The 131,039-nt window shown below is 48.5% G+C and overlaps 2 protein-coding genes across 3 annotated transcripts; both read left to right on the forward strand.

Annotated features, from left to right (window-relative positions):
• On the forward strand, positions 6,534 to 82,860 carry LRRC20 (leucine rich repeat containing 20). 2 transcript variants are annotated; one of them, XM_018042587.1, is made up of 6 exons: positions 6,534 to 6,662; positions 12,578 to 12,722; positions 44,150 to 44,299; positions 45,338 to 45,352; positions 58,202 to 58,354; positions 80,352 to 82,860. In XM_018042587.1, exons 2-6 carry the CDS (start codon positions 12,641 to 12,643, stop codon positions 80,504 to 80,506), a joined length of 555 nt encoding a protein of 184 aa, XP_017898076.1. In that variant the 5' UTR covers positions 6,534 to 6,662; positions 12,578 to 12,640; the 3' UTR covers positions 80,507 to 82,860. The 2 variants fall into 2 exon arrangements, with proteins under 2 accessions (XP_017898076.1, XP_005699201.2); XM_005699144.3 differs by lacking the exon at positions 45,338 to 45,352 and having other exon boundaries at positions 6,544 to 6,662; positions 58,188 to 58,354.
• On the forward strand, positions 101,345 to 122,943 carry NPFFR1 (neuropeptide FF receptor 1). The gene is made up of 5 exons (XM_018042160.1): positions 101,345 to 101,501; positions 101,588 to 101,650; positions 116,793 to 117,107; positions 119,858 to 119,957; positions 122,064 to 122,943. Exons 1-5 carry the CDS (start codon positions 101,345 to 101,347, stop codon positions 122,941 to 122,943), a joined length of 1,515 nt encoding a protein of 504 aa, XP_017897649.1.

The following is a 131,039-nucleotide window of genomic DNA, read 5'->3' on the forward strand; positions in this document are numbered from 1 at the left end:
TTTTAAAATTTGAAGTATAGTTGACTTATTACTGCAATGTTGTGTTAGTCACAAGTGTATAGCAAAGTGATTCTCATATATACGTACATACATATATATGTATTTTTCAGATTCTTTTCCATTGTAGGTTATTATTGGACATTGAATATGGTTCTCTGTGGTATACAGTAGGTTCTTATTAGTTATCTATTTTATATATACTAGTGTATATATGTCAATCTCATCTCCTAATTCATCCCACTCCCTCTTTACCCGCTTGGTAACCGTAAGTTTGTTTTCTAATCTGACTCTGTTTCTGCTCTGCAAATAAGTTCATTTTTCTAGATTCTACATGTAAGTGATATTACATATTTGTTGTTCTCTTTCTGATTTATTTCACTCTGTGTGACAGTCTCTGGGTCCATCCATGTCGCTGCAGATGGCCTTATTTTGTTTCTTTTATAGCTGAGTAACATTCTGTTGCATATATGCACCACATCTTCTTTATCCATGCCTCTGGTGATGGATATTTAGGTTGCTTCCATGTCCTGGCTATTGTGGATAGTGCTGCAGTGAACATCGGGGTGCATGCGTCCTTTCAAATTACCATTTTCTCCAGATAAATGCCCAGGAGTGGGATTGTTGGGTAACTCTACCTATTCTGTATATAATAGGGTGTATCTGTTAACCCCAAACTCCTAATTTATCCCCCCCTTCCCTTTTGGTAATCATAATTTGTTTTCTAAGTCTGTAAGTCTATTTCTGTTTTGTACATAAGTTAATTTGTATCCTTTTTTAAAGATTCCACATATAAATGATATCATATGAAATTTGTCTTTGTCTGACTTCACTTAGTGTGGTAATCTCTAGGTCCATCCATGTTGCTGCAACTGGAATGATTTCATTCTTTTTATGTCTGAGTAGTATTCCATATATATATATATATATATCACATCTTCTTTATCCGTCTGTCTGTAAACGGATATTTAGGTTGCTTCCATGTCTTGGCTATAAGATAAACATTTTTTTTTAGTTAAAGGAAAAATGAATTTAAAGGAGTACTCTTGCCTGGAAAATCCCATGGACAGAGGAGCCTGGTAGGCTACAGTCCATGGGATCAAGAAGAGTTGGACACGAGTGAGTGACTTCACTTTCACTTTCCTGCGTTGGAGAAGGAAATGGCAACCCACTCCAGTGTTCTTGCCTGGAGAATCCCAGGGACGGGGGAGCCTGGTGGGCTGCTGTCTATGGGGTGGCACAGAGTCGGACACGACTAAAGCGACTTAGCAGCAGCAGCAGAAGCAGCAAGTAAACTGTATTACCGCCTCCCTCCAAAAAGTCCTGATTTGTAGTGTGTGCTGGTTTCCACACTGTAAGTTTTGTCACCATGCTTATTTCCAATAACCTACATGATGCCACTAAATGCAGGGTTGGAAAAAGAAGTGTAGGATGCACCCTCTGGGTCCATACAAGTGACTCAAGCTCATTGTTGAGTGGCTCAGATATTGCAAATATCCAGAAAGTGCTATGGCAATGTCTGAAGCTTGAGAAACACTTTGTTATAGTCACTTTTTGTATTAATCTTATTCTCCATAGCAAACAGCAAGCATCTTTGCAAAGCCTGCACTATCAACGGGGGGCTCATGGTGGGTACCTTTCACTAGGCTAAGCTTTCTGGAAGAGGGACTGGGGTGAACCACTCTTCTGTTTAGGATGGCAGTGACTTGGGGTGACCTTGAGCTTCTGGCTATGGTAACTTGGCTCTAGGCAGAGGTATAGCCCCAGATGGAAGACTTAGGGAGGCAAAGGATGATGCATGGGTCTGCCTCATCCATGTCACTGAGACTTCATGTTTTGTTTCTACCCAAATGTACTTTTCCCTCAAGGGGTGTATGATAAGAACAAATATGAGGAGAACAGAATGGAAAAGGAGAGATTGAAGGCCTTGTATCACTTTTATAAGAGACGACCACAAACTGGATGGCTTAGCAACAGTAGTTTATTATCTCACAGTTCTGGAGACTACAAGTCTGAAACCAGATGTTAGCTGGGTTGACTAATCAAGACGAGAGTCATAAGGAAAGGATCCGTCCCAGGTCTCAACCCTTGGCTTGATTTGTAGAGGGCCCTCTTCTCCCTGTGCCCCTTCACACTGTCTTTCCTTTATGCTTGTCTGTCTGTGACCAAATTTCTCCCTTTTACAAGGATATCAGTCTTACCAGATCAGGGTCTACACTGCTCACCTCATTTTAATTTATTACTATAAAGACTCTATCTTGAAACAATGTCATCTGAGGCATTGGGGGTTAAGATTCCAATGTATCTTTTGGGGAGGATGCAGTTCAAACTGCAGGAGGCCTGGAGATTGATTCTAGTGATTCTCTGATGGGAAGTGTTCCCCATCAGGGCTCTCAGTCATAGGAGTTGAGCTGTTGGCTCTGTTCACAGGTTATGTCCCTTCCACAAGTGCCCTGAGAATTTATCCTGCTCAGTGGAGGGGTAGACCCTCCAGGAAACAGTCAGATAACAATTTTGTCATCACACAAAATTGTTTCCTATCTGGCAGGCAGCTTGCTAAGCTATCAGGCTTAACAGGGACTGTGTTTGCACCCTGGCTAACATCTAAATGTCTCTCTATTCACAGGTAAAGATGGATGGCTTTCAATCAGGTGACCAGGCTTGGACCACGTCCCTTGGGGACCCAGTTCTCTAAAGATGCTCTGGATCTCTTCAGAGGAGGCTGTTTGGGGCCAACCGAACTTCTTCCCTGAGACTTCCGTGGGACTTCCCCTCACACAGGCTTGTCTTCCTGATGCCCTCTTCTGCTATTCTGAAAGCAAAGGTGGTAATGGATAGCTTATGAGTGAGGACTAAAATTCTGCCAATTAATTGCATTGAATGAAGTTTGTAAACATTGTGATTGGAAATTTTAGCACTGTCAATAAGTATTGACTGACTACCCACTACGTGGTAGATATCATGGGAATATTTTTGAGCACAGCAGTAGGCTGCAAAACTAGCCCCAGCTCTCTATCTATCCCTGTATCTGTGTTCCTTGCAATGTGACTTTGCTGCTCCTCCCATCAGGAGATTGAATCAGGGTGTTGCTGTGATTTGGTTTAGTCAATACATCTATGGAAGTGACACAGTCCAGATTCTGACTTTGGCCTTGAGAGACCTGCATGATTCCAGTCTTGCTCATGGAACCCTGCAGCTCCGTGTGAACCAGCCTGGAACTAGCCTGCTGATGTATGAGGAACATGTGGCCTCATGTTACCTCAGCTGACAGCCACCTGCAAGAAGCAGAGCCTCTGGCTGCCTAGCAACTACCTCAGAAGCATGAGCAGGTCGAGCTGAGACCAGAAGAACTACCCAGATGAGCCCAACCTAAAATCCTGACCCACAAAAATCATGAAATAAACTAATATGTTTTAAAGCCACCTCTAAGTTCTGGGGTATTCCATCATGCAGGAAAAAAAAAACAAAACTAAAAATGTACTGACTGATATAAGCACTTACCACACACCAAGCTCTGGCTCTGGTCTGTTTGAAAGCAGGCAGAGTCTTGGGAGCAAAGGCCTGTGCAAATGTGCCATATTGGGTGTGAAGCAGAAAGTGCTGTGGAGAGCAAACTCACCGGAATAGAAGAGATGGCATGTGAGATGGGGAGGAATCATGTCCCTGTGGAGTAGGCTGGTCCAGGATGAAATTCCTGAGAGAGGAGGATGAGTGAACATGGGAAGAATGTGGAAAATTCCAGGCTGGGGCTGTCGGTGGTATCTACTGAGCACTTACCTTGTGCATGGAAGCATTACACAGGCCATCCCTGGTCTGTATGTGGCCTAGCAGGAGAGAGAAGACAGCCATATTGCTGCAGCAGAAATTAGTTGAGGCACCCCCATTACGTTAGCCCGTTTTCAGCTCTTACTCTTTCTGCCCATACAATTAGTCCCCTACAGATGTTTTGTTTCCCCCTCTCTTGCTTAATTGTACTCTGAAAATGATTGCTTTCTAGCCAAAGTTGTCCTATGTACCTGATGTTTACTTCTTAAAGACAACACTCCCTAACACGCCTTTTCTTTGTGAGTATTCTTCATGCCAGAAGGAAGGTCACAGAATGATGACCTCAAGGACCACCAGAACCTGTTCTGGAACCACCTGCTGCCAGCCCTAATGATCTCAGTGTCTCTAGGAGGAAAGAAGAATGCAAGACTGCATCGGTCCTGATCCTTATTGACAGCCTATTTTTCGCTCTGAAGCTACAAGACCATTTCCTGTTTCCCAGGAAGTGAGGCACAATCTTGAGGGCCTTAGCCTGCCGTGGCCTCCTCTGCCTGACAAAATAATAAAGCTACTCTTTGCTGCTCCTCCAAAGTTCAGTCTCCATGTTTCTATTCGGCACCAGTGAACAGAGGCCAAGTTTTTGGCAACTGTATGTAGAAGTTGGCCGGAAATGTCAGGCTGGTTTTAACCGAAACAGGAGCAGCAGAGTCTGCTTTGTCCAGGGTTGTGAGAATCTTGGCTTGGGCAGATAGGACTTGATCTGTTTGTTATTTATATCTGGTTCCTGGCATGTGTGTGGCAGGGATGGGGTGATGATGAGGGTGGGGAGAGGCCTTTGTAATCTTCCCAGGAAGGCACAAGGAGTCAGAAAACCTGGCTGCTGCCCACCCTCCCTCCAACCCCACCCCATGAGTGGCAATCTCTTGAGGGCAGAGTCTGTATTTGATTCACATTGGTCCACCCTATGACACAGGGCCTTGCAAACACTAGGCACTCAGTTTTGTAAGACTTTTTCACAGGTGTTTCTCATTCCCTTCACTTTATTCCTACTTACCCACTGAATTAGTTTCCCATGGCTGTTATAAGAAATTGACACAAGGTAGGTCGTTTAATAATGGAGAAGGCAATGGCACCCCACTCCAGTACTCTTGCCTGGAAAATCCCATGGACGGAGGAGCCTGGTAGGCTGCAGTCCATGGGGTTGCTAAAAGTTGGACACAACTGAGCGACTTCACTTTCACTTTTCTCTTTCATGCATTGGAGAAGGAAATGGCAACCCACTCCAGTGTTCTTGCCTGGAGAATCCCAGGGACAGGGGAGCCTGGTGGGCTGCTGTCTGTGGGGTCACACAGAGTTGGACACGACTGAAGCAACTTAGCAGCAGCAGCAGCAGCAGCAGGTAGTTTAATACGAGAGAAACTTATTCTCACAGTTCTGGAAGCTAGAAGTCTGAAATCAAGGTGTCAGCAGAGTTGGTTCCCTTATGGAGGCACTGAGGGAACACCCGTTCCTTGCTTCTTCTTAGTTTCCGATCCTTGTCCACAATCCTTGGAATTTCTTGGCTTGTAGACACATCACTCTACCCTGCCTCCATCTTCACAAGGCCTTATGTGTCTATGTGTCTTTGTGTTTCTTCTCTTCTTATAAGGACATCAGTCACGCCCTATGCCAGTATGATCTCATCTTAACCTGTTATACCTGCAATGACCTTATTTCCAAATCATGCCACATTCTCAGGTACTGGGGGGAGATGCAATTTAACTGATAACACCCACCAAGACCCAGGTGAATGTGTATTCCTTGTCTAACTGCCCCAATCCCCAGGGGGCAGAATTAAACATTATGTCTTCAGGGCTCCCACATATTTACACACACGCTTCTGTTTATTGGAACGTTTGACTCATTGACCACCATTGCTGGTTGAGTTCAGGCCCTCATCTCTTTGGTCCTCCCCACAGTGCCTAGAAAAAAATATATGAAAGGGACTTCCCTGGTGGGCCAGTGGTTAAGAATCTGTTTTGCAATGCAGGGGAGGTGGGTTTGATGCCTGGTCTGGTAACTAAGATCCCATGTGTGGTGGGGCAACTACTGAGTCTGTGCCCCACGATGAAAGATCCTGCATGAGGCAAGGAAGATCCCTCCAGCCCCAATAAGACCTGATGCAGCCAGGTCTTGGTTTGCCTTAAAAAAAAAAAAAAAAAAAAAAAGAATCTATGGGAAATCCTCTGTAAACTTAGGTCTATGAAGCAGCCACCCTTCCCTGAGCCATCATGCCTGGCACCCCACTAAACTTTTCATGTGTTAATCCTCACAATGACCTGTGAAGTAGGTATTTATACATTTTAATTTCTATTTTATAGATATGAACATTGGGATCTAGAGGGGAGAAGTAACTTAGCAGTAGCCAGAATTAATTGCCTCTAAAAACCTGAATGGGCGCCTTAAGGCATTATGAGAAAAGCTTCCTCGTCCCCATCTCCCTGATCTGGCTAGTTCAACTCTGCTCCCTTGAGAAAAACAAATCCGGACACTCAGTCATATTGGTCCTGGAAACTGCTGCGCATTCGGTTCTACACTCCGGCCATCCAGAGCGTTTTTGCTCCAGAAGTCGAACACAAAGCGGATCCACCCTGAGGACGCGAGCGCGCGGGCCGCCTTTCCCGGCGCACCGCTGCCGGGCGCGGCGTGGGGAACGGCACACTGATTGGTTGCACAAGGCAGCCTACTCCCGCCTCGCGGCCCCTCCTGCCACAGCTATTGGCCAAGCGGCCGCGCGCTCAGAGCCCGCAGCCCCTCGAGCCCCTCCCGGAGGGCTTCAGCTAGCCGCTGTTGCATGGGGCGCCGCCGGCGGCTGAGGGAGCGTGACTGCGCTGCGCAGGGCGCTAGGAGGCATTGTCGCCGTAAGTGGAGCAGAGATCGGCCCGGAATCGGGCACCACTTTCGTGCCCCGTAAAGTAAACGTAGTCTGAGGCTAAGCGCTGGAGGGGCTGGGGGAGAGAGGGAGAGAAATGTCCCTGTTTCTGGAGAGTACCCTCCCCTCCCCCGAGTCACCCGGTGGAAGGAGCATTGGTGCACCAGTTGCGACTTCTGCAGTGCCAAGGGGCCCGGCGCCAGGCCGGTTCTGGCTTGCAGACTGCGGCTAGACCGCAGCTGGCTCGGGGGAGCGGGCGCCGCGGTACCAGGAAATAGGGAGCCTGGGGAAGCAGTTCCAAGAGGGCCTCCGTTCTCCGTGGGAGGCGCCCCTGTTCGAAGAGGCTATTGTAAATTTCGTCCCTGAAGCCACACTTTCAGGATTTGCTTCCGCTCTGGGGAACTGCCTGTCCCAGAGCTGGCTTCTCGGCCTCGGGGTACCGCGGGAGTCCCCGGCCCTCGGCGATCACCAGCGTTCTACCCCTCTGCTGGCTTTATTCCTCCCAGTCCCCGCCTGCCGAGTGAGCGGAGGGCCGGCGACGAGGAGCCATTGGCTGCGGGCGCCGGGGGGTGGGGAAGACGGTGAGGCGGGCCCCTAGAGCGAGGCTTGGGGACCCTGCCCTGGCCACCGCCCTCAGTCCTGGGAGGTGGCAGCCCGAGGATGCTTAGATTCCCATACAGAAGCGTGCACCGGGCTCTGCGAACCCCGTGGCTCAAAACCAGGGCGGGCAGCCCGTCGCGTTCTCGCCCCTGCGGCCTTCTTCCCTTGGGTGGAGAAGTGGGTCAACTCCGGCCTCGAGTGGGCCTTCGGGGCTCCTTGGGTCCGATCCAGCCGAGTGCTTCTCACTTCTCCAGTGGCTTCTTAACTTGGCGAGGTCCAGAGGACCCGCTGCAGCCAGCGGTGGGGGGAGCTTCCACACATGGCGCAAGAGGCTCCAGTTGCCCTTCGGGGCGGCTGCCAGGCTCTAAAGTTCCCAAGTGACCACACCAGTAACTAAATATAGGAGCAGCTGGTGCGCACGGGGGTGTTGCAGCAGCTCCTTTGCACAGATCTTGGGGCTTCAGATAAGGTAGAATTCTCATTGATGAGGGCGGGAGCCCTGTCGGAGGGCTGTAGTCAGTGTTTAAGCAAAAATCATCTCTCCCCAAACCTGTATCCAGGTGAAACCAAGTTATAGATACAAGAGGGCTCTATTGCCAGCACTCTCAAAGCAGGACAACTTCCTTTCTGGCATTACATTTATTATATCCTAACTTACCATCTGAAGTGGTTTTAAACACGTATTAGTAATGTCTTAGTGAAGCACTTGGATGGGAAGTGCTTAACATTTTGCAGAGATTTCTCAAAAATTATGTATCATTTACTTCTCAAAACAACCCAGTGAGGAGGGTGATATTTCCAGCTGACAACTGGGACTGCTCACAACAGTGATAATTTTCCAAAACTCTGGTTGGATTAGTTGCCTCTCCTCAAAAGACTCCTGTGGTTGCCTGCAGACTTGTAGAATGGACTCCAGCCCCCTTCCCCAGGAATTGAGGGACAGACTGGCTGCCTCTCTTCCTCTTTCTCTTGTCATTTTGGGTCCCTCTGCTCACCCCCTGCCTCTGTTCCTTCTTCCCAACCATGCCCTGTGCCCTCATGGCAGAGGGCACACGTGCTCTTCAGGCTGGCGCCGTGACCTCCAGCATGTGGCTCATTCCGCCCTTTGTCGCTGAGTCTCTCTTATCTGATGGGTAGCTCATCCTGGCCCATGTTCTGTCTCTGCACCTCTACTCTTCCAGTGTGGGCCTTATAGAAGGGCCCAGGACACGTTTGTTGGATTAAACATTTCCTAGGAATAGTGCACACTCTGAGGAAAGAGGAGTTGGAGAGGGATGTTTTGCTGGGTCAGCAATAGTGTGAGTATGAGTTTGGACCTTGTGCTGAAGGGTCTCCAGGCTTTAGAGCACTTTCCTTGAAATTTTCTAAGGCTGCCCTCTGGTGCTTGGGACCCCAAGCCCAGAATAGACCTATGTGGGCTGATGGGTCCTATTTATCTCCTTTGGGACACTTTGATTTTCAGCTACCCCTTTCCCTGCCTGTGGGGTTGACCAGATGTCTTAAGGAGCCCAGAACTTGGGCCTGTGGGATTGACTTGTCTTGGGACACTGTGGTTGGGGTCTGGTTCCAGGAGTGCTGCCTTGCACACTGATTGCTCCCACTGGCTAGCATGATCTTCCTTTCATGGAACTGAATGAGAACGGGCAGCCAGAGTGGTGGTGCTGATACAGATTTTGGTTGACTCAAATTGCTTGTTTAGTCAGGGGCCCCTCACATCCTAGGGTGGCTCTGCCTAGGGGGCTTCACACTTGGTGAAGAGTGGGCCCATACCTCTCTCCATCACTCATGTGTGACTCAGACAATTCTCTATTTTTCTTTAAAACAATTTAAAGCCAAAAAGAAAAGAAGTGCAGTTTGCTTTATTCCACCCACAGCCCCTCAACCCCCGGCCCAACCCCTTTTTCTGTCGGCTCCTGTTACATGCTCAATAAATTCTTGCTACTTTTTGGTCAAAGAGGTCCAGTGTTGGGTTGGTGCTGAAAGGAGCAGGAGCTCTCAGCGAAGTTGGGCAGCCTTGTAGGATCGCTTTTGGGGACACACTCTAGACTCTCATCATCTCAAGTTTGTTCTTCCTTCAATTCTGCGGCCCTCTTACCCCATCTTGGGCCTTATATGCATGTGGTCTTGTCACCCTCCCATCTCAGCCCTGCCTATGCCAAAGAGTAATAGGCCTTGGTCACCTGACCTGCAAGAGGGACTGTCAGCTGGACTTTATAAGGAATTCTCCCTTGGTAGAGGGGTGGTTTTAGGTGAAGGAAGCATGGTTTCCTACTCAGAGTGGAGTAGTGATTTTAGGCAGTTGGAACCTCTTGGGAGTCTAGGGCGTATCTGTGCTGTATGCAAAGCATCCTCTGGAATATAAGGGGCCTCTTCTAGTAATTTGCTTTGATAGCCAGATTTTACAGGCTATTCCGGTTCCTGCTTTGAGGTCCAATCTCTGACCCACATTATAGGATGTCTGAGCTTGCCACCACCTGGTGAGGTTTTTAATTTAACTAGTTTTTATCAATGGGTTCTGACCTAAGGCACTACTGCTCCCACCTGGTGGCAGCTGGTAGAAATTGCAGGTATAGTGCCTGATTGAAAGTAGTCAGCCTAGCCAGTCCCACCAGGATTAGCACAGACCCTGGGTAAGCTTGGAGATTTACCTTCCCTTTACTTTCTTTTGTGAGGCCAGGATTGCCTTGGTGATGTTCCTTAGAAAAGCCTTCCTCATCAGAATCAGAAGTCAGAGCTATTTCTTATATTTCCTTCCTTGACATGCTTTTGCCCTGTACCTTGTGTATGTTAGTCGCTCAGTGGTGGAGTTGTTTGTTGTGACCCCATAGACTGTAGCTGGCCAGGCTACTCCGTCCATGGGATTTTCCAGGCAAGAATACTGGAGTGAGTTGCCATTTCTTTCTCCAGGAGACCTTCCTGACCCAGGGATCGAACCCAGGTCTCCCGCATTGCAGGCAGACTGTTAACCATCTGAGCTACCAGGGAAGCCCTAACCTTTGCTCAATACATGTTTGTGATTATTGATGATGAATACTAGAGATGAGTAAAGAAGGGAGGATGGTATGTAGGAAGAAACCTAGTCTTGGGAGTTAGGAGGTTTCTTTGTTTCTGTCGAGCTGATTTACCTCTCTTCTTGGGTCCTCAGGATTCTCATTCATAAAGGCATTCAACTGAGTCTGCAAGTTTCCAGCAGCATTGCTGTGACTCAGGCTTAAGAGGATGGTCTTAAAGGTAGCAGGGGGAAGGTGTTGAGTCCAGTTTGCCCTAGTCTGAACTATTCCCTACTGACCTACCCTGGCACATCTTATGCAAATTGCCTACCTGGCCTTGTTATGACTCATGACCCTTCTATTTGGACAGTTTCTTTGTTGTAAGAGTTGTTTGACTTGTATTTAGATTTGAAACCCAAATGATGGCTGTTGATTGATGTCACCATTGGGGGATACCAACTGAGCATTTCTTCAGTATGTGGTATAAAGTGCAGGGGGAAAGCACAGTATATATCTGCTCCCTGTCTTAAGTCGCCTGCAGGCCAATTGGGGGGACAAGTATGTATATTTTTAAAAGCTCATAAATAACCCAGGTTTGTGCTAAGTCTTTAAGTGCTCCTGAAACTCAGGGAGGAGAGAGTGCTGAGGGTGGGGGCAATCTGGGAAGATTTCCTAGAGGTGAAGTGATGAGAAGTTCTACTCATTCCTTAAGGATGAGTTCCACTGACTTGTTTGTTCAGAGTCATCTGGATATTTAACTGGGATTAGGTGCTGGTGTCATGTCTGCACATGTCCTGCTTCATCCTTTCAGCTAGCGTTTAGGAAGTAACTCACGTGTCCTGAGCCCTGATCTAGAAAGGTACGTATTTTTTGTTCAATCCTCATTTGAACCCAGGGTGGAAGGTATTACTAGAGCTCTTACTCAGATGAAGAAACTGGGGCTTGGAGTAGTTAGAATCTTTCCCAAGGCTTCTCTACTAAGAAATGCCGGAGCTGGGCATTAGGCCTGTGTATATCCTTGGCGAGATGCGAGCACACACTGAACTCATCACTGACTCCCTGAGCAGCTGAGTGGGCTTGACTGGGCCTCCCTGTCCAGGAAGCTCATGTGGACTTTTCCTTGGTATCTGTTGGCAGCTCTGAGCAGTACCCTCACCCCCTTCTCTCTGCCCTTCACGTTGTCCTGTCTTTGACTCTCAGAGCTCCTTGAGCTGTCTGTGGATCTGGGATTGGGAGCCAGGAGCAAAAAAGGGCAATGACCTTGGCCTCAAATTCATTTTCTCCATGAGGTGCTGCCTCTGGCAGTGTAGGTGACTTTTGTAAAGAAGAGAGCACTGGAGATGGAGTTCAGTTAGATTATTGCCATTTACTTACTTTGTTTGACTTTGGCCAGGTTTCTTGAGTCCCTCTCTCTGCCTCAGTTTTCTTCTCTGTGATAAAAAGGAGTTGGAGGCATTTCCTGAGTCCCTTATGTCTTCAACACTTGATCATTTTGATTATGTCCTCATTCTTGTTTGCTTTGTCACACAGCATGTGGGATCTTAATTCCCAGACCAGGGATCAAACCCACACGCACCGCAGTGGAAGCACGGTGTATTAACTAGCGGATCACCAGGGAAATCCCATCCTCACCCTTCTTTAAGCCTCTTCTCTCCAGTGATCCCGTCTCCCTTCTCTCATTTTCCTGCCCCTACTTTCTTTTCCCCTGGGGTCTTGCCAATAAACTCAGCATCAGGGTGACAATTAGGTCTGCGACTAAAACTGTAACCTTCCCTCCTTACTGCCTCATGGGGAGGGAATTCTTAGAGACCACCCACTCTCCAAATGGTGAGGTCTGACCCAGCAGAGATTTTGTGTCCCCGTTTCCCGCTCATGGAAGGAGCCTGGCGAAGGTGGGTGAGGAGAACTAGGAGCTGGAGCAGTGGGCAGGGCTTTGAGGCTGTGGGATGGAGGGACAGGTGTCTCTCCTTGCACCTGGCTGCACCCTGCCTCCTCTCCGCTGCCCTGCCAGTTCAGTGAGTCACAGGCCAGCACACACCAGAGTCCTCACACCTGCCTGTACACGGGTTGAGGTCTTGGCGAGGTCACACATGTTAACCCTCCCAGGAAGCTGGTAGGGCCGGGCTGATGGGTGGATCAGCCGCTCTGAAGGCTGAGCTAGATGTCACCTGGGCTCTGGGCCCCTCAGGAGGAGGTGAGTGGCCTGGGGCCCTCCCTGCAGACTTCCTGCAGCCTGGGTCCCCAGGAAAGGCAGGTCAGGGGTGGGTCCTTGGCTGATTGTGGGTGGGCACTTCATGGCCCTGTGTCTTCCCAGGTGCAGGTTCCTTCGTGAGCAGCAGACCAGCCTGGTGGCTGGCGATAGGATACCCACGTCTGCATGCTGAGGAAGATGGGTGAGGCCGTGGCCAGAGTTGCGAGGAAGGTCAACGAGACCGTGGAGAGCGGCTCCGACACCCTGGGTGAGTGAGGGCATGGCTTTTCCAGCTGCAGGGCCCCCTCTCCGTGGTTTATTGAATCAGGCTGGAAATGAGATAGAAGGGGAAGGTGAAAGACACAGTATCAGTATGCACCCTTCGCCATAAAGGGCAGTGTTCCATGGATTTTACTGTAGTTGTGCTCAGTTGTATATATGGGGTCCCAGATAAGACATGTTTCTTGCTATGGGTCATAATCAAAGAGGTTTGGAACGCCCTGAGTAGGGGTGTCATCTGCTGGGAGCCCGTCTGCTTGCCCTCGGACTGTTGACAGCTGCAAATATGTATGTGCCCTTGTACCAGGTGATGGTAGATGACACTCCAGGTAGCCCCAGGACATGCACAGGTGCCTCATGAGTGTGACCTTGCTGAATCTTCACAGCCTCCCCGTGATGGATGTTACCCACCAGGCATGACTAACCACAGATTTCGGATGAGGAGATGGAGGGGGGAAGGCCAAGTGGGCTTTTTCCAGGTCACCTAGCCAAGAGGCACCTTTTCACTCCACTGTTTTAATTGAATCATGTCATATATTGTTGAACTGGTCATAGCATTTTAGCCCATGTAGCTACCCTGAGGCTGTAAGCACATAGGCAAACCATCCCATTTAGTTGGATTCAGTAGACATTTATTGGGGATTCTCTGGTGGCCCAGATGGTAAAGAATCTGCCTGTAATGCAGGAGACTTAGGTTTGATCCCTGGGTCAGGAAGACCCCCCCTGGAGAAGGGAATGGCAATCTACTCCAGTACTCTTGGCTGGAGAATCCCATGGACAGAGGAGCCTAGCGGGCTACCGTCCATGGTGTTGCAAAGAGTCGGACACGACTGAGTGACTAACACATTCACTTTCAGATATTTATTTACTTTCCACCATATATAAGCGTGCGTGTGTGTGATCTGTGTGTGTGACCCGCTGGGATGTAAGTGCCCCCTTAGAGTCACAGGTGTGTGGCAGGAACACAGAGGAGGTGAGTGCAGACCTGCCCAGGGGATGATTGTACAAGTAGCTGGATTGGGATTTGAGTTGGGCCTTTGGCACACAGAGAGGAATTTCACCAGCAGGTAGGCATGTGTGTACTTGTGTCTGTCTGTCTCTCCGTCTCATGGAGGAGCATTTCCAAGAGAGTTACTGTCTGAGAGATTGGGAAGGTGGAGTGTTTCTGCTAGCAGCCTTTGTTCAGGTGTCTCTGAGGGTCTTAGGGCAGGGGGTGGTGGCCCAGAAAGTAGAGGGATACTCAGCTTCAAGATGTGCTTGGTCACCACCTCTTCCAGGAAGCCCTCAGCCCTACCTGATCCACCCCTTGCTCCCTTCCTCCTCTGGAGCACTCATTCAGTGTCCCTGGAGGGCAGAGATCCTGTGTCTTTTGTCCCCCACCTGCCAAGAGCCAGAGTGGTATCCGGCACTTTGTAAGTACATAGTGGTGTTGGCTGAACCGAACAATAGTGAGCGAAACATCTCTGCCAGCAAACAGACTTGAAGATAGCCACTGGCTTTTTAAAAAAATATATTCATTTATTATTAAAGTTTATTTATTTATTCGTTTATTTGGCTGTGTCAGCTTTTAGTTGGGATCTTCGGTCTTCATGTGGCATATAGTTCCCTGACCAGGGATCAAACCCAGGCCCCCTGCATAGGGAGCATGGAGTCTTAGCCCCTGGACCGCATTTGGTTTGGGAGGGAGGCCTGGCAGAGGGCCGCGTAGGGTGGGGAAGGGGAGAGCTTTTGCATGGGGAGCTGAGGGCTGTGGGCCCTCAGGAGAGGAACTCTGGAATCCTGTGCTTGTCACTCATCTGGTTGCACTTACCTGAGTACTCAAGGCTCTCCTCCACTGATATGGCCTGGGTTTGAACCCCCACTCTGCCACCCACTAGCTTGCTCCCTTAGCAGATTGCTTTACCTCTTGGAGCCTTGGTTTCCTCGTCTATGAAATGGGGGTGGTAATTGTGCCTCCCTCATCAAAGTGGTAGGAGCAGTTATTGAATGCCAGGCATCGCTGTCAGCACTTTACTGGTTTTGACTCATTTAATTCTCACAACTGTAAGCCAGAGGTGATATTAATATCCCCATTTTACAGGTGAAGAAACTGGAGCGTGGAACTTTTTTATGCAGTGTTTCTAAATGTCCCCTAGCATTAGGGTATTTCCCTTGTCTCCTCTGCTGTCTTTCTTTCGAAGTAGGAGCTTTGGGACTTCCCTGGTGGTCCAGCGTTTAAGACTCTGCCTTCCAATAAAGGGGGTGTGGGTTCAATTCCTTGTTGGGGAACTAAGATCCCACATGCCAAAAAGGTGGAAAAAAGAAATGAAGTAGGAGCTTCCTCTGTCTAACAGATGCTGGAGCTGAGGCTGAGGGTGTGAGTGGCCTACTAGTGACACAGCTGTTTAGAGCTGGAGCCAGGTTCAGCCACAGTTCTGAGTAGCTTAGCCCTGCCTTTCCCGTGGCCCCTGCTGCCCCCATTGTGGGGAGGAGGTGGCTAGGAAGAGGAGAGCTTGAAGACACAAGTAACCCTCCTCCCTCCTTAGGCTGCCTCTCCTCTCACACTGTTTTGGAACCACAGTCAGCCGACCTTGTCCTTTGAAAGGAGGAAAATAATGAGAGTCTAATATCTGCGTGGCTGTTTAAGATGTCTTAGGTGGTAAGCAGAAAGGGGCTGCCCCCAAGGGCTATGTCTGCTTACGTGCAAACCGTGGACCCCACTCTGGAGCTTTCACAGTGGAATCTCAGAAGGTGGGCGTGGTGACCTACATGTTAACATGAACTCTGTATGATTCTTCCCTGCCTTGAATTTTGGGAACCACTGGCTTACTATTTACCATCTGGAACTTTCTTTTCCTGGCGTGTTATAGAGGACTGGCTGGGGGTTGGAGGTATTATCTGGGGAGGTCTCTAGATATCTGTGTGTGTGTGGGTGTGTGTGTGTGTGTGAGACAGAATGAATATGAAATGGACTTGATCCATCCCCAGGGAACTGAGGGGCTAGGCTGGGTGCTGTGGGATAACCAAGTGAGGAGACCAAGACTTTCTCCCCCTCCCCTCCAGCCTTCCCTCTCTCCTCCCAGGCTCACTCACACTTGGGCCACTTTTCTGCTGTCTCACCAGCAGATGGCACCCTGTTACCAGCCGATCTGGGGACAGGCAGCTGAGCCGGGGACTTGGCCAGGCTGTCGCTGGGTGTGAGCACCTGGTCCCAACAAGGGCTTCCGCCCCCGGCCAGCTCACACTCTGTGTCTCCAGTCCTAGCTGACTCCGCAGCCAGCTGATTTGGCAGCTCCTTTCTTGAGCAAGGGTGCTGGGGAAGTGTCAGGAAGCACCGCGTACACACTCACTGGATCGGAATAACATCTTACCTTGGGCCAGACACTGCCACCGGCTCCTTTGTCAACACACAATGAGCGCGTAGTATATGTGCCTTCCCCGGAGGACTCAAGTGCCCCAGAAGTGCCCAGTCAAGAGGATGAGGCAGACACACACACACACGCACACACACAGCCACACACACACACACATACAGCCACACACACACACACACACACACACACACACACACACAGCCCCCCCGAGGGAGGGGGCAGCCAGGGTTTGTGGTGGGAGCAGTCTTTCTTGCCCCAGGAGGGCTTCTGGGTCTCTGGCTCCCAGCCTAGAGCCCAGGCGGCTGGTGCTGTTCGTGGGGGAGGGGGGTGTGTCTTGTGTTTTGGGGCCGTGTCATCTGGCCTGGAGAGTCCTGAGGGTCAGCTGGGTGCAGGTCAGCTCTGAAGACATGGAGTGGGGAGCCGGCTTTCATAGGGCAGCCCCCAGCCTGGCCGGGACTGCCTGTCTATTTATCATGAAGGCTGGAAGCTTCAAACCTGCCATCCTCTACTTCTTGCCTCTCAGCTGGGGAAGCAGGTTGGGGTGGGGGGGTGTTTGCCAGGGGAGGAGGGGGTAGCCCCTGCTACCCTCTCTGTTTCCTAGACTGTGATGTGAGGGGGTGACCCGAAGCCTTCTGCCTAAAACTCCACCTCTAGACTTGATCTCTCTGGATAGGGGGTCCTGGGAGGCTGAGAACTGGCCCTGATCCTCCCCTCCCCTTTACACCCCTGAGCAGAGGGCTTTTCTCCCTTCAGGGCGCAGCACTTATTTGAAATGAAGGCTTTATATCCCTCGGTGAGTGTTTCTCAGTCTTGGCCCTGTAGACTCTGGGGGCTGGTGATTCTTGGTGGGGGGCTGATCCATGCATTGCAGGGTGTTTGCAGCTTTCCTGGTCTCTACCCGCTGTATGCTAGTAGTCTCCTCTGCTGCTACCCCCCCAAGTTGTGACAACCGTGTCCCCAGGCCCTACCAAGTGTCCCCAGGCAGCAGAACTCTACTCCACTGAGAACCACTGCTCTAGGAGCTCATGCCTGTAAGTTGTTGAGCCTGATGGCCCGTACAGTCAGCTCTGCTGTGGCAGGATTGGCGCCAAGTGGAGTGTGGTTGGTGAGCTGAGAAGAAGATGGGAGCTCTGTTTTGTGGGAAGGGCTCTGAATCAGAAATCAGGAAGCTGGGGTTCTGGATCTCACCCTAACCCCAACTATGGGCCAGTCTCCCATAGTTGTAAAGGTGAGGCTCCCTGTAAAGGTGAGGCTCCAGCCCTGAGCTTTTGTAATTCTCTCTCTTTTAAACCCTCATTGGCTTCCACCTGCACAGAGAGTAAAACCCAGGCTGGTACTACAAACCTGGGGGTGACTGACACATGCCAGTTTCTCCCACTGCACTTTGGGCCCCTCAGGACTCCTCTCATTATATCCAGCCAGATTGGCCACCCTTTAGTTCCTTGAACTGCTGAACTCCTTCCAGCCTTAGGGTCTTTGCACATGCTGCTTTCTTTGTTGGGATGCTGTTCCTTGTTCTTCATGGCTGGGCCCTTCTCATACCTTAAGGTTCAAACTAAATGTTTCTTGTTTAGAGAGGTCACCCTGGCTTTCTTTTCTAAGTGGCCTTCACCCAATCATTTTTTCTTAAAAAAAAAAAAAAAAAAGCTATGAAAAGGTATACACAAGTAGCAAAGTTCATAAGATCATATATGCTTAGTTTAGCAGACATTTATAAATGAAGACTCATGTAACTACCACCCAAGTCTAGACATGGAATATTGCCAGAATCGCCAGAAGGCCCTCCCACCTGAGAGGTAACCACTCTCCCAACTGTTGTGATAAGCTTTTCCTTCCTTTCTTTAGTTTGATCTTTCTCTTCTTCAGTTTTTGGCCCTTGGGTTCTGGAGAGAGCAGGATGTGGGTGCTGGTGGTGGGGGATCAGGAGGTCTGGTGTCAACAGGATGTGCTAGTGTGGAGAAAGGGGTGGAGGTGAGACCCTGCTGGGGGGTTGTTGTGTGAGGGTATCATTCAGGGGTAAATAATCAGTATGGAAAGGAAAGCCAATAGAGCTTTCAGAGCGCTTATGGATTTCATTGGCACTGAGTTGGCACAAGGCAGTAGCCTGTGGTGCAGAAATGCAGGGCCTGGGCCTGGGCTGCCCTTCTCATTTCAGAGATGATTGAGTGATGTCAGCCCAGCCCAGCATGCCTGTGGCATTTTGGCTGCTTCTGAACTGACCCAGAGAGATGGACACTGAGGGCCATGTCCAGGTGGGTGGGACTTAGCCCACTGTTCAAGCAGGCGAGGAGGGGCTCGGGTAGGGGTTTCTGGCTATCCTTTTGCACCAAGCCACAGTCTGACATTGCCTCTGTGCTCAAATTGGCATGCACTCATTGGGGGCCTTTCTGCAGCTCCAGCCTTGCATATAAAAGGAGCTGTGGAGGGAAAGGGAACAGCTTAGTCTTGGAAGGCAGCTCTTAAGATGGAGAGAGAAATGTATTCTGTGGCTCCCTGGGTGTTTGCACTCTGAGAAATACTTAAAAAAACTGTATATGTTTAACTTGGGGAAGGGGTGGGCTTCCCTGGTGGCTCAGACGGTAAAGAATCTGCCTGCAATTCAGGAGACATGAGTTCAATCCCTGGGTCAGGAAAATCCCCTGGAGGAGGGCTTGGCAGCCCACACCAGTATTCTTGCCTGGAGAATCCCATGGACAGAGGAGCCCGACAGGCGATAGTTCATGGGGTTGCAAAAGAGTTGGACACAGAGTGACTAACACTTTCACTTCACTTAAGAGGGGTGGGAGGAAGGCTCAAGAAGGAGGGATATATATTTATACATATAGCTGATTCACACTGTACAGCAGAAACTAACGCAACATTGTAAAGCAATTATACTCCAATTTTAAAAATCTATATATGTTTAACCTAAAACAACAATATGACATGTATCTAGTTCGCAAAGCACAGGCCCAGAGAGTAAACAGAGAGGCTAGGCTTCTTCCCATCCTGTGCTCTGGTCTTCTGGGCCCCCAGCACAGCGTCTTGTGGAACTAGAGGGACAATTATGATGTTACCCTGGCTGGCTCTAGAGTGCGAGAGATGAGGCTGGGTCCTGAGGTTGTTTCAGTGTATAGCAGTGGTGGGACAGGATCCCAAAGCCCTTTAGTTGTGGCTCAAGGCTCTCTATTGGGGGGGGGTGTCCTGGAGTCCCCTCTCAGGGGAAGCAGCTCTTATGGCCAGAGCCCCACCCCTTCCCTCCCAGCCGTGCTGCAGACGTCAGACTTCTAGAAGGAGGGAGAATAAGGATTGCGGGGGGTGGGGGTCTGTAGTGGACATTCTCGAGCACAGCCCACCTGTTCCTTGAGTCCTGTTTGCTGTGATGCTGCCCTGATGCAGTGTTGTTGCGCAAAAGACATGCGCTGAATGGATGGAGGAATTCCTTCATCCCGAGGGTGCAAATCGCTCAGTCTTCTCCCCTCAGTTTTCCATTCATTGCTCAGTCTACAGAAACCACCCCAGCTATGAGAGCCAGTCCAGCCATGAGGGGCCTCCAGGGAAGCCTGGTGGGAGGTGGAGGTCTCATCGCAGTGGGGACACTGGGACCTAGGTGGTGTGGAGATGCCGCAAGTCCCGGAGACGGGACTTGAGACGTGTACACACGGGGCGATGGTTTAGCATGCGTGCTGAGGGGGTTGCACAGAAAAGGCAGCATTTCAGCTGCACCTAACGGATGGAGCAGGTTTAGGGCTGTAGGTGCGGGACGGGAGTGAGGAGAGGGGCGGTCTCAGTGAGTGTGTCTGAGCACAGGTGGGGCGGCATGCAGGTGGGTGCTGGCGATGAGAATAGCAAGACTGAGACACGGGAAAGCCGAGGGAGCTGAGCGGGGAGGGAGGAAGAGGGCGCCTCCGATCTCAGAAGGCCTCGAATGCCACCTTGACTATTCCTCTAGTGACGTTTCTATCTTACCCAGGGGTTAAGTTCTAAAGAGAGCCTGAAAAGTGATCTTCAGAGTCATAATGACTCATGACAAATTAACAGCAAGCTTCTGTCTATTTTGGGGTTTTTTTCTGGTTGCGTGGTGGTGCATGCCAGATTTTAGTTCTCTAACCAGGGATTGAACCCATGCTCCCTGCAGCGGAAAGGTGGAGTCTTAACGGACCACCAGGAGAACCCCTGAGCTTACAAGAATTTAATACCCACGGCTCTTTCAGTCCTCACAGCCGCCCTGTGATTTAATTGTCACTCAGCCTTAGGAGGTAACTGCTGTTATTGTCCCCATTTTCCACAGGAGGAAACTGAGGCACAGAAAAGCTAAGCAACTTCTGCAAGTCTGGGGACTTGCGCCAGGTGCTGAGACTGCAGAGCCCACGTTCTTACCCTTGTGTTCACTTGCAGCCGGGGGCGGACTATTTTGATGGTTGGGGACCAGGTAATGTTGCTGGCTTGTGGAGAACACACCCTGATTGTAGGAAACATGTCCCTTCAAAAACACTAGTGTTACACTCGGCATCTGAGCTCAGTAAGTTAGATGGGGGCTCCATCTGCTGGTCTGAGCAGCAGTAGGGAGCCCCTGGCAGGTTCTGAGCAGGGAGTGGCATGAGGTGATCCGGGCTGGGTTCCAGTGGAGCACTGCAGGGCATAGGATGGATGTGAGATTGCAGAAGGGATAGCAAGGAAGAGGCATTTACCACGGCTGGGCCTGTCCTGGTGTGGTCTTGACCTGAGAGCGGGAACTGGCAGGAGGGTGTAAGGAAGGAGAGGCTGTGAATGCGGCTGGTAGCCGACTGGTTGTGGAGGGCATAGATGGTCATGATGTAATTGAAACAGGGACACTCGGGCCATTTGGGTGGATAAGGGGACTCTGATGAGTCGAGGTCCCCAAGAGACACTGCTGGAGAAGCATATAGCAGGGAAGTAAGGGCAGAAATGCTGCTGTCCCGGAGAGGCCCTACTTCCGGTGTCCCTGACAGCCCCAGTGTATCTGCCATCCCTCCTACCAGGACAGACCAGCAGGCGTCCTAAGAAGCAGGTGGTTAAACAGGCTGCCTAGCTGCCCTGTGTCCTTGGCACTGGGAAATGCATTTTTTTGAAGACAAAGAGGAATATCCTTTGAAACCACATGGATAATTATGCAGCTTTAAAAAAATGTATGTTGGTAAAAAAACGAAAATGTTCTGCTTGGAAGGATAATCAAATAGATAATTTTGTGGCATCAAAAGCTTGAGTTACTCAATTTTTAGACTTGGGGAGGTGATTTAGCAAGGTTGAGGACGTTATTAAAATGAAATGCTTTCAGAAATGCAAGCATGGCTCTGGCTGACAAGACAGCTGGGAATCGGGGGAGGTGAGGCAGGGGCCTGGCCAAGCCAGTCCTGTTGGAAAGGAGCCCTGACACATCCCGAGCTGTAAGTGTGGTGACCCAGGCTGAAATGAGTGGTCCGTGTTTGCCTTTAGATGTTAGGAAATTGTAGTTTATTCAGAGATGTTCAATTATGAGCTGCCTAATTGGCGTTTGCCTCATCATGGTTGACTGTGTTTTCTTAGGATGCATATTTTTGTCATGCTCCAGTTTGTCCCCAGAATTTTATAATTCTGTCAAGTTCATTTTGGCCACATGTATTCACTGTGTATCTGTCTGTGTAACGCTCTGCAGAGGATGGAAAGGTGAGAGGAGGAGGAGGGGGCTGATTACTGAGCTATAGCAGATGTAGCATTAGTCTATGCACTTGCTGGTCTTGCTACTTGGATCATCCTTTGCCCAGATCTTTGCATGCCCTGCTCCTTCTTTTTAATTCTTATCTCAGCTAAATGCCGCTTCCTCCAAGAAGCCCTCCTTGACCACCCCAATGAGGTTGCTTCTCAGTTACCTGCTCTCCCACTACACCAGTTTATTTTTTTTTTGAGAGCAGTGTCACTGCCTGACATTCTTTCAGTATTTGCCACTGTATTTACCCCTCTTCTCCCCAGACTGGTGTGTAAGCTCCTTGAGGCCAGGGACTCTGTCTTGCTCACCGCTGTATTTCCCCTAGCATGTACTAGATAACGCAGGAGATCTTTGTCACATAAATGATTGCATCTGATATTCTCAACAACTCTGGACGGGTGGTGTTTTCACATCACTCATAGAAAGGGGAAACTGAGGCTCTGAGAGCTGCAGTGGTTTTACCTGGATTCTCACAGCCAGCAAATCTTATGCTGGAGTTTGAACTTGGGTCTGTTGGCCTCACCTGCCTCAGTGGGATCTGATTAATCCTTGCTCTCAAGGAGCCCTCCACCCAGCCAGGAAGAGTGAGACGTGCATGTTAGTCATTCCCACAAAAGATAGACGAGGTGCCCTGAGAGAGGCGCAGACGCACAACGGGAACTTACGGGCAGGAGCGGTTCCATCATGTAAGGACGTGGGCAGAGGCTTCTTGGAGAGGTGACATTTAGACAAGACCTTGTAACATGGTGTTGATGGGAAAGAAGGAATTTGAGGGTAGGGGAGCACATTCTATTTAATGGGAACAAAAGCAGCGGAAATGCCGAGGTGGGAAAATAAAGGGAGTTTGCCAAAAACAGTCTGGGTCAGGTGGAGGGTGGCAGTAGAGTCCCAAGCAGAGTACCTGAGAGGGGAGGTTGGACCTGGATCCCTTGGTGGGAATGCCAGGCTGCAGAGATTGGGTTCATCCTGTGTGGCTGGGGAGGCCTGCAGGTTCTTGAATGGAGAGAGGTATTCAGGTGATAGGGCTGGAGGGCCAGGGGCAGGGTGTGGAGGGCAGGGAGATAGATTCCTCCGTGAGAAAACAGCCATGGTCATGGTCAAGATGGATTTCAGGGTTAAATGAGCTGGTTTCTTTCAGCTAACTGTAAAACCATAATAGAATAATCACATCTTTGCCTCTGACAGGATGGTTCTTACCATGAGTTCAAAGCCTCAACAGATATTAGCTCATTCTTTTCTTCATTCCCTGAAAGGGTATTTGAACCCCCATTTTATAAAGGGGGGATCCCACGACAAAGCTTCCTGGTGGTGAGGGGTATGCTTAGGTCCAGAAGTGTTTGCCCAGCTCTGTGCTGGGCCCGAGGGGTCGTCAGCAGGCGGACACATGCTCCTCCAGTCAAGTTCACTGCTCACGGATCCTGAAGGCAAGTCTGCTGATGTTTACCAGTTGGGAGAAGATGGTCTGGCTTAAGCACTCAGGCAGTGTCCTGAGGCTGGAGGTGAGGAGGCTGGGGTACCCTTCCTGGAGGAGGTGGGGCTGGGTTGGGAGGAGAATCTTGGAGGCAGAGAGGAGAGGGAAGGGCATTCTAGACTGTGGAATGGCATGAGCCGTGTCTGGGCGATGAGTGAAGTCAAGGACTGGCAGGTGGGTGGTCATGGCGGGGTTGGAACTGGCAGCCGGCACTGGTGTTTGGCAGAGTCAGATGCCATGCACATGGAGACAATTGCTGCCACTTCCTGGGTCTATTCATTGTCTAGCTGTGACCTCAGGAAGCCTACTTACTGCTCCGAGAAAGCATTCCTTCCAGGGTAGGATTCCTTATTATTTCAAGCCTGAGAGATTGTTTGAGGAGGAGAAAAGGCATTATTAAAGGCTAGTCAGTCAATAACTGCTGCTGTGCCGTGCCCAGGGCACTGCTTTTGTTGGGTAAGTGCAGTCTCCCTCGCTGTCAGCTGCGGCCCTCTTGTCCTCTGCTCTGCTCAGAAGCCAGCTCCAAGCTGAGTCGTCTGGCATCTCATCACCCGTGGAGAGGCCCAAACGCACACGTGAGCTCTTGCCCTGTAGCCAGCAGCTTCAGCTATAGTAAGAGTACTGTCAGATCTCTTCTGCCAGTAATGCAGATCAGGGGAGTATCTTCTGGAACATGCACTGACTCTTCCTGTGGGCTAGGCAATGTGCTGGACACTGGGGGTGTTGAGGAGGCTAGGAGAGCAAAGGACACTGCCCCTGCCTGCAAGGAACAAGTGTCCACGTCCCTTTAAACATGTACATGTCACGGTCATGGTTTCAACCGTGTCAGAGGGCCAGCTGTACTCTTAGTCATAGGTGGAGCAACGCGATTGACTTTCAAGTCAGGCTGCCTTGGTTTGAAGACTGGCTCAGCCCACTCATTAGCTGTGTGACCTCGGACAAGTTACGTGATCTCTCTGATCAAGTTAAGTCTGATCTAAGTCTCAGTTTTCTTATCTCTGAAAGGTCCTTGCTTTCTAGAGTTGTGAAGATGAAAATTGTGTAATGCCCATGAATGTTTAGAATGGTGGTTGGCGTATGCTCAGTGCTGTAAGAGTATAAACTATGATTATTATTACTTAACATCTTTCTTTTGGGGGGAGGGCGAAGTAGAAAAGGATATAGCTTTATTGTTTGCCAGGATTAACAGTTTTCTTTAAATAAATTTAGCTTATATATTAATTTAAAAAGAACTTGAGTCATTAGTATAAATGAAAAGTCAACATAATTTTTCATTAATGTTGATAACCATAAAAACAAATATTAAAATGCAGCTCTGTTGTGAAATCTTAGGTTAGGCTTGAATCTGCCCCCTCACTAAACAGGAGGTAAAGCAGGGACTTCCAGTAATCATGTATGGATGTGAGAGCTGGACCATTAAGAAGGCTGAATGCCAAGAATTAATGCTTTCAAATTGTGGTGCTGGAGAAGACTCTTGAGAGTCCCTTGAACTGCAAGGAGATCAAACCAGTCAATCCTAAAGGAAATCAACCCTGAATATTCATTGGAAGGACTGATGCTGAAGCTGAAGCTCCAATACTTTGGCCACCTGATGTGAAGAGCTGACTCATTTGAAAAGACCCTGATGCTAGAAAAGATTGAGGGCAGGAGGAGAAGGGGACGACAGAGGATGAGATGGTTGGATGGCATCACTGACTCAGTGGACATGAGTTTGAGCAAACTCTGGGAGATGGTGAAGGACAGAGAGCCCTGGTGTGCTGCAGTCCATGGGGTTGCAAAGAGTCAGACACAGTTTAGCGACTGAACAACAAAAGCAAGGCCTGGAGGACTGAGAAATTGAAATCGGACTTTCTCGCTATGTGTCTGATTGTTATTTGCACAGTGATCACCATCCACATCCTTCTCAAAGTGTGGTCTGAGGACCAGCAGCATCAGCATCCCTGGGGGGGTGCTTGTTAGAGATGAATATCCTTAGGCCTCATCCCAGACCTCCTGACTCAGAACCAGCATCCTGGCAAGATCTCCAGGTGACCCATGGGCACATTACAACTTGAGAAGTCTGTTCTTTTGTTGCCAGATTTGAACATTCCCACCCTTGGAGAGAGATGGGCTGAGTTCATTCTCTGTATTTTACACAAAAGGAGATTAAACTCCAAGAGTGGCCTGCCCAAGGTCATTTGATGAGTTAAGAGCAACAGCAGATCAGAATCCAGTTCTCCAGACTCACTCTGCGGGCGATGTCCTTGAGAGGAAGCCAAGCTCCACCCCATCATTACTTACTTACTGTGTGACCTTGAGTGCATTCTTAACCTCTCTGGGCCTTAGTTTCCTTACCTGCAAAAGGGGACTGACAGTACTGCCCTTCCTCAGAGGTTGTTGTCAGGATCAAATGAGGTGATGCTTAGTCAGTGTTGCCTGCTGTTGTTTTTGTAGAAGACCTCAGGGCCTGCCTCTCCAAAGTCGGACTCAGCACCTGACCTCCGCTCAGCCTGGCTGTGATCGCCTCAGGGCTGTTGGTGGCCACGCTGTTGGCATCAGTGTGGCTCCTGTTTCTCTCCCCTTTTGTTCTGCGTGTTAGTGATGAGTCATTGATTGAACAAAGTAATTTAATATCTCGAGTCAGTGACTGTGCATCACTTGGTTGTATTCTGTGTGGTATTAACTTTTGGGTTTAATTAAATACAGGATTTTTTTTTTTTTAAGCGATTAGCTGGTTTGCCAGGAAGAAACAGGAATTGTTTTGGCAAGTCCCAGATTCCACAATAACACACACAGTTGTCTCTTTGCTGTGAGGTTTTTGGAATAAGGGACTGCCAGGGGCCATCTTCCTACTTCAAGGAGCAACAGAGCTGAAGCATTTCCTGGTAATGAATTCTCACATCAAAACAATGTCTTTGCAGCCTTGTAACAGCATCTCTTGTTTACTGAGTACACACTGCCTGCCATGCTGTGCGTGGCCCCTTGTGGACATTTTCTTTCATGCTCAGAACAACCCTGTTGGTTAGATAGATCATCTTGTCCTCACTTTTTTTTTAAATTGAAGGATAATTCACATATCACAAAATTCACCATTTTAAAGTGTAACATTCTGTGGCTTTTAATATATTCACAGGTTGTATAACCATCGCCTCGATCAATTTTGGAATATATTCATCACCCAGAAAGGAACCCTGTATCACTAAGCAATTACTCCAGATTTCTCAAATCTCCCTCAGCCCCTGGCAACCCCCAGCCTCCTTTTGTCTCTGTCGATTTGCTTATCCTAGACGTTTTATGTAAAGAGAGTCATCCAGTGTGTGGCCTCTTTTGATTGGTTTCCTTCATTAACATAATTTTTTTGAGGTTCATCCTTCTTTTTTTCTGGCCGTGCTGGGTGTTCGTTGCCGTGGGCAGGCTTTCTCTAGTTGGGACAAGCGGGGACTGCTCTTGGTTGCGGTGTTGGGCTTCTCACTGAAGTGGCTTCTCCGGTTGCGGAGCACAGGCCCTAGGTTCCAGGCTTCAGTAGTTGCAGCATGTGGGCTTAGTAGCTGTGGCTTGCAGCCTCTAGAGCACCATCTCAGGAGTGGTGGCACACAGGCCTAGTTGCTCCGCGGCACGTGGAATCTTCCCGGACCAGGGATTGAACCCTGTTCCCTGCATTGGCAGGCAGATTCTTACCCACTGAGCCTCCAGGGAAGTCCCGGGATTCATCCTGTTGTATTGGTACTTCATTCCTTTTTAAGGCCAAGTGATATTCCAGTGTGTGGACCTACCACCTTTTGCTTATCCATTCCTCAGGTGATATACATTTGAGCTACTTCTTCTTTTTTGAGCTCCTTCTACTATTGCCAGTGATGCTGCTGTGAACATGCATGTAGAGGATTTTGTGTGAATTTTTGTTCTCACTTTATGGAAGGGGAAACTGAAGCTGGGGCTAAGTAACTTCCCTGAGACCCCATAGCACGGAAGCCTCAGCCCCCCAGAAAAGCCTCAGTTTGGATGTGGAGGAAGAGGGAGCGCTCAGGCACCTCTTCCTTCTTTACCTCTCTAGCTGTTCTTGTGTGGTTGGAGCCTCTCTTGACTGTTGGCTATGATGCCTCTGGCTGGGGGCCCAAAGCTCAGCTTTGTTTTGGGAGGCAGACACTCTGCAGTCCCATCATGTCGCAGAGAGGCTGGGACTCCTGCAGGAGGTCAAGGAGAAAGTACCTCTGAGCTCCAGAATCTCACGTGCGCCGTGTTTGTGGTTGGGCTGTCGACTAGCTCTGCGGTAGCCCTTCTGGGCTTGGCCCTTCAGGATTTTCCCCCATTCCCCCATTCCCATCAAGAGAGATCTCCACCAACCCAGCCTCCTTAGCCTGTTCCCCATGGGTAGCTGGATGTTAGGGATGTTGCTTTCTTTAAACTGAGGATAGTTGTAAGAAGTAATGTAAAAATGTCACCTAATACAGAGATCTGTAAAGTACATAGAAGAAACAGCAAGCCCATGGTCATGTTCAGGTACAGTGGTCTCCCCCTGTGCCCAGAAGATGCTTTGCACCTTACCCCTTTCCTAAGTACCTTTCTGCCCTTCTCTGTCTAACTCCCTGCCAGGGCCCATTATAACCGCTATTGAAGTGGAATTTTCTGGACTTCTGCAATTACTGTGAGCTCTCCTGTGACCTTTCCTTTCCAGGTGGCATGAGACAGATGGGGAAAGGCCAGGAAAAGGCTGCTCTGGGGACTGGCAATTAAACACCAGCAAAATCCCCGAAAATGCCTGAAGTGGTTGTCTCTGGAGAAGGTGCTTTGCCAGGAGGCAGTTGTCCAGGGCTCCTTTTTGTCTTAAACCTTCTACAGCTAGTTAGCTGTCAATGCTGTGTGCAGATAACAGGATGCAGCCTAATTGTGTGCAGTGGTGCATTGATGCCAGTCCTTGATGGCTTGTTTTGCCTGCTCTCTGCATCCCGCACCTCCCAGCTTTAGAGACCAAACAGTGTTTCAGAGGCTGGCAGCCCTTTGCTTCTTACACCAGGATGCCATGTTCTAGCCCCAGCCCCTGAATACATGCAGAGGTGCTGGAGTTTGATCTTCTGGAAGGAGTGCTGACTCTTCCCAGTAGGCCCATGTCTAAGTTTTCATTTTCATGTTTCAGAAAAATCTGTTTTCTTTATCACTTCAGTTCAGTCTCTCAGTCATGTCTGACTCTGCAACTCCTTGGACTGCAGCATGCCGGGCCTGCCTGTCCATCACCAACTCCTGGAGCCTACTCAAACTCATATCCATTGAGTCAGTGATGCCATTCAACCATCTCATCCTCTGTCATCCCCTTCTCCTCCTGCCTTCAATCTTTTCCAGAATCAGGGTCTTTTCCAGTGAGTCAGTTCTTTGCATCAGGTGGCCATTGGAGTACTGGAGTTTCATCAGTCCTTCCAATGAACACCCAGGACTGATCTCCTTTAGGATGGACTGGTTGGATCTCCTTGCAGTCCAAGGGACTCTCAAGAGTATTCTCCAACACCTCAGTTCAAAAGCATCAATTCTTTGGCACTCAGCTGTCTTTATAGTCCAACTCTCACATCCATACATGACTACTGGAAAAGCCATAACTTTGACTAGACAGACCTTTGTCTGCAAAGTAACGTCTCTACTTTTTAATATGGGTTTCTCTATACCAGCCTCCTGAATGAGAGTCTCCTGCCACCGAGGGCCTCTGGTTTGAGTTCTTCACATCATCCCATGTGTTGTTCTGCTAAACTGAGCTCTCTCAGGGTAGACTGCCTGGGGCCACATTGCAGCTCTTCTGTTTCGCCCCTGTTTCTACAATGATGCCTGGAGGAGGAAATGACAACCCACTCCAGTATTCTTGCCTGGAGAATCCCATGGGCAGAGCATCCTGGCAGGTTACAGTCCATCGGGTTACAGAGAGTCGGACACGACTGGGCAACCAACACAAGCTACAGTGATGAAATGAGAATGAACTTAATACTACCTTCTTCATGGGGTTGCTGTGAAGATTAAAGTGGACAAATTGTGTCAACTATTTAAAGTCTCAAGCATATAGGTGTGCCGCATAAGGGTAAACTATTATTACATTACCTTTGGGTTGGTTTTGGCCATACCATGAGGCATGTGGAATCTTAGTTCCCGGACCAGGGTTTGTACCCATGCCTCCTGCAATGAAGTGCGGAGTCTTAACCACTGGATCACCAGGGAAATCCCTATGTTACCTTTTTTTAGGACTATCTTCTGACCGTGGTAGGAGAGAGGGTGGTGTGGTGTACTCTGATGTGACGTAGTATTGTGGAAAGACCATGGGCTTTTGGAGTTGGGTTTCTTGGTTCAAATCCCAGCTCTCTACTCATGGGCCTGGGTGACTTGAACCTCAGATACCCCTGTTATAGTATATGTTCCAGCATGTTCTAAGGCACGGACAATTCTGGAACACTTAGCTGCAGCTTGCAGCCTCTCCTCTTTGACAGGAGCACTGGCCAAAGGTCTTTGTTCAGTAGACTTAAAGAGTCACAGAATGTCCAGCCTGGTTGAGACTCCCCAGATCCCATGGTCTAAACTCTCATTTACAGAAGATAAAACAAGGCCCCCGGAGAAGTCTTTCCCTGAGACCCCACGGCTAATAGCAGGGGGCCTGGGATGAGAATGTGGGCCTCCTGAGCCCAGCCCAGCTGCTTTTACACCAGAGGTCACCTGTGCCTCTGTCAGAGTCAGAAATATGAACGGGCAAGAGAGAAGGATGAAGAGACAGTGGCTCTGTCTTGAAATCCCCCAATCTGATGAGAAGCGGGAGGCACCCCTGTGAGCAACTTAAAGCCCCTGCATGGGCACAGACCAGGCAGCACTTAGTGAATGTGACTTGCTTTCATTGTCACCTCCATCGCCATCCATCAGGGCCAGGAAACAACAGCTGGGGGCAGCCTGGTCTCTCTAAGCCAGGGTGATTCTCAAACTCAAGTTGGAGAGCTGGTTAAAACACAGATGGGGCTTCCCTGTGTGGCTCAGTGGTAAAGAATCCGCCTAGCAATGCAGGAGACATAGGTTTGATCCCATATCTGGGACGATCCTACATGCCGCTGAGCAGCTAAGCTCGTGCCCTGTACCTGTTGAGCCCATGCTCTAGAGCCTGGGAACCATAGCTACTGAGCCTGTGCACTGCAGCTACTGAAGGCTGTGCTCTGCCACAAGAGAAGCCGCCTCCATGAGAAGCTGGCGCACTGCAAGGGGAGAGTAGCCCCCGCTTGCCGCAACTATAGCAAAGACCCAGCACAACCAAAAATAAATAAAATTTAAAAACAGCCAGTAGGTGATCAGTGATAACAATAATAATAGTAAATAAACATCTTACAACACACACACACAGATGGCTGGGCCCTGCCCCGAGAGCTTCTGATTCTGTAGGTCTGGAATGGGGACTGAGAATGAATGGATTCTGGGGAGATGCTATGGTCTAGGGGCCCCACTTTGAGAACCACTGCATTAGACTAGTCCTTGCTACTGAGAGTGGTCCTTGGACCTGCCTGGTAGAAATACAGGATCTCAGGTCCCGACACAGACCTCACCATCAGAAGCCTTATCCTAATAGAAACCCTGCGTAATCTGTCAGCACAGTAAAGTTTGAGAGGTAATGGTGTAGTGCAGAGTTCTCTACCCTGGCTGTGTGTTAGGATCACCAGGGGAGCTTGAGAACCCCTGATCCCCAAGCCCCAGCTCACACTTTTTAAGTTAAACTCTCTGCGAATGAGACTAAGATATCAAGAGTCTGTAAAGCTCCCCAGGTGACTGGCTCAGTATGTCACCAAGTCTGACAACCACCAGCTAGATTTCACAATGGCAGCCATGAGGGGTCTCAGAGTGCATCAGCTCCAACCTCGGCATTTACCTGAGATGCACACCAAGGGCATAAGAACCAAAGGGTCTTGGCTGAGGTCCCAGAGCCAATTTAGTGACACATCCAGGCACTGGATAATTCTTTCACCAGCTCTTTCAACTCTAAGCCTCCTTAATATAGCTCCATGGTAACTGTAATATGCCAATGTCCATAGCAATCCATTGTAAATCTTGTAAGATCTGTCTGCTCATTGGAGCTCAAAATCTCTTGTTTCAGAGCAGCTGACCATCCTAAGTGACAGTTACATATCCTAGGGAGGCTGTGTACATAGCAGCGCACTAGCTCAGGGCCGGCTATGCTGCTTACTAACCAAGGCTGCAGGCGCGTGTCTCAGATTCTTCTTCTGAAAACAGAGATGGTGATAATAGTTCCCATCTCATGGAGCTGTTGTGAGGACTGAGTTAATATGGGCCATGGGGCAGGGGAAGGGGAGAGTGGGACAAACTGGGAGATTGGGACTGCCATGTATCCCCTACCATGTGTAAAATAGCTAGTGGGAAGCTGCTGTGTAGCACAGGGGCTCATCATTAGTGCTCTGTGATGACCTAGACGGGTAGGATGGGGCTGGGGAGGGAGGTGCAAGAGGCAGGGGGTACATGTAGACATACAGCTGATTCAAATCATTGTACAGCAGAGACTAACAACTTTATAAAGCAATTATACTCCAAAAAAAAATAATAAAAAGTAAAATGAGATGAAATACTGAAAAAAAAGGAGTAGCTAGAAACAACAACCCCCTCCCCCAAATGGTTAATATAATACCACTTAACCATAAAAGAGGATGAAATTTTGCCATTTGCAACATGGATGGTCTTAGAGAGTATTATGCTTTGTGAAATTAAGTCAGAGAAAGACATGCTTTAAAATGATACTGCTTATATGTGGAATCCGAAAAAAATCAATAACATAAACTAATGAATATATGGACTTCCCTGATAGCTCAGTTGGTAGAGAATCCTCCTGCAGTGCAGGAGACCCCAGTTCAACTCCTGGATGGGGAAGATCCGCTGGAGAAGGGATAGGCTACCCACTCCAGTATTCTTGGGCTTCCCTTGTGGCTCAGAGGGTAAAGAATCCACCTGCAATGCGCAAGACCTGGGTTTGATTACTGGGTTGGGAAGATCCCCTGGAGAAGGGAAAGGCTACCCACTCCAGTATTCTGGTGTGGAAAATTCCATGGACTGTATAGTCTGGGGTCGCAGAGTCAGACACGACTGAGTGACTTTCACTTTCTTTTTTTCAATGAATATAACACCACCAAATAAACCAGACTGACAGATACAGAGAACAAACTAATGGTTACCAGTAGAGAATGGGACGCTGGGAAGGAAAAGATAGGGGTAGTGAGTTAAGAGGTACAAACTACTATGGATGAAATAAGTAAGCTACAAGGATATATTGTATAGCACAGGAAATATAGCCAATACTTTGTAAATGCAGAATATAACCTTTTAAAATTGTGAATCACTATGTTGTACACTTGAAACATAAAATATTGTACATCAACTAAAACAATAAAAAATAAAAAAATTTAAAGGTAGTATGACAATGCATAGTGGCTTGCATGTAGGAAGCCCTTTATGAATGTTAATTATTGTTTAATTAACTGGGTGACCTTGGATAAATCATGCAGCTTTGAGCAATCCAGTCTTTAACTTCTCCGTGACTCAGTTTTTTCCTCTGTTAAATGGGGGTAAGTATAGAACTGACCTTACAGAGTACGTGTGAGGAGTAGATGAGATTGTAGGTCTGAGGCCCTGAGAAGTTTTGGACATACAGCTGGTGCCAGTGAGTGGTGGCTGTGGTCACGTGTTACGGACTGATAGCCTGCACAGGAGTCAGTTCTGGCTTTGGCAGGGTCTGAGCTGGGCCAGTCCTGACTCTGAAGGCAGCATTGAAAACCATGGGGTTGAGGTTTCTGGCTGTTTTGCCTGGAGAAAAGCTTATCATGTCCTTCATCCTCATGTATATAAAGCATTGTCACTTGGGGGCAGATAGCTATATGTAATCCAAGAAGGCAGAAGGACCGCTAGGTAGTGGCAGGGTAACAGTTACCATACGGTTCATGAAAGAAGTCTCTAACAGTTAAAACCATTCTGTGAAAGGGAGGTGAGTGCCCCATCATCAGAGGCATTCAAGAAGAACTCTGAGGAGACGTAAGAGAATTTCAGTTCCGAGTTGGAAGGCTGCGTTACTCAGTATTTCCCAAGTTTGCTTATTGGTAACAGTCACCTAGGAATACTTGTTAAAAAACAAATTCCTTGTTGCCATTCTGGACCCCTGAGACAGAATCTCAAGGGTAGGTTTCTAGGACTCACCTCTCCAATTGGGAAGTTTGGAAAACATGGGTTAAAATGACCTTCAACCTTCTAATCCTGAAAAAAGGATTCTATGAAAAAAGACTTTGTGAAAAGAGGTATTTTGTGAAAAAAGATATCCTGGGTGGGACTGGTCACACTGGTGGCAGTTTTCCTTCTACAGCCTGGGAGGTCTTGTTTCTTGATCGGGCTGAGGAGCCCATGAACCTGCCGGCCTGAGTCCCTGACACTTCCTCCTCAGGCCCTGTGACTTGGTTACTCTCTCTGCTCCCACCACGGGGTCCTGTCACCAGGCCCACCTCTCAGCAAGGACTGAGCTGGGTCAGTTCTGAGTTTCTAAGGAACAATACCAGCTTGACTCAGCCCTCCTGATTTCCCACACAATGTTCTGTGTACTGCTAGGATTTTGCTTGTTTTGCCCACCAGTAGTTACTTTTCACCAGACATTCATTAGAATTTACAGGATAACCTTTAATGAAGGACCCACGCATTTTGAATTTAAAAAGGTTCTTTATTAACACAAAACGCTATCCTAATTAGAGATTTGGAGACATGCAGTTTGACTTTCTCGCAACGATAGTTATAATTATGAGGATAATTATGCCTTGTGTTTATTACAGTGCCTCCTGCCTAAAGGTCTCTGTTCTCTACTATAGTTCACATGTCAGTGACAAGGGTACCGAGAAAAGGCCCTCTTGAATCCAGCTGCCATTCAGATGTTGATGGAGGACCCCATTGTTAGTATTCCCAAGCCCCTGATGGTGTCTGTGGGATGGTATACACCACCAAGGAGCCTGAAATGTTTTTGAGACTGGAACCTTCCTATCTCATGAGCTCTAGGAAGTTACTGGAGGAGGCTGGGTCAAAGGTCGAGCTCCAGAGGAATGACGGTCTTTGCTCATGCCATGGCTCACGCTGGGTTGCCTTCCCCGCTCCTCTCTAATTCTGTTAATCTCTCATCCGTCAGCATGCAGCTGAATTTAGGGTGACCAGTTGTCATCTGGGATTAAGGAGGGGTCCACCAGGCTATCAGGCTCTCGGTACTAAAATTGGCAACATCCTGGGCAAACTAAGACAAGTTGATCACCTTACAGGAATCTTTGCATTCCAGTTCTTTGTACTCCACATCATCTCCCTGAAATGACCTTGGACGATTCACCTATCATCACAGACCTCATTTTCCACCTGTGAGGGTAACTTAGGGTTGTTATGGGAATGTAAGGCATTAGTACGTAAAAAGGGCCTACTACTGTGCCTGGCATATAGTTAGTATGAGTAGCTCCACTCGTTTTCTTTTGGTTGAATGAGACCTTGGAGATCACCTGGCCTCCATCTGGTTCAGGAGTCCTCTCGGTGGCAACCCTGACTGATCTCCCCATGATGTTCCACTCACTTCCTCACCTGGAGCCTTTTCCTTATGGCTGCTGAGCTAGCCCCCATCCTGCCAGCTCTGAGCACTCATAGAGAATGGGACTCTTGGCGACCTCCTGTGCCTCCTGGAGGACAACTCGCCTGTCTCCAGCCTGGGACTTCTTTTCCCTGGTCCTCCTCCCTTAGTGGGACTTGGCCCCCAGCTATATCCTGGCTGTGTTTTCTGGAAGTCATGCTGTGTGCCCCTGTGAGTATTGAACTTGACTCAACTCAGGGGCTTGTCTCTACCTCACACAGGCATAGTAGGTATAAAGGGTGCCCATCCTCTGAATTAGACCTGGAGAAGAAGTTCTTGAGGACAGAAGGCTCATGAAGAAGGCTGCAAGGCCCCTATCCCTGGATTGTGGGTGCTAAACTGGAAAGGCCTACAGGAGTTTGCAGCCAAGGCCCTGGTTTCTCACTGAGCTGCTCAGCAGGGACTCTCCTTTCTCTGGCCTAGAAGCAGACACCTGGGCACACTCTTGACTCAGCAGGGCAGGATAGCAAAAATGGTTAGGACCTCTGGCTGCCTGATCAAGCTGCATCCAAATCTTACACTAATTTTAGCTGAATGACCTTGAGCAAGTAACTTGTAGTTTCCTCATGTGCACAGAGAGGATAGGTCTGCCAGCCTAGCTTATATGAAATAGTGAGTGCTACTATTTGTGGTTAATATCCCCACCCCCAGGGAACGGACATGAGGCATTTTGCACCTTCTGTACAGATGGCAAGGTGACTGGGCAAGGCTGCGACTTGCTCCCACATGGCTGGGTACCTGGATCTCCATACTCTGGTCCCAGTGACCATGGAGAGCTGTGCCCCAGATCACAGGCCTCTCCTCCCCACAAGGGAGGGGACTTTGTGGGCCGTGTTAGTGGCTGGTAACGTGGCCTGGAGAGGGTGTTTGCATCATATCCCAGCAGAGCTCTTTGCAGGTATCCTTGGGGGCCTTTACCATCAAAGGCAACTAGACTGTTCTGAGCAGGAGCATGGTGGTGCACCCTCCTACCTGTGCACCAAAGGATGGAGGGAAGCAGACAGAGTCCCCAAGAACAAAATGATTAGGGAAGCCACAGGGCACACTGCGGAATGGCGCCTGGCACACAGTAGGGCCTGGGTAGCTATTTGCAGAGGATAAATGAAAGCAGCCGGGGTGAATGCATCCGGCCCTCAGCACCCCTCAGGTGCCAGGCCATATGCTTCTGTGACTATTTGTGGACAAGTGAAGCTGCGGAGGCCAACTGCTGCTTGCGCTGGCGAGTGGGAGAGTAGGGTGGTGTGCGGTGGGACGTCGTGTGGACAGCCCAGGTGGGAGGAACAAGGCTATGGGTTGGGCGTTTCATCTTCTTGGGAAGACAGCTGCTTTGAGCATTCTTGGGAATAAGTTGAGTGGCTTTGTGGCTTTTCTGCCTTCATTGAGAACACTCTGTCCCCACTTAGAGCAGGGTGCTGTGTATGTTTCTTTGAGTAGTACTCAGGTCCTGAAAGCTCCGTCTCATAACTTCTACTTCAGTCCAGGACAGAAAGCTGCTGTCTTTTGTTCATGGGTCTGCCTTCTCTGTTTCTCGGATTGTTAAAGAGCTGGCTGGCTTCAGTTTATCCTTGAATATGCCAGATTATTTTTTCCAAAAAAAGTTATTTTTATGATGCATTTATTTCTCAATTTTAAAGGTAGAGTATCTCTGTATATACTGAAAATATTTTTATGCAAATAATTAGTGGTACTTATTTTATACAAAATAGACAGCAGGACTATAAATAGTAATACATTGCTCTAATCCTTTATAATAACTATTTAACATTCTGCTTATTTTTTCTTTCAGTCTTCTTTCCCAGGCATGTATATTTTTGTACATAATTGAAATTACTGTGTGCATATAATTTTTATATTCTGTTTTTAAAAAAACACCTAAATGCTGTAACTTGAACTATTAAACAAGAAAAACAATGCACAGATGTAGATTGATAATATTATTTAGGGAGCTCTCCTCACAGGGTGTGAGGCATGTGGAATGCCAGAACTCCAAGTAGAAAAACAGCCAGAGATGCAAGCAAGATATTCCATCAAGGGAATAAAAATGGCTAATTAATCATAAAAGGTAACCAGTCTCGTTATGACAGCAAAGGCTATAATTTCCACTGATCATATTAGCAAAGATGTTTTGATGGTCCTCTTATTTGTTGGCCAGGATATATGTAAATTGATGTAAATATTCTGCAAAGAAGTTTGACAGCACATATCAGGGGCTATATATTTGTTTACTAATTACATTTTCTCGCTGGTGAATGTCTATCATCTGGTGGATTAATTTTTAAAATTGAGTTATATTGAGTATTTAAAATAATCAAGATAACAACTTATTCTATTTACAGATCCTTTTTCACAGTCTGTTGCTTGCCTTATCTTCCTTTAAGCATCCAGGTGTGTTATATTTTTTTATAGTTAGATTTGTTGATCTGTTTCTTTGTAGTTCTTTATTGCTCCTACCGGAGAAGGCAATGGCACTCCATTCCAGTACTCTTGCCTGGAAAATCCCATGGACGGAGGAGCCTGGTAGGCTACAGCCCATGGGGTTGCGAAGAGTCGGACACGACTGAGCGACTTCAGTTTCACTTTTCATTTTCATGCGTTGGGGAAGTAAATGGCAACCCACTCCAGTGTTCTTGCCTGGAGAATCCCAGGGACGGGGGAGCCTGGCGGGCTGCCGTCTATGGGGTCGCACAGAGTCGGACACGACTGAAGCGACTTAGCAACAGCAGCAGCATTGCTCCTACATTGAAAAAGTCATCCTCAATTAAGGGGCTGTATAAATGTCAAAGTCTGTTTACTTCTGATTATCAAGAAGGCTGAATGCCGAAGAATTGATGCTTTTGAACTGTGGTGTTGGAGAAGACTCTTGAGAGTCCCTTGGACTGCAAGGAGATCCAACCAGTCCATCCTAAAGGAGATCAGTCCTGGGTGTTCATTGCAGAGACTGATGTTGAAGCTGAAACTCCAGTACTTTGGCCACCTGATGCAAAGAGCTGACTCATTGGAAAAGACCCTGATGCTGGGAAAGACTGAGAGCAGGAGGAGAAGGGGACAACAGAGGATGAGATTGTTGGATGGCATCACCAACTCAATGGACATGGGTTTGGGTGGACTCTGGAAGTTGGTGATGGACAGGGAGGCCTGGCATGCTGCGGTCCATGGGGTCACAAAGAGTCAGACACGACTGAGCGACTGAACTGAACTTCTGATATTTTGGGTTGATTTCAAAAAATATTAAAAATATAATTCTATCTAGAATTTTATTTTCTTAGGTTAAGAGTCTTTTTCTCTCTTATTTTCCCAGAATTGTTCATTGGCTATGCTGACATCGGCTATTAACCCTTTTCTTCCCTAATTTATTTGTGATGCCTCATTTAGCACTTATTAAATTATGACAGAGATCAAATTGCCAACATCCACTGAATCATTGGAAAAGCAAGAGAGTTCCAGAAAAACATCTATTTCTGCTTTATTGATTATGCCAAAGCCTTTGTGTAGATCACAATAAACTGGAAAATTCTGAAAGAGATGGGAATACCAGGCCACCTGACCTGCCTCTTGAGAAACCTATATGCAGGTCAGGAAGCAACAGTTAGAACTGGACATGGAACAACAGACTGATTCCAAATCGGGAAAGGAGTACATCAAGGCTGTATATTGTCACCCTGCTTATTTAACTTATATGCAGAGTACATCATGAGAAACACTGGGCTGAATGAAGCACAAGCTGGAATCAAGATTGCCAGGAGAAATATCAATAACCTCAGATATGCAGATGACACCACCCTTATGGCAGAAAGCAAAGAACTGAAGAGCCTCTTGATGAAAGTGAAAGAGGAGAGTGAAAAAGTTGGCTTAAAGCTCAACATTCAGAAAAATAAGGTCATGGCATCTGGTCCCATCACTTCATGGCAAATAGATGGGGAAACAGTGGCAGACTTTATTTTGGGGGGCTCCAAAGTCATTGCAGATGGTGACTGCAGCCATGAAATTAAAAGACGCTTACTCCTTGGAAGGAAAGTTATGACCAACCTAGACAGTATATTCAAAAGCAGAGACATTACTTTGTCAACAGAGGTCTGTCTAGTCAAGGCTATGGTTTTTCCAGTGTTCATGTATGGATGTGAGAGTTGGACTGTGAAGAAAGCTGAGCACCGAAGAATTAATGCTTTTGATCTGTGGTGTTGGAGAAGACTCTTTGAGAGTCCCTTGGACTGCAAGGAGGTCCAACCAGTCTATCCTCAAGGAGATCAGTCCTGAGTGTTCATTGTAAGGACTGATGTTGAAGCTGAAACTCCAATACTTTGGCCACCTGATGCAAAGAGCTGACTCATTGGAAAAGACCCTGATGCTGGGAAAGATTGAGGACAGGAGGAGAAGGGGACAACAGAGGATGAGATTGTTGGATGGCATCACCAACTCGATGGACATGAGATTGGGTAAAGTCTGGGAGTTGGTGATGGACAAGGAGGCCTGGTGTGCTGCAGTCCATGGGGTCGCAAGAGTCGGACATAACTGAGCGACTGAACTAAACTGAATTGAAATTAGGGGCTGTATTTTCTGGACTGTAGATTTTCTTTATATGATCTCTTTTCCTATTACCCTCTGTTTTAATCCTTGCAGCCTCATGAAATTGGTTATCTCCCTACTTTCTTCTTTTTTAGAGAGTCTTGCTTGCTTATTCCCTGGTTGAGATTTAAAACCATTTTATCAAGTTAAAAAAAAAAAAACTTTTTGGGATTTGAGTCAGAATTGCATTAAACAATCTATAATTTAACTTCTTAAAAAAATCACCAGTTACAGTATTTAGACTTGTTGTCAATGAATGTTATATATCTTCAAAGTACAAATCTATTTTTTAAAATATATTTGTGAGCTTTCCTACTTTTCTTAATATTGGTCAAATGCATTTTCCATTATGATTAGCTCTATATTTTGTTTTATTATTTAAAATTTTTTATTTTTCTGTATTTTTGAGCTCTATATTTTATATTATATTGCTTTTTGGAATAGGATCCTTAAAACTATATTTATTGTAGGCATATAGCGATATTATTGAACTTCGCATGTTTAGTTTGATTAGCACTTTGCTGAGATCCTTTTAATTTGTGTACCTTGTCAGATGACTGCTTTGTTGAGGTTAGGCAGTCATTTCATATATACATAATCATCATTTTATCTGTTTCTCTTGTTTATGCTTTCTGTTTCTTTGGCTAGAATGTCTATGACCATATTTAAGGATACTGATGATGGAAGGCATCTTTATTTTGCTCTTTGTTTTAAAGGGAAAGCTTCTGACACTTTCCTTGTTGTTCCCAGCAGGTCTGAGATCCATTGCTTTTATCCACAGGGGCTGTTATGATTGATAACCACAACAAGAAACCTTTCTAGACCTTTGAGCGTCTGGCACAAAGCACTAGGGGGCTCATTGTTTGGAAAGGTTTGCTTTTTCTAGAATCCTCAACTTGCCCCAAATTTTGAGCCTGCAGGGCTGATCCAGTCCTCAATCTCTTTTTACTCAAAGTCTGACCTCCGGGCATTCATTCCTCCCCGTAAGACTTTGTACTCTCTTCTGCAAACCCCATCTTGCTGATCTAAGAGCAAGTTCCTGACATTGGACAGCAGCCGGGCTGGGGTCACCTAGCATAGCCCTGGACCGGAGGAAACAGTAAAGACACTTTTTTTTTTTGATTGAGCCTCGGGGCTTGTGGGATCTTAGTTCCTTGACCAGAAATCAAACCTGGGCCCCCTGCAGTGGAAGTTCAGAGTCCGAACCACAGGACCACCAGGGGTGTCCCTAAAGACAGTGGGATGTTCTACCTCTCTGGTTCCTCAGTCTTTTGGATTTTTGCCCTTACCCCTATTTGTCCCCTTTCTTTCCTCAGACCAGCTCAGTGAGGTCACCAGTAACTCTGTCCTGCCCGCTGAGCCTGGTCCACTGCTGCTGGTAATGTTCTCTGGGGGTCTTCCTACTCTACTGGGAAAGTAGATGCAAAAGGAGGTTAATACAGTACCAAGTGAAGAGGTCTCTTTCACACTATATATAAGACTCAGGGACTGGAGCTTAGGGTGGTCAAGGAAGGCTTCGTGGAGGTGACATTTGAGCTGCTATTAGAGTCAGAGTAGACATTCTGTGAAGCAGATAAGGGTAAAGGGCTTCAGTTTTGATTATTTCCATAAACTTTGCATTATTGCTGCTGTTCAGAATAGGATCTTTTTCTTTCTTCTTTCCTCCTTCCCTCCCTCCCTCCCTTCCTTTCTTCCTGTCTTCTCCTCTTTAGAATACTTTAAAATATTTAAGATACGAATTAAAAAAATTTTTTTATTGGAGTATATGCTAATATGCTAAGTCACTTCAGTCGTGTCCAACTCTGTGCGACCCCATAGACGGCAGCCCACCAGGCTCCCCAGTCCCTGGGACTCTCCAGGGAAGAATACCGGAGTGGGTTGCCATTTCCTTCTCCAATGAATGAAAGTGAAAAGTGAAAGTATAGTTGATTTATAATGTTGTGTTAGTTTCTGCTGTACTGCAAAGAGAGTCAGTTATGCATGAACATATATCCACTCTTTTTTAGGTTCTTTCCCCACATAAGCCCTTAGAGTACTGAGTAGAATTCCCTATGCTATTCAGTAGGTCCTTATTAATTATCTGTTTTACATATAGTAGTGTGTATATGTCAATCCCAATCTCAATTTATCCCTCTTCTCCACGCCCCTCACCCCATAACCATAAGATTGTTTTCTACATCTGTGACTCTATTTCTGTTTTGTAAATACGATTATTTGTACCATTTTTTAAAATTCCACATATAAGTGATATCATACTCTTATATAACTGAGAAAGGTTTGTTCTCTGTCTGACTTTCTTCACAGAATAAGATCTTTAAAAGCTGTATTTTATTGTTGGCATATAGGAATGTTATAGGAATTTTGTGTATTAATTTTGCAATACACTTCAAAGGTTTAGAGTCCTGGGGAAGCCTGGCCTTGAGGGAAAAGACCACAGTTTGCTGAGAGATGGGTCAGTGCTGTCTGAGTCAGTGAGTGCTCCTGGGGGGAACAATCACCAGTAACGCAGGCCTCCAGAAAGACTTCTAGAAGAGGTGGGATGGGACCTGGCCTTGAAGCCTGGAGAGGTGTGGGTAGGACGCAAAGGGGAGGGCAAAGTGGCAGGTGAGTAGGGAAACAACATTGGTAGTAGCCCCATTATTTACCTGAGTCTACTCTCCAGCTGCAGTGCACAGGCCACTTTGTGGTGCTTCTCCTGTTGCTGAGCACAGGCTCCAGGGTGCACCAGCTTCAGTAGCTGGGGCATGTGGGCTCAGTAGTTACAGCTCCCAGGCTCTAGAGTCCAGTTTTGAGTTGTGCACGGGCTTCACTGCCCGGTGGCAGGTGGGATCTTCTCAGGTCAGGGATAGAACTTGTGTCTCCTGCTTTGGCAGGTGAATTCTTTACCACTGAGCCACCAGGAAAGCCCCACTGAGTGCTTTTTATTATATTTACTTTTCCTGACAGCCTTGCTAGGTAGACAATGATGCCCCCATTTTAAAGATGAGAAAGCTGAGGCTCAACAAAGGTAAGTGACTTAGATGAGCTTGGACAGCTAATTTATGAGCCTCCATGCTTTCAATGTCTCTCTGCTGCTGTATGTATGAAACAGCTTTATTGAGATATAATTCACATACCATAGAGTCCATCCATTTAAGTTGTCCAGTTTAGTGGTTTGAGTATATTCAGTGTGCAGCTATCACCACATTCAATTGTAGAACATTTGGATTACCCCTGCAAAGAAACCCCTGACGCCTCAGTACCGCCAGCCCTGGGTAACCAAGAATCTACATCCTTTCTTTACGTTTGCCTGTTCTGGACCTTTCATGTAAATGGCCTCATACAGCATGTTGTCCTTGGTGACTGGCTTCTTTCACTTACCATAGTGTTTTTAAAGCCCGTCTATGGCTTAATGGTAAAGAATCCTCCTGCCAACCAGGAGATGCGGGTTCGACCCCTGGATCAGGAATATCCCTGGAGAAGGAAATGGCAACCCACTCCAGTATTCTTGCCTGGGAAATCCCATGGACAGAGGAGCCTGCTGAGCTACAGTCCATGGGGTCGCAAAGAGTCAGATATGACTTAGCAACTAAACAATAGCAGGATATATTGGTATTTTATTCCTTTCTTTTGCCAAACAAAATGAAAGTGAAAGTGAAGTCGCTCAGTCATGTCTGACTCTTTGTGACCCCACAGACTGTAGCCTACAGGCTTCTCCATCCATGGGATTTTCCAGGCAAGAGTACCGGAGTGGGGTGCCATTTCCTTCTCTGGGGGATCTTCCCAACCCAGGTATCGAACCCGGGTCTCCCACTTTGCAAGCAGATGCTTTACCCTCTGAGCCACCAGGGAAGCCCGCCAAACAAAATGAATATACCACATTTTATCTATCCATCTGTGGATGGACACATGAGTTATTTCCATTTTTTGGCTATTATGAATAATGCAGAGGATGAGATGGTTAGATAGTATCACTGACTCAATGGACATGAGTTTGAGCACACTGTTAGTGAAGGACAGGCGAGCCTGGTGTGATGCAGTCCCTGGGGTCGCAAAGAGTCAGACATGATTTAGCAACTGGACAACAACATGAGTAAGGCTGCTGTGAACATGTGCACTGTTTTGGGTGGACACGTGGTTTCATCTTTCCCAGATATACACCCAGGAGTGGAATTGCTGGGTCATGTGCTAACTAGGTTTAACCATTCAAAGAACTACCAGACTATTCTTCAGAGAGGCTTCCCTGCTGCCTCTTAGGCAGACCTGTTTTCAGAGTGACAGGACAGGGAAGAAGGTCAAACCACAAAGTCTGTGTGAATTGCCTCTTTTCACAGCAGTAGGGTGTTATAAAGCACTCTTAAGACTGTGACTTCACTGTCGAGTCTGATGATCCCAGAGGGACGTGTGGGTCCTGCAGCTGCAGGGCCTCAGGCGCACGGCCATGTGGCCTGGTCATTGGCGTGCTGGCAGAGCTCTGCCTTCTGCATTCTGGCTAGCAGGCTGTGCTATTAGAGAATGTGCTAGAATCAGCCCTAAGTTCAGGGAGCTAGATGGGGACAAGTGTGGTGAATGGTAACGAAGGCTCTTGGAGGAGAGAGGAGAAGGTCTCGAGCCTGGCACAGGGAAGATGGGTGGGGGAGAAGGGAGGCAGTAGGAGAGACAGGGTCAGGGTCTTTGGGGTTGGGGGCAAGTCCGTGGTCAACTGTGTCTGCTAACTCTGGTCTTTGTCCTTTGACTGCAGACCTGGCCGAGTGCAAGCTGGTTTCCTTCCCTATCGGCATCTACAAGGTCCTGCGAAATGTCACTGACCAGATTCACCTCATCACGCTGGCCAACAACGAGCTCAAGTCCCTTACCAGCAAGTTCATGACCACGTTCTGTCAGCTCCGAGGTAGGCCGGGAGGGCATTCTGGCTCTTACCCTGAAGGCTCCGACCCTCTCTGGGAACTGTCATCAGGGCTGGTCCCCTGGTCAGCTAGTCTCAGGAAACAGTTCCCAAGGAGGGCCTTTAAGGGTGGACCCGTGTCCTCCCTGCGGCCTGGATATCTCCCCTACCTCTAGCTGGCTGTGAATCAGATTGACCCATGGTTAAGGCCATGGGTCCTGGAGTGATTCTTTTGTTTTGAATAGACCAGCAGGGTATTTGGGGTCTTGCAGCTCTGGAATAGTTTTTTCTCAGTAGACTTGTTAATGAGCCCCCTTCTGCCCCCCACCAATCTAGTGCTGCTTTCCCATGTTGCTTTTTCAGTCCAGGAGTGACATGTCAGGGATGTTGTTTTCTCTGCTGTGCACACGCAGAGCAAGTGGACTTGGGTGCTTGGCAGAGAGGTGAGCAGGAGGCTGATGGGTGGGCGTTATAGGTGCATATGAAATTTCTCCTCCGGCTGGAGAAGCAGGATGCCGTGACCACTGCATGTCCACTCGCCACTTCATCCTCCTGCGAATCCCTCATCCTTCTGTGGGAGTTCACTGCTGCTCAGCCCAATGACCTGTGGGGTGCAGCTGCAGCCTGGGCGCTTGGTGTGTGTTTATGAAATGGTGGGGTTGGGGGAGAATTGGGGAGGGCACAGGAGAGGTGATTCCTGCCTTCTGGAATTCTCTGTTAGGGGCATGAATGGGGTCTTAGAGTCTGTTTAGAGAAACCAGTATGTAAAATGCTGCTGATGGAATCTGAGGGACCTGAACAGCCTATTTCCTGCAGCTTCCTAGAGGAGATGTGGACTCTGGCGGAGCCCAGAGAGGAGAGGGAAGCATGAATTGGCAAACCTGGGCCAGGGACAGGAAGTAGCTTAGACAGTGGTTCCGGAGAAAGCTACAGGTGGGACCTGGACTGGGTGCAGACACAGGGCGGGGAGAAGGGATTGATCTGTGTGGTCGTTTCTGACAGAAGCTCACAAAGCTCTTTGCATTTGTGCCTAAAATGTTAAAGTGCTTATGATGGAGGGTGAGTCAAGGAATCCCAGGGCAAGATATGTTTCCCAGGAGCATCTGTGGATGGTTTTCACCAGGACCATTTTACCACCCTTCCTTTTCTGGTGGCTGCTTCTTTACACAGGTGAGATGGGTCCTTCTAGCCAGTGGGGCCCTTGGACCACAGGCAGCTCTCAGCCTGGCTGAAATTAGAATCGATTTGCCTCGGCTTTACTCCAAGACCCATTGAATCAGAATGTCTGGGTGTGGGTCTGGGTGTAGGCATCTGTTAAAACCTAAATCAATCATTCTAAAGTGCTGGCAGCCAAAATTGAGACCATAGTTTAGACCAACGCAAATGCCAAACTGAACTGAACTGAACTGAAATGCCAAAGAGACTAGCATGTAAGTTATGAGTGACTCAGATTGGTAATGATAAGAAGGAGTGGTGGTACTCTGGCCAGCTGGTACCTGCCCTGCTCAGCTTCTGCCAGACGTGCCATGGGATTGTTCTTTTTTTCCTTCTTCTATTTTTTGGCCACATCGTGGAGCATGTGGGAACTTAGCTCCCCAACTGGGGATCAAACCTGTGCCTTCTGCAGTGAAAGTATGGAATCTTAACCTCTGGACCATCAGGAAAGTCCCTGGGATTGTTCTGATTATTTTAGTCAATTGAAGCTAGAAAGATGGATCTTTATGTGAAATTTATCCATTTTTACTGTAACAAGGAAGCCGATAAAACACTTTTTGTAAGTTAGACTTAACCGGTTGAGAGAATCTCCCATAAAATATTAGAGCTGTTTCTGCCATCTCATCTCACAGTGGAAAAAGAAGGTCAGGGAAAGAAGCGATGTGTCCAGGGTCTTCTAGCAGGACACTCACATCACCCACTCTGCAGCCGGGATTGCCTTTCCAGACCACCTGCATTAGTTAGCTCAAGGGCCTCCTGGAGAGGACTTGACATTTGGCAGCACCTTGTGGAATGAGTGAGCAGGCCCTTTCCAGGGGACACAGCAGCAAGTGCCAGAGAAATACACTTAGGGTCCCTATATTTGTGCCTCAGTCGTGAAAATATACTTATCATGATACCCTTCCATCAGTCAGTTGTGAAAATATATTTATCATGATACCCTTCCATCAGAGGTCTGTAGAAGGATGCTGTTTGCCCTCCGTCCTGTGCTGTGGTACTCCTGCCTCCCCCATACCACCTTGGGTTACAAAGAGAAGGCCCTGGTGTGCCCAGTGATTGGATTTCACAGAGGCAGCAGTGGACCCAGGGAGGGTGACCAGGAATAGAGGGGCTGGCGCAGAGAGACTCACCTGGCTTCCACAGTGATGGCTCTGGGTCCCAGCTTTTATTCTGGCTTCTCTTTCAAATAGTAAAAGCTTTTCCTTTCAAGTGTGACGAGGAGGCTTGAATAGGCTTTGCTGGGCTCCTCAACGCCTGCTAGCATCCTCTTGTGGGTTCTTGACAGACAAGGTTGGCTGCCTCAGTGTTGGGGAGAGAGCGGCCTGCTTACTCCCTGCCTGTGCCTGTCAAGTGGTCTCCTGTGGGTATCCTGGATACTCTCTTTTGCTGGAGTCATGGCCCATTTGAAGTTGGATGGTCTTTTTTTTTTTTTTTCACGTTATTTTTTCATTTTTTAGCTACATCATGCAGCATGCAGGATCTTAGTTTCCCAATCAGGGATCCAACTTGTGCCCTGCCCCCTACCCTCTGCAGTGGAAGTGCTAAGTCCTAACCACTGGGCCACCAGGGCCATCTTTAATGGTTACATCCCCTTGACATCTTTCACTCAACTTATAGTGGGAAAAAGCAAGATCTGAGATGGACAATGGCACAGATTGTCCAAAGGGCAAGTAGGCTCTGCCGAGAGTGGGTCCCTATGTCTGGTTGTGGCTCCTCTGGCCCATCTCCTCCTCCCATGTTCCCATCTCTCCACTTCCTCCCGATGCAGGTCATTCAGATCTTTTTTGTGTGTGTGTCTTTTATTTTTACTTTATTTTACTTTACAATACTGTATGGTTTTGCCATACATTGACATGAATCCCCATGGGTGTACATGCGTTCCCAAACATGAACCCCCCTCCCACCTCCCTCCCCATAACATCTCTCTGGGTCATCACCGTGCACCAGCCCCAAGCATGCTGTATCCTGCATCGGACATAGACTGGCGATTCGATTTTTACATGATAGTATACATGTTACAATTCCGTTCTCCCAAATCATCCCACCCTCTCCCTCTCCCTCTGAGTCCAAAAGTCCGTTATACACATCTGTGTCTTTTTTGCTGTTTTGCATACAGGGTCGTCATTGCCATCTTTCTAAATTCCATATATATGTGTTAGTATACTGTATTGGTGTTTTTCTTTCTGGCTTACTTCACTCTGTATAATTGGCTCCAGTTTCATCCATCTCATCAGAACTGATTCAAATGTATTCTTCTTAACGGCTGAGTAATACTCCATTGTGTATATGTACCACAGCTTTCTTATCCATTCATCTGCTGATGGACATCTAGGTTGTTTCCATGTCCTGGCTATTATAAACAGTGCTGCGATGAACATTGGGGTACACGTGTCTCTTTCAATTCTGGTTTCCTCGGTGTGTATGCCCAGAAGTGGGATTGCTGGGTCATAAGGTAGTTCTATTTGCAATTTTTTAAGGAATCTCCACACTGTTCTCCATAGTGGCTGTACTAGTTTGCATTCCCACCAACACTGTAGGAGGGTTCCCTTTTCTCCACACCCTCTCCAGCATTTATTGCTTGCAGATTTTTGGATTGCAGACATTCTGACTGGTGTGAAATGGTACCTCATTGTGGTTTTGATTTGCATTTCTCTAATAATGAGTGATGTTGAGCATCTTTTCATGTGTTTGTTAGCCATCCGTATGTCTTCTTTGGAGAAATGTCTATTTAGTTCTTTGGCCCATTTTTTGATTGGGTTGTTTACTTTTCTGGAATTGAGCTGCGTAAGTTGCTTGTATATTTTTGAGATTAGTTGTTTGTCAGTTGCTTCATTTGCTATTATTTTCTCCCATTCAGAAGGCTGTCTTTTCACCTTGCTTATATTTTCCTTTGTTGTGCAGAAGCTTTTAATTTTAATTAGATCCCATTTGTTTGTTTTTGCTTTTATTTCCAGAATTCTGGGAGGTGGATCATAGAGGATCCTGCTGTGATTTATGTCGGAGAGTGTTTTGCCTATATTCTCCTCTAGGAGTTTTATAGTTTCTGGTCTTACATTTAGATCTTTAATCCATTTTGAGTTTATTTTTGTGTGCGGTGTTAAATAGTGATCTAGTTTCATTCTTTTACAAGTGGTTGACCAGTTTACCCAGCACCACTTGTTAAAGAGATTGTCTTTACTCCATTGTATATTCTTGCCTCCTTTGTCAAAGATAAGGTGTCCATAGGTGTGTGGATTTATCTCTGGGCTTTCTATTTTGTTCCATTGATCTATATTTCTGTCTTTGTGCCAGTACCATCCTGTCTTGATGACTGTGGCTTTATAGTAGAGCCTGAAGTCAGGCAAGTTGATTCCTCCAGTTCCATTCTTCTTTCTCAAGATTGCTTTGGCTATTCGAGGTTTTTTGTATTTCCATACAAATCTTGAAATGATTTGTTCTAGTTCTGTGAAAAATATGGCTGGTAGCTTGATAGGGATTGCATTGAATCTGTAGATTGCTTTGGGTAGTATACTGATTTTCACTATATTGATTTTTCCAATCCATGAACATGGTATATTTCTCCATCTATTAGTGTCCTCTTTGATTTCTTTCATCAGTGTTTTTTAGTTTTCTATATATAGGTCTTTAGTTTCTTTAGGTAGATATATTCCTAAGTATTTTATTCTTTTTGCCTCAATGGTGAATGGAATTATTTCCTTTATTTCTTTTTCTACTTTCTCATTATTAGTGTATAGGAATGCAAGGGATTTCTGTGTGTTGATTTTGTATCCTGCAACCATTCAGATCTTTTTATTGAGTGTATCCTGAGTCTGCCAGGCCAGAGGTGTCTAAGACACACCTGCAGAAATAGACAAAGATCATCCAAATGAGAGCCAGCAGAGGCATTTCATTCAGAGCTTGCTCTAGCCAAGAATTCAGCCACTGTCACTTGCATTTAGCAGGGAGTCAAAAGCAGACAGAGGGGTTGAAAGGCTTCATAGTGGATGAAAGGGAGAAGGCTTCAGGTGTACCTGAAGGCAGTCTGGGAGCCCAGGGAAGCTGGAGGCAGGCGGGCCAGCTGGCTGCAGGGAGTCCTATGTGGTTGCTTAGGATGTACTTCTGGCTGTCTCCGGTTGGTCCTAAATGGGATATTGGGATAAACATTAGGGAAACTCAGTTAGTAATCAAGTTCTGGCCATTTGAAGCCAACTGTTACAGAGGATGTTATTTGGTTTCCTGGATAGTTGATGGAGATGGTAGTCTGACTGCCTACAAGTCTGACTTAACAGAAGGCTAGCTTCCTGGGTGGTTGCTTTACTAACAGGATGATTTCCTGGACAGGATGCTGCAGGTTGTTGGTCACAGATCTATTTTTATACTTGATCTGGCCATTGTCTGTGTGTCTATTCAGTCTCACAGCTTGCTTTTGAGCTCAATTCACTGGGTTCCCCTGAGCACCTGTTCTGGGCCTGGCAAGGGCATGAACAAGTGACTAATAACACTGGACCTAAATTCACTGGGCACTTAGCACCCCCAGCTCCACACTGGGAGCTGGGGTCATCTCATTTCACTGTCATAGTGTTGCAGGAAGGGGGACCCCTTCCAGGGCCCAAAACTAGGCTCTTGTCTAACCCTCAGAAATGAATTGTCTGAGGAGACACATGTGCTGACAAAGCAAGAGATTTTATTGGGAAAGGGCACCCGGGTGGAGAGCAGTAGGGTAAGGGAACCCAGGAAAACAGCTCTGCTACATGGCTCACAGTCTCAGGTTTTAGGGTGATGGGATTAGTTTCTGGGTTGTCCTTAGCCAATCATTCTGACTGAGAGTCCTTCCTGGTGGTACATGCCTTGTTCAGCCAAAATGGATACCAGAGAGAAGGATTCTGGGAGGTGGTTGGACACGTGGTGTCTCCTTTTGACCTTTCCCGAACTCTTCGGTTGGTGGTGGCTTATTAGTTCCGTGTTCCTTACCAGGACCTCCTGTCGTAAAATAACTCATGCAAATGGTTACTATGGTGCCTGGCCAGGGTGGGTGGCTTCAGTCAGTGTGTGCCCCCTAACAGTAGCAGCAACACTTGGGAAGGATAAGAAACCCAAGAGCTAGACCTTGAGGAGCTCACAGTCTTCCGAGGAGGCAGGTGTGTAAGCACAGAGCCACTTCATAATGTGAGGGGATGTTTACTTCAAGTCTGGGGCCTCTGGGAAGTCAGTACGCTTATTATCTTTGTTTTCCATGAGGAAACTGAGGCACAGAGAGCTTAAGGAACTTGCCCGAGGTCACACAGTAAGAGGACGGGGTCAGGACTGTGGGTCCAGATCCAGAGCTCCTTAATAAACTACTGATGGGAGTGAGTGTCTGTACAGTTTTGCAACTTGCTGCTTTTACTTGGCGATAGATTTAGGAACTGGTTCCTGTCGGTACAGTGAGACCCACATTATCCTTTTCATGGGGGTGGGACGATTAGCACTTCAGTTTAGTCTGACCCAGACTCCTCAGTCAGAAGAGTTTTCTCCCCTTTCTTTCTGTCTACCCAAGAAGTGGATGTGGCTTTCAGAAACTTCACTCCTTTCCCCTCTGTCCCCCACAGGCAGCAACTGTCTCTGTGTGAAGCATCTTCAGTGCTGAATATGGGCCATTTGAAGGACGATCATTGTCCAACCCATCCCGCTGACTCTGCCCTGCAGGAGGGCCCTTGCAGGCAGAACAGTAATTGCTCAGTGATACAGGATCCCAGCAGCCAAGGTGCTGATCGATCCTCAGTGGGTGGGTATTTTTGGAGCTGGTGCATTCCTTTACTACCAGGCTGAGTAATTACTACCGGCCGGCCACATCTGTCCCTTAATGGAATCGGCAGGGCCTGTCTCTCCCCTGGGGTCAGTCTGAGGCCCCTGAATCAGCCCTGACAATTGTCCAAGATAAGGATGATGCAGAAATAATAAAAGGAGCTTGGGGGAAGGAGAGATCCATCTAGCCAACACCAGAAACCACAGTTCAGAAGAGATAGTAGATAAGGGAATATCAGGCCTGTCTGCTCTCAAGCGGGGGACAGTCTGGGGAGTGGGATAGAGGAACTTCTCCTAGAGCCCCTGTCTGTCCTGAGAGCCTAGGTTGTTTGAACCCTGGCACAAGAGAGCAGGAAGAAATATGTGGAGCTGCTTGAATATAGCTCCCTGGGCCAAGAGGGCATTGAGACCCTGGGCATAATTGTGAAAGTCTGTTTGATATTCCTGGAAGCCACATGTCCCGGAGCAACCACCTTCTCTTCTTTTATCTTTTGATTCTTGCCTTTAATGTTAGCTTTTAATGTCTTTTCCCCATATTTTATCTTTTGATTCTTGCCTTTAATGTTAGCTTTTAATATCTTTTCCCCACAAAAAGCTCCATAATCCAGTAATTAAGCCTTGTGGATCTCATACCCCTCTAACAGAAACAGTTCCATTTATTGAGTGCTTCTACTTTTCAGAGATTATCCTTTTCATTTTCAAATACGGGACTGAGCACACAGTAGGTGCCTAATAAATGTCTATATTTTGCCACACATCCTGCTTTTCACAAGACTCACAACTCATTCTCACAGCTGTGCTGTGAATGGGCAGGGAGGACCTTCCCACGGAGGCTCTTCAGGGAGAGGATGGGCCTAAGGACATGTGACGAGTTAGGTCAGTACCAGGCCCTCTTGGTTTTCAGCCTGTCATTCATTCACCACTAAATAAGCAGAGACTTGCTGAGGATCTACTCTGAGGACAGGTGCAGCAGGAATTAGGCACGCAAAACTGGAAAAAAGAAGGCCCACTTCTCTTGGGGAAGCTGGCTGGGGTTTGCATCCTAGCTCGGGGGTTGGGAGAGGAGAGTCAGATTAGCTAGGGGAGAGTTTGGGATTCTGTGTGACCTTGGACAAGTTGTTTCATCTCTTTGTAAATTGAAGGTAGCAGATGATAGTAAAATGAAAATGATGACTGTGTGTAAACCCCAGGAAACTAGTGCCTGGAGCGGAGTGCTGCTCCTTAGATGTTAGCCATCATTATTCCTTTTTGTTTCAAGCCCCATATCCTGAGAGACTGGGTATCTGTCATAAGAGCTCTTGCCTGGAACCCCCTCCCCCATCCAATCCCAGCACTTCTGTACTTTGTTAACCCAGCAGGAGCCTGACTCACTGGCGTGGGTTCACACTGCCTTTCTAGTACAGATCCAGGCGCCCTTTGAAGATCAGTAATGGAAAGCTTTCCCTTCCTTCCCAGTTTCAGCACAGCCCCTCTGATTACCCTAATGCAACCAAGGATCTGAATGCCAAGGGTGCAAACCCTGCTTTCCAGCCACAATTCCCACTGCGCCTTTTGCTTTTCAGTGATGCTTCTGAGCTGGTGAGGAGGCTGCCTCTCAGGCAGACTCAGCTCCTCCTTGCAGCTGAGCATCGCCTTAGAGCCTGGAGCTAAAAAGAAAGGCTGGACTTCAGAGAGCAACCTTCCCTGGGGAACAAGAAGCTGGGCAGGGGTGTGATTTTGTAGCCCCAAGTCTCAGTCTTGACAGCAGTGATCTCTAGAGGAGGATATACCAAGCAATGATTTGGAAACCTGCCTTGGCTTTATTGAGTAAAAAAGCAGGAATCAAAAGAGTACATAGGCTATGGTTCCATTTTTAACAATATCTATTTATTTGGGTGCACCGGGTCTTCGTTGAGGCGTGTAGGATCTTTAGCTGTGGCATGGGAACTCTTAGTTATGGTATGTGGGATCTAGTTCCCTGACCAAGGATTGGACCTGGGCCACCTGCATTGGGAGCATGGGGTCTTAGCCACTGGAACCACCAGGGAAGTCCTCCTGCATTTGTTTTTTAAAAATAATATCTATCCATCCATCTATCTATTAGTATGTACATAGAAAAATATAGACTAGTGAATACTAGTCTAGGGGTGGAAACAGGATTTTCATTTTCCGTGTTCCATATTTTTGTCTCTATTTTTACAATGAGCATGCATTGCTTTTTATCAGTAGAAGATGTGTTTAAAGTGAAACAAACTGTATCGGTTATGATAGGCCAGTTTTGGATTAAAGTGAAAGTAAAAGTCGCTCAGTTTTGTCTGACTCTTTGCGACCCCATGGACTGTAGCCTGCCAGGCTCCTCTGTCTGTGGAATTCTCCAGGCAAGTATACTGGAGTGGGTTGCCATTCCTTTCTCCAGGGCATCTTCCCAACGCAGGGATCAAACCGGGGTCTCCTGCATTGCAGGTGGATTCTTTATCATCTGAGCCACCAAGGAAACCTTAGTTTTGCATTCAGTTCAGTTCAGTTCAGTCGCTCAGTTGTGTCCGACTCTTTGCGACCCCATCAATTGCAGCATGCCAGGCCTCCCTGTCCATCACCAACTCCTGGAGTTCACTCAGACTCACGTCCATCGAGTCAGTGATGCCATCCAGCCATCTTATCCTCTGTCTTCCCCTTCTCCTCCTGCCCCCAATCCCTCCCAGCATCAGAGTCTTTTCCAATGAGTCAACTCTTCGCATGAGGTGGCCAAAGTACTGGAGTTTCAGCGTCAGCATCATCCCTTCCAAAGAAATCCCAGGACTGATCTCCTTTAGAATGGACTGGTTGGATCTCCTTGCAGTCCAAGGGACTCTCAAGAGCCTTCTCCAACACCACACTTCAAAAGCATCAATTCTTCGGCGCTCTGCCTTCTTCACAGTCCAACTCTCATATCCGTACATGACCACAGGAAAAACCATAGCCTTGACTAGATGGACCTTTGTTGGAAGAGTAATGTCTCTGCTTTTCAATATGCTATCTAGGTTGGTCATAACTTTCCTTCCAAGGAGTAAGTGTCTTTTAATTTCATGACTGCAGTCACCATCTACAGTGATTTTGGAGCCCAGAAAAATAAATTCAGCCACTGTTTCCACTGTTTGCCCATCTATTTGCCATGAAGTGATGGGACCAGATGCCATGATCTTTGTTTTCTGAATGTTGAGCTTTAAGCCAACTTTTTCACTCTCCTCTTTCACTTTCATCAAGAGGCTTTTTAGCTCCTCTTCACTTTCTGCCATAAGGGTGGTGTCATCTGCATATCTGAGGTTATTGATATTTCTCCTGGCAATCTTGATTCCAGCTTATGCTTCATCCAGTCCAGCATTTTTCATGATGTACTCTGCATAGAAGTGAAATAAGCAGGGTGACAATATACAGCCTTGATGTACTCTTTTCCTATTTGGAACCAGTCTGTTGTTCCATGTCCAGTTCTAACTGTTGCTTCTTGACCTGCATACAGATTTCTCAAGAGGCAGGTCAGGTGGTCTGGTATTCCCATCTCTTGAAGAATTTTCCACAGTTTATTGTGATCCACACAGTCAAAGGCTTTGGCATAGTCAATAAAGCAGAAATAAATGTTTTTCTGGAACTCTCTTGCTTTTTTAATGATCCAGCGGTTGTTGGCAATTTGATCTCTGGTTTCTTTGCCTTTTCTAAAACCAGCTTGAACATCTGGAAGTTCACAATTCACGTATTGCTGAAGCCTGGCTTGGAGAATTTTGAGCATTACTTTACCAGCCTGGGAGATGAGTGCAATTGTGCCGTAGTCGGAGCAGTCTTTGGCATTGCCTTTCTTTGGGATTGGAATGAAAACTGACCTTTTCCAGTCCTGTGGCCACTGCTGAGTTTTCTGAGTTTTGCATTAGGAACAAATAATTTTAAATCTCAGTGGCTTCAAACAACAAAATCTCGTATTTACAGTTGGTATAGCATTGAGTGTCCATGATGGTTGTTGGCACTGTTCACATGCCTGAGTGCTAGGCGACTTGCTGCCTTCAGTGGTAATGGAGGACTAGACCTGAATTTTCTTGAGAAGATAACTCAGCACGAATATGGCCCAGGAGGACTGTGCACAGAGTGGGGAAAGTATTAAAACAGTGACAACAATAATCTCCCTTGATGACAGTAAATTTCAGCAAGAAGATCTAATTTTAAGTAGCGCATCTTTCTGAAGCTTCTCCCGGATAATCCAGCTGCAAACATTGTGCATGGTACCTAGCCAAGCAACCCTGTGTGTGTGTCGGGAGGGTGTGGAGAGTCAGTAAGTGGCATGACTATAATTGCAGAACCTAGAGCCACACTGGCCTCAGGTCAAGAATCTGGTTCTGCTGTTTCTAATGTCCTGATCCATATGGTGCGATCCATTTTACAGCACTTCAGTGGGTCATCATAAGGATTAAGTTGAGGTAAAACATGGTAACATTGAAAAGAGGGTACCGGCATGGGGTGAGTATTCAAGACAGTTTGCTCTGCTGATCATGATGTAATCGGTCCCCTGTGCCGTCAGATCCTGTCTGCTCCTCCCAAGAGGACCTGAGGTATCCAGATAGCGCATGTCAGGAGGATCTGTTGTACTTTTGGGATGGACCACCTAATGAGCAAATAATCTGTAATTTGATAGGAGTAAAAGTTGCCCTTTTCTAGAATGGGGTTCACCCAGAAGCAAGCCAGAAAGTCATGAGGAGAAAAAGAGCTTAGGAAGAAGAACCTGCTGTTCAGAGTGGTTCTTGAACAAACAATTCCTGAAACAGGAATGCCTTGTTTGACTTGGAGTTTTGTCTAAACCTTTTATTTACTTATGTTATTGTTTATTTTTGGCTGTGCTGGGTCTCCTTTCCGTGTATGGGCTTTCTCTAGTTGTGGCGAGCGGGGGCTACTCTCTAGGTGTGGAGCACCGGCTTCTCATTGCGGTGGCTTCTCTTGTTGCAGAGCACGGGCTCTGGGGCACTTGAGCTTCAGTAGTTGTGGCTCACGGGCTCCAGAGCACAGGCTCAGTAGTTGCGGTACATGGGCTTAGTTGCCCCGAGGCATGTGGAATCTCCCCAGAGAAGGAATTGAACCTGCCTTGGCAGGTGTATACCTAATCAATGGACCACCAGGGAAGTCCTAACTTGGGCTTTTTAATTAACCTCACTGATGAGGGAACAGTCTTGACCTTCTGACACCTGGGTTGTTGACGTTTGTTTGTAAAGCTTGCAAGAGCAAGCCTCCCACGGGTCTGTCAGGCTCTGAGCCTGAACAGAAAAGATCCCTGCCCTCCCGCTTCTCCCCAACCCTGAGAGGAGAGGACGTGATGATGCAAAAGCCTGGGGATGATGTTCATTGTAGCCACACATGATGGCAGGGAATTTAAAGGGCCTTTGAGTCATGAATGCAGCAAGACAGAGATGTGGAGAAAAGCTATTGAACAGCAAAGAAACAGAGCTGGCAGGGCACGCCGTGTTTTCATTAAAACACTGTCAGTCAGATGAAAAGCTTTTCAGCTTCTCAACTGCGGAGATGCCCCCGGCTGATCCCAGGCACATCTCCCCAGCAGGCCTCGCAGACTGTCCTCTGCATGGAGGTGTCTCCAGCCTCCCCCAGAGCCTCTGCTCCCTGAAGGCTCCACTCATCCCTGACCTGATATCAGTGCCTGGATGGACCCCTCCCCGACCCCACTCCCCTGAGGAAATGGGACTGTCATTCAATCCCTCCCTTCCTTCTCTTATCCGTGAATCTCAGGGAACATGGGGAACGTCTGACCACCAGTTGGGATCTGCCAGGTGTGTGTGCCTTTGAGCAGGTTATCTGACCTCTGTGATCCTCAGTCCTCTCATCCGTAAATTGGGAGACATTTGTGAGATTTCATGCATAACTAATACATTGCCTGGGACACAGCATCACTCATTAAATGTTCACACCTGTCTCCTGTCCCCTTGGTCATGTTTATCCCATGTTTGGTGACCAGTACCAGGACATCCAGGCCATCCCAATCCTGGCTTCTCTGCTGCCTGGAGGTGTGATCTTGGCAAATTGCTTAACCTCTCTAAGTCACCATTTCTGCTTCCATCAAATGGAACAGAGTAAGACAAATCTTGCAGAGCTGTTCTGAGGATCAAATGAGACAATAAGTATCCGCTCCTGGTGGCCTCTGGGGTTCTGAGGATCAAATGAGACAATAAGCATCTGCTCCTGGTGGCGTCTGGGACTCGTAGTAAGTAACAAAGGGGAAAGGAGCTCCTGTTACCACTTCTGTAGTACTGCAGTGGAGTCCAGCAAGATGATGTTGTATGAATTCTCCTGTGTTGTGTGAAGATCATCCCAGGGCAGCCGGGCCTGGACCTGAGTGTGAGTGCTGGACCTGCAGATCCTCGGCCTAACATAAAGGGTCTGGATTACCTGAGGGAGGAGGCCTTGGGGACCCACTGAAGAATTACAAGCTCAGAGCTGTGCTCATGAAGTGAAATAGGTCCCACTGTGCAGCGTTGATTGGAAAGGGGCTGGAGGCAAGAGTCCAGGGAGGAGGCTGCCAGAGTGGTCCAGGTGAGAGGGACTGGGAGGAACAAAATCAAGAGCCTGTTTGAGCTGCAGTAAGGAAGGCCTGTCTGGTCATTCTGGATACCTCAATGCAAGGATTCTGTGGCCCCTAAACCAGCCTCAGGAAGGACCCCAGATGTGCCATCCTGAGCAGGGGTGAGAGCCTTGCTTCCCAAAGCCAAAAGCAGGGCACCCAGCTGGAATGATGGGTGGCAGTGGTCAGGGTTACCCCTCCTTTTGCATGACTATGGAATTCGCCCTTTGGGAAGACTTCCTTTGGATCTGGGTTTCCTCGCTGCTTTCCTGGCCCAGGCAGCCAGCGGTCACTGTGGTCTCTGGATTGTTTCCACTTCCCCCCTCCTTACTCTTCCTTCCCACCTGGCAGAACTCCGCCTGGAGGGAACTTCCTGCACCGCCTCCCCAATGAGGTCAGCACCCTGCAGCACCTCAAGGCCATCGACCTGTCCCGGAACCAGTTCCATGACTTCCCCGAGCAGCTCACCACCCTGCCTGCGCTGGAGAATATCAATCTGGAAGAGAATGAGATTGTGGGTAAGTGGACCCAGCCCATGGCCCTGCCCCTCCTCTGTCTGCAGAGCCTGCCCTGAGCTCCCTTGCCTGAGTTGAGGCTCACAGGGCCTTCTGGGGCACAAGGGATGGGGCTCTGGAGGCAGTTTCATAGACAAGAGTGCAAAGTTGGGCTTTCTGGTCTGAGGTTCCTGAGTACAGGGCATTGAGCCTAGAAAGGTAACTATTATGAGGTCCTGCTGCCTGCCAGGGGCCAGGCTGGACACTTGCTTTCACCTGGCAAGTAGAAGGTCTTGGCTTTTCATACCTTGAGCCCTGAACTAGTTGGGCCACCCTGGACCTCAAGCTCTCCTCTTGTCTTCATCTTCCAGCCTTGGCTGCCTTTACGACCCTTCAGCTCAGACCTTCTATGTGTTAACTCCTGCCTGAACTCCGGCTTTCCCTCCTTGGCTTCACAGGAGCTCTTTGCCATGATTAAGCAGGAACCCCCGGGCAAACAAGTTCAGAACAGCCTCTCTGAACCTTCCAGTACAAATATGCTCCCCCTCAGGGAAGCAGAAGGTCTCTCCCTCCGAGTTGGAGGTGTGCCTCCTGCAAACAGCAGACCCCAGCAAGCTGGGTTCCTCTGAGGTGCAAGAGGCGTTCCTTTCCTCCTTTGGTAACTCTTGCATACCTCTTGGTCTCATTCGGCCTGAGCATACTCTCCGACTGCTGTCTAGCCCCGCCAAGGGAGAGCCCGGCACTCACAGGCTCCCTCAGCGCCCCCCGCACCCCCCCGCCCCGCGCCCCTCGGCTTCTCCTGCAGCTGCTTTAGCAGGCTCTGCGAGCCCATCTCCAGCTCCATGTCGCCTTCTCCCGCGTTGCCTCTAATGTTGATGGTTAATAATAACCCCCTTCAGTTATGCGTTCATTTTGCTAAGCTCTTTTGCAGGCATTATGCTATTAGATTAAAAGCAAGAGGCCTCTGGTGGTTTGATGCTGCCCAGTGCACTGGTGAGCCTCCCTTCTATCAAGGATGCTGCCTGCAGGGCTCAGGCTCTGGCTGAGTGGGAGGGGGAACCAGCTAAGCTCTGAATTTCAGGGTCCATCCTTTTACAGGTGTGTAAACTGAGGCTCAGAGAGGTTATGAGAGAGCATGGGGTTGCACAGTGAGACCCCAGAAATGCCAGGCTAAGAGTACATGATTCTAAAACTCAGCCCTATGCCTGGAGAGGGCTTCCCTTGTCTGGCCTCTGGGAAGGCCCTGGGAGTGGGCTCTGGTTCAGACTTGCCGTCCCAAGACCAGGATCACTGAGTGGCTGGCCCCTGGGTTGGCACCCCCCTGGCCACACGGGGCCTTGTGCTGTCTTTAAGCAGAAGTGCCTGTTTACTGTAAAGCTCCTGACCACCTAGGGCTTCCTCATAGCTCAGTTGGTAAAGAATCCGCCTGCAATGCAGGAGACCCCGGTTCAATTCCTGGGTCAGGAAGACCCTCTGGAGAAGGGATAGGCTACCCACTCCAGTATTCTTGGGCTTCCCTGGTGGCTCAGCTGGTAAAGAATCGACCTGAAATGCCTGCAGTATGGGAGACCTGGGTTCGATCCCTGGTTTGGGAAGATCCCCTGGAGAAGGGAAAGGCTACCCACTCCAATATTCTGACTTGGAAAATCTCATGCACTGTATAGACATTACTTTGCTGACGAAGGTCCGTCTAGTCAAAGCTATGGTTTTTCCAGTAGTCATGTATGGATGTGAGAGTTGGACTTTACAGAAAGCTGAGCACCAAAGAATTGATGCTTTTGAACTGTGGTGTTGGAGAAGACTCTTGAGAGTCCCTTGGACTGCAAGATCAAACCAGTCCATTCTAAAGGAAATCAGTCCTGAATATTCATTGGAAGGACTGATGTTTAAGCTGAAAAACTCCAGTACTTTGGCCATTTGATGCGAAGAACTGACTCATGTGAAAGGACCCTGATGCTGGGAAAGACTGAAGGTAGGAGGAGAAGGGGATGACAGAGGATGAAATGGTTGGATAGCGTCACCTACTCAACGGACATGAGTCTGAGCAAGCTCCAGGAGTTGGTGATAGACAGGGAAGCCTGGTGTGCTGCAGTCCATGGGGTTGCAAAGAGTCGGACACAACTAAGCGACTGAACTGAACTGTATAGTCCAGGGAGTCGCAGAGAGTCAGACACGACTGAGCAACTTTGACTTTCCAGATCACTGGGGTCTTGCCCTGAGCTCTTCATTCTCAGCCAGGCCCTCCTTGCTGGGCCCTTCCTCTGCTGCCTTTTGTTCTTCGAGGCGTTCCTGATGTCTGCTGCTTTTCCAAACGGGGCAGTAACCAAGAAAGGGCTACTTGTTTGGGCTAATGTCAAGACCAGAGCTGGGTGGGTAGCTGCAGGCAGGCAGGTCAGGATAAGTATTGGCCATTGGCTTCCTCACTTCCTGACTGTATCTTTGGAAGACTTGCATCCCTTCTCTAAGCTTCTGCTTTCTTCTCCGCTTTTACGTGGTGGTTCTCCAACTCTCCCCAAACCCCTGCCCCAGAAGGTGGCTTTTCCTCAAGCAGGAGAGCAGGGTGAGTGGGCATCTCTGCTGGCTGTAGTATAAGAAATGACTCTCCCCAAAATGAGAAGTACAGGGTGACAGATCCCCTAATCTTTCCCCCTCCAGCAAGGCTGACAACATTCCTTAGCAGCAACAGCTCCCAGAACCTAGATCAGCTGTTCTGACTTATTCTTTTGTATATATATCTCTTCCTTTCTACAGAGCGACAGTAATAACTCTGCACATGGAAGCATCTTGCAGTTTACCAAGAATGCTCATGTGCAGGCCCAAGACAAGAGGGTGATCATCCCATCTGATAGACGTAGAAACTGAGGCACTAAGATTCCCCCGGCCTTCATGGTCAAGGGTCTACTGTACACCTGGCCAGGCAACACAGACTTCAGCCACTGGGCTGTGTTTCCCAGTCAGTTCCTGCTGCCCAGGGCTGGGGGACATGGGGAGACTGGGGAATGCCCCTGCCTCCAAGTTTCCCCCAAGTGCCCAGCGGCTCCTAGAGGTGCTTGGCTGATCCCAGGACTGCTCCACTGTGGGATGCCCTGGGCATTCTTCCCGCACCAGGTGGAGAGAGGGGCACATGGAGGCAGTGGTGGTTCCTTGCCGGAATCTCCTCCCTTCTACCTTCTACCTCTCTCCAGCCCACCCTAGTTACTTGAGTGGTTTCCTGATTCCCAGACCAGTGGAAGACCAGGCCACAGCCTTTGCAGCCCAGGTCAGAGGGAGGAGGGCTGTAATCACAGTGAAGTAGGTGAGGGCTGCACACTCCTTCATTATGGAAATAGCTTTGTACTGTTCATTGGTTGTAGCCGATCTCCCGCAGGAGCTCATTGGGATAATTGTGGTAGGAACTTAGGATGTTTTCAGTGTGGCTTATCCTTCCCCTCAGAGCTCTCAGAGGGGATTGGAAGGTTTTCAAAAACAATGTTTTCTAAAGAAATAAATTGGAGGTGCATGAATCTCCTTAAAGCTTTAGTTTGTTAAGCAGAGAACAACCAGCTCTGAAACAAGCTCCAGGTGCATCTGAAGGGATCTCCTCAAAAGGTGCCTCTGGCCCTGCCTCAGGAAGGCCTGGAAGCTTCCAAGAGCAGTAGCATCATCTTTTTTAAAATTTTAATATTTTTTTTCCATTTATTTATTTGGCTGCGCCAGGTCTCACTTGCAGCACACAGCATCTTCAGTCTTTGTTGCAGTGTGTGGGATCTCCAGACAAGGCATGCTGAGACTTTAGTTGCAGCTTGTGAACGCTTAGTTGCCATGCAGGATCTAGTCCCCTGACCAGGGATCGAACCCAGGCCCCCCTGCATTGGGAGCGCCGAGTCTTAGCACTGGACCACCAGAAAAGTCCCCAGCAGTGGCATCTTGTTTCTGAACAGTGCCACTGGCCGGCACTCTCTGGGCCGTGATGTGGGGAGAGGCTCAGCTCAGGTCCATGGAGGGGAGAAGACACAGGGCCTCATCAGCGTATGCAGGCTGGGAGAGGCAGGGACACTGCCCTCTGCTTTCTGGTCCAGCTGCGGGTGGTGGGAGGATGCTCATCCTTGGTGCTCACTGGCAGCCAGAGGCCCTCAGGTCGAGGATCTGGGTGGCATGTGACGGCCTCATTGCTGCTGCCTCCTATGGACAGTCCTCTGGTTTGTGTGTGACTTGGCCTTCGCGTCCTGTCATCTCCAGAGCCATCGTGAGTGTGGTGTCTGCATGCAGGCGGCTTGCAGCTGGTTGGGAGCACAGTGCAGAGCAGGAATCCCAAAGGCTCGAAGGCTCTCTGAAATGGCTGACACTGAATAGGGCCAATTGTTTCGAATTGCCAGCTGTGACCCACTAGTAAGCTGTGAGACCAGCATGTGCTGGAGTTCCTCACCTGTGGCATGGTACACACCGCTTTGTGACTTTATTTCAGTTTTACTATATGCCTGCATAAATATAGGTACTGGGTCATGAACTAAAATATATTTCTTCTATTTTTTTTTTTGGCTACTCCACGAGGTTTGTGGGATCTTAGTTCCCTGACCAGGGATTAAACCCATGCCCCCCACAGTGGAAGCATGGAGTCTTAACCCCTGGACCCCCAGGGAAGTCCTAAAATGTATTTCTTGCTGTGAGTCACAATGAGAAAATAACAAAAGCTGCTTCTCTGAGTTGTCCCACAGCGACTTCGGGTTTGTGCTCAGCTGGCCTGGCTCCCATCCCTCAACTACGCTACATTCTTCCCTCCTCCCATCTCCACCCGCATCTATGTCCATCTTGGTCACCACCACGGCATCCTCCTGGCGACTAGTTGTTGGGGGTGATGTGAGGATGGGCAGTGGGGCCTCTGCCGAGGGAATGATCTCAGCTCTCCTCTCACCTGAGTATGGAGCCAGGCAGATGCTAGGTTCAATGCTACCTGACTCTCTATCCCCACCCCGCCTCACCCCACACACCCTGCACGGCCTGAGCTCATAGTCCGGAAGTCCTGCCCCTGGTCTTTTCGTTTGCTCTGCCTCTGTCCTAACCCCCCAAGTGCAGGTCCGGGCCTGGTGCAGATGAGCAGGAAGTGGTGCAAGTGACAGGACTCGGCCTCCCCCACTTGCTGGCTCCCAGCACACACACCGCAAGTGCCCCCATCCGGATGGGAGGCTTCCTGGGTCCTTGGAGACAAGCCTGCCAGGACATGGTTGTTTTCTCCACGCACTCCTGAGAGAGAGAGAAAAGGGTTTGTAGCTTAGAGTGTTTATTCCAACAGCAGTGCATCGCAGGTTTCTGGGATATGGGTTGGTCCTTGTATTTTCCAAACCAAAAAGAGGTATATGGAAACTTCTGAGTGTGTATAAACAAGACTGCTTGGGGTGAGAGAGGCTCTGCAGAGGTAGGGGCTTCAGAGATGAAGGAGATACAGATCCTGACCTCAAGCAGCTTGCAGACAGTAGGGGAGGTCTGAATGGAAGTGGAGAGTAAATTGCTAGATAAGACATGGTCAGGGAACTTCCCTGGTGGTCTCGTGGTTATGACTCCACGCTTCCACTGCAGGGGGCATGAGTTCGATCCCTGGTTGGGAGCTAAGATCCTGCATGTCTTTCAGCACAGCCAGAAAAAGACCAGACATGGTCAGAAGGGCTGAGGGTGGCCATCCAACTATCCTTGTGAGGTGGAGTTCCCAAGAGAGGCCTGGGGAAGCTTCGGAGGTGGTGGAAGCATTTAGTCTGACTGTGAATGGTGACATGAGAAGAAGATGGGTCACTCATCCTATGAAAGCCAGGGAGTCAGTGCTTTATCCCAGCAGCTGTCATGGAGGGCTTGAAGGTGGGTGCTGAAACAGCGTTCATGCCTAAGAACTTGGAAGTATCTGATGCTACAGAGCAATTCAACATGTTCCTGGAACATATTGGGGTGAAGGGAAACCAAGTATTGAAGAACCTTCATTTTGTTAAATAGGAGACTGTTTTGGCTAAGCTAGAATTTCACTTTTTGTCACCCTCAGTTCACCGAATTTTTGTTTTATTTTATTTTTTTTACCTGATGCATTCACTGTTCCAGAGAGAGCAAGAGATCACAGGAAAAGAAAATCTTGTTAAGAATTTAACAAATAGAGCAATGGTACTTTTAAAAGTACAGATATCCTTGGCTTTTTGAAGGTTTGCTTTACACCTGTTTACTTCACTTTGATTTCACTAGTCAAAGAAATCTGAAAAGGATTTTCACTTTTATGAAAAACTAGGAAAAGAGCAAACAGCATTCAGCATTCATTTTGCAGCAAGTGTTAACAGAGGAAGCTCCTATCCTGAGCGGGGAGAGTGGCCCCGCCAAGCTTCTTCCCGGAATCCCCACTCAGCATCAAGCCGCCGTTGCTTTGAACTGTGTCTGTGAGCATCTGTGCTTTATCTCCATTTATTTTGTGTGTCTTTTAGTAAGTGAAAGTGAAAGTCGCTCAGTTGTGTCTGACTCTTTGCAACCCCATGGACTATATAGTCCATGGAATTCTCCAGGCCAGAAAACTGGAGTGGATAACCTTTCCCTTCTCCAGGGGATCTTCCCAACCCAGGAATTGAACCTAGGTCTCCTGCATTGCAGATGGATTCTTTTCCAGCTGAGCCACATGGAAAGCCCAAGAATACTGGAGTGGGGTAGCATTTCCCTTCTCCAGAGGATCTTCCCGACCCAGGAATCAAACCAGGGTCTCCTGCATTGCTGAGCTCTCAGGGAAACAAGATGTGTCCTAAGGTGATTGTTTCTTCACTTTATACCATTTCTGCTTACAAAAGCTTTTGTGTGAACTTTCTGCTTTTGGATAGCGGGGCACATCTGTATCTGTATTACACAGAGATGCTTTTGGCTGCATTTGCTTAATTCTGTCCAGTACAGTTTCACTTCTTACTTTTGAGGCCAACAGTTCTCAGAGTCAGTAGGGGCAGGGGTGGTCCCAGGACCAGCAGCATCACCTTATAACTTGATAGAAATACATATTTTTAGGCCCCTCCCCAGACCTCCTCAATCAGAAACTGGGGGAGGGAAGTGGACAGCAAATGATTTTCTTTTCTTATTTTGACATTGTCATGTGGCTTGTGGGATCTCATTTCCCCGACCAGGGATTGAACACAGGCCATGGCAGTGAAAGTGTTAAATCCTAACCGCTAGCTAGACCACCACCTGATGTGAAGAGCTGATTTATTGGAAAAGACCCCAGTGCTGGGAAAGACTGAAAGCAGGAGGAGAAGGGGATGACAGAGGATGAGATGGTTAGATGGCATCACCAACTCAATTGACATGAGTTTGAGCAAGCTCAGGGAGTTGTTGAAGGACTCACATAGTCAGACATGACTGAGCGCCTGAACAACAACAACAGACCACCAGGGAACTCCCTAGCAATTTATATGAATAATCACTGACCCTGCCTCCAAATGACGCAGATGCATGCTGAAGTTGGAGAACCCCTATCGAGGCTCTGGCTTCTCCAAGTGTCACCCAGCGGCAGGGTGAGTATCACCTGTTAGAAATTCAGGACCATGGACAGAGGAGCCTGGTGGGCTACAGTCCATAGGGTTGTAAAGAGTCAGACATGACGAGTGACTAATACTTTTTCTTGGGCGTGGCTCAGTGTTTAAAGAATCTGCCTGCAGTGCAGGAGATGTCAGAGATGTGAGTTCAATCGAGTTCAATCCCTGGATCAGAAAGATCCCCTGGAGGAGGGCATGGCAACACACCCCAGGATTCTTACCTGGAGAACTCCATGGACAGAGGAGCCTGGTGGGCTATAGTCCATGGGGTTGCAAAGAGTTGGACATGACTTATTGGGACTGAGCACACACAGGCTTCACCTCCAACATCCTGAATCATAATCTGCGCCTGAGAAAGACACCCAGATGCTTTCTATGCACAGCAGGACCTTATTCCTGAAGCCCCCAGTGCTACCTCTGGGCAGCTGACTGTGCTTATTGGCCCTGCCATCCCCCCAAGCACAATGCTGCTTAAACCTCACGGAATTCCTCAGGGTACCTGCCACAGATCCCCATTTGGATCCCTCTGGAGCGCTTGTTAAAAAGGAAGACTCCTGGGTCTCCTCTCAGACCCACCACATCAGATTTTGTGTGGATGGAACCCCGGAATCTGCCTTTCTAACACGTGCCGTGGGCGAGGCAGTAGTGTGTTGATTGAGAATCTCTGTGCAACTGATGTCTCTATCATTCTCTTCTTTCCTCACAACTATCCAGCTAGTGCCTAGTACAGCCCACTCTGCTTCCTGAATCATCTATTGCAGCTGGTTCTTCCTTTCACACTTCACAACCCCCACCCCTGACTTGCTGTCTTCCATCATAGTTTATCTGGGCCATGGTGCCAGCCCTCAAACATAAGGTTTCCACAAAGTACAGGACCCTCATCCCCTGGGATACAAGGATGAGGGTGGGGGGAACCGTGGAGACTTGGAGGGAGCACTCCTGGCCCAAGGGGACACCTACACGCCTGCCATGGCCCAATTTATCTCTCGGGCCCAGGCCCTCTGTCGCAGTAACTTCTCCCTCCTCTGGGAAGGTGGTGGTGGGAAGAGGCAGATTCCTGCAGGGAAGCACAGCTTCACTCTGGTCTCCATCAATAGAAGAGAGTCTCCAGAGTGGCCTCCCTTAGCCTGGGCACAGGTGCCCACTAGGGCCTCAGGATCGCCCTCCCCCTGCATTGATGTCAGTATGCCAGCTTCACCCCATTTCACAGAATTAGTTGATCAGCATCACAGGAGCAGAGAGGCATGGCTTTATTTCACTCTGAGGCTCTACCAGGCTGCCCCTTAGTGGGAGGTTCTGCAGGCTCTGTTTGTTCTGGGAACTCTCGAGGGGGTGGGGAGATGAGCCACAAGCACTGAGTACCACGTGCTAAGTGAGAGGGCCACGTAGCGGCTGAGCAGGGAAGGGCTTCCTGGGGAGCAGGAGTGAGTGGGACCCAATCCTTTTGGTCCCAGCCTTTCTGTGCCTCTCGGGGAACAAAAGGCGACTTCTTTCATAAGAGTCCAGGAAATAGTTTTTAAATGGAGGAAACCCTAGAAAAGCAGAAGTGGAACTAATGTTCTGCTTGATCTAAAAAAGATAAAATCGCACTGATTTCAAAATCTAACAGCCATGGCTGCTTGACACTGCTCTTCTGTAATTCTCCTATAATTTGCTGAGGCCTCTCTTCTGGGTAGGAGGTGTTACCTTCACTTGACAGCTGAGAGACAGGCTCAGAGAGATTAAGCAGCTTGCACAGGGGTGTGGTGGAGGCAGGATTTGAACCCAGGTCTTTGGCACGCCTGGGCCCACCTCTGGGTGTTCCAGAACTTGCCAGGTCTACATGTGATGGGAGTGGAGGGTGTGGGTGGCGCCCAGAGAAGCGTGTGCAGGTCCACTGGTCTGGTAGCACCAGGACACTGTTGGCCAGGTCACAGGGGGAGAGTTTTCTTACACTGGCCTTGCTCAGCCCTGGCATGATCCCTGTGGTGGCAGAGAAAGGAGCTCTCCCTGCAAGGAGACACACTACAAGGGCTTTTAGCTGGTATTTACAAGGAGCTAATTGGCAAGCACACTTCCTCTAGCTTCCTGCCTGCCAGAGAAGGCTGTTAATGTCTGCGTGTGCGTGTGTGTGTGCATGTGTGTGTGTGTGTGTGTTGTTAGCTGCTTGGTCGTGTTAGACTCTTTGCGACCCCATAGACTATGGCCTGCCAGGCTTCTCTGTCCGTGGAATTCTCCAGGCAAGAATACTGGAGTGGGTTGTCATTCCCTTCTCCAGAGGCTCTTTCTGACCCAGGCGTTGAACCTGGGTCTCCTGCATTGCAGGCGAATTCTTTACTCTCTGAGCCACCAGGGAAGCCCTGTTAACCCCTAAGACATGTCAAAGCAGAGGGGGTCTGGGAAGACAATGTCAAATCCCTGACACTATCCTCCTGCCCCTGGTTCTTGGGCTCTAAGCCTGTCTGAGGGGAAATGGAAAGAACCCTGGGCACTGAGTTTGAAATCCCCCCGCCCCCGAGCCTACAACAGTCTGAGCCTTGCCCTACCCCTTGCACCAGGCACTAAGTGTTACAGTGCCCAGGAGAAGAGAATTCACCCTCCAAGGTGGCAGCTGTCTGTGTGGCACAGTGGACTCATGCCCTCTGCCCAGTATGCCCTTGTCCAGCATCAGCAGAGTGCTGCCGCATACCCCACGAGCAGTGAGCAGTCAGTGCGCGCATCGATCGTGAAGCCATCATTAGACACAGTGTAGGAGTGCTTGCTGGCTGTGGAGCCTCTTGAGGGAGAAGCTGGGAGTAAACAAACAGTCTTCAACATCAATTAGACTTGGCCCCCAGACGTGGAAGGGAGGGAAGCTCTTGTTGCAGCTCCTGCCCACGTGTGTCTGCCTGGAGGGAATTAGCAAGCCAAGTCTCTGCCCAAATGGCATTCCCTGTGCCAACCAGTGAGTGGTAAAACCTTGATTACCCAGAACCTCTAATTATCCAGGATGCTCGTGATGCTCTGATGGTAGCACACAAGAGAAGAGCAAGAAAAGTTCTCTGACATTTGCTTCAGCTCAGTTCAGTTGCTCAGTCGTGTCCGACTCTTTGTGACCCCATGAATCGCAGCACGCCAGGCCTCCCTGTCCATTGCCAACTCCCGGAGTTCACTCAAATTCATGTCCATCGAGTCAGTGATGCCATCCAGCCATCTCATCCTCCGTTGTCCCCTTTTCCTCCTGCCTCCAATCCCTCCCAGCATCAGAGTCTTTTCCAATGAGTCAACTCTTCGCATGAGGTGGCCAAAGTATTGGAGTTTCAGCTTTAGCATCAGTCATTCCAAAGAACACCCAGGACTGTTCTCTTTTAGAATGGACTGGTTGGATCTCCTTGCAGTCCAAGGGACTCTCAAGAGTCTTGTCCAACACCACAGTTCAAAACCATCAATTCTTCGGTGCTCAGCTTTCTTCACAGTCCAACTCTCACATCTATACATGACTACTGGAAAAACCATAGCCTTGATTACACGGACCTTTGTTGGCAAAGTAATGTCTCTGCTTTTGAATATGCTATCTAGGTTGCTCATAACTTTTCTTCCAAGAAGTTAGCGTCTTTTAATTTCATGGCTGCAATCACCATCTTCAGTGATTTTGGAGCCAAAAAAAAATAAAGTCTGACACTGTTTCCACTGTTTCCCCATCTATTTGCCATGAAGTGATGGGACTAGATGCCATGATCTTCATTTTCTGAATGTTGAGCTTTAAGCCAACTTTTTCACTCTCCTCTTTCACTTTCATCAAGAGGCTTTTAAGTTCCTTTCACTTTCTGCCATAAGGGTCGTGTCATCTGCTTAAAACAAAGCAATTCCATGCTGCCTTAGACAAGCCAGTCTAAGAGATGGGCTGTCCCTGTCTCTGTCCAGAGTGCTGGATAGCAGCCCAAATGCTCTGACTCAGAACTCAGCCTTGCAAGGATCTTATTCAGGGAGTAAGAGGCTCCCAGGGGCACAGACACAGATTTAGGTATTGGAGAAATGTTCATTCACCAGCTGTTTTTTGATTGAGCAGCCTGCTCTGCGCTAGGCACTGTGCTGGAGATGGAGATGGACAAAGCACACTCCCTGTTCTTGCGGGGCTCGTGGCATGTCAGCTACCCTGGCTGATACTTAGTGACTGTTTATTTCACATCTGGATCTTCTCTAAGCAATTTCAAGTGTGCTTTTGTTTAATGTGGGCAACAGCCTCATGTTGTTGTTGCTTAGTTGCTAGTTCATGTCTGACTCTTTGCAAACCCATGGACCACAGCACGCCAGTCTCCTCTGTCCTTCACTATCTCCCGGAGTTTGCTCAAATTCATGTCCGTCGAATCAGCGATGCTATTTAACCATTTCATCCTCTTCTGCACCCTTCTCCTTTTGCCTGCAATTTTTCCCTTACGAGGCAGGTACTATTATTCTCCCCAGGTGAGGAAACCAAGGCTCAGGGAAGTTAAGCAACTTGGCCAAGGTCATGCTGCCTGGACAAAACCAGGATCCCAGCCCAGACAGTCTCTCCAGAACCCCAGCTGTTGAGGACAGTGCTTTGCATAAGAAGAGGGACTATAGCTGGAGGGAGATTGAAAGCCACAGGGAAACTATGGCTGAAGCACAGAACTTTGGTTGGAGGAAAATTCTCTTGGGGTGGAGAGAACAGGGGTAAGGTAATGAGGCAGGATTTCCTAAGCCATGAGTTCAGGCAATCAGCCTGGCTCTTGGCGGCTCCGCCCCACACAGTGGAGCAGATGGAAGCGCTAGACGGATGTTTTCACCAGATTCTCCCATTCAGCCTCACCGGGAAGACCAGTGGTACTCAAACTAGCTCTGCATTCAGATCACCCGGGAAATTTCAAAATACCTGTGTCCCGGCCATACCCCATGCCAGTTAAGTCAGAATCTCTAATGGAGGGTTTGGGGCTTGATGATTTTTTTTTTAAAGCTCCCCAATGATTCCAATGTGCAGGCAAGGTAGAATCACTGAGCTAAACCGGAACCTTTCAACAACAAACATTCCATCCCTCAAGAAACTATAACCTCCTTCCTTCTCCTCCCTATGTCAGTTGTGTGTGTGCACACACGTGCGTGCTTAGCTACATCAGGACGAGAAGAGCAATCACCCCAGCCATGAGAGCTGACAGTTGGCTGGGAAGGTGACAGAGGTGAGCTCTGTGGACTTGCCTCTTGGCCTCTTTTACCCCTGACCCTACGGGACCCTGGGCATGGTGCTCTGCTGGCCCACCAACCACCCCTCCTGATTTCCTTGTCACACACCTAGCGTTTTCATTTATAAATGAACCAAAGGCAACTGAGAACATGTAGATAGCAAAACTGTGGGCCAGTTCCCAAAGGTCAGGTTTATTCCAAAGACTCATAGTGTAAGTAGACAGGAATGGGCCTGACCTCTGGCACCTTGTGCTCGGGAGCCTGTGGTCCTGCCTGGGTGGGCTGCTTGACTTGGCTCTCCAGTACTGGACATGCTCACTCAAGTTCAATGACCTCACCATGATAGCTTGAAATTGACCATGGTAGGAATATTTATACCGTGAAAAAATGGGCAAATTCTGGGAATTCCCTGGTGGTCCAGTGGTTAGCACTCAGGGCTTTTGCTGCTGGGGGCCTGGGTTCAATCCCTGGTCAGGGGACTAAGATCCCACTGTGTGTTAGTCTCTCAGTCGTGTCTGACTCTTTGAGACTCCATGGACTATATGTAGCCTGCCAGGCTCCTCTGTCCATGGAATTCTCCAGGCAAGAACACTGGAGTGGGTTGCCATCCCACTGTGTAGTACAACCAAAACATAAAAAGAAAAAAGAAAACCTTAGCAAATTCCGCAGATCAGGGATGTTTCCCTCCAGGAAGTGGAGTGTTAAACCTTAGCCAGCACATCGCTAACTTGTTATTGCCCTCCCTCTGCTCCCACTTCCCCTCCACCACCACCTTTAACTCATTTTGTTTTCTAGAAGCTGGTTTCCCTGGTGAGGCCCTCCCTTACTCATTCCCACCTAGTGCTTATCTTAAGAGCGTTTCTTCTTATTTTTCCAATTTATAAAAAAGGTCTGATTTCGCTGACAGTGATCTTAAGTCTGAGCAGCAAGAGTTGTAAAATTGGTAGCAGTAAGCTTAGGTTCTGAGCATGGAGAGGATTTACAAAGGACCCTCAAAGGAGTAATTCACACGTCCACCCCAACCCAGGAGAAGAGCTTTCAGGAGGCCATTCCTTTTCTATCCCACATGTCCTTTACCCCTCACTTCCAAACTCTTGGTGTATACACAGTACATGAGGCGGCTCTTGTCCTCCATCCTCCAGCTGCAAGGGAGGGACTGGCAGACACTTAACGGGAGGCCACAGCAAAACTGCCATTGTTTCCTGAGGCCCTCCCAGTGCTTCTAACTGAAACAGTTGGAGGAGCAGAGGGGTTGGGGTGGGCCGGTGCAGGGACTTCAGTAGGGAGGGGGAGGGACACAGGAGAGCAAAAGGGGAAATCTGCCCTGGAAGACAAATTGCCAGGCTTGGGCCAGGCAATCTGAGTTACTTACTTGGCTATCTCCAGAGCAGCCAGAAATAGGACTATGTTATTTATTTTTAATTTCTTGTTTATTTATTTTGGACATAGTTTCCGGCATGCGGAATCCTAGTTCCCTGACCAGGGGTCGAACCCACGCCCCCTTCACTGGGAACAGTCTTGACCACTAGCTCCAGGGAAGTCCCAGCCGCGTCATTTCTGAGGAGAATCGTTATGGCCTGGCTTTGACTGCATATCACATCTGGGCTGGGGAGTGCCTCTGGCAGGCAGCCGCACTAGAAGCCCACGGGCCCACCTTGCTGGCCAGCCTGCGATGAGGAGGAGGGAATCGCAGTGGGGCTTTTCTCCTTTGTTTTCTTTCCCCGGAAACTTGCCCTTAGGGAAACATAGTGTCTCCAGGTTCATTGGTGGATTCCTTAGAACACTGTGCTCCCCATCCTCTTGATGGGGTGCCTGCCATGCTCTCTGCATCTTCTTGGGGAGCACTGTCTGGTCCCTTCTGGGGGCCTCTGTAGCCTCATGAGGCAGAGGACCGTTTAAAGATGAGAGGTTGGGGTTCAGAGAGGTTAGGGGCCCACCTGAGGTTGCGCAACTCCAAGTGGCAGATCTGAGGTCAGGGCCCGAATCTCTGCCGCGTCCTCTCCCCCAGATGGCCTCTCTTCACCAGAGGACCTGGAACCGCCCGCACACGGCCTGCCCTGTGGGACTCGGCCTGCACGACTGTCTGAGCGCAGGGGCAGCTTCAGCTTTCTCCCTGTGCCGCGCCTGCCCCACCACCACCCAGGGCTCAGCCCAGTGCTCGTGGGGTGGAAGAGGCTCAGTCATGGCCCCCACCCGGTCTTCTGAAGGGACAGCCCTGGCTGTGAGTGTACCCCGGGAGCCTCCTTGTTACAGGCACGATTCTCCATCCCACCAGTTCACCATAGTTTGCCTGCTTGTGTCCTGTGGCATTTCAAATGGGGCCGGAAGCTCGGTATCCTTGATCGTAGTTGTTGCAGGCTCCAGGCACCAGGAGCTGTGTCAGGGCTGAGGTATGGGGACGGCTCTGGCTGCCAGGCCAGCCTGGATTCTCAAGCATGAATGTGTCTGCGGGTGCCCCCCACCCCGGGGAGACTAAGATAGCCCCCATGTGCTGCCCACCAGCCTAAAGCCCAGGACTGGGGCGCTGCCCCTGCGTCTTTACCCAGCATCCCAGGTCCCACTGAAGGAGGCATCAGGCTCCCTACTCACTGCTTGGGATTCCTTGGGGATTGAGGCAGAGATGCTGAAAAAATCCTGAAAATTCAGGCATTCTGGCTGGAAGGGTTATCTTCTGAATCAGGAGTGAGACTGCCAGCCATGTGTAAGTGTTGCTTACAGTGTTGATCCAGCCTGGGCAGCCCACAGGGCACCATGATTTGTGTCTAAGCTGCCAAGAACACTGGCGGACTGGGGCCCTAGGCCACCAGGCTGGGGAGCCTCTGATCCCAATTCCGGAAGGGACCAGAGTGGCTCAGCTGTACCCAAAGTGGGAATCAGAAGTCCCACTGGCCTCCGCTATGACTTATGGAGCTCACTCAGTAACAATCGCCACTTCCCTGGGCCCAGACTCCTCCTGTCAGCATCCTTGTAGACCAGAAGCGCCACACATATGAAGAATCATGCTGTGGAGGGATCATTTTTATCATCTTGTGTCTAGCTTGTGCCCCTGGCATGAAACAAGTTTGCCAGTCAATAGTGCCAATGATTAGTGAAGAGAATTCAAGCTAACCTTGGAGAAGTAATTTTCTCTAAATACTGTCCATTCTGATGCTGCTATTATTGATTATTTTAAGCTTCCACAGACATAAGCAGGAGTCTGGGAGGGCTGTCTGCAGTGGAAAGAGGGTTGGAGTCATCTCTCATTTTCTGGGATAATAAAAGTTGGAGACAACCTGAATGTCTTTAACAGTAGAAACGTGAGCCAAAGTGTGATCGCTCCGTTCTTTGGACCACCAAGTGGCCATAGTACTGTCACTGACTTGTAACCTGAAAGGATGTTTACAGTATGTCATCAAGAAAAGCTATGTTACGGCATAGAATCTAGGAGGCCATTTTTGAAACATAGTTGTGAACAAACATACGTACACACACAAACGTGTAAAAAAGTTGGTAAGGCCATATACCTCACATTAAGTAATTGGTTCTACATGGTGAAACATGGATGATTTTATTTCTGCTCATCAATATCTTCTCATTTTCCAAATTTGATTATTGTGCTAAAGAACTAGTAACCTATCACAGCCTTGGCCCACACAGGCCTGGCCCTGACTAGCAAAAGTGCCCAGAGTGGGTCAGGTCAGAGGAAGGGTCCCAACTCTGGAAAGTACCGAAGTTAGAGTTGTTTAATCCTATGGTGTTGATGGTGGGTCCACCGTGTGCCCAGGCAAGTTGGTTTTAACTAGGAACTTATGATCTAGTTTAGGAGGTAAAATGTTCAGTCATTTATTTGTTCATTCATGCATTGAGCACCTGTGGGCACTGTGCCAGCCAGGTACTGTACTTACAGCATGAACATAGTTCCAGAGTGTGGTATAAGGTGTGTTCTCCTATAAAGTGGTACAGGAGTTTGGATGGGGACCAGAGAGAGTGACAGAGGAGGGGGCCTTTAAGCTGGAATATGAGGATCCACAAGACTCAGTGAATGGGGATGAGGGTATGCCCCATGGGAGGGGTGGGCTGGGGCTCTTCTTCCTCTCCAGGTGTGCCAAAGTCCGAAGATCTGGCTTCTGTTAGCAGCATGATACCAATGTACCATGTAGCCCTAGGGAGCTTATGTAACCTCTCTAAGCCTCAGTTTTACCACCCACAAAATGCAGATCATTTCATATCCTCCCCTTCACCCTCTAGCCGCGTCCCTTTCTTCTTAGGATGCTTGAAGACTGAATGTTCTCCTTTGTGCTTTATCCAGAAACTCTCCATTTGCCTCTTGGGCTTATTGTTTGCTAGCTTGGCTAGGCCAGTTGTTGATTCTGCCAGCTTTAACACAGTCTGTTGGCCCCATTACTTCTTCCTCTAAGCTGCTGAAATGACCTTCATGGTTAAATCAGGGGAAAGAGATACAGTTAATCCCACGCCATCACTCTCCTCCAGCAGAGCCCTTTGGAGAACACTGAAGACTCTGAAGAGGCCAACTCCGTGGGTAGTACTTGGAAATGACAGGCTGAGAACTCAGGGAGCACTGAAAACTCAGGGAGCGCTGCTCTCTCTAGGCCTGGAGTCACGCAGATTTGCTGTAACACTGGGCTGCAGCAGGTCTTCATGCCATGCCCAGCAAACCTTGGCAGGGGCATCACAGGGAGACCCTCCTCCCCATCTCAGGCGCACTGGCCACTTTGCAGTCCGCAGGCCTCCCTAGCTACAGGATGGAGGAGTCATATAGTTCAGAGAGAGAAAAGTCCTTAGCAACCCCTAGTTCTTGCTTGAAGGCAGGCCACAGTGAACAGACATCACTTAGGGCATGGTAGACAATGGGGAACCTGATTAGATATTGAGAGTGAAACTTTCTGGCTCAACCAACTTAGCAGAATTCTTGCTAACATTGAACTTGACCAATGAACACTGAAATCCAAAAGTCAGGCCTAGTTGAAAAATCCAAGGAAGCTAGAGCAGAGTCAGGGAATCATTGTCAGCATAGAGAATCTATGGTTCAGTTTCCTTACCTGCCAAATGGGTCACTATGAAGGACCATCTAGTGCAGGGCCTCAAATATCAGTTCCCAGAATCAGCCTCTTTTCTGGGGCCCATTTTATTAATAACAATGTGTTAACCTCCCTGGGCCTTGATTATCTCCTGTGTCACCTGGGATATAATGGTAAATACTCTGTGAAATGACCTGAGTTTTTTAAAAAACTAATTAATTTTAATTGGAGGATAACTTCTTTACAGTATTGTGGTGATTATTGCTATACATCGACGTGAATCATCCATGAGTGCATGTGTCTCCCTATCCTGACTGTCCCCCCTACCTCCCTCCCCACCCCATCCTTCTGTATTGTCCCAGAGCACCAGCTTTGAGTGCCCTGCTTCATGCCTCGAACTTGCACTGATGACCTGACTCTTAGAAGAAAATTATTTATTTCTTTGTTATTGGCTGCTCCAGGTCTTTCGTTGCTGTGTGCGGGCTTTCGCTAATTGTGGTGAGCGGGGGCAGCTCTTCCTTGCAGTACGTGAACTTCTCATTACAGTGGCTTCTCTTGTTGCAGAGCGCAGGCTCTAGGGTGGGGGGGCTCAGTAGTTGCAGCTCGGGGGCACAAGCTTCTCATTGCAGTGGCTTCTCTTGTTGCAGAGCGCAGGCTCTAGAGTGGAGGGCTCAGTAGTTGTGGCTCGGGGGCTCTAGAGCACAAGCTCAGTAGTTTTGGCGCATGGGGCTTAGTTGCTCCAAGGCATATGGAATCTTCCTGGACCAGAGATGGAACCTGTGTCCCCTGCCTTGACAGGCAGATTCTTATCCACTGTGCCACCAGGGCGGTCCATGAACTGACTTCTTAAGAGCCCAAGGCAAGAGGATTTTATCTGGGCCATCAGGGGCAGAGGAGGTGATGTCTGTCCCGCATACCCAGCTGCTGGGTGTGCCGTCGGCCATGGCTGTTACAAAGCTGGTGTGCTAATACAGAGAAGGGGAAGCTTCCAAGCCATTAGTCCTTCTCTTCCCAGCCATTGTTGGTAGGGCACTTGGGAGCTCACTGTACATGAAGAGAGACAAGGAATTCCACAGGCAGCCCCTTCCTTTGGCTCCCACTCCTGCACCCTCCTCCCCCACCCAGTAAGGAGCATAGAGGATCAGGCTGTTAGCAACTGGGTAATGTGACATTAGCATGTGGATGTGCTCCAGAGAAAGCAGAAGCTGAGTGGGCATTGATAGCAGTTGATCTTGCTTTTTCTCCACTCCCAGGAACAGCGTCTGCTTACAACCTAGTGATCTGGAAATGCCTTATCTCTGCTTCTTTCCCTAACTGAGCCTCCATGTTTGCCTTGGTCTCTGGGTCCCTCCCCATCACCTCCTTCATGGCTCCTGTCCTCTCATTTATCATGTAGGTTCCTGTCTGTCAAACGGAGCCCCGCTGGCAGCCCTCTAGCCAGTCTTGCTTGGGACCCAGCTCCCGGCCGTGACCCACCCTAGTAACTCCCTGCCAGCTGCCCAGAACATGTTTTTGTGCTCACCATGTCTACATACCACCAATGGTGTTTGGCCCCAGGGATTCAAGGAGAAAGAAAAGACCCTACTCTTAGGAGGTTAAGAATTTCTCCTGCCTCCAGCACTAGACCCTTGGTCTAATTGATAGAGCCAGTCCCCAGGGAGCTCAGAGCCAGTCACCCCAAGGTACTGGAGGGAGAGCAAACTCCTGTGACCTGTGATCAGTGATGTTTGATGTTACTACCACAAAAAGATTGTGACTTGCTGAAGGCTCAGATGATGGGGAACATTTCTTTTTAGCAATAAATATTTTAAAATTAAGGTACATATATATACTTTTAGACATAATGCTATTGCATATTTAATAGACTACAGGGTAAGGTAACAACTTTTATATGCACTGGGAAACCAAAATATTCAGATGACTCCCTTTGTTGAGATATTCACTTTGTTGCAGTGGGCTAGAACCAAACCCACAGTGTCTCTGAGGAATGACCACACAGATATTCTCTTTCATCCTTAAACAACTATGTGAGGTATATACTGTTATTGTCCTGATATCAAGTTCATTTTATTATTTTTTAATTAAAGTATAGTTTTAGGTATATAGTGAAGTGACTCAGCTATACATATATACTTTTTTTCAGGTTTCTTCAGTTCAGTTCAGTTCAGTTCAGTCGCTCGGTCGTGTCCGACTCTTTGCGACCCCATGAATCGCAGCACGCCAGGCCTCCCTGTCCATCACCAACTCCCGGAGTTCACTCAGACTCACGTCCATTGAGTCAGTGATCCCATCCAGCCATCTCATTCTCTGTCGTCCCCTTCTCCTCCTGCCCCCAATCCCTCCCAGCATCAGAGTCTTTTCCAATGAGTCAACTCTTCGCATGAGGTGGCCAAAGTACTGGAGTTTCAGCTTCAGCGTCATTCCCTCTAAAGAAATCCCAGGGCTGATCTCCTTTAGAATGGACTGGTTGGATCTCCTTGCAGTCCAAGGGACTCTCAAGAGTCTTCTCCAACACCACAGTTCAAAACCATCAACTCTTCGGTGCTCTGCCTTCTTCACAGTCCAACTCTCACATCCATACATGACTACTGGAAAAACCATAGCCTTGACTAGATGGACCTTCGTCGGCAAAGTAAGGTCTCTGCTTTTGAATATACTGTCTAGGTTGGTCATAACTTTTCTTCCAAGGAGTAAGCGTCTTTTAATTTCATGGCTGCAATCACCATCTGCAGTGATTTTGGAGCCCCAAAAAATAAAGTCTGACACTATTTCCATTGTTTCCCCATCTATTTCCCATGAAGTGATGGGACCCACATAGATTATTACAAGATACTGAGCTTAGCTCCCTATGCTATATAGTAAATCCTTGTTATTTTTTTTATATATAGTGGTGTGGATCTGTTAATCCCATACTCCTAACTTATCGCTCCTCTACTCTGCCTTGGGATTCCCAGGTGGCTTGGTGGTAAAGAATCCAGTGCCACTGCAGGAGACACAGGAGACTAGGGTTCAATCCCTGGGTCAGGAAGATTCCCCTGGAGAAGGAAACGGCTACCCACTCTGGTATTCTTGACTGGAAAATCCCATGGACAGAGGACCCTGGCGGGCTACAGTTCATGGGGTTGCAAAGTCAAACACGACTGAGCGCGCACACACACACCCTGCCTTTCCCCTGGGATAACCATGAATGTGCTTTATACGCCTGTGAGGCTGTTTCTGTTTTGTAAATAACTTAATTTGTATTAGATTTTAGATTCCACACATAAATGGTACATGGTGTTTGTCTGTTTCTCTCTGACTCACTTCACTCAGTAGATTATTCTTTAGGTCCGTCTGTGTTGCTACAAATGACATTATTTCATTGTTTTTTCATGGCTGAGTAGTATTCCATCATGTCACACACGACATCTTTATCCGTTCTTCTGTTGATGGACACTTAGGTCGTGTCCATGTCCTGGCTATTGTAAATAGTGCTACTCTGAACATTACGGTACATGCATCTTTTCAAAGTAGAGTTTCTGTCTTTTCCATATATATGACATGAAATGTAGTAATTTGCTTTAGGCACACAGCTGTTAATGTGGCTGACCTGGGACTTGAACCAGAGACTGAGGGATCCTAAAGTTTAGGTGTGAGGAACTGTAAATGTACCAAGGTTTAGTATAGCTATAAAGAAAATGTGATAAAATTCACCATTTTAAAATGCACAGTTCAGCGGCATTTGATACTTTGACACTGCTCTGCAACTGTCAGGTCTATCTAGTTCCAAAATACTTTCTCACCCCAAAGGAGGCCCTGCACCCATTAAGCAGCCCCTCTCCAAGCCTTCCTCCCCCAGTCCCTGGCAACCACTAATGTACTTTCCGTCCCTGTGGTTTTGCCTCTTCTGGACATTTCATAAGAGTAGAGTCATATACTCTGTGATCTCTTACGTCTGGCTTCTTTCATTCAGCAGAACGTTTTTCAGGCTCATCTATGTTGTAGCCTGTGTCAAGCTAATATTCCGTGGTTTGTCTCTCCATTTTGTTTATCCATTCATCGTTGGTGGATACTGGCTATTGTGAATAGTGCTGCCGTGAACACATGTACACAAGTATTTTGAGTACCTATTAGCAATTCGGTGAGTTCCACTCAGGAGTGGCATGGCTGGGATAAGTGGTAATCCTGTTTAATAGGATGCTTTTCCTGCCTGTGGTTGTATCTCCCTGGTGGGTCCCAGTGGCCCCTCACACGGGGCTGGCCAGGCACTGAGCCCACATACAGTGAGTGAATCCATCATCCTTCTTCTCTGCCCACATGTCCCCTAACCTGTCCCTTTCTCCCTGATAGACGTGCCCGTGGAGAAGCTGGCTGCCATGCCTGCCTTGCATCTCATCAACCTGCGCTTCAACCCGCTGAACGCTGAGGTGCGCGTCATCGCCCCACCGCTCATCAAGTTCGACATGCTCATGTCTCCAGAGGGCGCCCGGCCCCCCCCACCCTAGGCCTGCCTCCTCATGCCCACCCAGCAAGGGACAGAGGCCACCTGGCCTGGCGCCCTAGGGGAGGGAGTCCCATGGGCCTGTGTGAGGCCAAGCTTGGGGGGCTGGGGGCGGGCGGGCTGAGTAGCGCGTGGTGGGAGGGTGCGGCAGTCCCGGGTAGATAGCGCAGAGCAGTAGTGGGCCCTGGAGTACCTGGAGGGAGGAGGCAAGGAGGGGCTTGGAGCCCAGACTCCCCACGCTCACAGCTTCTGTGCAAAGCGGGGCAGGTCCTCTGAGCCTTACAATTTGAGAAAGGGGGCAATGGCAGGGGCTTTTGCCTCCTTTTGGCTCCTTGAAGGCTTTTGGCAGAACACATACCTCCAAGCTACCTTCAAGTCATCAGTACCTTCTGGGCCCATGGATGAGCATTGCTGTGCACTTTCCGGGCCCTTGTGGGTTTGAGGCCTTGTTTCTAGTGCGGAGAGCCAGCAGCTGCCCTGAGAGTGACGGAAGACAACCTCCATCTGTTTATTGTTTCCTGAGGACCGACCTGGATGAGGCCCTCCACTGTGCCGCGTCCTCAGCCTTCTGGGCCCCTGGATTGGCGCAAACCGGAGCTAGGAGTCACAGGAAAGCTGCAGAGAGAGTGTGGCCCAGAGCTGTGGCACGGCTGAGAATGTTTGTGTAGGGGCCCAAGGACCTGCGGGGGCATATCAAGTAGGCTCTGTGCTTCCCCATGACTAAGAAATCAGTGGGGCTGGAAGTCCAGACTGCTCCATCCCTCCCCCGTGGTGACCAGTTTTGCCTGGCATCAGTCCTGCTGCAGGAACGGCGACCCAGAGAGAAACACAGCCCTTTGCACCTGTGCCACCAGCACAGCCGCCCTCAGACAGTTGGCTGACTGCCTTGTCATTGGTCCACGTTGGGGCAGAAGGCACCATGGACCACTGGATTTGTGACCAGCCAGTTCCCAGGCTGCCACCACCCAGAGCCCTGATGACCTAGTCATCTCTAGGCCCTCGATCTGGAGTCTAGGGTGTGGCCAGGTAATTGTGTGACCACCCATCTCTGTTTGCCCGGGACTGAGGGGTTTCCTGGGACGTGGGACTTTCAGTGCTAATGCTGGGACAGCACCTGGCAAATGGGCAACTGGTCCCTCCATGGGCCTGGGGCTCTTGCTTCCTGACCACACCTGTGGTTTGGACAACTGCTGACCCCGGGATCCCCAGATATATCTACCTCCCACCTTCTCATCTGTGGAGCTAGCAGACTCAGAGCCCAGAACCCACCTGGCCTGGTCTACAAGGAGATAGCGGAGGCCTCAGGACTTGCAGCAAACCAGACTACCCAGATCCTACATCTGTGGACTAGTGGCCCTCTTCCTGTCCTGAGGTTAGGCTGTTCAGAGCTCAGACCACTGCTCAGAGCACTAACTCTTTCTCAGAATGCTCCCAGGCCCACTCCCCTTCCCCGGCTCCACGGCCTGCCCCTGCCCAGGCCTTCGGTCTCAGCAAGAGGCTGACTGGTTGGGCCACTGTTGGCCCATTGCTGAGTGATCAGTGTTTGCTCTGCTCATCTTCCAAGGCCTGGTTGCTGAAGCTCTGGGGGAAAGTGTTTTCAGGTTGAGGAGGCTGAAATGGGATCTTCTAGGGCTTCGGAGTTCAGCCGTGGACAGTAGGGACAAGTGAGCAGGCCTGCAGTCCAGCCCAAGCTGGTTGGGATACCCTAGACTGTGTCCTGGAGTGGGGTTTTCCTTGTCAAAGAAGGGGTGCACTTTTCCGATATGCAGGAAGACACTGTACGGCCAGAGCCTTGCAGCTCTAGTGTGGTCTGTGGGGATGCCTGCAGAGTTGGCATCCATGGGAGCTCAATAGAAATGCAGAATCCCAGGCCCCATTCTAGACTTCTGGAACCAGAAACTGCATTTCAGAAGATCGCCAGCTGATTCCCACAAGCAGGGGCCTGGGGCGATCCTGGGGACAATCTCAGAGTAGAGGGTGAAGGTTCTCGGCGCTCCCTCTGCACCACTGGTGGAGTCTGAGTCTGTTTATGCCCCCCTAAACCCGCCCCCAGAGACCCTGGGCCCCTTTGATCTTTCCAGAGGCTGCGTGGTGCTCCCAGTAAAGGGACTGACCCAAAGCCGCCAGGAGAGGAGAGCTGGCCTTGCTTGGCCTTCCTGGGTAACCTCTGCTGCTTCCCCAGGTTGTCACCTAAGGCCCTTAGACAGGGTGGCTTCTGGAAGCTGTTTTCTACTCTGCTTGAAGAGTTTGCCCATGCCTGCTGGGAAAGCTTGGGCAGTCAGAGAAGGCCCCAAATCAAAGCCCACTGTGTGAGTGAGCCCTTCGCTTCAGTCTGCAATAAAGAATGCGTTGGTTTCATCTGCCTGTTGGTGTTTGATTCATTCTCATGGCACAGATCTCACATGGCCTGGGTGGTGACCCCATTCACCGGCAAAGAGGAGGGGCTGCCCCTTTGATTGAAATTATGGGGTAAAGCAGCTTGCGGCTTGGAATATTCACAGTGGGCGGAGGCACAGGCAGGCAGAGTTGATGCCTGCCCTGACACTGTGTGGCTGCAGAGGTCTAAACATCAGTCTGAGGGCTGCCCCTTTGATTGAAATTATGGGGTAAAGCAGCTTGCAGCTTGGAATATTCACAGTGGGCGGAGGCACAGGCAGACAGAGTTGATGCCTGCCCTGACACTGTGTGGCTGCGGAGGTCTAAACATCAGTCTGGGGGACCTGGTACCTGCAGAAGGATGAAGGGGCCCACTGTGCCCCTCTTGCCATTTCTCCCTGACTGATGCCAGAAATTATACCCTTAGTGGTTCATTTCTTAGGGTCCAGAGTTCTCAAGGAGGGGTCTCAGGACCAGCCAGGAAGCTGGTTAGAGATCTCACCCCAGCTCCACAGCTACAGAATCAGATGCTCTGGAGGTGGAGCCCAGCGTTCCACTTTAACAATCTTTAACTCCAGGTGTTCTGATGCAAGTGAGAAACTGCTCCTGGGTTCAAGGTTTAAGTCAGTTTTTGTTTTCTAAATCTGGGAGATCAGCCTGAGTTTGCCTTAAGTTTTGGGCCAGCCTTGCCATCACTTTTGTTTAACAAACACATATAGAGCTTAGTGCATACCAGGCAGTGTCTAAGCATGTTATGGATATTAACTCATTTAATCTACCTAACAATCGCAGTGAGTTCTGTGCATTGGACAAATTCCTTTCCTCTCTCTGGACCCTGTCTGCTGTCTGTAAAGAGAAGGGGCTGTAAAGAGATCCCCAAGGGACTTTCTAGAACTCACTCTGTCTGTGGTTCTGGGGGCTTCACTATAGCTGTGTCTTTTGGACCAGCCTGGACTCAGGCTGCCACTCACCCCACCCCAAAGGTCAAACAGAAGACTCCCCCGACTCTGTTGCTTCTTGCTGAATGCTGGCTCACCAAAAATATCACAGGCTGAGAGCTGTTGGTCAGACAGAGCCGAGACAACTCTTCTCCGGGTCAGGGAGATCTTTACCGTGCCTTCCCAGCGTGCCAGCATAGGGAGGGCACAGTCACGAGAAGGAGATTTCCGAGTCTGGTTTCAGGTGGGGCTTTCTATGCAGGGAAGGATGCCTTGACTAGGACAGCATAAAGATCGTGATAGAGTTTAGGATCAGTGGACACAACAAGGAAACGTTTTGAGGTGAGGGGTTCAAAGAGTCTTAAGATGTAAGCTCTTAAAGACGTAAATGTAAGGTCAGAAACTATAAAACTCTTAGAGGAAAACATAGGCAGAACACTCGATGACAAAGCAATATCTTCTCTGACCCACCGCCTAGAGTAATGGAAATAAAAACAAAAACAAGTGGGACCTAATTAAACTTAAAAGCTTTTGCACAGTAAAGGAAACTACAAACAAGGTGAAAAGACAACCCTCAGAATGGGAGAGACTGACAAAGAATTAATTTCCAAAATATACAAGCAGCTCATACAACTCAATGCCAGAAAAACAAACAACCTAATTGAACAGTGGGAAAGAGACCTAAACACATTTCTCCAAAGAAGACATACAGATGGCTAACAAACACATGAAAAGATGCTCAATGTCACTCATTAGAGAAATGCAAATCAAAACTACAATGAGATGTCACCCTGCACCAGTCAGAATGGCCATCATCAAAAAGTCTACAAACAATAAATGCTGGAGAGGGTGTGGAGAAAAGGAAACCCTCTTGCCTTGCTGGTGGGAATGTAAACTGATGCAAGTCAATGTAAATTGATACAGCCACTATGGAAGACAGTATGGAGATTCCTTAAAAAACTAGGAATAAAATCACCATATGACCCAGCAATCCCCACTCCTAGACATATACTCTGAGAAAACCATAATTGAAAAAGACACATGTACCCCAACATTCATTGCAGTGCTATTTACAATAGCTAGGACATGAAAGCGACATAGATGTCCATCAACAGATAAATGGATAAAGAATCTGTGGTACATATACACAATGGAATATTACTCAGCCATAAAAGGGAACACATTTGAGTCTGTTCTAATGAGGTGGACAAACCTAGAGCCTATTACACAGAGTAAAGTAAGTCAGTAACTACCATATGTTCTCGCATATATATGGAAGCTAGAAAGTTGGTACTGGTCACTTCATTTTCAGGGCAGCAATGGTGAATTCATTTTCAGGGCAGCAATGGAGAAACAGACATAGGAAACAGACCTAAGGACACGGGGAGGGGAGGAGGAAGAGGGTGAGATGTACGGAGAGAGAAACATGGAAATTTACAATACCATATGCAAAGTAGATAGCCAGCAGGAGTTTTCTGTATGACTCAGGGAATTCAAACAGGGGCTCTGTGACAGTCTATAAGGGTGGGGTGGGGAGGGAGATGGATGGGGAGGGAGATGGGAGGTTTGGGAGGGACAGGACATGGGTGTACCTATGGCTGATTCTTGTTGATGTATGACAGAAAACCACAAATTCTGTATAGCAATTATCCTCCAATTAAAAAAGGTGAAAAATATTTATTAAAAGGAACAAAAGATGTACGGTTTTTTTTCTTTTTTTCTTTTCTTTTTTTTTGGGGTGGGGGGGCTGTGTTGAGTGACCTGTGGGATCTTAGTTCTTTGACCAAGGATTGAACCTGTGCCCCCTGCATTGGGAATACAGTTTCTGAACACTGGATGGCCAGTGAAGTCCCTGTAAGCTCTCTTTTGATGCTGTTTACTAAAGAGTTAGGAGAAGGCAATGGCACCCCACTCTAGTACTCTTGCTTGGAAAATCCCATGGATGGAGGAGCCTGGTGCACTTCAGTCCATGGGGTTGTGAAGAGTTGGACACGACTGAGTGACTTTACTTTCACTTTTCACTTTCACGCATTGGAGAAGGAAATGGCAACCCACTCCAGTGTTCTTGTCTGGAGAACCCCAGGGACGGGGGAGCCAGGTGGGCTGCCGCCTATGGGGTCGCACAGAGTCGGACACGACTGAAGCGACTTAGCAGCAGCAGCAGCAGCAGACAGCATATTGGAGAAGGCAGTGGCACCCCACTCCAGTGCTCTTGCCTGGAAAGTCTCATGGACAGAGGGGCCTGGTGGGCTGCAGTCCATGGGGCCGCTAAGAGTCAGGCACGACTGAGCGATTTCACTTTCACTTTTCACTTTCATGCACTGGAGCAGGAAGTGGCAACCCACTCCAGTGTTCTTGCCTGGAGAATCCCAGGTACGGGGGAGCCTGGTGGGCTGCCGTCTATGGGGTCGCACAGAGTCGGACATGACTGAAGCGACTTAGCAGCAGCAGCAGCTGCAGCTAAAGAGTTAGGCAGTTCGATGTTCCTTTAAATGATGGTTTCAGGAATTTCCTAGAATGAACAATACAGTGATTTACAGCTGGGCAAGAATTTCCTGGATTAGCGCTGTTGTGTTGAATATGATAAGATACAAAGACTTATTAATGTTGACAGTAAGATGTGTGAGGCTGGAGGGCTGCTTTGCTTGAGAATGCTGCTGCTGCTGCTGCTGCTGCTGCTGCTGCTGCTGCTGCTGCTGCTAAGTCGCTTCAGTCGTGCCCGATTCTGTGCGACCCCATAGATGGCAGCCCATGAGGCTCCCCCATCCCTGGGATTCTCCAGGCAAGAACACTGGAGTGGGTTGCCGTTTCCTTCTCCAATGAATGAAAGTGAAAAGTGAAAGTGAAGTCGTTCAGTCGTGTCCGACTCTTAGCAATCCAGCTGACATATAACATTATATTAGTTTCAGGTGTATAACAGTGATTCCCTATGTGTATAAACTGTGAAATGACCATCCCAGTAAGTCTAGTTAACATCCATCACCACACATAGGGGTTTTGGTTCTTAGTCTCCCCCAGATTCAGTGTTGGACCCTAGGCCTGACTTTGGAGCTACCCTTTACTTACCCTTTACCCTTTACTTTACTGAAACGTGCCTGTCCCTTCTCAGAAAGCTGGCCCTGGGGTGGAAAGCAGTTCCTGGAAGGGTGAGCATTGGCAGGGGCCCAGAAGTTCTGGCCAGAGTGCTGGGAGAGATGCCAAGGCCAAGAAGGGCAAGCCTGGGAGTCTGCATCACTGGGCCACTGGGCAGGACATGAGCTGGGCTGGGTCCAAGAGCAGTCAGATCACTCTGTGGACATGAGTCTCAGGGCTGAGTGGGCTGAACCTGTCCCTCAGAAAAGGGGCACAAGTCCAGCTGCTCTGTGTCCGAACAGGAGCACTCATTGGGCCCCTACTGTTCATCAGCCTGGACAGCGCTTCTATGTCTTCTTGTTTACTATCAGCAACACGTCCTTGGTCCTCACTTTGCAGACGAGGACAGCCTTAGGGCCTAGGGGTTAATGTATGCCTCAGAAGAAGTGGAGCTGGGGTTTGAGCTGGAGGCTGGCTGGGATGGGAGACGCCATTGCTTTTTCCACTCACATGTTCTTTCTCCCATCACATTCTTATGAAGAGCCCCTGACCCTTGTTTTTCTCATCCATAAAATGGGTGCTAAGACTGCCTCCTGTCATGCCTCAGGTGGTAGAGGTAAGTAGCCCTTGGCGGTCAGCATTATGCCCATTTCATACGAGCTTCCTCATCCTTCTGCTCGCACCAGCCCTTGTGTGGGCTCAACTCGAGTGCCCTGACAAGAACCTGCCTCTCAGGGAAGCACAGAGCTGTTTGTCACGCATCCCTGGAGGACATCTGGATGCTGATGGGAGACTTCGTCCCACAGGAAATGAGCAGACTGACAGCTCACTGGTGCCCCATCTTCACAGCTCAGTTGTACTAATAACTCATATAACTCAGAGCCTTGGCCAGGAGTCAGCTGAGGCTCATGCTCTTCTGTGTACATCCAGGTTCTGACCAGCCAAGGGTACCTGGACACCCCCTCTCCTCTAGATGGAAAACACTTGAATTAGGGTGTCTTCAGGGGTGGGCCCTGCAGAACTGCCACACGACGCAACTCCGATGGGTGCCAGTCGTGATGCAGTCTAGCTCATTGGCACCAGTTACCCAGAAAATGGGTTCCCAGGTGGTTCAGTGGTAGAGAATCCACCTACCAAAGCAGAATATGCGGGTGCGATCCTTGGGTCGGGAAGAGCCCCTGAAGTAGGAAATGGCGGTATTCTCGCCTGGGAAATCCAACGGACAGAGGAGCTTGGTGGGCTACAGTCTATGGGGTCGCAAAACAGTCAGACACGACAGCGCATGCAGGCCACGCCTGGGAGTGAACCCTTCAATGAACCTAGAGAGTAACATGCATGGACCCTGGGGGTTGGTTGGACAAGGGTGGTCCTGGATCTCCGGACTGTATAAGACTAAGCCATCGGGGTGTTTTACGATGCAGATTCCACACCCACCTGAGTAAACCAGTAAACCGGACTCAAAGCAGGGCCCCCACCTCTGCACCTTAAAGAGTCTCTGTTTCTCCCCCATGCAGCACCCAGAGGATCCTTTTATTATTTTAAAAAAAAAAAAATTGTCTTTAGCTGTGCTGTGTGACTTGTAAACAGGGATTGATTAGTTCCCTGACCAGGAATTGAACCTGGGCCCTGGTGGGGAAAGTGTGGAATCCTAACCACTGGACCTCCAGGGAATTCCCCAGAGGATCCCTTTAAATCCTAAGTCCCTGCCTCCCCACATCCTCCAGCGTCTCCATGGCACTTCAGTGTAAAAGCCGAGTCCTTACAGTGGTCTCTAGGACCCGGTGTGAGCTTTCCTCCATTACTTCTCTGGTCCTTTTCTCCCCCTTCTTCACTGCACTTCACTGCACTGGAGGCACACTGGCCTCCCACTGTTCCTCCAGCACCCCAGGTGTGCACGAGCCTCAGGGCCTTTGTCACCCCAAGGACTGACAAGCAGTAGGAAGTCTTAGCTTCGGTCTTCCATCCCTCACAAGCGGGGCTACCCTGCTGGCTCAGCAGTAAAGAATCCACCTGCCAGTGCAGGAGACATGAGCTTGATCCCTGGGTTGGGAAGATCCCTTGGAGAAGGGCAACCCACTCCAGTGTTCTTGCTAGGAAAATCCCTGGACAGAGAAGCCTGCTGGGCTACAGTCTATAGGGTTGCAAAGAGTCAGAAACAAGTGAAGCCACTGAGCGTGCACACACATGCCCTCACACGCCATGGTGTTGTGGCTGGGCTTTTCCTAATGGAGTCCCGGGTGGCCAGTATGCACTAGCCTCCCACTGTGACCATCGCTTCGGCTTAGCATCACCCTCTTCCTGTGATCCTACTCCAACCCTTGATAGGATTTCAGAAGGATTCCTATACCCAAAGTTGAGAGGTTGGATGGGGCTCTTGCTCTTGGTGTGGTCTTCAGATGAGCTGCATCAATGGCACCTGGGGGGATGTTAGACCCAGAGGATGGCTCCCTCCCCAGACCTTCTGAATCAGAATCTGCATTTTTTTTTTCAAGAAAATTCTGAAGTTTTAATTAGCATTTAATCAGCATTCATTAGTCCTTCTATTCACTGATATTGAAACTTGCAAGGAAAAATGACAAGATTCATTTCATTATCTGATAGCCACTGTAAAGGACAGTGATACATTTCTCATGTGATAAATTTCATACTGCTCAAGCTGCTAAAAAAAGACTAAAAAATTAAGTATCTGGAAAATGGAAATAGGATAGTTTAAATCAATCTTCTTTCATCTCCTGGATTGGAAACTACTTCAACCCTTAACAAAATCAGCATTTTTCTGTCATCCTTAACACTGAACAGACAACAGGGCTGTGCAAGAATAGGGTAGATAGGCATTAGTGAATAAGGGGAGGAAGAAAGAGTATAATTTACTAAGCACTGTCTAGTGTGAATTTTTGAGTGAATTCTCTGAGAAAAACTGGGCACACAGAGATGAGCAAGAAAGCCCTAGGTCCTGGGAGAAATGGAAGAGGAAACAGTTTGAGAAACCTGAGAAAAGGAAGTTCAAGGACTAGGTGAGGTTGTTGGATAGTTGGGTGTTTATCCAACAGTAACTGGCACACGCCCTACCTCAAGCACTCAGTTTCTTTCTGAGGAGGCAACACTCTTGACAGTTTCCTATTCACACCCCTAGACTTATTTATACATATTCACATTGTGTATAACTTGTTAATGGCTTTACCCAAATGGCAATATATTATACACACTGACTGCTCTGCACTTCACTTTTTTCATTTAACAAAATAAATTGAAGACTTGTTCCATTTTGATACGTAATAAGGTCACTTGCTTCTTTTTAATGGCTGAAAAATATTTCATTGTATCAATGTACCATTATTTATTCAGTCCTCAGCCAACCCTGACAGAGATATGGAGTTTAGTCTAAAAAGTCAAATATAAATGAAAAAACATATTCATATATATTCCCTTTTACATGCAAAATAAGGATCATTTTGGATCTTATATCTGCTGAATCAAATTGGATATTCATAGATCCAGGATTTATTTCATGATCTACTTCAATGATGAGAAGATGCCTAGAATCACTATCCATATTTGCCATTTTTCTCAGACTCTAAGAACAGTTCTATGAAGACCTACAAGAACTTCTAGAACTAACACCCCCAAAAGATGTCCTTTTCATTATAGGGAACTGGAATGCAAAAGTAGGAAGTCAAGAAACACCTGGAGTAACAGGCAAATTTGGCCTTGGAGTACAGAATGAAGCAGGGCAAAGGCTAATAGCATTCTGCCAAGAGAATGCACTGGTCATAGCAAACACCCTCTTCCAACAACACAAGAGAAGACTCTACACATGGACATCACAATCTGACACTGAAATCAGATTGATTATATTCTTTGCAGGCAAAGACGGAGAGGCTCCACATAGCAGAAACAAGACTGGGAGTTGTCTGTGACTCAGATCATGAGCTCCTTATTGCCAAATTCAGACTGAAATTGAAGAAAGTGCAGACAACCACTAGACCATTCAGGTATGACCTAAATGAAATCCCTTATGACTATACAGTGAAAGTGAGAAATAGATTTAAGGGACTAGATCTGATAGATAGAGTGCCTGATGAACTATGGACGGAGGTTCGTGACATTGTACAGGAGACAGGAATCAAGACCACCCCCAAGAAAAAGAAATGCAAAAAAGCAAAATGGTTGTCTGAGGAGGCCTTACAAATAGCTGTGAAAAGACGGGAAGCGAAAAGCAAAGGAGAAAAGGAAAGATATACTCATTTGAATGCAGAGTTCCAAAGAATAGCAAGGAGAGAGAAGAAAGCCTTCCTCAGCAATCAATGCGAAGAAATAGAGGAAAAGAACAGAATGGGAGAGACTAGAGATCTCGTCAAGAAAATTAGAGATACCAAGGGAACATTTCATGCAAAGATGGGCTCGATAAAGGACAGAAATGGTATGGACCTAACAGAAGCAGAAGATATTAAGACGAGCTGGCAAGAATACACAGAAGAACTATACAAAAAAGATCTTCATGACCCAGATAATCATGACGGTGTGATCACTCACTTAGAGCCAGACATCCTGGAATGTGAAGTCAAGTGGGCCTTAGGAAGCATCACTATGAACAAAGCTAGTAGAGGTGGTGATGGAATTCCAGTTGCGCTCTTTCAAATCCTGAAAGATGATGCTGTGAAAGTGCTGCATTCAATATGCCAGCAAATTTGGAAAACTCAGCAGTGGCCACAGGACTGGAAAAGGTCAGTTTTCATTCCAATCCCAAAGAAAGGCAATGCCAAAGAATGCTCAAACTACCGCACATTTGCACTCATCTCATACACTAGTAAAGTGATGCTTAAAATTCTCCAAGCCAGGCTTCAGCAATATGTGTACCATGAACTTCCAGATGTTCAAGCTGGTTTTAGAAAAGGCAGAGGAACCAGAGATCAAATTGCCAACATTCACTGGATCATCAAAAAAGCAAGAGAGTTTCAGAAAAACATCAATTTTTGCTTTATTGACTATGCCAAAGCCTTTGACTGTGTGGATCACAATAAACTGTGGAAAATTCTGAAAGAGATGGGAATACCAGACCACCTGACCTGCCTCTTGAGAAACCTGTATGCAGGTCAGGAAGAAACAGTTAGAACTGGACATGGACCAACAGACTGGTTCCAAATAGGAAAAGGAGTATATTGCCACCCTGCTTATTTAACTTATATGCAGAGTACATCATGAGAAACGCTGGGCTGGAGGAAGCACAAGCTGGAATCAAGATTGCCAGGAGAAATATCAATAAGCTCAGATATGCAGATGACACCACCCTTATGGCAGAAAGCAAAGAACTAAAGAGCCTCTTGATGAAAGTGAAAGAGGAGAGTGAAAAAGTTGGCTTAAAGCTCAACATTCAGAAAACGAAGATCATGGCATCTGGTCCCATCACTTCATGGCAAATAGATGGGGAAACAGTGGAAACAGTGGCTGAATTTATTTTTCTGGGCTCCAAAATCACTGCAGATGGTGATTGCAGCCATGAAATTAAAAGACACTTACTCCTTGGAAGTAAAGTTATGACCAACCTAGACAGCATATGAAAAAGCAGAGACATTACTTTGTCAACAAAGGTCCGTCTAGTAAAGGCTATGGTTTTTCCAGTGGTCATGTATGGATGTGAGAGTTGGACTATAAAGAAAGCTGAGTGCCGAAGAATTGATGCTTTTGAACCGTGGTGCTGGAGAAGGCTCTTGAGAGTCCCTTGGACTGCAAGGAGATCCAACCAGTCCATCCTAAAGAAAATCAGTCCTGGGTGTTCATTGGAAGGACTGATGTTGAAGCTGAAACTCCAATACTTTGACCACCTCATGCGAAGAATTGACTCATTTGAAAAGACTCTGATGCTGGGAAAGATTGAGGGCAGGAGGAGAAGGGGAAGACAGAGGATGAGATGGCTGGATGGCATCACAGACTCGATGGACATGGGTTTGGATGAGCTCTGGGAGTTGGTGATGGACAGGGAGGCCTGGCGTGCTGTGGTTTATAGGGTCACAAAGAGTTGGACACGACTGAGTGACAGCTGAACTAAGCACTAAAGAAGGGTGTCCTAAGCAGGCCAAGCCCAGAAACTCAGCGAGCTCAGTGGGAGGGAGGACACCGCTTCCCCAGTCTTCTCTCCTTGTTGCAGCCCAGAGTCTGTTTTAACCACCACCACCCATCTCCCCCAGCATGAGACACAACGGCTTCCTTTGCGAGTCAGCTGGTAAAGAATCCACCTGAAATACCTGCTGTGTGGGAGACCTGGATTCGATCCCTGGGTTGAGAAGATCCCCTGGAGAAGGGAAAGGCTACCCACTCCAGTAATCTGGCCTGGAGAATTCCATGGGGTCGCAAAGTGTCGGACACGACTGAGCCACTTTCACATGATCCATGGGCATATTCAAGGTTGAGAAGCTTGACTTTCAATGACTCTGAGATCCCCTCTCATATTCTCAAAGTCCCTGTGATAGGCAGTGCCAAAGTGTAATTTTCAGAAGCTAAAAACATGAGTTTTATAAATATAGGATGATCGTGTGTCAAAGATTTTATTCAGCTCATTAGTTAATGAGGGAACCAAGACAGTAAAGCTGATTCCCAGGGCGTTTGTATAATCCTCGAAGAAAAAATAATGTTGAAATATGATCACTGTTACATGCAACACTGGTCAGTGTCCTACAAGGCAATGAACAGCCAACAGTAGGGTTGATATTCTTTTCTACTGGACCCAAATCCACGAATTACCATGTAACCTCTGAGCATCTCTGCTCTTGCTGCTGCTGCTGCTGCCAGGTCACTCAGTCGTGTCTGACTCTTAGCGACCCCATGGACCGCAGCCTACCAGGCTCCTCTGTCCATGGGATTTTCCAGGCAAGAGTACTGGAGTGGGGTGCCATCACCTTCTCTGTCTGTGCCCTTAAGTAACAGTAACTGACAGAGGCACAGGGGAACATTTCGTAGGCAAGCCCTTCAAACAGAGCTTCATGCATACATGCAGTTACCATCTTGGCCTCATCTCTAGGTTTTGGGTATTCTTTTCTAATGACCGATTCTCCTGCCAGGATGTTAATATTCCTGGGACCAAGCTGAACCACCTGCTCTGTGTTTCTGGTAAAGGATGGGAACCATCCACAGATGGAGGGGAGAGGAAAGAACCAGAAGTTCACAGAGGAGTTGAAAAGTAGCTAAAATAAAATCTATACCAGCAGCTGACCGCACACTGTGACTGTGCAGAGTACTTCCCCACAGTGTGGGGGGGAGCTACTGTTTTTATTTCAATTTCCCAGGTGAAACACTGAGAACTGGAGACGACAGAGAACCTGGTCAAGGTCAGACATTAATCGGTGGGAGAGCTGGAGACGACAGAGAACCTGGTCATGGTCAGACATTAATCGGTGGGGCAACAAAAGCAAGTCCGTATTTCCAGGGATTGGTGACCAGGGCCTGGGAAATGGTTTACAAAAGGCTCTATCTTGTCTGATGGAGGCTCTGCTGCCCCAGAGCGCTGCGCACCTTGCCCAAAAGGCCTCAACACTTTGCCATTACTTCTCTGGTCCTGTGATGCTGACCTGACCCCACCTTGACCTAGAAGCCTTAAACCCATCCTCAGGGCGTAGGACCCCAGCCAGAGAGCTGGAGTTTCTTGGTGTGGCCCCAGCCCCTCCTCCTGAGGGGACTCTTTAGCCTGGGTTCTCAGAGAAGGTAGACCCCAGAGTTGGAAGTTCTTCTGGTCCATAGCTCTCCCACTTTACAGATGGGAATACTGAGCTCCAGAGAGAGTGTTCCAGAGGGCAAGTGGAGCCCTTACCCAACGACATGCAGCGCAGAGCCCAGAATGCTCAGGCTTCCAGCTCTGGCCTTGGGTTCTTTCTGGGGTCCTTGCTGAGTACTGAGCTCTTCTGCTTGGCCCTTCTGGCCTCTCCTTCCTCCCTGGCTGTGCTGTGGGAAGTGAGTCAGCCATTAGCACCTCGGCTTGTCATTTATAAATGCAAATAACTCTTCCTTGGGGAGAGCTCATTGATTGGCATTTTAAACCAGTTTGAAGGAAATGTTGGCTGGCGAAGGAGAAAGAGGGGCACTTCCTGACTCCCAGGAAGGGAGCCCACTCTGGCCTAAACCTCAGTCTCTCTGAAGCTCCCCTGGCCTCACTCTTCACAGGGTTATTCCTGCCCCCGCCACCAAACAGATGCTGAAAATGCTGGCAGTGTCACTGCTTCCTGAGAGCCATGTTGCCGCCAGGCTAAGACCCCCTTCCCCTCCCCTGTGGATTCTGATCCTTTAAGAAATGGTGGCAACACCAGTGGCCTTCCTCACCCCAAAGGCCTGGATGCATTTCCAGCCAGGGAGAGAGATCAAGTCTCCCACTGGAGATGCTGACTTTCCTGCCACTGGAGAGACATCCTACAGGAACACTGCAGCTTCATGTCAGCCCTCCGCGTGGGCACCTCCCAATTCCCTTGGGCATCTCAGAGCACACCTCTATATGCTTAGAGGACAGGGGGTGCCCGGGAGAGGCCAGCACAGCCCTCGTGCACTCCACCCCCCAAGGAAGGATGCTAGGGTATGGTGGCAAACAACCAAGGATCTCTGCTCCCGGTTGGGACAGAGAAGGAGTGGTTATAGGCTAGTTAGAGAGACAGGTGTGGGAAGGGAAATAGTACTTCAGTTTCAAGACAGTGATTCTCAAACTTTGCTGTACAGTAGAATCACCTGGGGATCTTTAAAAACTATTATCTGGTGATGTAATTGGCCTCAGCATGGAGTGGGTGGGGTTTAAAATCTCCAAGGCGAGACTAACGGGGAAATGTTGGTCTAGTAGCTGCTCTAGAGATGTGGGAGCAGAGAGGATGGGACAAGGGACTGGCTGATGGGCAGGTGAGGAGAGATAAGGAGTGGTATATCAGGAGGTAGCCAGGCAGTGGGAACAGCACAGCAAAGGCACGGAGCTCTTCAACAGGAAGAGCAGGGATGCTCACCGAGGGAAGTCTGGGTGATCAAGGGAGAAGCAGTAGGACTCGAGGCTGCAGGTTGTGAGGGGGTTGTATGGCATATGGAGGAGGTTTTGTTTTGTCTCTTGACCTCGCAGTATGCAGAAATCAGTGTTCTCTAACTAGGGGTTGAACCCTACAGTGGAAGCAGAGAGTCCCTGGGCCACTAGGGAAGTCCCTGGAGGAATTTAAGTTTACTCTGGGAGGGACCTGGACGTCCACAGAAGGGGCACAATTAGATTCGTGATTTGGGAATTGTATGGGGGTGAGCCACAGACAAGGGGATCACTCACTCACTCACTCATTCATTTCTCCCCATAGCTGATGGTGAGCTCCATGAGACCTTTGTGGAAGGGGAAAAGCCAAGAAGGGGCTTGCAGTGGGTCTCCGCCTTGCCCACGTATTAGAATCACTCAGAAAATTTTGAAAAAGTACTGATTCCTAGGCCCTGCCTGCCAGAAACTTGATTCAATTGGTCTGCACTATGGTCCCAGTACTGGTGACTTTTTTTTTTTAAGTTCCTGTATAGGATTCTAATGTGCAGCCAAGGTTGAGAACCAGTGGCCTGTAGAGCTTCAAGAACTTGCAAAAGGGCCTTGAGCTGAATTCAGCCCACAGATGTATTTTGTTTGGCCTGCACAATGTTTAAAAGTAATTTTGAGTTCGTTGCCCAACCATTTAAAATTGAGAGCTGAAATTCATGAAAAATATCTGGGCTTCTACCTTCTGAAAAAATCAGAAAAGCTGGCAACCCTGAGCCTACATTCTGATGGCAGCGATCTCCAGGAGCTGGGTGGCAGAAGCCAGGCAGGAGTGCCCCTGTGGCCGTGCCCGGCCGCATTCATTTATGCACTGGCCTCCCCTGTCCAGCCCCCGTGGGCCCTGAGTCTGTCACCTGGCGAGTGTGCAGGCTGTGCAGGTGGGGGGGGGGGGGCGTCTTTCCCTGGGAGGACAGCAGAGCAGGAGGAACAGCCAGCAGGGGACGGGAGGGATGATGAGCCAATCTGGAAAGAGGCAGAACTCTCCTGTCTTGTGTTCACTGGGAGCTAGGAATTCGAGGACTGGGAGATGAGATTAGCAATCACCAAATGATTTGCTTCCAATCCGTCTCCCTCTTCACACTGATGCCCAGAGAGGTGGAACCACTTGCTTGAGGTTACACAGCAAGTAGAGCTTGCTCTAGAACCAGAGGCTCCTGATGCCCCGACACAGCATCACGCAAGCTAACACGTGGCGCACTGTCAGCCTGAACCTCAGCCAGGTTGCTGGCTGGGCCTCAGCTCCCCCACATTCACCACCGCCCACTAAACCCTCCCTCCTGTGGCTGACGGCTACTGCTTTGCTCAGTCTTTTGCCTCTTTGACTTCCCTCAGAAGTCAAAGGGAAAGCTTGACTTCAGGTCTCTTTCTATCTCCTCCCCCTTCCCTTCAGACGCTTTTCCAAGCAGGTGTCCACACAGGTTCCAGTCAACACAGGAAACTCTTCTCCCTTCAAGGGCCTTCTTAATCCCATGGCCCCCTGCCACCTCCTGCATCCAGCTTTTCAGATAAAAATCAGTTTCAAGGAAGGTGGAACTGATGGTTAGAACACTCCTGGGGACACAACACAGGGGTCCAGCTACAGCTATTGGGGGTGGGATGGGGTGAGGAGCAGCGCCTCTGAAATGAAGGGCTTGACCAGAATGGGTAGAATGGGAAGCCCTGAAAGACAAAGGGCTCCCCAGATGAGCAGGGGCTGCTTCTGAGCCTTGGGTGACCACACTCATAATTTCTCAGGTGCTCTCAAATGGCCAAGAACGTTGAAGGGAGGCTAGGGTGAAGGGCAACAGAGCCAATTCCCTAGAAGTCCCCAGGAGTGCTCTTGCCTCTACTGCCCAGCTGTGTCACATTGGGTAAGGCATTAACCTCAGTGGTTTCATGTATTAAATGAGAGCAATGATGCTTTGCTTGGCTGAAGGTTCAAGGCTGGCAGTACCCTAGACTGATGGTCAGGTGACCCTAGGAGGAGGCATGATCTCAAACAGAGCAATGGTGGGCAGGTTTCCTGGGAGGTTCTTTGGAGTAGGGAGGGGAGTGAAAGGCGACACTTTTAAAATTTGCATGGAAAGGCTTTTACTCAAGCAATCTGTTCTGCCTCCACCCATAACTTTGGGGAGAAGGAAGGACACTGGGTCTGTGGTCCTTGACTTTTAATCCTCACAGCAGTCTTGAGAAGAAGATGATAAATTCCTTTTTAAAGATGTGGAAAAGGAGGTTAAAGGGCCTAAACAACTTACACAGGGCTGCATGTGTAATAAATGGTGAAAACTGATTTCACACCCATGTCTTTCTATCCATGGCACTGCCCTGCCTGGTCCTCAAGGGCTGAAATGCTGAGTTTGTTTTGAATGGTACCACTTGTCCTTGGGCATGGCACAAAGATTCTGATGGTGAAGGAAAGAAGTCTGTAAAAGAGAAGAGAGAAGGTTGAGAAAGTGGCTCTGATTCAGAACCATTCAAATAAAAAAGAGGGTGAGTTTGGGGAACTGATCACGAGCTTACGTTAATGCACTAAAATGATGCGGCTGCTAAAGAAAGAAGAAAGGGAGGGGGAAAAGGGGGAACCAAAAAAGGTGAAACTGAACTATTAAAGTGAAAGTGAAGTCGCTCAGTCGTGTCTGACTCTTTGCGACCTATGGACTATAGCCCACCAAGCTCCTCCGTCCATGGGATTCTCCAAGCAAGAATTCTGGAGTGGGTTGCCATTTCCTTCTCCAGGGGATCTTGACGACCCAGGGATTGAACCCAAGTCTCCCACATTGCAGGCAGACACTTTAACCTCTGCACCACCAGGGAAGCCCTTAAATACAAGAATGCAAGTACTAACATCAAAGATTTCAAGAGGGGAAAGGAAGCCAGGTTGAAAGAAGAAGGGGGAGGAGGCAGGAGGTGGGGGGAGTGAAAGGGGTGGCCTTACAGATGTCTCCTGCCACCTACAGATGCCCAGGCATTATGGAACTTTTCCCTAGGCCTCCAGAGAAGGGAGGACTGGAACTCGGCCCTACTCAAAATCAGACCAGACCAGAACCAGAATTCGAGTTCTCTGCCAAGAGGAGGTGATCAGTCTCCAATCCTCAGCTCAGGCTGAGGGCCCTTTGACCAGATTCCTGCGTCCAGGACCGGGGGACTAGAAAAACAGGGAAGGATAGAAAGGGTTAAGGAGAGGAAAGAGAGAGGGAAGGGGAGAGAGGTCAATAAAGTCTCTCGTTCCTTACCGGTCAGGGCACTCTGGCCAGCTCTCCACCCGGGCGCCCTTTCCCAATAAAATCTCTTGCTTTGTCAGCACATGTGTCTCCTCGGACAATTCATTTCCGAGTGTTAGACAAGAGCCCAGTTTCGGGCCCTGGAAGGGGTCCGCCTTCCTGCAACAAATGGCGACTCTGGCAGGGACTCTTCTTCGCTGAGACTGACATCCTGACCACTCGGGGGAATCAGGGGCCAGCTTGCCTGCCAATGGACCAGACCCAGAGGTCGCAACTGGGACCCTTTTGTCCCTCGTCTCCTCCTGAACTATTAAAAGCCCACGTAATAAATATAGCTCACATTTATTTAGCACCTACTATGCCAGGCACTGTTTTAAGTGCTTAACTATATATTAGGCTCAGCGGTTAAGAATCTGCCTGCAATACAGAAAACAGCCTGCAGTGCAGGAGATGTAGGTTCCATCCCTGGGTCAGGAAGATCCTGTGGAGAAGGAAATGCAACCCACTCCAGTATACTTGCCTGGGAAATCCCCTGGACAGAGGGGGTCTGGTGGGGTCGCAAGAGTTGGACATGACTTAGCAGCACCAGGTACTATTATCATCCCTATTTTGTAAATGAAGAGAAACTGAGGCGCAATGAGGTTATATAACTTTTCCAAAATCACACATAAAATAAACGGCACGGCTGGAGTGTGCAGTTTTAATAGCCGTTTCCTGAACTCTGCATTGCTCAAAAGGGCCCGATAAGACCTGTCCCAGTCCTGGGTCCTGACTGTCAAGGAAACTTTGAGCACTTCCTCAGGAAGGTAGAGTCAAGATAGTAATGATATAACCAACTTATATTGATCTCTTTTGTCAAGTGCTAGTCCAAGAGCTTTACATAGAGGAACTTCTTTCATCTTCACAACTCTAGGAGATAGGCTATCATCCCCATTTACAGATGAAACTGAGGCAAGTCACAGGAAGCCAAAAGTCCAAAGAAACTCAGATGTTTCACCTGCAGAAGGGCAGACCTGAGGGGGTGCCCTCCCTCCTACAGGCTCTCTGAAGGGCTGTCCTGGGGAAGACAGAGTGAATGGAAAACAGAAATACCCACTGCTGGCCATTAGGATCAAGACACTTGCCCAGGTCAGGGTTATACTCAGAGTCCTCTAAGGCCCCTCCAGTCCCGAGACTCCACCAGCCGTTGGGTCAGAGAATGGGCTAGAGGAATAAGGGAGGCTAGGAAGTGGCCTGGTGGGAATCGTTTCCCCAGAGTCCCTCCAGGATAAACCCCAGGGAAGGGAAGAAAGGGCCATTCACTCTCTTCCATCTGCCTGAAACCTGCTGCTGCTGCTGCTAAGTCACTTCAGTCCTGCCCGACTCTGTGCAACCCCATAGACAGCAGCCCACCAGGCTCCCCCGTCCCTGGGATTCTCCAGGCAAGAACACTGGAGTGGGTTGCCACTTCCTTCTCCAATGCATGAAAGTGAAAAGTGAAAGTGAAGTCGCTCAGTTGTGTCCGACTCTTAGCAACCCCATGGACTACAGCCTACCAGGCTCCTCTGCCCACGGGATTTTCCAGGCAAGAGTACTGGAGTGGGATGCCATTGCCTTCTCTGGCCTGGAACCTGGGATCTTCATTCAAACGACAAAAGTCTATAGTGGTGCCTGACCAGGGCTGGAATGGTGGGAGGAAGGTGGCCTCCCATCCAGCCCAAGGGACCACTTATTGGGCATCTACTACGTGCTGGGCAGAAACTTTGACATCATCTCATTTACTTCCCTCAAAACAATTTCACAAATGCAGAAACTGAGGCTCAGCTGCAGGTAAGACACTTTCCCAGGAGTAGACATCTGGTGAGCGCCTGGCCAGTTAATTCGAGTTGTGGAATTAACTGTCTGCGGACACACTGTCCCTTGCTCTCCTCGCCTTATGGTGTGTGACAGCTGCCTCTCATCCCCTTCTCAGGAGGGCCTCAGGGGCCTGTCCACCAGGGTGGTTGGCTGGGGGTCAGGCTCCTCTACGGCGCGGACAAGGAGTAGGGGACCGGCGCTGGGATGGGAGTCACAGGGAGAGGAACACAAAGAGTTATGTCGCAGCCGAGGCTGCAGTGGTCAGTGGGTTGTCCTCTACTTTGGAGGGGTGCTCCGTTCCTGCGGAGGGAGCCACATCTGGGACGAGGCCAGGGGCCGGGCGCGCGGGCAAGGGGGCGCTGCGGCGACACAGGTGTGCTGGGTGCCATGACGACCGCATGGCGCGGCGCGAGCCCCCTCCCCCTGGCCTGGGAGCGCCAGCGGCGGACAGCCGGCAGCGGGCGGTAGAGCCTAGAGCCGGGCGGGCAGCTGCGCGGCTCGGGAGCCTTCCATCCCGGCCGCTGCCCGCGCGGCGAGGGGAAGACCCCGCTCTGGGCTAGGGCCTGCGAGCACCGGACTGTGAGGCAAGGGCGCGCCAGCAACCCAGCCCCGGAGACCCCCTGTCCTTTGCCGGTTCGCAGGGGCCCGCTGCCTCCCTCCGTCGGGGACCGTCCTGGAGCAGGGCAAGGTGGACAGGATGGATGGTGAGTGACCCCGGGGCTGAGGCTAGGGGCGAGTGGATGGGTACTGAGGAGCTGTTAGCCAAGAGAGAGGGGAGGGGAGAGGGGTGTTCTGATCGCAGAGGGCTGTCCAGAGCCCAACACTGTGACTCTGAGTGTGCGTGCGTGTGTGTGTGTGTGTGAGAGACAGTCAGACACACACTGAGAGAGGGAGAAAGACCTAGAGTGCTTCGTAGAGTGTGTGCCTGAATATGTGTGTGTGAGACTGAGACAGAGGTAGAGGAAAGACCCGGAAGCCTCTATGCCCCGAGTGCCTAGCACCCTCCCTCCTGCCTGAGAGGGGGCTCCTTTGAAACCAGGTGAGGACAGCTTGCCTATTGGCGTTAAAGGAATTGTCATTCCTTCCAGGCAGCAAAGTTGGAGAGATGGAATTCTAGACAAGGTCTCCCCCATGCAAAATTTCCCTCCCTGGGAGAAACGAGAGGGAACTATGGACCTGACCTCCAGAACTTTAAGGCAGGGGTCCCAACCCCTCTGGGATCTAACGCCTGGTGACCTGAAGTGGAGCTGATGCATTAATAATAGAAATAAAAGTGCATAATAAATGTAATGCGTTTGAATCATCCCCAGACCATCCCGCCCTCCCACCCCTTCTTACCCCCTTACCCCCCTACCCCCCCAACCCCCGTCCTGGTCTGTGGAAAAATTGTCTTCCATAAAGCTGTTTGCTCCAGCCCTACCAGGTGGGGGGCCAGACCCCTGTCTCAGCTGGTGTGGGCAAAGGAAACCATCTTTCAGCTAAGAAACTGGAGCATCCAGGGCTGGTCCACTGGCTTGCTGGGTGTCTTTGGGGTTTTGCCTAAATCTCTCTGTGCGAGGTGGTGCTGGTGGTAAAGAACCTGCCTACCAGTGCAGGAGACATAAGAGACGTGAGTTCGGTCCCTGGGTTGGGACGAGCCCCTGGTGGAGGGCATGGCAACCCACTCCAGTATTCTTGCCTGGAAAATCCCGTGGACAGAGGAGCCTGGTGGGCTACAATGACCTGGTGGTCGCAAAGAGTCGGACACGACTGAAGTGACTTATCACGCACGCACTTTGTGCGACTGGTTACCTATCTCTTGAATGGAGAAACTTACATTCAGCTGGATTCACAGTGTGGCTGTGACGGTAAACTAAGACAAGATGTGTTGAATAAAATCATACCGTAAAAGAAGGCTGCTCCAGGAGGTAATAAAACCCGGAAATTCCAAGCCAGTACAATTGCAAACATGGCTGGCAAGAAAGAAAAGGGAGTTTTACAGAGCGCTGTGTGCAGCTGCACTTGCTGCTTTCCAGTGAGCTAGGGTTGAAAAGTGCACGCGCACAAGATACAATGAGAAACGCAGAACTCAAGATGCAGCGAGAAGATTGGTGGGATCTGGAAGGATAGTGTCAGCAGAGCACCGAAGCCTCAGCGAACAGAAGCCAAGGAATACTGGTCGAGACAGATGCAAAGTGCTTTCAAAGTCTGCGTAAGGATAGCAGAGGGCTTGGGCTTGTGGTGCGTGTAACCTTAACACACAAGGGAGGGCAGCCTAGCAGGCCGCACAGGCAATTTTACTTCAAATGGTGAAACGAGGAACATAAGGGGGAGATTGAAGCCCAAGGTAAGTGATTGGATAAGGCATCAAGCCACATATAATCTAAGCTCAGACAAATAACATCCCAGGGACCTGGAGGCATTCTCCGATGTAATCTTTGTCTCAGAGGAAATGACAGAGAATGAAGTGCCAGAAGACTGAAGATGGGCAAGTGTCCTGATTTTCAGAAAGGAAGAAAAGGTAGCTCAAAAACAAGCCCTAAACTGCCAAGAAAATATTGACCTGTATTTAAAATTTCAGAATAAATATCAAACGCTTAGTGAACACTTGTTGTTCAGTCACTAAGTCATGTCCGACTCTCTGTGACCCCGTGGACTGCAGCATGCCAGGCTTCCCTGTCCTTCACTATCTCCTGGAGTTTGCTCAAACTCATGTCCATTGAGTCAATGATGACATCAAACCATCTCATCCTCTGTCATCTCCTTCTCTTCCTGCCCTCAATCACTCCCAGCATCAGAGTCTTTTCCAATGAGTCAGTTCTTTGCATCAGGTAGCCAAAGTATTGGAACTTCAGCTTCAGCATCAGCCCTTCCAATGAATATCCAGGGTTGATTTCCTTTAGGATTGACTTGTTTGATCTCCTCGCTGTCCGAGGGACTCTCAAGAGTTCTCCAGCATCACAGTTCAAAAGCATCAGTTCTTTGGCACTCAGCCTTCTTTATGGTCCAACTCTCATATCTGTACATGACTACTGGAAAAACCATAGCTTTCACTATACAGACCTAAGTTGGCAAAGTAATGTCTCTGCTTTTTAATATGCTGTCTGGTTTTGTCATAGTGTTTCTTCCAAGGAGCATGTGTCTTTAATTTCATGGCTGCAGTCACCATCTGCAATGATTTTGGAACCCAAGTAAATGAAGTCTGTAACTGCTTCCGTTGTTTCCCCATCTATTTGCCATGATGTGATGGGACCGGATGCCATGATCTTCGTTTTTTGAATGTTGAGTTTTTAAGCCAGCTTTTTCACTCTCCTCTTTCACCTCGATCAAGAGGCTCTTTAGTTCTTCTTTTCTGCCATAAGGGTGGTGTCATCCGTATATCTGAGGTTGTTGATATTTCTCCCAGCAGTCTTGATTTCAGCTTGTGATTCATCCAGCCCAGCATTTTGCTTGATGTACTCTACCTAAGTTAAATAAGCAGGATGACAATATACAGCCTTGACATACTTCTTTCTCCATTCGGAACCAGTCCTATTGTTCCATGTTCCATACTAACTGTTGCTTCTCAATCTGCATACAGATTTCTCAGGAGGCAGATAAGGTGGTCTGGTATTCCCATCTCTTTCAGAATTCTCCACAGTTTGTTGTGACCCACATAGTCAAAGGCTTTAGCATAGTCACTGAAGCAGAAGGAGATGTTTATCTGGAATTCTCTTGCTTTTTTCTATGATACAACAGATGTTGGCAATTTGATCTCTGGTTCCTCTGCCTTTTCTATAATTCATCTTGTAAACCTGGAAGTTCTCAGCTCACGTATTGTTGAAGGATTTGAAAGATTACCTTGCTAGCATGTGAAATTAGCACAATTTATCTGGTAGTCTGAACATTCTTTGGCATTGGCCTTCTTTGGGATTGGAATGAAAACTGACTTTTTGTAGTCCTATGGCCATTGCTGAGTTTTCCAAATTTGCTGGTGTATTGAGTGTAGCATTTTCATAGCATCATCTTTTAGGATTTGAAATAGCTCAGCTGGAATTCCATCACCTCTACTAGCTTTGTTTGTAGTAATGCTTCCTAAGGCCCACTTGATTTCACACTCCAGGATGTCTGGCTTTAGGGGAGTGATCACACCATCGTGGTTATCCGGTTCATTAAGATCTTTTTTGTACAGTTTTTCTGTGTATTCTTGCCACCTCTTCTTAATCTCTTGTTTCTGTTCGGTCCTCACTGTTTCTGTCCTTTATTGTGTCCATCTTTGCATAAGACATTCCTTTTGTATCTCTAATTCTCTTGAGATCGCTAGCTTTCCCATTCTATTGTTTTCCTCTATTTCTTTGCATTGTTCACTTAAGAAGGCTTTCTAATCTCTCCTTGATAGTCTTTGCACTCTGCATTCAGTTGGGTATATCTTTCCCTTTCTCCTTTGCCTTTTACTTCTCTTCTTTCCTCAGCTGTTTGTAAGGCCTCCTCAGACAACCATTTTGACTTGTTGCATTTCTTTTTCTTGGGGATGGTTTTGGTCACTGTCTCCTATACATTGTTATAAACCTCTGTCCATCTTTCTTCAGGCACTCTGTCTACAAGATCTAATCCTTCAATCTATTTGTCACTTCCGCTGTATAATCATAAAGGATTTGATTTAGGTCATACCTGAATGGCCTAGTGGTTTTCTCTACCTTCTTCAATTTAAGTCTGAATTCTGCAATAGGGAGCTGATGATCTGAGCCACAGTCAGCTCCAGGTCTTGTTTTTGCTGACTTAGAAGACAATAAACTGATCAGACATCACAGAATTTTTTCAAAGGAGGCATCCTGTACACTTGCAAAGATATGTGCACAAGCATTTTCATCACAGTGCAAAATTAGAAATCATCTAATGTCACTAAATTAAGTAAATTAAATGATGAGAGCACTTGCCACAGCATGCTTATGGGTTGTGTTTAGGATTTTATTTACTGGTATGAAAATATATTTACTACCTACTGTGAGTAACTTTTTAAAAAGCAGACTTTAGAACACACATGTAGTATGATCCCCTTTATGCTGGTGGGCTGCCGTCTCTGGGGTCGCACAGAGTCCGACACGACTGAAGCGACTTAGCAGTAGCAGCAGCATTATTAAATGTATATGTAAAGTACATGCAAAGAGATGGTCACTAACATCTTTGGGTCCTCCTGCTTCTGAAAGTATACCCTAAGAGAAGGAGCTGATGCCTGAAAGCAGAGGTCAAGAGACTGAGATGGGAAAAGGAGAAAAGGCAAGAACAGAACTGAGTGGATGAACTGGGCTTAGTGGTGGGCCACTAGGGTTCTACCTCTCTGGACGCCTTCTGAGAAAAGTGCAGAAGGCACCCGAGATTTTCCCCACAGCGATGGGTGGCTGACAGCTGTTTGTTCCTCTTCACCAGTTGAAGGTTGCTCCACTCCCACACGTCTAGGCTGATCCTAGAAGTGGCTTCAAAGAAAGCAAAACAGAGAGCCCTGGTGTCAGCTTGATGAGATGCTGGAAATGTAGGGTACAGTCAGTCGACTTGGCCAGAACCTTTGGGATGTGGCTGAGAGCATCACAAAGGCAATGGCCATGGGGGCATCTCTTGGTGTGAAATTGCAGGGGTGTTTATTTCACTCTTTTCTTTTGTAGTGCTCAGACTGCTTTATAGTAAACATATTGCTTTTTTTAATAAAAACGATTTTTTTTCCAAAAAGAAAGAAAAAAAATGTAGTGATGTAGTAGTCATTAGGGGCCAATATTAGTGCTAAAAACAACTCAGGCTAAACCTCCCACGTTTCCTCTTTCACACTGGGTTTCTAAGAGGTAGAAAGATGAATTACGAGATTTCAGCAGGACCCGGCTAAGATCTCTTATGAGAGCCCTGGGAACTGAGCAGTGGCAACGGGGCTGGAGGACTGGTGACAAGACTTTGTATTAACTCTAATACAGCTTAGCGGTCCCTCAGACTTTGACCTTGACATTGATGTTAAATAATTGAGAGGGAAAAATAAAAGGCATGCTCCTCGAATCTGTGGATAAGAGCCATAACACCCACATAGCAACAGGTTCAAAATTTAAATGAGGATATCCTAACAGTCTGGAACACTGGATCAAATCCAAGAAAATGAAATGTAAAGTGAATTGCAAAGACCTGAATTTAGGTCCAAAAAAATCAATTGTGTGCATTTCAAAGAGAGAAGATCTTGCTTGTAATCTTGAGGAAAGTTTCTGGGGAGATAAAAACCAACTGACTGACGGACATGGGTCCAAAACTCCCACTTACTGAAAAGACCCTAAGATGTTCAGAGTGGGGGGTAAAAAGGCGGGGAGAGGGGGATGACCTTGGGGACAGGGGCCCATTCTTGTTCAAGGAGCAGAACTGGAACAGGTAGGGGACAAGTTGCAGGAAGACAACTCAACAATAGGAAGAACTTTCTGGCACTCAGAGTTGCCAGGTCGAATTAAGCAAGGGTCACTGACTGGTTGGATACTGACTGGAGGGCAGAAGGAGGTATTCTTGGGTGGCTGGACCAAAAATAGGGCCTGGAGTATCTCTGAGGGCCTGCAGACAGACACTGCAGTCTGTCCGTCCTCCTGCAGAGTTGCTGGATCAGCCGGGCAGTAGTCCTTCTCAGGCCTTCCCCACTGGGCCTTGGCTGCATTGGTGTGCTGTGCAGTGAGGCATCAGAGGGCACGATTCCCACCCCGCTCCCAGCCCAGCCCCAGTCTAGCGGCTCCCTCGGAGCCTCTGGCAGCCTCCAGAGCTGCCTGCCCAGCCTGGGAGCTCCGTGGCTGAGGGAGGCTAGATGCGAGGAGGATGTCTGCTCACACTGCCTGGTGGTGGGAGACCTGTGGGCAAGTGGCCCATGCAGGGGAAGGTTGCCAGAGAGAGGAGCAAGCTAGCTGGTTTCCTTCCAGTGCAGGACACTGAAATTTCTTGGCAATCCAGGTGGGCTCTGCTTTCCATGCCCCCCAAAATGCTGCCAGTGGCGCTGTCAGAGTTGAGAACCACTGCTGTCATGAATATTTTAATCATATGTATCAGAGCTTCCTTCTGCTTAGAAAGGTTAGATCTCAAGTTAGTGCAAAGGATAAAGAAATTACTTAAAACACACTCTGTTACACACTGTTAATGTCTTTTGTTTGTTCTGGGTGTTTTGGTCATTTGTTCACACACACACACACACACACACTTTTGTATGGAACACAGTTTATAATGCTTCTACCTACTATTTTATAACTATTGCCACCTTGGTCAGCATTTCCTCCCACCACTAGAACTTGTTCTATTAAGTAAATCCCTAAAAGTGGACTGGCTGGCTCTGGGAGTGGGTCTTGGATCGGGGTGCTGGATGGATGTGCCCCGTTTGCAAAGGCTGAGCTGATGTGTGTCCTTCCAACCCCACAGTGCACAGCCACCCTCTGGTGTCACCAAGCGCTTTTCCGCTCTGCCAGTCTGATTGATGGCATGCTTACCCAGCGTTCTTTTAAAATTGCATTTCTTTGATTACAAATGAACTTTTCGTCTCATGTGTTTATTAGCCATTTGTACTGTGTTCTGTTGTGTTCTTCAGCAGGTCAGGCTGTGTTCACCCTGAGGCTCTCAGGAAGTGGGCGCTGAATGGTATAGTTCAGTTCAATCACTCAGTTGTGTCCAACTCTTTGCGGCCCCATGGACTGTAGCACGCCAGGATTCCCTGTCCATCACCAACTCCCAGAGCTTACTCAAACTCATGTCCATCGAGTCGGTGGTGCCATCCAACCATCTCATCCTCTATCATCCCTTTCTCCTCCCGCCTTCAATCTTTCCCAGCATCAGGGTCTTTTCCAATGAGTCAGTTCTTCGCATCATGTGGCCAAAGTACTGGAGTTTCAGCTTCAGCATCAGTCCTTCCAACGAACATTCAGACTGATCTTTAGGATGGACTGGTTGGATTTCCTTGCAGCCCAAGGGACCCTCAAGACTCTTCTCCAACACCACAGTTCAAAAGCATCAATTCTTTCGCACTCCTTTCTTTATAGTCCAACTCTCACATCCATACATGACCACTGGAAAAACCATAGCTTTGACTAGATGGACCTTTGTTGGCAAAGTAATGTCTCTGCTTTTTAATATGCTGTCTGCTGCTGCTGCTGCTAAGTCACTTCAGTCTGACTCTGTGCAACCCCACAGACGGCAGCCCACCAGGCTCCGCCATCCCTGGGATTCTCCAGGCAAGACCACTGGAGTGGGTTGCCATTTCCTTCTCCAGTGCATGAAAGTGAAAAGTGAAAGTGAAGTCGTGTCTGACTCTTAGTGACCCCATGGACTGCAGCCTACGAGGCTCTAGGTTGGTCATAATGGTATAACTGGGTCTCTAATCTAGGGCATATTCAAAAGCAGAGACATTACTTTGCCAACAAAGGTCCATCTAGTCAAGGTTATGGTTTTTCCAGTAGTCATGTATGGATGTGAGAGTTGGACTGTGAAGAAAGCTGAGCGCCAAAGAATTGATGCTTCTCAACTGTGGTGTTGGAGAAGACTTTTGAGAGTCCCTTGGACTGCAAGGAGATCCAACGAGTCCATTCTAAAGGAGATCAGCCCTGGGTGTTCTTTGGAAGGACTGATGCTAAAGCTGAAACTCCAATACTTTGGCTACCTCATGTGAAGAGTTGACTCATTGGAAAAGACTGATGCTGGGAGGGATTGGAGGCAGGAGGAGAAGGGGAAGACAGAGGATGAGATGGCTGGATGGCATCACCGACTCGATGGACGGGAGTTTGAGTGAACTCCAGGAGATGGTGATGGACAGGGAGGCCTGGCGTGCTGTGATTCATGGAGTCACAAAGAGTCAGACAGGACTGAGCGACTGAACTGAACGAACTCAATCTAGAGCTGAGTTCTGTGTGGTACCAGGGCAGACCAGTAGGTGGCGCTAACGATGCAGTCATTAGAACTTGGTGGAGTACCCAGCTGGATTCCGTGCTCTGGACCTTCATTTTGGTGTTGCTTTCTCTCTCACACATCTTCCAGACTTTTCAGGGAGGCCCACAACAAGAGTACTATAAAATATTACCCTCGGGTCCATTGTGCAGTTTAATACCACCAGCCCAGCTGCTGCTGAGTTAACACACACTGAGTGTGGTGTGTCCCGCATTGTGTCAAGTTTTCTTCACGTATTATCTCACTCTTTTCAGTAAGTGTGAGCTTATCTCCATTTGGGGCTTCCCTTGTGGCTCAGCTGGTAAAGAATCTGCCTGCAATGCAGGAGACCTGGGTTGGATCCCTAGGTTGGGAAGATTCCCTGGGGAGAAGAAAGGCTACCCACTCCAGTATTCTGGCGTAGAGAATTTCACGGACTGTGTAGTCCATGGGGTAGCGAAGAGTCGGACACGACTGAGCGACTTCACTTTCACTTTTCACTTTCATGCTTTGGAGAAGGCGACGGCATCCTACTCCAGTACTCTTGCCTGGAGAATCCCAGGGACGGGGGAGCCTGGTGGGCTGCCGTCCATGGGGTCGCACAGAGTCGGACGCGACTGAAGCGACTTAGCAGCAGGAGCAAGCAGCAGGGTGGCTTTTATGCCCGTGTGCGTGCTCTGTCGCTCTGTTGTGTCCAACTCTTTGCGATCTCATGGACTGTAGCCCGCCAGGCCCCTCTTGTCCATGAAATTTTCCGGCAAGAATACTGGAGCAGGTTACCATTTCCGACTCCAGGGGATCTCCCAGACTCGGATCAAACCGCCAGCTCTTGCTGTCTCCTGCCTTGGCAGGCAGATTCTTTACCACTGCGCCACCTTGTGGCTTTTAAACAGCAGAAATTCACTTGTTAACAGATCTGGAGACTGGGAAGTCCAAGATCAAGGTACAGATCCAGTGTCTGATGAGGATCCTCTTGTTGGTTTATACACAGCTTCCTGTGTCCTTATGTGGTGGAAGGGACAAGGGAGCTCTCTGAGGTCTTTTTAAAATAAAGGCACTAATCCCATTCAAGAGAGCTTGTCCTTGTGACCTAATTAGAATTGATCCTTGAACAACATGGGCCTAAACTGCACTGCTTCATTTATACAGTTTTTTTTCCAATAGATGCATACTACTGTACTACTGTACTACACTGGACATGGAACAACAGATTGGTTCCAAATAGGAAAAGGAGTACATCAAGGCTGTATATTGTCACCCTGCTTATTTAACTTCTATACAGAGTACATCATGAGAAATGCTGGACTGGAAGAAACACAAGCTGGAATCAAGATTGCCGGGAGAAATATCAATAACCTCAGATATGCAGATGACACCACCCTTATGGCAGAAAGCGAAGAGGAGCCAAGTCAAGAGGAGCCTCTTGATGAAAGTGAAAGAGGAGAGTGAAAAAGTTGGCTTAAAGCTCAACATTCAGAAAACGAAGATCATGGCATCCAGTCCCACCACTTCATGGGAAATAGATGGGGAAACAGTAGAAACAGTGTCAGACTTTTTTTTTTTTTTTTTTGGCTCCAAAATCACTGCAGATGGTGATTGCAGCCATGAAATTAAAAGACGCTTACTCCTTGGAAGAGAAGTTATGACCAACCTAGACAGCATATTCAAAAGCAGAGACATTACTTTGCCGACTAAGGTCCGTCTAGTCAAGGCTATGGTTTTTCCTGTGGTCATGTAAGGATGTGAGATTCCCTTGGACTGCAAGGAGATCCAACAAGTCCATTCTGAAGGAGATCAACCCTGGGATTTCTTTGGAAGGAATGATGCTGAAGCTGAAACTCCAGTACTTTGGCCACCTCATGCGAAGAGTTGACTCATTGGAAAAACTCTGATGCTGGGAGGGATTGGGGGCAGGAGGAGAAGGGGGCGACCGAGGATGAGGTGGCTGGATGGCATCATGGACTCAATGGATGTGAGTCTGAGTGAACTCTGGGAGATGGTGATGGACAGGGAGGCCTGGCGTGCTGAGATTCATGGGGTCGCAAAGAGTCGGACACAACTGAGCAACTGAACTGAACTGTACTACACGATCTGAGGCTTGTTGAATCTGGATCCATGGATTCGCAGGGCTGACTGTAAATTTATATTCAGAGCTGAATTTAAAGTCATATTTGGATTTTTGATTGCACAGGAGTCAGAGCCCCGAACCACCCCATGCATTTTTCAAGGGTCAGCTATGCCTCCTGAAGCCCCTACTTCCAAATACCATCACACTGAGTATGAATTTTGAGGAGACACAAATATTCTGTCTATTGCCTGAAGTCAGGAGAAAAGAGAGCTGGGACTTACCAGTCTATATGCATCCACTACCTCCAGGGTCTTTGGGCCAAGACCTTCAGCTCTGTGGTTCCCAGACTGGAGTGTCCTTTGGAATCATGGGGAAGATACATTAAAACAGACATACCTGGGTTTCTGGTTCCCTAGATCAGGGGTGATTCCTGAGAATCTGCATATCTAGCAAGTCCCAAGTGATGCTGATGCTGCTGGTCAGGGACTACACACTGAGAACCAGGGCTTCCTCATCTTCTCTGGCCCCAGACTTTCAGTGGCTCAGAGCTTAATCTCTGAGATCATCAGAGTGCCCCGGAGGAAAGGGGAAGGGCATAATTGGGTCCAGTGGATGAAATTTTCACAGGCTGTAATGTATCCACAAGGGCACCAGGCAGATCCCCAGAAGGACAAGTCCAGGTGTTAATGAGGTCTCCAGCTTCAGGTATCAGGTCCAGATGGGGTGGGAAGCCTGCCTGCCTCCAACCCATCTCACCATCAGCCAGGGGAATTGCCAGGAATAGAAAGGAGTTTAACTAAATTGAGAATAAATCAGTCTACAGTGCTGGAAACTGTCCTAAGTGTAGAGACTGATGCTCAGGCTCAGCCAAGGGTCCAGGGATGGGCAGGGTTGCTCCCAGACACTTCTCAGGGCCAGCCTTTGGAATATGAGCTCACTAAGCAGTCCCTTGAATCCAAGTGAAAGGCAGTGGGGCAAACACACAGGCTAGAATTTAATTGGGCAGGTTTTGACAATTTCCTCTACTCATCCATACCCACAGATTTCCCCAAGTTATTCAGGTTGATTTTGAGGCTCAGCAAGAATGAGCTAGCTAAGGAGGCTTCCAACAGACTGTGGTGGGGGTTCTTTCCAGAGGACCCTGGAAAAGGCCTCTCAACACTAGCAATGCCAGCCTTCAGCAGGACCCTGTCACCTGACATCCGGATTCGCCTTTCCTTCTTTTTTCTCTTCATACACGTATTTATCCTCTTAACAACCATTTAGTAAACCATTTATTAACACAGTGATCAGGCCCTGATGAGATGCTGAGGATATCTTCCCATCAATGAGAAAGAAAAGATCCTTCCTCTCCAGGAGCTGATTTTCAAAGTTGGAGAAAAAAAAATCCAATAAACCTGGGAGCAAAGAAAATATTGGCAGATGGAAGAAAATAAGCAAGATGCCATGAGAGATAATAGTGGGCACCTAAATAAAATAATCAGGTCATGCTTCTCCAAGAAGACAGTATTTAAGCTGAACGCTAAAGGAGGGGGAAAGGCAGAGGGGCTAGGAAGAGATAAAGGCGTTGAGATTGGAAAGAGCAAGAGTGCGTCGGAGGCATCACGAGGGGACCAGAGTGCAAAGGACAAAGCGGAGGGTAGCAGGGGGATGAGGCCAGATCGATGGCAACAGGAATCAGACCATGCAGCAAGGAGTTTGGGTTGTATATGAGATGCAAGGAAATGGCAACCCACTCCAGTGTTCTTGCCTGGAGAATCCCATGGATGGGGGAGCCTGGTGGGCTGCCGTCTATGGGGTTGCACAGAGTCGGACACGACTGACGCGACTTAGCAGCAGCAGCAGCAGCAGCAGCAAGGAGTCTAGGCAACAGTTAGTGGCTCCTGCTGAAAACATTGGTGAAAAGCTAGTGGGAAACTTGATAGAGGAGGGATCAAGCTGACATCACTTAAGCCCACTGTTCAACCTTAGCATTAAGAAAGAGACCACCAGGGAGTTCCCTGGTAGCCTAGTGGTTAAGATTCCAGGTTTTCACTACTGCAGCCCAGGATTCTGCAAGCTGCCACCAAAAAAAAAAAAAAAGAGAGGGAGAGAGTCCACCAGACATAATCAGATCAAGCCTCTAGATCTAATTGTAATTTACAGGAAATACAGCAGACAGACAGCAGAATGTGTAAAATGACATCAAGAGGGGGCAATCAGCAAAATCCAGTCTGCGAGAAATTCTACAGACAAATGACCCAGACATTTATATGATCCCAAGGGCCACTCAGATGGCTAAACCACAGTGTCATGTCACTAGATTTTGGGGTGGTTTCGCACATAATGATACATAATAGAAATGGAAATCTCATTTGGATCCTCACTCAGACAAACCAGTTTTTTTAAAAATTCTGTAAATCCTTCAGTAAAAAATAAATTAGTTACGACATCTAACAATGAGGGAATTTTGAATGCTGGATAATTGCTAATATTGTGACACAATGGTTAATTTTGGCGCTGGGTTATGGATTTTTTGAGTCCTATATTTTAGAAACACAATCTGAAATATTTATGAACAAAAGAGAAGATTGTGCTTCAAAATCATCCAAGGAGAGGTGTGGGTATGGATGAAGCAAGATTGGCCTTGAGATGGTAATTGTTGAAGGTGAATAATGTCCGCTGGAGGTTCTTCATATTCCCTCTTGTCATGGTTCATTAAACTATATACTCATATATGTTCACTCTTACATTCTCTCTTGTACATGTTTGTCATATTAAAATAAAGATGTTTCAGTACAATTGGATGCCCCTGAAGGGCCTAAGCAGAGTAGTATCATTTCCTTCTCTCACTGTGCGCCCAACACTTCCAGCGTCTCCTCCTCCACTGGCAGACCCTTCTCCTGTGACCCGAGTTCGCCCTTGCACCTGCTGGTCCCTGTGGCCCCACCGTGCCAGGGGAGGTCTAGTCTAGAAAGACCCCAGGGTCTTTCTAATCTCTAGTCCCAGGCCTCCTGTGGGCCTCCAGGCCAGTGGCTGAGCTCTGTATGCAACAGAAGACTCCCCAGTGACGCCTCATCTCCGGAACAGGCCCCATTCAGTCCCAGAGGAAAGCAGGAGGAGAGTTTACAAGACAATATGATGAGTCACCACAACTAATGACTTCCCAGAAGAGCTATGGTCGGACACTCAGCCACTCCTTCCAAAGGTGCCTGGAGAAACACACACTGAAGCTTGAGACACGTTAGAGACACAGAACCACACCAACTCAGCTGCAGAGACTAGTGTTCTCTTGAGCGAGTCTGGGAACCTCTCTGATCACAGTCCTGCCATTTCAAATGGGGTTAATACCTAACCTATTTACCTCATGAGATAGCAGGAAGGATTGGATCAAATAACAGACATGGAAAAGTGAAAATGTTAGTTGCTCAGTCATGTCCGACTCTTGGTGACCCCTATATCCTGCCAGGCTCCTCTGTCCATGGGATTCTCCCAGCAAGAATACTGGAGTGGGTTGCCTTCAGGGGAGCTTCCCAACCCAGGGATTGCACCTGAGTCTCCTACATTGCAGGCAGATTCTTTACCATCTGAGCCACCAGGGAAGCCCAGTAGATAAGGAAACTCTTGGCTAAAAGCTGTGCAAATGAAGTAGCTGATACCACAATGGGAGAAGGTGAAGGATGGGAGGTGGCCTTGGCTTTAGATGGTCTGAAGAATTGAACGTGTGCCTTTGATCCTCAGCTCTGGTTCAGAGTCCCCTTTTAGACTTCCTCCCTCTACCACCTTCTTTTCTTCCACAACTAAAGTCTGTGGCGATGATGAGCAGGGACGTCAAAGATATTGAGGGTGTAATAGGATCCCAGGAGAAAACAGATGGTGCACTCAGGAAGGGTTTAACTGAAGAGAGTTTGGTAGAGAGACTTGACAGCGGGGAGAGGAGGGCAAGAGAACCAGCATGGGACAGTGACGCACACAGGGACCAGCAACCGCAGGAAGCTGCCGCTGCAGAGGGGGACCCTTGTCATTGCAGCCCTGCAGGAACTGGAGCTGTGGAAGAGGAGCTACCCAGCCGGAGCTGCACCCGTAAAGACAGCCCCATGGGCAGACCTGTCCAGGCAGGGAGGGACTCAGGAGATGAATACGCTGACCTCTCTCTCCTCCACTCCTTCAGTCTCCTTCAGTGCCTCCCATTGGCTGAAACCCGGTTAAAAAACCAGAAGGCAGGGAATAGAATCTAAAAAAGAGTGGATATATATATATGAAAGTGAAGTAGCTCAGTCGTGTCTGACTCTTTGCAACCCCTTTGACTGTAGCCTACCAGGCTCCTCTCTCCATGAGGTTCTCCAGGCAAGAATACTGGAGTGGGTTGCCATTTCCTTCTCCATGGGATCTTCCCGACCCAGGGATTGAACCTAGGTCTCCTGCATTGCAGGCAGACGCTTTAACCTCTGAGCCACCAGGGAAACCCATATATTTATATATGTATAACTGATTCACTTTTGCTATACAGCAGAAACTCAACACTGTAAATGAACTGTACTCCAAAAAAAAAAAAAAAAAAAGACCCAGAGAGCAAGGGAACCTGGCTGACATAGGTTCCCGAGAGGTCAGCCTCTGGGGCAGAGAGCAGGGCTGAGAAGTATGGAGCCTGGATCCAGCATAGTTGGAACTGTGTGCAGATGGGGAGGGACCAACATTGGGGAATGAAAGGAGATGTGGACAAGCGGGTTGGGAGGTGTGAGATCAGGGTCTGAGTGGCTGTGAGTTGAAAGTCTTGGATCGGTGAATCCAGTTGCAATTGGGGTTGAGCTCATGCCCAGGTGCTGGGCATGGTCAGGGTCTGGAGCACAGAAGGATCTCCCAGTGGTGAGAAGTCAGTCATCTCTTCTTCACCTAAGATCCTGACCCATGTGCTCCTTTGCACCTAGGGGAGCCCTCCCAGCCTTCCAACAGCAGCTGGCCCCCAAGCGAGAATGGGAGCGATGCTGAGGCCACCCCGGCTGCAAACCTCACCTTCTCCTCCTACTACCAGCACTCCTCCCCGGTGGCTGCCATGCTCATTGTGGCCTACGTACTCATCTTCCTCCTCTGCATGGTGGGCAATACCCTGGTCTGCTTCATCGTGCTCAGGAACCGGCACATGCGCACCGTCACCAACATGTTTATCCTCAACCTGGCCATCAGCGACCTGCTGGTGGGCATCTTCTGCATGCCCACCACCCTTGTGGACAACCTCATCACTGGTGAGTAGGCAGCTGCCCCCTGAAATCATGGCTGGCCTGGTCTCCTGGCCAAGGTGCCATTGTCTCAAACTCCCCAGTCTTACGGCTGAGAGGATTAGACTAGAAATAATAGATACAATGAATTAATCATCTGCTTTGTTCCAGGCTTTGTGTGACTTATTCTTCCTGAATTATTTTAACTAATCCTCACAACAATCCAATGAAGTATGCATTATTGTTATCCCCAACTGATGGATGAGGAAACTGAGGCTCGGAGTGATTAAGGGGTGGTTCTGTAGTTTATACAACTACGTGTCAAGTCCCACATTCTTACATCTGTATTTCTAACCACTGCACCGTTCAGTCCTACTCTCCCGGGTAGCTCCCATCTAGTTCTGGGCAGAACTAGAACCAGCAGGAAGAAGTGGTAAGGAGGCAGGTTTCCTCTGAATAGGGACCTAAAAACTAATTTGAGATGTTCTCCACCAAAAAAGGGTTCCTGCCTACAGGTATTGTGCTCCCTGTCACTGGGAGTGTCTAAGTGGGGACTGGCCGGCTGTTTAGCAGGGATCTGGTAGAGGGATTCAAGCAGAACTAGGCCACTTGACTTCTAAATTCCCGCCCAGTATCTAAAAACGTTAAGAAGGATCCCACTATCATCTACCTTCTCCCAAGATTCACTTTTCTTGTTTCAGAGTAAGGCGCCACAGAATCTAGGTGGGAAGGACTAGTTTCCAGAGCTGGGGAGACCCCTAGAGGTCTGTGCCTGCAGCTTCTGAGCTCAGAGCTCCAAGAAACAGGATTCAGAGCCTGGACAGCCCCATTTGGAGTGACTTTGGTGTCTCTGTAGTATAGCTGGTTAGCACGTTGGACTGTTAACTGAAAGGCTAGCGGTTCGAGCCCACACAAGGATGCTCCCCCTTATGCCATTTGGGATTCCCAGGTGGCTCAGCAATAAAGCATCTGCCTGGAATGCAGGAGATACAGGGGAGGCAGATTCTATCCCTGGGGTTGGGAAGCTCCCCTGGAGGAGGAAATGACAGCCCACTCCAGTATTATTGCCTGGAGAATCCCATGGACAGTGGAGCCTGGCAGGCTACAGTCCATGGGATCACAAAGAGTCGGACATGGCTGAGCATGGACTACCACACGCCACAGCTGATGTGAGGTTGGGGGACTCACAAAGCCAGAAAGTGAAGCCAGGGCTGCCACTTTCCCCTTGGCTGTCTTCTGGCTAAGCCTGGTGGGATATTTAATCACAGCTGAATCACAGGTTCTTTCAGGGATGCTAAACAGAGGCCGAGCATCCTTCTTCCCAAAACACACACAAACGTATGCAGACACACACACCTGCACATGTGCATACACATAGAGGTATGCACACACGCATGCTCATTCACCAGTAAACAATAGTGTGATGAGGTCACTAGTTGGTTACAGTAGTGTCTGCCAGTCCTTTTTTCATCTGTACAAACCGTTATTTATTCAACAACTTCTTAATGTGGGCATCTAAAGTTTCTCTGATATTTTGCAGTTACAACAGTGCTACAATGAATAGCCCTGTGCATATGTATTTTGTGTCATCAGAGGTGTATATTCAGAATAGACTGAGATTGTTAGATCAAAAGACAAGTGCATAAATTAGGCATTACCTAGTTCCCCTCCAGAAGGACCGTAATGATTTGCATTCCCACCAGTGATGTCTGAGAGCTCCTATTTCTCCACAGCAAGTATCATTTGCGTTTTTCTAATTATGAATGAGGTTTGAACATTTTTTCGTGTTTTTCCATCTGCTCTCTACAGCGATATTGACGTTCCATGACATTTAAACTCCCTGGCACCCAGATCAGCCTCAGCACTGATCCATAGTGATTTAGAGACAAAGAGATTGTAAATTAATCTCCCCCTTCATTTTCACATCTGTAAAAAGGAGACAGTAATGGGGCTGGGGTGAGGACTGAGCGGGCCAGTGCCTGGTACCTCGTAAGGGCGCAGACAGAAACTCAACGTGGCAGAGGCTATTGGTGAAAGAAGACCCCAGTCTTGGGAGATGAGTCCTGTCCACATCACAACAGACAAGAACAAGCTGCCCGCCCCCCGCCCTCATCCCAGGCCTAGAGAGCTGGAAACACCAGGGCCTCAGTCAGCCAAGAGGTGAACCTGGCTACCAGTCCTGAAAGCAGGTGGGACCCAGGTCTCATGAGAAAGCAGAAGCTCAGGGGTCAGAGTGAGGACATCAGGTAGGATGGGCTAGAGCTGCTCATACCTCCCCCAACTTGTGAGTCATGATGGATCTGTCCTAGTGGGTCTCCACTTCGGCTGCCACTTAAATCTCCTGGGTCAGTTTGGAAAATAGGGTGGTCTGAGTCCCACCCTTAGAGATTCTGTTTGTAATTAGTCTGGCATGGTCCTGGGCACTGATGCTTTTCCAAACTCTCAGTTGATTCTAGTGAGCAGCCAGGTGAGAACTACTGGCCTAAAACTTGGAGCTGGGCTATGGGAGCAGAAATCCAGGCAGGGCTGGATGGATCTAAAGCTCATGGAGAAAAATTGCTGGTCAGTATAAAGGCTGTCTCTAGTAGGACTGTCCACGGAGGTACCAGCTGGTCAGCTCCTCACTCCTGGAAGCGCGTAAGCAGAGGTAGAATGACAACCTAGCTCGACTGGAGGGAAGATACAAGCCACAGAGGGGACTGGCCCAGATGGCTGCAGGCCTCTGGCTCTTTGTGGACGAGGCATCTCTCACTTTGTGGTGGCCTCTGTCATTGCAGGGTGGCCCTTCGACAATGCCACGTGCAAGATGAGCGGCTTGGTGCAGGGCATGTCTGTGTCTGCTTCCGTTTTCACGCTGGTGGCCATTGCTGTGGAAAGGTGAGAGGGTTCCTGGGCTGACTGGGGCACAGCATGAGGACTAGCTGCTGTTTCCCCTGCTGCGCCTGCTAGAAGGAAGACTAGCTAGACTGCTCTGTGGTCTGTGGTCCTGAGCCACAGAGGGAAGGGTGGTGGGGCTGCCTGCCCTCTAGAATTGGGGGACTGCAGAGGATACTGCTACCTCTTTCTGGAAGATCTGGAGGCAGCTCCTGAGGAGGTCTAAAAGGTATCCCTGGGCCCTAAGAGGAGCTTGGGGACAGTCCTTGTCTCCTGAGCCATAGACCTTCTTGCTGGTCCCTGACTCCCCAACTCCACCATCTTCTGCTGCTTCTGGTCTTTCAGCCTCAGACTCCATCCGAATCTCTGATAAGCTTGGGTCTGCTAAATAGAACGGAGCCAGGGACCAAGCAGCTTGCTTTGTAAGCAACACAACTGACCCAGTTGCAAGGGGGTCCTCCTCCCTCTCTGAGAGCCCTTTCAATAAGGGTGCTTATCCCAGAGCAAGGGAGGCAGGCAGGTAAGTTGGAGGGCTGCCTAGCTGGATGACCTTGGGTAGGTCATTTAACTACATTGAGCCTCCGTTTCATCACCTGTCAAATAGTCCATACCCTACTGGCTGGCTGAGGGGCTTCAGTGAACTTCTGTTTGTAAAGCTGATACATACTATCTGGTATGGAGACCATATGTCAGCAGTTAATAGCATTCTATTTCACCTTTACACCCACACCCTCCTCCTTGTCTTCTTCCAAACTCGGGCACTACTAGCTCCACCCTTCGTAGAATCTAGTGTCCTCAGCGTCCCTCCACTTCAGCCCTCATCAAATCGTCTTTTGTGACCCAATGAAGAAGGCAGCTGGTGAGATAGAACTGGGTCCCCATCTGCAAGGCCGCTAATTAGCTGGGTAATTGGGGGAAGTCCTCCTTCACTGGTCTTCATTTTGTTGTCGTTGTTAACGATGACATCTCCCAGTGGTGTTTGGGTATTCTTTAAGTTCCTATCTCCTTGGGTACTCTTCCTGGTCTGTCCTAGGATCATTCTCCATTCATTAAGTGCTACTGCACTTAGGGCCAGTACTATGTGCTTTAAGAATTATTTGTTTTCTGGCAGCTCCTTATTTGATGTTATGAAACCAGGAGGTCAAAGTCAGGTAGGTTGAGAAAATAAGGCTTGAGACAAGCTGTGGGAGAAGGGTAAAGTGCTGCCAGATGGGGAAAAGGATAGGAGGGAGGAGAGCAGGACAGTTTGGTGAAGGAGAAAGAGCTGTTGGCTGGGAGTCAGCTCTAGGCCTGTGTTCTAGCGCAGGTTTAGCCCTTAAATTGCCCCATGACTTTCCTAAGCTAGATGGGCATCTTTGAGCAGGAGAACTGGGCATAGGTATTTTTAAAAACGCTTCAGGAGATTCTAATGAACAGTAAAAGTTTACAGCTGCCAGTTTATATGGCACAGTGGAGCAAGACAAATCTGTATTCAAGCTTGGTCCTTGATACTAGCTAGCTGTGTAACCCTGAGCCAGTTACTTAACACCTCTGAATCCCATACATAAAGTAAGGGTGTAATAATAATCACAGCTGAGACATCCTAAGGAGGAAATGGTGCAGAACCGTCTTGATACTATGGAGGCACTGTTGGAAGGATGCTGGCTAAGATGATACAGGGAGAACCTGTCACATAGACTCCACACCTGAACTCCCAAGGTTTTCTGGAGAAGCCATAAACAGCTAAAATTTGTTTTCTTTGATACACCTACCCAATCGGCCTACTCAGGGACAGAATCTGCCAGCTAAGTCACTGCTAGCTGCCAGCTACTCAGTTCATCCTCCAAAATGCGCGAACAGGATTCCGTTCTTGTGAGACCTGCCCTTTTGTCTTGTTCCACGGCCGCCCAGCCTTGGAGCTGATTGCCCTACAGGTGAGAAACCAATTTGCTGGTCAACGAACATAATTAACACCCAGCCTTCTCTGACACCACCTAAGGTGCAATGGTGGGAGTGAAGCGCCCCAACCCCGCCAGCCCCCAGCCCTCTGCCCTCCAGCGGTTGGTGCTCATCCCTGGGACCCCTGGGACCCTCCCAGACCCCCTGCTTTTCTTTCCTCCATCACCGCAGGTTCCGCTGCATCGTGCACCCCTTCCGCGAGAAGCTGACCCTGCGGAAGGCGCTGGTCACCATCGCGGTTATCTGGGCGCTGGCCCTGCTCATCATGTGCCCCTCGGCCGTCACGCTGACCGTCACGCGCGAGGAGCATCACTTCATGGTGGACGCCCGCAACCGCTCCTACCCGCTCTACTCGTGCTGGGAGGCCTGGCCCGAGAAGGGCATGCGCAAGGTCTACACGGCCGTGCTCTTCTCGCATATCTACCTGGCGCCGCTGGCGCTGATCGTGGTCATGTACGCGCGCATCGCCCGCAGGCTGTGCCAGGCGCCGGGGCCCGCGTGCACCGGCGGCGAGGAGGCGGCGGGGGAGGGCGGGCGAGGCGCGCGGCGCAGGGCGCGAGTGGTGCACATGCTGGTCATGGTGGCGCTGTTCTTCACGCTGTCCTGGCTGCCGCTCTGGGCCCTGCTGCTCCTCATCGACTACGGGCAGCTGAGCGAGCCGCAGCTACACCTGGTCACCGCCTACGCCTTCCCCTTCGCCCACTGGCTGGCCTTCTTCAACAGCAGCGCCAACCCCATCATCTACGGCTACTTCAACGAGAACTTCCGCCGAGGCTTCCAGGCCGCCTTCCGCGCCCAGCTCTGCGCGCCGCCGTGGGGGAGCCACAGGGAGGCCTACTCCCAGCGGGCCAGCCGGCTCCTGCGCACGAGGGCGTTCGTGGAGGTGCAGCCCAGCGACTCAGGCCTGCCCTCTGAGTCGGGCCAGAGCAGCGGGGCCCCCAGGCCCGGGCGTCTCCCGCTGCGCAATGGTCGCGTGGCCCACCATGGCTTGGCCGCCGAGGGTCCCGGCTGCTCCCATCTGCCGCTCACCATCCCAGCCTGGGACATTTGAGGGGGACGCGGAGCGCAGGCCTCTGAACCCGAGGGCCACGACCGCACGTGAGACACCCAGGCATGACAGCGTCTGGTGTGGTGTTAGGAGAGGCAGCCACATGTCTCCCTCTCAAACACAAGGCAGTGAGCAGTTGTTAGTGGAATCTTCTCTGTCACTTTCCCACTCAGATAGAGGCAGAGGAGGGGAAAGAGCCGAGCTGTTTCCCTGAAACCCTCTGCAGCAGAAGCCACAGGCATCATTAGGCATCATCTCACTGAGTTCTCACACTTTGGGAATAGGGTTTCTTATCCCCCTTCTGGGACTTCCCTGCTGGCTCACTGGTAAAGAATCTGCTTGCCAAGCAGGAGATGCCAGTTGAATCCCTGGGTTGGGAATATCCCTGGAGAAGGAAATGGCAACCCACTCCAGTATTCTTGCCTGAGAAATCCCACGGACAGAGGGGCTGGCAGGCTACAGTCCATGGGGTCACAAAAGAGTCGGACACAACTTAGCAACTAAACAACAACATACCCCCTCTACGGGTGCAAAACTGAGGCTGAAAGAGGAGATGAGACTAGCCTGTCTCTCAGCTAGAGCCTGCACGACTCCAGTGCCTGCCTGTCTGGTTTGACCATCTCCAGCTGCCTCCAGAAGGGCCCCTTAGGGGGAAGCACAGTGAAAAATGTGAATCCTAATTAAACATCTGGGAAGAAGTGAAAAGCAAGGCTGGCCTGTCCATCTGATGCTTGGTGTCCATGTCCTGGGGTCTCCTATGTATGGCTGAAGCCACTCCCCTGATCCCTTCCCAAGAGAACACAGTGTGTTCTGTGTAGGTTTGTCTTGTTTGTTTTAAGAAGTGTCCAGGGCCATTCTCTTCTCCCCAAAGTACCATTAACAGGACGTCATGCCTGAGCATGAGCTCTATAAAGAAAGCTGAGCACCGAAGTATTGATGCTTTTGAACTGTGGTGTTGGAGAAGACTCTTGAGAGTCCCTTGGACTGCAAGGAGATCCAACCAGTCCATCCTAAACGAAATCAGTCCTGAATATTCATTGAAAGGACTGATGCTGAAGCTGAAACTCCAATATTTTGGCCACCTGATACAAAGAACTGACTCATTGGAAAAGACCCTGATGCTGGGAAGGATTGAGGGCAGGAGAAGGGGACGACAGAGGATGAGTTGGTTGGATGGCATCACTGACTCAATGGACATGAGTGAGCAAGCTCCAGGAGTTGGTGATGGACAGAGAGGCCTCGTGCTGCAGTCCATGGGGTCAGAAAGAGTTGGACACGACTGAGCGACTGAACTGAGCTGAACTGATGCCTGAGCAGTTGCAGAACAATCCCTGGGAAGCCTGTGTCAGTCACAGACACTCTGGGTCTGAGCCCAGAGAAGGGGGTGTCTGCCCTCCCTCCTCTCTCATAGGACCCACCACCATCACCCAGACCCAGGTCAAAGCTCACAATGTGACAGTCAGCTTCAGGGTCACAAGAAGCATCAGTTTATTTATTCACAGACAGGAGGAAAGGAGGGCAGAACACCCACTTTCAGCCTTCCAAAATACATCTGCTCACGAGAGCTGCAAGTACACAACATTCCCAAGGCCCTTTCCCTGCTCCCTCCAGGGGATTGTGGGGGAGAAGTTGGCCAACCAATGCTACGGTGTCCCCTGAGGCTTCTGGGATGACAAACACTAAACCTCTCCCAGCATGGATAACTCATGTGCCCTAAAAAAGGATGGGATCCACCCCTTGTTTGCTCTGGCTCTCACCCAGCATGCCTGCATCACCTTAAAGAGAGAGGCTTCTCTCCAGGAGGTGGGAGGAATTGGGATTACCCTGTGATCCTTGCATGGCCCCAGTCATCTGTAGTTAACTGGATACTTCCTCCTTATCTCTATAGAACACACACTGTTGCCAGAATTTTAGTGAATAAAAAAGAAACATTTCCAGGGCAGAGAATGTGACTCTGAGGCCCCGCCAGTTTTCTTAATTGACACGGGATGACTTAACCCTGTTGACTCCACTTTAAGTACTAGATGTAGGGGCAGAAGAAAACTCCTAAGCTGTTGTACAGTGTTTTCTGCAAGCATGTCCCCAGACATGTTTGATCCATGCAAATGGGCTGAAAGAGATGTTGCCATCCTCAAACTGAGGCTCAAAAGGACCAAGAGGGGAAGGGCCCCAGGGTGGGGTGGGGTGGGGCAGGGTTTGAGTTAGAATTTGTCTTCTGATGGTTTCTTCCCATGCCCCTTCCTGCCTCTCAAGGAAGGTGGATTGGGGAGGAGAGGTGGAAATTCCCGCAAATGCTGTGTGCCTGATGATGAGGCAGAATGCTCACAGAACCAGCAATCGCATCCTCCCGCCCCAAGCTCTTGGTCTGGGAAATGAGAGTCTATTGTGTTTACTCTTGAAATATCCGGCTTGAGCTGTTCTGTGTATGCTATCTATAACCCGTGAATGGAGCAGGCTGCCAAGATCCATCATGACCCCACTCCGGTCAAGGTGTCTAGGAATGATGGACGAGGGTCTCAGGAAAGGGAGTGCCATCCTGTCCCTCATTCGCTAGTGCGTGTCTGGGACCCACTTCTGGTCCTCCATCAGTGTTCTGTGTCGCTAGAGTATAGGCTGGAGAAGTCCCGGCTGCTTGCCTTGAAGAACTCTGACGCCAGCCTCTAAAACCAGACCAGAGAAAGGGCCATCTTAAATCCAAAGGCTTGTCCCTGTGGCTGGGGGGATCTGTTGGGAGACACTGTCTGGTCTTTTCTCTGGTGCGTGTTTTTCCCTTAGCATGGCCTCCCCAACCACAGAATCACAGCCTAGGGGGAGACCAGGGCACTCACCCAAGCCAGCCTTCTATCAAGGCCCCTTTGTTTCACTTTTCCCCAAAGATGCCATGCTTTGAAAGACTGGGTTGGCCAAAAGAAAAAAAAAATTGCACTAGGCCATAATTCATATGTTTGTTGGTTTTTAAATTTCTTTTCTAAAAAAATCCATCAGAGGCTGTGTCTGCTTGTTCAAATTTGATTTGATTCAGGCATGACCTGATGCTTTCATGAGAGGTGAGGCCTTGTGGCTATCTGTGGAGTGTTTGGTTTCTTGTGTATGTGGCAAAACACATATGCCACATCAAATTTATCCTGTAACTATTTTTGTGTACAGTTCAGTGGCATTGAGGGTCTTCACACTGCTGTATAACCATCACTATCCATTTGCAGAACTTTTTTTTAACATTCCAAACTGCAACTCTGTACCCATGAAACAATAACTCCCTGTTTCTTCCTGCCTCTGGTAACTGCCATTCTACTTTCTGTCTCAATGAATTCAGTCACTCTAGGTGAAATCACACAGGATTTGTCCTTTTGTGATTGGCTTATTTCACTGAGTATAATGTTTTCAAGGTTCGTCCATGTTGTAGAAAGTGTCATTTTCTTCCTTTCAAAGGCTGAGTAATAGTCCATTGTATAGATATACCAGTCATTACCCATTCATCCACCGATGGACATTTGGGTTGCTTCCTCATTTTAACTATTGTGAATAATGTGTAGAGGTTTCAGATGCTAGACAAAGTTCCTGAAAATAGTGTCTGTGTGAGCCCTGAGAACAGAGGCCCCAGGTTGGGACCCAGGATCTCTTCTGACTTGGCATGTATGGGTGATATAGCAATAGTTCAAGGAATGCTGTGATCTGTCTTATGCTCCTAGCCCACCCCCACTACTCTGAGCTGGGTTTTACTTCATGACTGGAGTGGCTAGAAAATTGTATGTTCCCTCCATGAAATGCTATTTCATGAGGATATTTTTCTAAGTATAGCTTTATTATTCTGGCTGGTATCCTATGACCCAACACCTGGGCCCTCTCAGGGGCCTTGTCCAGTTACCCCAGGGTACACAAGGGTGAGCAACGTGGACTTCTGCCCATGTGCTTCCATTTGCCTACAGGTTGGCTGGGTCTCCTAAGGTGACTGCCCTTTCACAGGCAGCAAGTTTGGAAATGAATTGGATGTGTGATGGGGGAAAGGGCCAAGGGCCTGTGGACACTGAGCATCCCCACCCCAGAGGAACTCTTGGAGGGACTCCATGTCCTGTCCTGCCATTTGCAGCACGAGCAGTCATTCTAATCATGGGTCTTCACTGATGAATGGCCTCTTGACTTCACCACGCAGCACTCAACAGGCCAACGGGAGCTGGAGACTGATGCCCAGCCTGGGCCCCGCACACCACAGTCTGCCGGCCGTAGGCCGAGGACTTTCTCTTGGGGCGCAGGGGATGCATGATTTGGGTTGGAATGGAGGGCAGAGTTGGCAAAGTCGGATGAGAGCCCCCCTATCATTAGTCTACTGTGTATTCATCCAGAAATCCAGGTGAGAGCCAAGCCGAGAGCTGGATAGACAAAGCATTGCTATTAAGCTCTGTGCCTTTTTGCATATTTCCTCAGCTCACCCCTCTGAAGTGCCACTGAGGAAAGACAAATGGGAAGGAGGTTGACCCGAATGGGCTTCACTGCGAGCAAACAATATTGAATCAACAATAGATTCCTTGTTGAATAACCCAATTATTAATGTTTATGACATTTTATTGTTTCTCTTTTTCTCTCTCTACACAAACACTCCATTGTGGAAATTTTACAAGATTTAGATCAACAAAGAGAAGAAAATAAAAAGCACCCAAATCTAGCTACAAGAGATAATTGTGGAATTATTTTCTATGTGTATATGTGTTTTAAAAATTTATAACAGCTTTATTGAGGCATACTTTACTTGCAGTAAAATGCACCCATCTTAACTGCACATTTTGATGAGTTCTAGCTAATTGTATACAGTTGTGTAACCACCACTACACTCAAGATATTTCCAGAATCTCCCCCAAATTCCCTTGTGCCAATTTGTAGTCAACCCTCTCGGCTCCTCCTGGCCCCAGATAACCACTCTTTGATTTGGGAAGGTCACCTACTTGTGTAGCTTTTTGATCTGGCTTATTTCACTTAGAATAATGCTTCTGAGACTCATCCATGTTGAAGCATGAATCAGCAGTTTGTTCCTGTCTGTACCTGAGCAGTATTCCATTGTATGGCTCTATGATATTTTACTTGTCTATTCATCAGTGGATAGATATTTGAGTTGTTAACACTTTTTATGAATTTATGAATTATGAATAATGCTGCTATGAACACACATAAGTCCTTATATGTATACATGTTTTCAGTTCTATTGAGTAACCTAGGAGTGGGTTGGGTTGAGAGTAAGTGTCTAGTTTTACTATGCAAGAAACTGCCAAAGTATTTTCCAAAGTTGCTGTGCCATTTTGCATTCCCATCAGCAGTATACAAGCACTCTAGTTGTTCTTGCCAACACTGAGTAGGATCAGTGTTTAGAAAATTTTCCTGATGACTAGGGATGCTGGGCATCTTTCCATATGCTTGTTGGTCATTCTTATATCTTTTATTTACAGTGTCTTCAAATATATCTTTAAAAATATGATTATGCTGAAATGTAATTATACAATATGATTATATCATAGAGACTTTAGTACAAAATCTTGCCCTGAATCTAAGAGGAATTTATTACTAAATAGAAGGTTTTAAAACCTATCAAGAATGGGTCTAAAGCAAGATTTGTTGTTGTCCAGTCGCTAAGTCACGTCCAACTCTTCGTGACCCCATGGATAGCAGCACACCAGGCTCCCCTGTCCTTCACTGTCTCCTGGCGTTTGCTCAAATTCATGTCCATTGAGTCAGTGATGCTATCTAACCATCTCATCCTCTAAAACAAGACAGACCCTTTGAAAGGATCCTCTGGACAGAAGGTGTTTAGGGTTGGAGGGCTATTTTAATAGGTTATTAGAAATGGCCTCTCTAAGGATAGATTTGAATATAGATATGAATCAAGTGAGAGATAGAACCATTGGAATAGCTGAGGAAAGAACAACCCAACCAGAGAATATCATGTGCAAAGGCCCTGAGATAGGAGAGGAATCAACACGGAAGGAATTAATGCATATCAAAACGGTACTGAATTTCAACAATTACATTTCTGGTCAGCTCAAACCGTTTACTGAGACCTGTTAAAAACCAGGCACTGTACTGAATGCTTTATGCTGCTGCTGCTGCTGGTGCTAAGTCGCTTCAGACGTGTCCGACTCTGTGCGACCCCATGGACGGCAGCCCACCAGGCTCCCCCGACCCTGGGATTCTCCAGGCAAAAACACTGGAGTGGGTTGCCATTTCCTTCTCCAATGCATGAAAGTGAAAAGTGAAAGTGAAGTCGCTCAGTCGTGTCTGACTCTGAGCGACCCCATGGACTGCAGCCTACCAGGCTCCTCCGTCCATGGGATTTTCCAGGCAAGAGTACTGGAGTGGGGTGCCATTGCCTTCTCCGGAATGCTTTATGACTGTTATTTATCTCTCACAACAGTGCATAAGCTCCATGAGGACAGGAGCTATTGTCTATTTCACTCACTTTTGTGGACTCAGATCTAGGATACTGCCTGGGACATAGGAGGCACTCAATAAATATCTGTTGAATTAATGAAATAATTACATAAACAGGTATTTTAAAATTATTCCCATATTATAGATGGAAAAGGTAAGTCTCAAAGAAGTTAAGTAACTTACTGAAGGTCACATAACTAGATGGTACTGAAGCTGAGACTCAAATCTTGATGCATCTGACCAGGAAGCCCAGATTTTTGCTATTCTCTCAAGCTGCTGTGAATTCTCCTTCCTATATTTGGGAAACAGGTTCAAAACGAAAGAAAGAGGCTTGATGGAAGTCCCCTTTAATCCTAAGAAATAAAACCAGCCAGGTTCCAGACTACTGTTTTGGCCAGAAGACCATATTTTCATCACTTTCAGTGGCTTCCACAGATTTGAGATGGAAGAAATACCAGCAGTTTAAGTAAATGATGTACATTTAGTCTGATTCAGTACCATGTCAAGCCTTCATGGCAGCCATGGGCTGAAAGAAATTATCCTCTCGACTCCTTTGCTCTGGGGTCATTGATGAGATGAAAGCTGCTGAACTGGCTGTCAGTCCCACCTTGAGTTATTTGTGTTCTCTTGCTAACTGCAATGCCCAGGCCTTTGAATCCCAATACCAACAAATGCAGCTATTGTCATGTGTAAGCAACCAAATGAGTGTGGGTGGAAAAAGCCAAGCTTGGTGATTTGAGCAAATTACTTTATCTGTCACATAGCCAGTGGTGGTGTTAAATCATTCTCTGTTTGAGCAGTAGTTAATCCCCACTGCCCTCTGTCTTGCTTTATTCAGGGAGGGTAGAACATGTTGTAGCAAGAGTTAGGATTTCATTCCTTTTTCAGGCTATTTGTCTATTTAAGCCAAGATGTTTTGACTTCAAGTAACAGAAACCCCCAATTTAGCAGGTTTAAACTCTAAGAAGTTTATCATCTAATGCAGTAAGAGATTCAGAGGCAAACTAAGTCCAGGCTTAGTTAAGTCAGTAACTCAAAGACATCTTAAGAACTCAAGTTCTTTCCATCATTTGATTTGCTGATCTCTGCATGTCAGCTTGGTTCTCAGGCAAACTCTCTTGATGTTTGATGCCTCATAAGAGGGCTACACAGTTTTAGTTATTTGTATTGGTCACTTTTGGCCAGATTATGATGCTATGCATGCGTGCATGCATGCTCAGTTGCTCAGTCATGTTCAACTCTTTGCTGCCCCATGGACTATAGCCCATCAGGCTCATCTGTCCATGGAATTTTCCAGGCAAGAATACTGGAGTGGATTGCCATTTCTTCCTCCAGGGGATCGGCCCAATCCAGGGATCAGACCTGTGTCTCCTGCATTGGCAGGTTGATTCTTTACCACTGAGCCACTGGGAAGCCCAGATTATGATGTTACAACAACTTTTAAAATTTCTGTGGCTTCAAATAACAAGTATTCAGAAGTATACTCTCCTTTTAAGATAAAACCTTTCCAGGAAACACCCTGGGAAGCCTTCCGTTTATCACATTGGGAAGAATTGTATCACATGCGCGTGCCTGAAACAAATACTGACAACCTTGACTGTTTTAGCTTATTTAAAATGCATTTCTTTGTGGGCATAGGGAAAGAAGGATAAATTAGGAATTTGGGATTAATATATACATACTAC

The sequence above is a fragment of the Capra hircus genome, chromosome 28, assembly GCF_001704415.2.
Source record: "Capra hircus breed San Clemente chromosome 28, ASM170441v1, whole genome shotgun sequence".
NCBI classification, from domain to species: Eukaryota; Metazoa; Chordata; class Mammalia; order Artiodactyla; family Bovidae; genus Capra; species Capra hircus.

What these genes read in the sequence shown, in the direction of transcription:
- LRRC20 (XM_018042587.1), top strand. Translation starts at nt 12,641, where the DNA reads ATGCTGAGGAAGATGGGTGAGGCCGTGGCCAGAGTTGCGAGGAAGGTC. An exon ending in GAGCGGCTCCGACACCCTGG is followed by an intron (nt 12,723 to 44,149) that starts GTGAGTGAGGGC and finishes CTTTGACTGCAG; the next exon opens with ACCTGGCCGAGTGCAAGCTG. An exon ending in GGAAGAGAATGAGATTGTGG is followed by an intron (nt 58,355 to 80,351) that starts GTAAGTGGACCC and finishes TCTCCCTGATAG; the next exon opens with ACGTGCCCGTGGAGAAGCTG.
- NPFFR1 (XM_018042160.1), top strand. Translation starts at nt 101,345, where the DNA reads ATGGCGCGGCGCGAGCCCCCTCCCCCTGGCCTGGGAGCGCCAGCGGCG. An exon ending in CAAGGTGGACAGGATGGATG is followed by an intron (nt 101,651 to 116,792) that starts GTGAGTGACCCC and finishes CTTTGCACCTAG; the next exon opens with GGGAGCCCTCCCAGCCTTCC. An exon ending in TGTGGACAACCTCATCACTG is followed by an intron (nt 117,108 to 119,857) that starts GTGAGTAGGCAG and finishes CTGTCATTGCAG; the next exon opens with GGTGGCCCTTCGACAATGCC.